A 144,179-nucleotide genomic window follows, 5' to 3' on the forward strand; every position below is an offset into this window, starting at 1 on the left:
TCTAATACAGATTTGCAGTCAAGGTTTGCAGAACAATATGGCCGACGGCTCTCTGCCCAAGCTACCAATCTCTGGTCTCATAGGCTGCCAGGAGGCCCATCATTCCTTTATTCCATTCATTATCAGGTCTATTTGGTGTCAACAACATGTGCACTGGAACCTAAACATGTGGAGGGACGTTATGTTCAGCGATGTATTCAGATTCTGCCTAAGGCAGTTAGATCTTAGGGTCAAAGTGTGGAGAAGATGTGGAGAACATAATGCTGATTGCTGCAACAATAGAGAAACATCTTTTGGTGGAGGCTGTGTGATGATGGCATCTCCCTCTCTGGAGGTACAAGGCTTATCTCACTGGAGGAAATCTCAATGCAGAGAGATATGGACAAGTATCTCATACCTCCACAGTCTGGGACTGAACCCTATCCTCCAGGATGACAACACTTACCCCCACAGAGCAGGTTTATCTTCTATGCTGCTCCAAATTTTGTGTCCGTGTAGAAAATACCTTGTTAAACGAAAAGATTTCTATAGCTCTTGTTCAGAATACAAACGGCATGACTGTGATGGTTTTCCATGTTTTGATGTCTCGCTATTAAACAGGAAGTGCACCGCTACTCAAAGGACTTGCTGAAATTCTACTTGTTTGATCTGTGAATATTTCAAATGCCAACATTAACCACTGCAAATCCTCAAATAAAGACCAGAGCCTTTATTTACAAACCAGCTTGCGTACCAGGCATTATATGAGGGAGGTTTAATATTTGGAATCAGGCCTTTATCTCTTATTCTTTTTGAGAACTACAACCGTTCATTTTTTTAATGCAAAGTAAATACATGCCTTATATAAATACTTGTGTCTAAATACTTATGTCAGTGTGATATTTCCATTTTTTTCTCTTTTGCACATTGGCCAAAATTTCTAAGATTCTGTTTTCCCTTTGTCATGAGTGTAGATTAATGAGATTAAAGAATTTAAACAATAGTGGCATCAGGCTGCAACATAACAAAACTGAAAAAAAGTGAAGAAGGTTTTCTGAATACACTGTGCTGAGGTCCCTAAAGCTTTTTGTTTTTCCAGGAAGCTGTGACATACCCCCCTAAGCTTCTAGAAAGCAATGTTAGCAAGCCATTAAACATCACTGACTCAGAGCAATCATTCTAATATCATTAATGAATAACTGTAACATCCCCCAAAAAAACATAAAAATTCCAATAGTTCTTGGAGAAATTTTGATTTGAAAAAGTGAGAAAGAGCTGAAACATTTTTGCTTTTGCTCACCATAAATTGGATCCCAAATCTTGCACTCTTGCACTTTTTTCTTACTGTTTCTGATTCACTGATGCGGTCATGAGTGCAGCATGTTTAGTTTTGTAGGTAAACAGATGCTGCAGATGTCTGGCCTTCTTTACTGTATTCAAACAGAGCAGTAAATGCAGTGGCTGGTATTTACAGGAGGGTTTAAAGTGGCTTTTTCTCTCCATGTTATTTTCTCCCATGGGAAAGCGGTGTGTAAAATTACCATGGTGGATGCATGTAATGAAAGCTCTTACTATTATGAGTGTGGACGGCACATATTATGAGTGCGGACGGCACATTTCGTCATGACTGACTCGTGTTGTGAGGAACGAGCTCTCGGGTCCTGGGAACAGCTTTGTTTTAGGGTGTTTTTAACCCGAGTGTCACTGACCGAGTAATTCTCCTTCATACCTTCCTGCCAGCTGTAAGTCAAACTGTTGTTCCCTTTGTTCCTCCTCTTTATTTTATGAACCTTTATGAACCCCATACATCAAACCTTCACTGCCTCAGTGCCTGCTCACTGCAGCAGACATGAGGATGGAGCCACATCCAGAACAACATCACATCCATGTAGACTGTAATGTGATGGTGATGGACAGACGGATGACAACTTGAGATGAGGGCAGGAAGTTTCTGCTGGGACAAAACCTGTGAAGTAACTTATCAGGCACATATACAGTCCCTATAAAAATGTATCCCCTTGGATGTTTTACCCTTTTATTTATTTTCTAAATCAGTCATGGTCAATGTATCTTGGCTTTTTGGACAGGAGAATACATAATGCCTCTTTTATGTCAAAGTGGAAACAGATTTCTATAAAGTAAAGTCAATTAAACCACAGTATGTACTGTAAACGAAGAGATTGCATGAATTTTCACCCCCCCTTAAAGTCAAGGACCCGATTCAGCAGAGGTCCAGCCAATCAGAGCAAGAAGTCTCACAATCAGTGAAATTGGGATCATCTGAGTGCAGTGAATGTGTTTAAAGTAAATGTAGTATAAAGACACCTGAGTCTGATAGGTCAAGTCACTGGTTAGTCAGTATGCATGGCTACCAATACACCATGAAGACAAAAGAACACCCTACGCAACTCAGAGAAAAAGTTATTGAACAGTTCAGGGGATGATTGCAAAAAAAAAATCCAAGGCACTGAATATCCCCTGGAGTTCAGTTAAAATCCATCATCAAAAAATGGCGAACATGGCACATGTGTAAATCTGCCTAGATCAGGCCGTGCAAGAAGGAGACTAGTGAGAGAGACCACCAAGACGCCTATCACTGCTCTGAAGGAGGTACAAGCTTCAGCACCTGAGATGGGAGAGACTCTGCAAACAACAACTGTTTATGGGAGAGTGTCAAAGAGAAAGCCACTGTTGAAGAAAACTCAGATTAAAGCTGGACTAGAGTTTGCTAAACGGCATGAGACTCCATGGTCAAGTGGAAGAAATTTTTTTTGTTGGATGAGTCAGACAAGACAATATGTCTGATGAACACCAAACAGTGCACATCACCACATCACCATCCCCACTGTGAAGCACGGTGGTGGCAGCATCATGCTGCGGGGATGCTTCTCACCAGCCGACCCTGGAGGGCTTGTAAAGGTAGAGGGTGAAATGAATGTGGCAAAATTTAGGAAAATCCTGGAGGACAATCTTATTCAGTCTGCATGAGAACTGCAGCTTGGGAGAAGATATATTTTACAGCAGACAATGAGCTGAATACAGCGAAAGCTACACAGAAATGGTTTAAAGACAACAAGGAGAATGTTCTGGAGTGGCCTAGTCAAAGCTCAGACCTCAATCTAATCGAGAATTTGTAGCCAGACTTGAAAAGGGCTTATCATGCCCGATCCCTGTGCAACCTGACAGAGCTTGAGCAGTTTTGCAAAGAAGAATGTAGTAAAATTGCAGTGGAAATTCACACAGCTATGGAATCAGCAGAGGATAAATGTGTGATTTTACGTGGTCTTCCATTTCATAACCGAGTTGCTGTTGTTCCTAAACGCTTCCACTTACATGTGACTGTGGAAGATCCAGCAGGGATGAAATTTCCTGAACCAACTTGTTACAAAGGTGGCATCCATCACAATACCACGCTATAAGTCACTGATCTCTTCAGAATGGCCCGTTTTGTCTTGCTAATGGAGACTGCATGGCTAGTCTAATGGGTCTGATTGAAACACCTGAATTCAACAGTCAGCAGGTGTGGCCTACTAATTTTGTCCATGTAGTGTATCTTTAAACTTTGGTACATGGCCCTGCCCTTGCTGAGACAGTGTAATTTTATGTCATATTCACCTCTTGCCCAAACTTTTTACTTCGTTTACCCCTACTTTTTCAGAACCAAATGTCTTCATAGATCAGCACAGGTTAAAAAAAAAGGACATCCACACATAATTATATGTCAGCTGAGTTCACAAATATGCTGCTCTTTCCCCTCATGCTTAATGATACACTTCCAGGTTTTAATATCCTGCCTGTGTTGCCCAGACCTGCATGTTGTCTTTTATAGACACAGATTATTAGCCTGCTGGGCAAACATGCACAGAGTGAAATAGCACTGTGAGAGTTCAACCATGGAGGCTGGAGCAATGTTTTTGTTTGATGTTAGCATCTGCTCATGGATCTGTGTCAAAATCTAAATGTAGAATGGCTTAAAAATGAAGAAATGAGTTTGAAAACTTGAGCCAAAGTAGAGTAAAGTTCTTGCACCTTTGCACACAGTTGCAGTGTCGCAGCTGAGGTAGCATGACAGGTTGATAATCTTTTAAAGATTTATTGGCCTTTATTTGATGGGACAGCTAAAGACAGACAGAAAATAAAGTTGGAAAGTTTGAGAGAAGACATGCACCAAACAAACACCAAGACCAGAATTTGATCCTTCAACCAGGGTGCTGAGGACTGCAGCCCCTATATATGGGTGCCTGCTCTACTGACTGAGCTGAACCAGCACCCAGGATGCTGAACTTTTGATATGGAGCATGCATGAGTGATTATTTGATCCTGAAGAGCTCCAGAATCCTGCAGAGGGCACCCCTACTCACCGAGTCCAGTGCCTTCTGGAAATCAACACAGGCTACAAGCAACCCTTTATTTAACTGAATGGCTCAGTGAGAACTTGAAGTGCCAGGATGTGATCTACTGTAGTCCTCTGAGGTGTTGAGGCTGACTGTTCAGGCTGCTGGAGTTGGAGCAGCAGATCACAGATCCTGTTCACCAGTATCAATGCAATGACCAGAAGTGAAATCCCCCTGTAGTTGTTACACTTTTACACATCACCCGTTCTGTTCAAGACAGGAACAACAGTGCCCCTCTTCTAGTTGGTAGGAATAATGCCTGTTCTCCATACGGGGCAGATGAGAGCATGCAACCACAGGAGAGAGGTTTCACCACCTGCCTTGAGCATCTCAGCCTGGATCCTGCACACACCTGGTGCTTTCCTACATGGACCAGACATGGCCATCAAACAGGCCGGGTGGATCCGGCACCGTGTAGCTCCTACAGCACCTCCTCTTTTTGCATTCTTTGTACAGGATGGAAATAAATGAATGTTGATTCGGCACGTCGATCAAAGGTTTGTAGGTGTAAAGCAGGAAGCCTTCCACAATAAGGATGTGAGTCTCCTCCTCCCTAGTTTCAGTCTTTGGGACAATTTTGGTGTTCAGGGTGTTATTAACGCCATGAGTTTTCTTAAACTTAACCTGGTTCTCTAACCATGAATAGATTGTACTCATTATGGCGTCCCTATCCAGAGGAGTGATGACATCGTACTGCTTAAAGGTCACATATTATGCAAAATACACTTTTTCAGGCTTTGCTAACAAAAAATATGTGCCCCAGGCCTGTCCACAGTCCCCCAAGAATTAGAACACCTCCCACCACCCACACAACGTCCCAGAAAATCTGTGCTAAAATAAGCCGTTCTCAGATTTTCCCTGTATAATGTCATGTGGGGTTTTAGCACCACCCCGAGTTTGGGTTGGCCCTCTCCGCTTAAATGAAAATTCTGCCCTCCTCTCCTGCTAAGAGGAGGATCAAGAGAGCTACATCCATTCAGCCACATCCATTTCCTGAGAGGGGCGGAGTCAGGGGTGGAGCCAGACAGCTAATTTACATTTAAAGCCACAGAAACAGCTCGTTCTAAGCAGGGCTGAAACAGAGGGGTTTCACCCCCCCTCGTGGCGCAATTGTTGAAAAACGTGCACCAAAGTGCCCTCTTGGGAGCCAAAATGCGTGTTAAAGTGCCCACTTGGGAGACAAAACGTGTGTTAAAGTGCCCTCTTGGGAGACAAAACACATGCTAAAATGCCCTCGAGAGCCAAAACACGTGCTAAAGTGCCATGGAGAGCCAAAATACGTGCTAAAGTGCCCTCTTTGGAGCCAGAACACATGCTAAAGTGCCCTCAAAAGCCAAAGCGTGTGCTAAAGTGCCAATGAGAGCCAAAACACATGCTAAAGCGTCCTCTTGGGAGCCAAAACGCATTCTAAAGTGCCTTCCTGGTTTGCAAAACACACTAATCTGCCCTCTTGGGTGGAAAAAACACACTAAATTTCCCCTTTGCTGGTTACAACATGATAAACTGCCCACTTGGGTGGCAAAAAAGGGTGTTTAAGTACCCTCCTCATTGGCAAAACACACTAAACTGCACTTTTGGGTGAAAAAAAACAACACTTAATGCCCTCTTGGCTGGTTAAAACATGATAAACTGCCCTCTTGGGTGGTAAAAACACATGCTTAAGCGCCCTCCTGGTTGGCAAAACACAACTTCTCTCTTGGGTGGAAAAACACACTAAACTCCAGAAAACCGTTAGGACCAAGAAATACTATGAAACTTTACTGTTGCAATGATTTTTATGTTGGGCCCTTTTTTGATCTATATTGAGCCAGAACTATATCTCACAGAACCAGTTTGGGTTATCTGGTGCTAATATGGTGTGAAAATGCACTAGAATACAGGAAATGGCATCTACTTAATTGAAAATGTTCTGGGGGAAGACCCCCAGACCCCCTAGGGATTTATTTATTTATTTCTGTGTGTTCTTCACAGTCCAACGTTGAATCTACACAGTTCTTGTGGATGCTGATCCTAACTACAAACTAACTTGAGCAGTCTGTCTAGTTAGTCTGTTTTAAGGCTATATAATGGGACATTTGTATAACATATAAATATGTCTAAAGTGCCCTTGAAAACACGCCAAACTTAGTCCCCTCTTCAGTGGTGAGAACGTGCTCAATGTGCCCTTTTTTTCTTATCGCCCATGCCCTTGAAAAAGTCTGTGCACGCCGCTGGAGCAGGATGTCTATTCTCTGACTAAAATAATGATGTTGTGTACTTTTCCAGCAGTGTTTTTATGACTGTTTTGTGTACTTTTAAACTTTTATGATTTCCTTCTGCATCTGCAGTGATAAAGCTGACCTTGACCTTGACTTTGTTTTGGTGTTTTTAACCCGAGGATCCACTCCGTCTGTCTTCATGTTTACTCCTGTGTATTCCTATCTGATCCTCCCTGAGTGATGAAACATATTTTAATCCTCACAAATATTTAAACTCAGATTTAAATGAAAGTTTTCAGCAGACAGAAACAAACACATCTTAGCGGCTGTAGCACATTAAACCTCCTGGCTGCAGCTGCATGAAGGCCTCGTGCAATATATCGGACTTTTCACACCAGCAGCGGCAGTCTTTCATCAGAGCTGCTGTGTGAAACTCTGTCCACCCATCGAGATTCTCCATTCACGCTGGCAGGCCGCCAAGCTCAGTAAAAACCTTCAAGGAGGGGGGGTGGGGGGTGGATACCCCTCACTAACCTCCCCCCTAATGTCTTTGAGGAGTGTTAAAGTGCCTCCTCTGCTCTGAAGCCTCTTATTACCAAGCAGCATGCAGACTGCTAAATGCATGGAGAAAGAGAGAGCGTACGTGCATGAATGTGATGATTACTGTAAACACGGTGGCCATCCGTCTCTCAGTAAACACAACCAGAGCATTAAACAGAAGAGGTAGCGGTAAAGATGGGGAACTATAGGGAGGGACGGGGAAAATGTCTCCACAAGCCGAGACAAGCAGAGAGCACTTAACTAATCATTATATACACAGAGGTACGGAGGAGCCACTGACTGCTGACGGACACATTTCTACACTATTTATGAACTGTGAGCTCTGCTGTTACACACATACATTTATAATAATTACAAACCTTTGTCTCGTTGCTCTGACTTCACTCACAGACATACCTGACTATCTGCACATTCCCCGTCACCTCCATGAAGATGAATGTTCCAGAAAAAAGGGTCAAAAAGACAAAGGACAGCTTGAAGTCTGAAGGCAGCAGGAGTGAGTTAGACAAACAAACAAACAAAAGTTCCCTGTAAAGTCTTAGCACAAACTCCCCCAAAACCTGCACCCAGCAGAACACAAAAACCTGCATAAGAAAGCTCGTTTGTGTCAGTTTTAAATGATGCCACATTTATAAGGAACATGTATTTGTGGGATGAGAAGCAGAGCTGAGTATGTGGGTTGTACCCATGAAAAACTTCCCATATTTTCTCTGCCAATGCCAAAAAGCTTATCCTGTCATTGACTCTTGTTTGATGGATTTGATTGAAGTCCAAAGAAACAAGACAAAATGAAAATGTAATAGTTTATGCATTTAACAAGCAGGAGCCTTAGTATAGTGTGGAAGAACCATACGCAGCCACAACAGCCTGGCACCTCCTCCTCATGCTGGTCACCAGCCTGGTTACACACTGCTGTGGATGTCATCCCATTCTTCAACTAGCATTTGTCCCATGTCACCCAATGTAGTTGTGTTGGTCGCTCTGGGACAAACAGCATGCCCAAGCTGATCGCACACATGTTCAGTGGGGTTGAATGGATGGAAGGCCCATCCATCCTCTCCACTCCCGAATTCTGGAGGTAGTCTCTGATAAACCTTGGCAGAATCTGGACCCATCGCTGAACATAACATTCCTCCACATGTTCAGGTTCCAGTGCATGTGTTGCCAACACCAGTGCAAACAGGCCTGACGGCGAAGGGCAGTTATGGCAGCCATATGTCACCGGAGATTGGCTGTGTTCAGTCTGTTCTGGATTGTCTAGGCAGGGTGCTGTCGGCCATATTGTCCTGTAAACCTTGACTGCAAATCTGTACAAGACAGCCTACAGTTTCTAAGTGCTGACAGGGTGAAGAAATGGCAGAATCAGCTGTTTGGCATTGGCAGAGAAGATCTAGTTAATTTTTCATGGGCAACTCACATACTCAGCTCTGCTGCTCATCCCCGAAACGCATGTTCCTTACAAATGTGGCACCACTTGAAGGGTAATAAACAGACTTTCCAACGGTGTAAGATTTATTACCAAGAAGCATTGTTACAACAACTAAATAATCTACCAAACACAAATTTCCTTACTTTTTGTTAAGATTATACATTCTTTTTGACCCACCACATCACTTTCACCATCTAGGAAATGTAAACCTCATAGAGACACTGAAGTGCCAGGTGGTAGTTGCACTCTTTAAATACAGGATTATGACCAAATGTGGAAGAAAAGATGGTAAAAGTGGTGCCAAACACTGCTGTGGTAGTGACAGTGCATTTAAAGTGTGAAAGTAGGCATTAAATGGGTTAAAAGTGTGTCTAATACACCCGATTCAAATGTCACAGTGTTTTCATGAAGCTGTTTCAGTTTTCAAAGTCTTCCAGGAAGCCATATAAACAGGTATATAGTATATAAATCTTTTTTCCTGGACATAAATAAAACATTTGTGTCATAAATGTAGGAGAAAAGCTGTGGAAAAGCTAGGTTCAAGTGTTTGTAAGCACATGCTGCTGTTTGCTGCTGTCTGTCTGAGGATTTATGGTCCTGCAGGCTCATGTTGTCTACAAGTCAACATTTGTAGCTTTATAAATCACTCTGCTGGCATGTGTAACAGGCTTCAAATGACTGCAGCATCACATCCTGTGTTGGCGGTCTGATTCAGCACAATATTTACACTGGAGACATGACCCTGTGTGGTCAAACAAGCTAACAAGTAGCAACAGAAAGTGTTTGGATGACAGCTGAAACTCTGGCTGGGACACCCTGCAGCTCTGTGTGGATCCACTCGTGTTGCTTCCTCTGTTTTGTCTGCTCGATGATGGTTCATGGCTGCGTGTTGAAACTGAAGCAGAGCTCTGATGAATCGTCTCCGCCTTGGCTGAGCTTAAAGGGACTGTGGCGGAGCGAGGTGGAGTTCACACGGAGGACACGTGGTCGCTTTGGCAGAACTAAGTCACCCAGCGTGTGAAACTGTGGATGACCTGCATGTTTCTGCCACATACATCACAAAATGTTCTCTAAATGTTAAACAAAACCGGCTACAGGCAGGCTGAGGTGCTTAAAACGTAAAGCTCAGTGAGAAACAAAGACAGAGCCAGAGGGATCCAGTTACACACAGAAGAAATGTGAGATGTGACCATGGAAAGCTGGTACAGAGAGATGAAAACAAGAAAAGTGTCCTGACATGTTGATACATTAAATCTGTCTCCATTGTTTTAGGTTCAAACACCTGGACAGGTGAGGAAGGCTTATAGGGATGTGGAGGAGGCAGCTGTTTTTTGGAGAATTGGAGAAAACATGATCGAGTGTTACAGTTGAGCTTGGAGTAAAAAAAAAAAAGCCTAAATTGTGGGTGGAGTGTTTGAAGTTTGCTGACAGGTAGCCAAGATTGTTTTTGCAAATGACGGGACTTCAGATTTTGTTTCAATGATAAGGGGGGAGTTTTGGGACAACTCAGTGTGGCTACTGGTCCCAGGGTCATATAGTTAGGTGTCATCAGCATAAAAACGTAATATAATAGTCAGGGATGTCCCGATCCTGATCACATGTATCGGATTGGGGTCGATACTAAGTATTTTTAATTGATCTGCAATCAACAATTTGACCCGTCAGCCCATCCGATCATTTATGTCAGTTGCTGTAAATGGAGCACAATTTACGACAGGCCGTAAACGCGCCAGTAACAAAAAAACAGCAGTAGCAACATTAGCTTTGGTGTGTTAAATTGTCAGTGGTCTAGAAATACTTCAAACAGTCCAACGGCCACTTGCAGCATCTGCAGGTGGTAGCAGCAGAGCTGCGTTTAACTCTACAAATTTGATCTGTCGTCTCCGAAGTAAACATGCAGCAGAATACGGTGACTTTACTACAGCAACAGGCAGCTTCACCGAAGCAACACACTCTGGACTTTCAGAGGAAAGACAAACACCCTCGAGACAGCGATAAGGCAAAAAGATAACAGAAAAGGTGGTCAAATTCATCACGCTGGATAACCAGCCATCTCTGTGGTGGAGAATTTGGGTTTTTATCATCTTCTTGAGCTTTTAGACCCACAGTATGCCCTGCCGTCTCGACATTACATAACCGACAAAGCCTTACCGTGGCTGTACAACAAAGTACGTGACAGCATACTAGAGAATTTAAAAAGCAACTTCACTGCCGTTAGCTTCACTACCGACATTTGGAGCTCAGATGTTTGCCCCATGTCACTGCTGAGTCTCACGGCACACTGGGTTGAGTCCTCCACCTTCAAGTTAAAGCGCACAGTGTTACATGCACGCCAGTTTCATTTTAAAGTAACAGTGGGTGAAGAAATAAAAGTGAGGGGGCAAAAAGTGATGTAGCAGCTCTAGTTACAGCTTAGAAATTGCATTGATTAGAGTGCTTGTATTTGATGTTTTCACCACTTTAAAGTGGAGTTTGGATGTTTTTAATGCATTCATTTGTTGTGACTAATAGAGTGAAGTTAACTTCTAAGTGGAATTACAATACTTAAAATTCATTCATTGAATTCATATGTTATTGAGACTATTGACTCTGTTACACCACCTTCAAGTGAATCTGAGTTCACTTTTTTTACTGCTCAGGTCATTCAGCTGACCACTTTAAGTGGATTTTGATTGCCTGAATACTAAACACTGCACTAAGTGAATATGTAAATTTATTTTTTGGAAGATAATTAGAGTGAAACTGAGCTATTACACCATTCTGAGCAGAAATGTGATTTTATGATTTAAACAGGAATATTGGCTGTATTGAGTTAAATGGAATAATTCTGAGATATCTAGTAGTAACAATTAAAAACTCTAATCTAGGTAATTGTGAGTATCAGATCGGGACTCGGTATCGGCAGATATTCAATATCAAAAGATCAGATCGGGATCGGAGGCCAAAAATGCCGATTGGGACAACCCTAAAAATAGTGTAATTATGAACAAGGTGACCCAGAAAAAGCATGTGTATGGAAAAAAACAGGGAACCAAGAATGGACCCTGTGGTACACCACAAGTGAGGGGGTGCAGGGGATGAGGAACACCCTCCCATGATAACAGAAAAAGGTCCACCAGGTATCTGAGAAACCAGACCAGAGCAGTGCCTTTAATGCCAAGGTACTGCTGTGCTACCACTTCTATATGGCACCTATTTTCACCAATTTTTAATCACTTTTTCTACCACTTTAATCCCATTTTTATTTCTGTTGCTTTTTATTGCCCCTTTTTGCCCAATTTTAGCACGATTTTGCCCCTTTACATCATTACCTCTGGCAAGGAGGTTATGTGATTGGCAGGGTTTTTTGTTAGCAACATAACTCAAAAGTTATGGACGGATTTTGATGATATTTTCAGGAAATGTCAGAAATGGCATATGGAAGAACTGATTAGATTTTGGGAGTGATCCAGATAACCATCTGGATCCAGGAATTTTTTAATCCTTTAAAAAATCAAAAAAAATTTTAAAGGATTTTTTACTATTCTTGCCACTTTATTGCCACTCATTGCCAATTTTGCTGCTTTGTTGCCCCTCTCTTCCCAGTTTCACCACTTTATTTTTATAAGCAACCAATTTTTGCCACTTTATGCCCATGTTTGACATTTTTTGCCCGCTATTGCCACTTTTCTGCAAATTAACGACAATTTTTGTCACTCCTTTTTAGCACTTTTATCCTATTGTGGCCACTACACTCATTTATGTTGTTTGTTGCCCTTTTGTCCCCTTACCACCACATTTCACCACTGCTATGGGATTTTTATAACCTGACATGCCAGATGAATTTTTTTCACACATCCATCTGAAAAACCTTCAATACACAGTGTTTAGGAAAGGGCAGAGGATTTTAAAGAACGTGTGATTGGATGAATGTTCTGTCTGTCACATCTTTACGAGCCAATCAGAGCAACAAAACATGACGTAGCGGGGACCGAGGTGCGTGTGTGCAGCTACCGAGGGATAATGCGACTATAGACATGTCAGTACACGACTTTTGTCGTTTTTGAAAAGAAAACAACTCACTGCTGTTCTTTGGTCTTCTTTTAAAGTAGAAATGTAGTCAAGTTCTGATATAACTGGCACTTTAGCAGCATCCATGCTAATGTTTTCCACCATTATTGCACCGGCTTCTTGTTTCTGCTTGCTTACATCACGACTCCGCTGCTCCAGAAAGTACTGCCCCTCATCACTGATTGGTCCTGTCACTTTGTAACCGGGCCCAAATGGTTCAGACGGGAGCTTTGCAAGATGGATTCGCCAGTGAGAAACATGAAAACGGGTGTATCCATCTACTCTGCAAAATTAGGATTTTTAACCATTTTTGACAACTTATGCCTGTTTTTCCCCGCCACTTTGAACTTCTGGCCCATGTTTGCCTCTTTTTTTTAGTTTTAGCCCATTTTTTGCTGCTTTGAGGCCATCTTCACCATGTTTAAGCCAGTTTTAACCCTTTTTGCCTGTTTTTACCTCTTTTCACAATAAAGTAAATATTTTCAGTTTTTCTACTTTATTTTCTGGCATTCTGACATTCGTGCACATCATGTCTTAGCTTTGAAGTCTGACATTACTTCACAAATAGTTAAGTACAATGTGCCCATCCACACTGTTAACATTACTAAGAAAGGTGATCCTGATTTAAGGGGTTCACCTTTAGAATAAGGCCATATTAAACTACAGCATCAACTATTTAAATTCATTTTTGTTGCTTTGACAAGAATGTTATAATTCAGTTTTTAAAAATCGTTATTACAGCTTAACTTGACATTAGACCATGATTTTGCTGACCAGGGCCCCTCATTTAGCTGGGCCCCCAAGTGTTCTCTCCTTTACTCCCCTTATGGTCAGCCTTGCTCATGTGCAGAAAAAAATGCTTGTCAACAAGCTGCATGTGAGCAAGTTTAAGGGTCATGGTTCTAGGTTCCTGAACCTGCCTGCAGGTAGACTCTCTCCCTGGTGTAAAGTATCACAGCTGCTACTGATAGAGAGGTCTTTCTTTCATGGTTGATTCTGGTACTTTTTAAACTTTTATTGAAGTTCCTTAAGTTATGCCTCCACCCTCTCAAACTAAAAGTTTTCTCCACCCTGTGCACAGAGCCACCTCTAACTTTAGAGGGGCTGCTGGGCTCTGATTGGAAGAGGACGAGGAGGGGGCGTGTCCACAGGAGGAATGCAGTGCTCAGGTGGAGAGAGAGAGAGAGAGAGAGAGAGAGCAGTACACGAACATAATAACCCGGCACACAGTCACTGAAGTACGGCAGCCTGCTGGAGCTCTCTGCGGCTCTGAGAGTCACTGACCTGCTCGGACTGAGAGGAAAGTTAGAGGGAAAACCTCCTGGAGATCTACCTGCTGCTACAGGAGGCTCTGAAGGGGAACCACCTGCCCGGAGGCGACAGTAGGACCCCACGTCCACCTGGATTAACATGTAGAGCCCACGTGAATGAACGCCAGTGGTAGAAACTCAAGAAAGGAGGGAAAAAATCTCTTTTTCCACTTAAGTCAAGAAAATCTCCTTTTTAACACCCTTGCAGACAAAACTGGTGCGATTTTTTCGTCTAAGGAGGATTAAAAACAGAAGAGTTTGGATGTGAGATCTGAGAGCGAGAAAGAGTTGGTCAACATTGTCAAAGAAAAAGCAGAGGAGAGAGAGAGAGAGAGAGAGACATATGGATGTTATTGGGGCTGAGATCCGAGTGTTGGAGCCTGCAGCTGGGATGCACTGCGCATCTGCGCCGCGACGTTTCTCACCATGATACTGAAACAAAGCTGCACCTGACCACCAGTAATACCTGAAGCCAATCCAGCAGGATCCACCATGGCCTCTTTACTGACGAGGTAAGGCTTCAATCTACAGAGGCATTTAGAATAAGAAGACAGTAGAAAAAGTTCAGTTTTCTTTAGTTAGATGCAAAAAAATGTCGCACAAAGTGAAATATATATGAAATATCAATCCATTTTTTGTTTGTTTTAATCTGGATGATCAGGGGTGTAGATAGTGCTATCATGGAGTAAAGGTACGCAGTCACCTGGGGCTTCATCCTCAACGGGTTTGTGCATAAAATATGAGGTATAAAATCACTTTCAATGATTAAGATGTGTGTTTTGAATCTAAATGAGGGGCCAAGAGTATATAAAGGCATCAAAACACTTTAAATTTCCTAAAGAATCCCTGAGAAAGTCTCCTGGCCCATACAACAAGGTCCAAACTCCTCATAAAGCTCCTTAAATGTCTTCATATCAAGCTAATGATCGAGGCAGATCTGAAAGAATGAAGTGATGGATTACTGTGCGCTAAAATGGCATGTGATACATTAAAATGTCTGATCAGTGTCAGAGGAACAAATATCTCACCAATAGTGAGAATCTATTCTCATTTTTCTAAGTTCCACCTAAATATTAGGACGTGCTGAGGTGTTTGGATTTACCATGATGGTTTCTCCTGATGTTCTCTTGCTTTGGTACCTGAAAACAGATAATTCTAAATATTTTATATACTTGTTATGGTTGATTTCAGCTAAATGGTGAAGGGCCTCATGTTGGTCTTTTCCCAGTGTGTGCAAATGACTAAAACAGCTGGAGATTCACAGTATTATCAGAATGACAACAGTATTGGGGGATATCAGAATTTCGGCTGTTATTACCACTGGATCAGCTGTGAATATCAACAGGATGTGTAACTTGAGTCGTTTAAAGCAGAGTCAATGGACCTGATGCTTTTGCTTTTTTTCATCCTTTAGTCTAAAAGTTTGTTCTCAGGGCTGAAGCTGTAAGTCTAAACCACTACTGGTTTGTTATTTTTCTCTTAAGAAGAATTTGATTTGTGTTTGTTTTCATTTGGAGAATTACTTTGAATACCAAGTCAATTGTTGCACAGGTGAGACTTTGTGTTCTTTAGAATTAAAAGTTGAGTTTGGTGTATGTCATCCCCACTCTTTCTCCCAATAATTTGACACTCTTCAGTTGTCCTTTCACGATAAAGTAATCTGAAAAAAAGTTCTGCTCGTTTTGCCAGAATTACTCTATCAGTGCAGGGGCGGTCAGCCTGTGGCACTGGTGGGATGTTAAGAAAGCTTGCCACAGCACTCATTTTCAATACAAAGCTAGTGTAGCTCAGCATTTTCAGCACTCAGTGTCCTGAGCAAAAAAGTGCTCTCAGTGTCAGCTGTTTTTTGTTGCAGCATTTTTCCTTGAATAAAAGAAAATACAGAGCTGACAGAGCTATCTAACACAGACTGTCGCCTTTCATGACTTAGCAACATCAGACTCTGCCGGTAAAAAGTGCTCTTAAATGGAGTGGGCTGCTGCTAGCTTTTGCTGCATGCAGCTGCTGTGCGTCTTTGCGCTGGCATGCTACATGTATGTGCTGCATGTTGGCTGCATCTCTCTGCTGTCACAGTGCTGCTCTTCTTCATAAGTTTTTACCTTTACAAATCGTCCTACAAGGGAGTCAGGGAAAATTCAGACTAAAAGCATCCTGTATAAACCGGGGGACACTCTCCAAGGAAATGCTAAACTGCACTTTTACTTTAAAAAGCAAAAACTAGAAGTGGAACTGTGCTGTGTTTGTCTCCCCTGTGACATATTCCACCAGTGTGGAAACAGAAAGTACGATGTGGACATAAATGTCTGCTACAATAAGATGAATATGGCTCTCAGTTCATCATTTCCTGTCTCTCATGTCCTGTGGAATAAGTAGGTGAGCCCTCTGTTCTCTAGATTTTCTCTGCACAGGCAGTCTAACAGCCCTGAATTGTAAATTTGCAAACAAAAAAATAATACATCTGCAAAGTGTCTCACACGCCCAGTCTGCAACCTTAAAGTGAATATTTAAGCTTGTTCATTTTGGATCCAGGTCCCATTTAGGGATTTTTCTTATTTTGATTACCCAATAGAGTTGGCAGTTTTCTCCATGACCGTGGCTGCATTACTGAACCAGACTGAGGCCATGTCCAGATGTAGGTGGGGCTTTCTTACTCATGCAAATAGATTTTTAGGTCACTAATAAACTTTTGTTAATATCCTTCCAGGGTGAAGATTTTAAGAAACTGATGATTAGTGTTCAGTAGATGCTTATTTGGCTGCAATCACAGCACTGAGTCTGTGTGGATAGGTCTTAATCAGGCTTGCACATCTGGACACTACAATTCCAATCCTTTCTTCTTTGCAAAACTGCTCAAGCTCTGTCAGGTTGTAGGGATCAGGTGTGACAGCCCTTTTCCAGTCCAGCCACTACTTCCCTGTTGGATTAGGGTCTGGGCTTTGACTCGGCCACTCCAGAACATTCCCCTTGTTGCCTTTGAACCATTTTTGCAGAGTTTTCTCTGTATGCTTTAGGTCATTGTCTCACTGGAAAATTAATCTTCTCCCAAGCTGTTGTTCCCTTGAACAAGATTGTCTTCCAGGATTTTCCTGTATTTTGCTCCACTGATTTTACCCTCTACCTTTACAAGCCCTCCAGGGCTGGCTGCTGAGAAGCATCCACACAGCATGATGCTGCCACCAACGTGCTTCACAATGGGGATGGTGTATTTGTGATGATGTGCAGTGTTTGGTGTGCACAAAACAAGTGGCTGAAGAACTTTCTTCCACTTGACCATGGAGTCTCCCACATTACTTTTGGTGTACTCAAGTGGAGATTTATCATCAGTTTCCTTCAACAGTGGTTTTCTCTTTGCCACCCTCCCATCAAGCTTTGACTGGTAAAATAAACTGCCAACAGTTGTATGAGGAGTCTCTCCCATCTCAGCTGCTGAAGCTTGTACCTCCTTCAGAGTAGTCATAGGTATCTTGGTGGCCTCTCTCACTAGTCTCCTTCTTGCACAGTCACTCAGTTTGTGATGACGGCCTGATCTAGGCAGATTTACACATGTGCCATATTCCTTCCATTTCTTGATGACAGATTTAACTGAACTCAGGGACTTGGTTCAGTGCCTTGGAAATTTTTTGTTGTCCATCCCCTGACCTTAACTTTTTAATAACCTTTTCTGTGAGTCACTTGGAGTGTTCTTTTGTCTTCAAGGCAGTCAGATGAACCCCATTTCAATAATTGAGAGACTACTAGCACCATTTGGCTGGGCCTCTGTTTAATCAGGTCATTGACATTAGAGGGGGTGAATATTACTTTTCAGAAATCTGATTTCACTTTGACTTTGAATGCTCTCTATAGTCGCCGTGCACACGGTTTTCTTCCCTTTTTGTTGACTGTTGTTGACATGGTGTGCTCTTCACAGCATGTAGCAGTGTGTTTTTGCGTTTTCATGAGGACAAAATGTTTTAAAAACGTAGCATGTGTGGACAAAGTTATGTATGAAAAAGGATGATGAAAACGTCAGGATCAGTCCACATGTACCCCTGAGGGGTTTCCTTTTAAGGAATGAACCTTTGCAGCATTTCTGAGTCAAAAGGTTGATCAGAGCTTCTGTTTAAGGACCATGGGATTCAACCATATACGCTGTTTACACTTCTTAATTTACTCATAAGAAAAGTTGAACATTTCCAGCGTTTTCCCTTTTTTAAAGATGCACCTGTGCGTGCTGTTGCTGCCTGCAGAAAGGCTTTAATGAGGAGGGACTAGGGAGGATTTATCGGGAGTGTCCGGTCTCGATGTGAGGTGATAAATTCCAGAGAGAGGATCAGTTTTCCTTTTTTCTCTGAGTGGAAACTGTTTGTACTCTGATTGCTCTTCAGGAGGGGGAAACGTAGATGCTTTAAATATTTACCTTGAGTCATTTTGCTTGCAAGGAGCTGCAAAGCCTTGAACATTTTTTGTGGTACAGTGAAGGATGGGAGGTGATAAATTCCAGGGACAGTTGAGTTGTTTTCCCACCAGTTTGGAGTTTGTTTTGGTTACTTCATCACAAGAACTGCAAGGAAAAGTGGAGAACTGTTGGTGTGTGGTAGTTTTTGAGTCACTGTGGTGCAGACTTGCAGCTTTATGTGACTGTTCAGCAAAAAGAAACTTGACTTGAAGCGGTGTGGATAATCCTGTAGTGACCTGTGTACGTTTTCTCTGGGGGCAGAAGTCATATCCATGCTGCTACTTCCTGCCAGCAGGTGAAGTAATCCTCCTCACAGCCATCATACAGTTTCTGTAATATTGCAACTCCTAGCTCTGCATTCCTCCCATCCTGCTGCTGCTGCACCACCTTTATCTCCTAAATGTCACTGGCTAAAAATACGCAGCTCATATTTGATCTAATCCCAACCCTGCTGCAGAGAGCACAGCCACGGGGTCCTGCAGAGGGGCTCAGGTTTTTGCTGCAACTCAGGATAAAGTTTGAATCTTCAAAATTAGTCTCTTAAAATCCTAAACCTTCACTCTGCTAGATAATTCCCTCCTTATTTCTACTCCTACAGCCAACAGAAACTCAAACAAATTGCCCAAGAATCTTCATTCTGTATCCTTTCAGGTCTACTGAACACTAAAGTAAGCCTCTTAAAGTTTCAGGTCAGTTTTAGTCCAAATAAATCCAAATTTTAATACTGTCAGTCAACCCAGTGTAGGAGTTTTGCTGATATTTTAAATGGATTTGTTCTTTTCCTGAGAACCAAACCTCTGACACTCAACCGTTTGATACTTTCATCCCCACTTTTTTCCACTGTAGTTCCCGTTTCTTTCAATAAAAGACAAAAGGGGCTCTATCTAGTGATGTACCGGTTCTTTCTATTTAAACTCAAATACTCACCTGTATCTGGATCCATCACCATCATAAATTAGTAACCTATATGCTTCACTGGGACAATGAGACTGCAAATCATTGATGAGTAAGAACTGTTTCAGACTGGGTGTGTGCCGACAATGTCGTGGCTTGATCTTCAATTTGCTTTACACACTAACCAGAGTTTTTAGACATTCTATTTTAGGCATAAATATTCACCCCCCTTTAAAATGACTGACCTAATTAAACAGAGATCCAGCCAAATGGTGCTAGTAGTCTCTCAATTATTGAAATGAGATTCACCTGAGTGCAGTGAATGTGTGCATGCGTATAAAGACACCTGTGTCTGGAAGGTCGAGGCACTGGTTAATCAGTATTCCTGGCAACCATTTCACCCTGAAGACAAAAGAACACTCCAAGTGACTCACAGAAAAGGTTATTTAAAAGTGTAAGTCAAGGGATGGATGCAGAAATTTCCAAGGCACTGAACATCCCTCAGAGTTCAGTTGAATCCATCATCATGAAATGGAAGGAATATGGCTCATGTGAAAATGTGCCTAGATCAGGCCGTCATCACAAACTGAGTGACCGTGCAAGAAGGAGACTGGTGAGAGAGGCCACCAAGACACCTATGACTACTCTGAAGGAGGTACAAGCTTCAGCAGCTGAGATGGGAGAGACTCTGCTGACAACAACTGTTGTTTATGGGAGAGTGGCAAAGATAAAGCCACTGTTGAAGAAAACTCAGACTTAAACTTAACTAGATTTCCCCAAAAGGCATGTTTATTTATTTATTTTGACGAAAATGATGCCCATTAGTTGCAACCAAGGTAGCAACTAGTCTTCCTGGGGTCCGTCATCAGCCAACATTACATAAGATATTAAAAAACAAATGTGGACACTCCGTGTCAAGGGGAAGAAACCTCTTCATTCTGATGAGATCAAAATGGTCCTTTTTTGGCCATCAGAGAAGACACTTTAGGTCTTTACACACTGGGTCCGTCATTTTCAGATCCTTTATTAAAAAAAAAACGTAATACACTCGGACCTTGCACACTGGGCCTGATGCATTTTTATTTGCCTTCACTGCGAAAATTCGTAGAATGTTTCGTACTGTGAGCCTGTTACTATGTCACTCCTTTAAAATCCTGCTGGATCCATCATGACTGAGAGCTTCATACAGCACCTGTTCATGCATCATAGGTTATGACCTACTCACAGGTCATAACCTGTGAGTAGGCTACATATGTATGACTTTATCAGTCATATTTTCATGGCTGATATCCCCATAATACACAGGCAATCTGCATGTTTGAAATGAGGTTTCGGTGGGAGAGGGGGAGAGAGAGGGAGGGGTTAGACAGGGTGAGCAAGCAAAAGTGAATAAAGCAATAGGCACTAAACTGAACGATCACTCACCCATCTATCTGTTATATTTCCATGCTTGATATCTACATAATCAATTAGCAAACTTTGGTAGTTGAAGTGAGGTTTCAGTGCGAGAGAGAGAGGAGAGGTCCGGCGGGTGTGAATCATCAGTCTTCTATTTAAATGACTTGAACTGATGCAAAATTTCACATAAAATCGAGCCTGTTCTGAAAAAATATATTGCGGACGAAAACTTTAGTTTGAGTGTGCAATTGTCATTAGAACCTCATGAGTTTGATTTTATTTTTAAGGTGCGAAAAATTTGGACGAAATAAACTGACTCAGTGTGCAAAGGCCTTCAGTCTGTCAGACACCAAACACTGTACATCAACCCCAACCACACAGTCCCCACTGTGAAGCACGGTGGTGGCAGCATCATGCTGTAGGGATGCTTCTCGGCAGCCGGCCATGGAAGGTTGGTAAAGGTTAAGGAGAAAATGAATGCTGCAAAATATAGGAAAATCCTTGGTGGCAATCTAATTCAATCTGCAGGAGGTCTTCAACTTGGGAGAAGATTTAATTTTCAGCGAGAAAATGACTCTAAGCATGCAGAGAAAGCTATACAGAAATGGTTTAAAAACAACAAGGTGAATGTTCTAGAGTGGCCGAGTCAAAGCCCAGACCTCAATCAGACAGAGAATTTGTAGCTGGACTTGAAAAGAAAATGCTGAAGCTCAGGGGTTTAGTATCTTTTTAAGGAGCCAGTGGGTCCTGATCCCAGACCAGTTAAGAACCTGGTCTAGAAATGTTTATTCAGCTAAGTTTTTTATAGTTATGTTATCATAAATAAAGTCATGTTTAATGTGGCTATAATGAAAATAACATGCTGCTGTCTATAAATTCTGCATCCAGGTGCTTATGTTAGAGTGTGATGTGTTTTTTTCTGGGCTGTATTTGATGTGGTGTGTCAGGACAAATGCGTCCGCTGTCTGTGAGATGGAGCTGGCTGCAGAAACAGAAAGATAAGGCAGAGATAGGGAGAAGGTTTTGGCTCAAAGCACATTTTCTGTCTCTGTGATAACTCTTTGGAGGAATGTTTGTTTGGGAAGGAGCCACCAGCCCCATGAACTGATTTAATCTGCTTACCATGGAACACTGAGCATATAGCTTCAAAACGAGGACTCTAATTTGCTGTTACACGCGGTGATGTCACTCTCTCCTGCGGGGAGGAATTTCAATCCTTTTCCTCCCCGTGGATGTGAATACCGAGCACCAAAGACGGACAGCAGTGTCTTTAAAAAAAAGACCGCTGAGGGGGAAATACACTCAACAGAGTACAAACTGAGGTGGAGGATTTTTTTTTACTTCACACTTCTACTCTAATAACCCAGATGTCCACACCTTCAGATCCACAGTAAAGTAATAAGCTGCAAGTTTGACCTCAACTTTTATTAAGTGTGCCAGCTTGTTGAACAGTGACCAATGTAAAAAAAAAAAAAAAAAAAAAAAAAACAGTCACAACAGACCATGAGTACAGAAATCAAACAGTCTGGTTACAAAACAACCATTTTGGTTTGAGTGTGCACTCTGTACCAAGATGATTTATTTTTTATAACTTGTCTGTTTTAATTGGAAGAACAACATTAATTGACCACTGAACTGATGACCACCCAACAGTCACAGAGTTGCTGTGATGACCACGAGGGCTGGGCAGTCAATCACAAATTAGATTAAATGGCAATATGGCCTGTTGCAATTTTAAAATTGCAAAAGTTGCAATATTTCCTGAACTTGAAATGTGTCAAAATACCAGTTTAATTCTTTCTTTTTTTTTTTGCAACGGCAGAGATTTTATGCACATTGAGTAAACATTCAAGTGTCGGTTTTTTTTATAATGGTTTACAAAAATCCCCCTTTTTGTGTTTTATGTATGTTTTTCTTAATCAAAGAGAGTGGTATAAAAAGGATAATGCCCTTAGACAAAGCAAATGACATCACATTTGCAATTTGAGCAAAAATAGTAAGCTCCTTCTGTCTAAAACTGATGAAGCCTAGCATTACTTCACAAAGGTCATACCCCAGCTGCAATCAGCTGGTAGCCAGCCTCACCTCCCCCACCCCAGCCACCTCCTTCATAGCTTAAAGCTTGTTGCACCCCCATGTTCAGATTCATGCTACCATGGATTCATTGCTTTGGAAATAATTTCATTCTTTTCAAAACACATGGTCTTATTTACAAAATTATTCATTGCTTGAATTTGTCAAAAAATACATGATTAACTCAAGTATAATCACATATTAAATCGCATTATTTGGGAAAAAAATTGCTGTTCGATTACTTTTGCAAATCTTTCAGCCCTGATGACCACTCAGCAGTCACAGAGTTACTTTAGTCTGGCATGGCATCAGCTGCACATTTGCCATGAGAGCCTCCTTAAATTACCAAGTCATTGACATCACTCAGGCTTCCTCCAGTATTATCTACTGTCTATGGATTTAAGCACTGCGACCCCTTATCTCCCCCGACGACAAGCCTGTGATACGATACACAACTCCAGTCTTTGCATGAGTTACAGAAAGATACTAATATAAGTCTCCATTTGCTTAGTTCTCAGGACTTTGTAGCTTTTTATCTAATCTGGAGTTTTAAGGGTTGGTTCTTTTCTGCTGAGTTATGTAATGCTGCTATTGAAAACATCCCATTTCATGATATGGCTGATTCATAATAAATGCTTTTCAACAACATAACAACTGGGGACTTTTCATGCCTTTATTTGATAGAGAAAGGACAGTGGATAGATTTGGAAACAGGGAAGAGAGTGAAGAGAGACATGCGGTAAAGGGCCACAGGCCGGACTTGAACCCAGGCCGCCCGTGCACATGGGTAGCGCCCCAAACCACTTGACCATCTGTGCTCCCATGTGGGGAATTTTTTAATCACTGAATTAGCTGAGCTTTGTCAGGCTACAGTAAGCTGAATGGAGTTACATTGTTTATCATTTTCTTTAAACATTTTAACATCCTATTTATGTGTTCATATATTTTATGTTTCTGTGTGCACTCATTTGTTTTAATGCCTGGATGATATGGAGGAAGATGAACATCATCAGCTAGTTGTTGGCCCTGTTTGGATTGATGAGACGTTTTAAAGCACTAATGTTGTTGCCATAGTTCCACCAGCTGGTTGGTGATGTTTTCCAGTCTTCTTGCTCTTTTTGACTGTTGCAGGAATGAAAAATATTGATATTTATGATTTGAGACCAAAGAGGCACTAGCTTCATCAGGAAAACCAAACATGTCCCTTTATGGGCTAACCAACTGAGAAACCAGCTGCAATACCGCCTGCTTGGTGCTGTCAGTATGTATCCTGTTAGGACAGAGAACAGCTGATAAATGTGACAGTCAATTAGCATAATATATTAGTATAATCAGGTTTAGTCGGTTTGCAGTGTCAAGATATGCAAGCACAGATTTCCATGTGACCAAAAATATCTGGAACTACTAAACCAAAGGGACATATTTTATAAGATTTATTTCCAAAAAAAATGATAACTGTACACCACACACTTAATGGTTATTTGGACAAATAATTGGTTGTGGCAAACCTTGGATTTGGCAAAAAAGGATCTAAAATATTCTTGTGCTTAGCCACTCTAAAACACAAAAACAAATGTAGTCTTGGTGAAAAAACTACAGAAGAGAAACAGAGAAGAAGATTCTGCAGAACAATTTGAGATGGACGGGGAAGTAGAGCCAAGGAGAGATCCCAGTCAAATATTTAACAACAAAAAACCGCATTAAATCTTATGTACAGAATCATAAACATGCAGCATCTGCAGTCCTTAACTTTTACACTAACAGACGGTTAACACATGGCAAATGTGCGGTGAATCCCACAGCTGTATCTGGACAGTCCTGTTCCACTACATCCTGTCATCCAGAGACGATTTCCAGGTTGATTCAAACCAGATCCTGACTCTAATCTGACCAGGCTCACTGATACCCATTTCTTGGCGATAGATTTTGTAGAAAAGCTGCTGAGCTGTTTTCAGCCGTGTTTCAGAGAAACCAAAGGCTGTCAGTGATCCTCCTGATGGACTCTCATGTTTCAGAGTTCAGACAGATAAGAGTTTACTGCTCCATGTTTGTGTCTCTCTGCACGAACATGACATAAAGTCTGTGATTTACTGTCTGAAAGCTCTGCTTCCAAGCAGGATTAGCCTTGTGGTTTTAAGCAGTAAGTGTGTTTCTGTGTCTGTCAGCAGGATGTTTTTAAAACCCAGAGGAAGAATTTCCATGACACATGATGGACGCGTCGGCTCTGAGCCATGGCGACGATTGATTTAGTTTTGGTGCCGATCCAGATCTGGGATTTCTGTCTTTAGACCGTTTAAAGTTTTTTAGCTGTAATTATGAAACTGATGGAGACAGGAACTAGAAAACTCCCAATCCTGAGGGTACATCTGTGACTTTAAGACAACTGTTTTTCTTCTCATTTAAAAGCTTGCTCTGTTTGTGAGCAGATCTGGGGTTGATTGTCCTCTTCTGACCAGCTAAACAAGGTCCTGATTATTTTTGATGATTGACTAAAGACTAAAGACTTAAAGAGTACCATGACAGATTTGTGTCATGAAGCAGAGAGCATGCAGCATTTATTTACAGAGGTGAGAGGGAAAAAGTTCACTCTTCGGGACTCCATGACCAGCAGACGTCACTTTTTATGTCCTCTGCTTTCTGCCTGTCTGTAAGAGAAGCTAACGCTAACGTGAACACTTTAAGGTGATTATAAAAGGAGATGATACTACGCAGCCTATTTACCGACAGGTGAATTAAACTGATGTGGGAGTTGATGCAGTGAGGGAGGGCAGAGCAGAGACACTCAGCAGCGCCACTTCAATACAAACAGCCTGCAACTTTGTAATGAGTTGATGTGTTGTTTCTGAGCGTCAGTGCTGTAAATATCAGAAAATATCCCGTTCTGCATAGCTTTGTGTGCTTCTCTACTTGTAATTGCTAGAGCTGCATTGCCCCTCTGTCCCAAGCAGCACTTCTCTCTGTATCAGTCAGCTGCACACCTCTGCCCCCTGACCAGTGCCTTGGGGGGGGGGCAACTCGCCGACCAGGGTGATCTTGGTCGATCAAAAGCTGTTCGACCAAACAATCCACCAATCGAATGGAAGCTGTCAGCCCTAGTGTGCACTTGAATGCCCCAAAAGCACTGTTAATCCCTGATAATGCATTGTTTGAACAACCCTATTGTTTACTGAGTTGCATTTGACAGCTGGAGAGTTAGCTCGGTTTTTAAAGTCAGGGTTCCTGTTGTTGGTGAGTGAATTTGTTAGTTTGGCATGCTGTTTTGGCAATTTTATGGAAGTCCGCATAGGAACAACACTGTTCAATTTGTAATCTTTTTATTGCTTTAAAAGTCTTGTGTGCGTCATTAATAAGTACTGCTTCAAATACAAGGCAGGCCTACAACTAAGGCTGCTGTTATTAAAAAGAGAAAAGAAATAAAAAGATAAATCACAAAATATCTAAGAAATAAACCATCCTGATCGTGACTAATCTGAAATAACCAGCCAGTGCACTAAACTTTTTATTGGTCAGACTGGGTCTTAACTCACTAAAGACATAGAACTAATGTGATTTTTTTTCTCCAACTCTCCTAATCCAATAATATCCTTAAAAAGTGCAATCATTTCCAAAGATCCAAAGGTCCTGTGACTCTTAAGACTCTACTTGTTTTCCTAAGACTTCATCCATTTAATCTACTTTGGTTTTAACTCTTGGATGCACATGTATCTGTGGCTGAATGCATGAAGACTTGTAAGTGAATGTTATCTTGTTGCAGAGCAGCAAACTAAATTTATTTTACAGTCAGTTGTAATGGTGTTCATTCTGTTTTCTCTTCTCATTTATATAAATAATCCTCCTGATCTCCTCCTGAATCTTTTTAAATCTGCAGAACAAGGGAAAGGACTCTTTTTCGTTCATTTGCAGACAGATTTTTACTGTAAACATTTTAAGGTTGCCATGATGCCCACATTCTAAACTTCCATATAAGACTAGTAAAATTGGGTTTGATCCCACAGCAACAGAAATAGAAGTCCTACGAAGCCAAATTTGACCAGTTTATTGTTAACAGTAGACCAAAAACTGCACACATACTTTAGCACTATGCCCAAATCTACAAAAAACATTGGAAGTGTCTGTTGCTATTGCAATTAAGACACAGGATTTTTTTGTTTCTGTTGTTGTTGAACAATAAATCTGTCTCTACAAGAAGGACAGAGCCGAATATTCACAGTTTTTTCTGTATGTCTTTCATCATTATAATATGTCATTATTATTCCTGCATGAGGCTGATTCATCGCTGGGTTCTCATCACCACTGTAGCATGACAGTGCAATTTCATGGCAGATTTAAATGCAAAAATGCTTTTCTAGCTCAGTCTTGTTATAACTACACAGCACTAAGTCTGTGCACTAAGGCTTGCACATCTGGACACAGCAGTTTTACTCTACTCTTTTTGCAAAACTGCTCAACCTCTGTTAGGTTGCATGGGGATCAGGCATGAACAGCCCTTTTCAAGTCTAGCCACAATTTCTCTATTAGATTGACGTCTGGGCTTTGACTTGGCTAATCCAGAACTTCCACCTTGTTGTCTTTAAACTGTTTCCATGTAGCTGTCTCTGTATGCTTCGGGTTATTGTCTTGCTATAAAATAAATCTTCTACCAAGCCGTAGCTTCTTGTAGACTGAATTAGACTGCCCCTCAGGACATTCCTATATCTTGCTGCATTGATTTTACTCTCTACTTTTACAAGCCTTCCAGGGTCAGCTGCCAAGAAGCATCCCCACAGCATGATGCTGCCACCACCATGCTTCACAATAGGGAATGTTGTGTTTGTGGTGAGTTGCAGTGTTAAACGTCTTGTCTGATGGCTGAAAAGCACTGTTTTGGTCTGACCAGACCAAAGAACTTTCTGTCATCTTGATCATGGAGTAGGGCTTGGCCATTATGGCAAAAATCAAAATCACGATTAATTGCACGTTTTACCTCAATTATGATAAGTGAATGATTATTCCACCCCAAACCTCCGACTCTGTTTGTACTGTAAATATTTGTATAATTTTAAAACAAAGAACTGAGAGGAACAGGCACAGATTAACAATTTCTGGTTATTTACTGAAATATTTGAAATCAAAACACGAGGTTTATTTTTGCCACTCTCCCATTAATCTTTGACTGACCCAAGCAACAGTTGTTGTATTTAGTCTCTCTCCTCTCAGCTGCTGAACCTTGTTACTCCTTTGGAGTAGTCGTAGATGTCTAGGTGGACTCTCTCACTCTTCTCCTTCTTGCACGGTCACTCAGTTTGTGAGGGCGGCCTGATCTAGGCAGATTTACACATGTGCCTTATTCCTTCTATTTTTTCATGGTGCATTTAACTAAACTCTGGGATGTTTCCATCCATCCTCTGACTTACACTCTTTAGTAGCCTTTACTCTGAGTTGCTTGGAGTGTTCTTTTGTCTTCATGGTGTAATGGTAGCCAGGTATACTGATTAGCCAGTGACCGGACAGATGATTTTTGAAATCTTTGGTATGTTTTTGACACTACAAGTCACTAAGTGAATGAAGATAGTAATGTTTAATAGCCAGAGTGTTGAAAAGGATCCCAGTCATGAACATTTCAGAAGACCATGCCCATATTTCCTACTGCTTTTATACTTTTTGTTCATAACTGATGTGATTTTTCCCTCCTGTTATCTCCTGTGAGTTTCTCATGTTGCGAGACAAGGACTGTAGATGACCTGAGAGGTCTGCTTCAGTCAGAGTGACTGCGAAAGATAATCTCATAATCCCTAAGGTATGACGGTGTAAGTTTGTTCTCGCTGTCGTGGATGGAGAGGGTTCAGTGCAGCGAAGCGGAGTGGAGGGAAGAACCAAAGTTGAGCAAGAAGCTGAGTCTAGACATTTTGGCAACAACAAAACCAACAAGAGGGTACCTACGGCTGTCTTTTATTTAGTCGTCTTTCCCACAATGCTCTTTGGGGTTTGTCAGGAAATCTAATAGCATTTCATGACGTTTTCTTAAATGTTTTATTATGTGTTGGAGTGGAGCAGCTGCTGCAGCACAAAGCACCCCTGCTTGTGTTCAAAGAGGTTTTTTTGTTTCTGTGCACTGACTGAGCGCCCGATTGTTGTTTCCTCATTCATAGGCAGAGGTCAGAGAGCCTTCACACCACACATCTGTTCACGGTTGGGTCAATTCATTCAGCAGTAGGCTCCATATAACCATCAGACCCTCCACAGGGCTTGCCCAAACTCAGGGTGGGTCACAGCTACAGTTTAGGAGGGGTCAGAAGTCAAGACCAGCCCCTGGTTTGGTCGTTTTTCTTTTCTAAACTGAAGTGGGTGTGCAGAGAATAGTTAAAGAAATGACACCGGCAGGTCACCGTTCACTCTCACTCAGAGCGTCTGCAGTGCTGATGGGACTCACGACTCTCAGAGGTCAAAGGACACATTCTCACCTGCAGCACACTCCCATCATGGTGCAGTGATTACTCCACTTTAATGAAATAATTGAGCGATAACAGTGTGGAAGTGCTGTTTATTTGTGCAGGGTGGGAACCTTTGAGCTACCTGTCAGTCAGGGAGTGTTGAAGCAAAGTTCAGCAGTTAGAGAGGATTTATAAACCAGGCTGGAGAGAAAGAGAGAAAGAGAGACTTTAACCTCAGAGAGAAGGAGGTGATGTCGTCCTTCTGTCTGATTATGTGGCTGTGTTTGTTTATCAGTAGAAAAATATTCATTAAGGACATTTGTCCATGTGAAAGAGGAGACGATAGCAAGCTAATAATAGATTTTTTGATAATAAGAACTCAGACAAAATTTATGTTTGCTTTTTGGTACGGGACAAGTCTGAAAAGTGAGAGGTGTGCTGCTGAGCACCCCAAAGTAGTGTTCATTTAGTTGACTAAACCAGTGTCTTTCAAATGGTGTGGCAAGGCACACTGGTGTGCCATGAGACAAGTTTAGGTGTGCTGTGATTTGTTCAACCATATATAATTCTGTGCAGAACTTTTAGGCATGTTTGAGCCAAACTGAAGCTGAAGTAAGGCGTAGATGTGGGGAGCAAGCTGCTAAAGGGCACCATCTTGTGGGAAAGAGGATTGACACAACCCAAGTTGTGCTCTGGATGTCTTTGCATGTTACAAAAGAGCATGGGAAAACAGTCTGTTAAAAAAATAATAAAGTCCACACCCTTAGGGAGGAGTAAAGGTGAGTAGTCATGGCCTATAGTACTGTCTAGGCAGGTAGTAAGGTTGCCATGAACCCCAGGTTGTGCTGTGGATGTCCCAGAAACTGTCAGCGGTGTCTATGAAATCCCATGGTGACTCCTTAGCACTCCACATGCCTTCATCTTAACAATACTACATTTTATGTACATGAATATGGTGTGAGAATTATGCTTGATTCTAGGTGGGCCTTAGGTAGGGCTGGGCAATTAATCACAAATTAGATTAAATCACAATATGGCATGCTGCCATTTTCACATCGCAAACAGTGCGATATTTCTTTAACGTAAAATGTGTCAGAATACCAGTTTTAAAAAATCTGCTTTTTGCAACGACAGAGATTTTATGCACATTATGCAAACATTCAAGTGTCAATTTTTGTTTTATAATGGTTTAAAAAACATTTCCTTTTTGTGTTTTATGTGTTTTTCTCAGTCAAAATGAGTGACATAAAAATGATAATGCCCTGAAAGCAAATGACATCACATTTGCAATACGAGCAAAAATAGTAAACTCATTCTGTCTAAAACTGATGAGGCCTAGCGTTACTTCACTGAAGTCGTACCCCAGCTGTGAACAGCTGGTAGCCAGTCTCACCTCCCCCACCCCAGCCACCTCCTTCATAGCTTAAAGCTTGTTGCACCCCATTATCAGATCCATGCTACTATGGATTCATTGCTTTGGAAATAATTTCATTCTTTTCAAAACACATGGTCTTAGTTATGGAATTATTTATTGCTTGAATTTGTCAAAAAATACACGATTGACCCAAGAATAATCACAAATTAAATCGCAATTGCAATATTTGGGAAAAAATTTGCAGTTGGATTATTTTTGCAAATCTTTCAGCCCTAGCCTTAGGCAAATGAAATGTGAAAATCACAGGACTAAACTGACTATCAATGTTCTTCTGCTACCTTTTTTCAAGCTGGAGACTAAAAATAGATCTATGGTCATGAAAAGCTAAAAGAAGGTAAGTTTACTTAGAAGGTAAGTTTTACATTACTAATAATAATTATTATTAATAATTATTATTATTAATAATTTGCTGATTAAATTAGTTTAAAGGAAACAAAATCTTGGTTAAAAGTAAAATCTAAAATGTAAAGAATCTTTATTAAATAAAGCTGGACTTAATTTTCTTTTTAAGTTTTTAACTAAAGGTTTTTAACTATAAAGGTTAAAATGATTAAAAAGTGACTTAAAATTAAAAAACAACATTTTACTCTCAAGGCTTTCTTTAAAATTGCTACTATAGTAAACACTTTTGTCTAAAGCCGTGCTTCACTTCCTCTTTGGGTCAGACTGAAGCCAGTCAAGCTTGCAGTCGCTTCAACTAAACCGTGCCTGTAGCTGCCACCTTTTCATGGATGCTGTTGGGACTTTTTTGGGGGTGGGGGCTGAAGGAACCCTAAAATGTGCCTCGTCTCCATCCAACAATCATTACAGTAAATGTTATTATTTGTTTTTTTAGCTAACTAAACTAAACGAAAAGAAAAGAAAAGAGAACTGAACTATCAGTGACTAAATTGGGAATGCACCACACCAGGGCTGTTCTCTCTCCCAGGAAGTTGCAGTGCTTACGTTGTTGACACGTCGTCCGCCAAACATGTTTTCTATCTTTATCTTTGAGTTGTCAGCAGTAAAAGAAATGAGTTTTCTAAGATTTTCTGCAATTGTAACAGAATTTATGATTTACAAAGAAACGTATTACACTGCCATACAAAGTAAGAGAGTTACTGTAGTGTGTTACTCTTAACACAAAGAGAGAAGAGCAGAAGAAGTTGGCTTGTGGTGCAGGACAGAACAATGTCTCTGGAAGGCTGCAGGTGTGAGGCAGGGCTCATTTTAGTCATTTTGAGGCCCAGGGCAAAAACCAATATGTGGCCTTTTCCCCTTTAGCTTAAAGCATTAGTGATGAGTGGAAAAAATAGAAAACATCTCTTTGAGTTACTAGAGCCACAGAACTACTGCAAATGCCCAAATGTGAGAAATAAATACCCAAACAGGCAGCCGTAATTCATCAGCTCGGCACATCCTGTTATTTTAACAAGTCTTTGGGCCAGGTGGAACTTACATAAATTTAAAAAATATGCTCATTATCAGTGGAATATCCTTTCTTTTGACACTACAATCCCATTTAACCACACAATAATCCACCAAATCACTGTTTCAATTTATTTTCAATATTGATCCGTTGATCATGGTTCTGCTTTACATCTTGGTTTTGGATTGTGGCTCTCTTAAAAGTATTTTAAGACGTTGTGTCTCTTGGAATAAGGATGAGTACTGGTATAAACTGTCTTCAGACACATGGAGAAATATTAGTGGAAGGCCGAAATACACTAGCTTTTTTTCAAAAGCATGGACAACCTGAAAGATGGAAGAGAGGAGGTATAAACTACATGTTTCTGGATTATATATACCACATTTGTGTTTTACTAATTGCATTTCCCCATCGATGGCTCTTTCTTACAGACTTCAGTTCTAATGAGGTCCATTCAGATTCTGCTGAGTTAAAATCCTCCACATAAACCGTGCCGAGTCTCTCACAGGGATGAAGCCATTTCTCTCAGTTTCACTTGATCTTTGGCTTCACTTCTTGCACATGAAAAGACAGCAGCTCCGGTCACTGACTGATTGGCCCCCTCCCTGCAGGGGCCCTTCAGAGGTGAGCAGGGGTCAGGCCGCCTCCTCCTGCTCTCATTAAGACTATAGCAGCACATTAGTGCATAGCTGCGGGCCAGGGAGGGAAAGAGCTTTAATCAATACGAGACGTGTTGTTTATTTTGACTGACATCAGTCACACTCATGGCTGACGAAGAAGAAAAAACAGTGGCACCGCCCAGCACAAACAGCGGTTAATTACGTTAATTATCTGGAAAAACGTTCCAGAAAAGATGGAAACCATCAGGACTTTGAGCTTTCATCTGGATTAATCTGTGCTTTCTGTTATATTTAAAATTAAAATGTGAGCTTCACACTTACTCAAGTCACAGGACAGCTTATAGACTGAAGTTAAAATTTGACAGAAGTTTCCCAGCAAAGACCTGAAAAAAGCTGCAGAGAAGATAAGCAACCATTTAGATAATTAGTAGTCATTAGAGTCATTTTTGCTTTTAAAATAAGAGGAGTACGTTTGCTCCAGCACCACGTTGATAAATGTTTGAACAGGAGCCAGACCTCTTTGCTTTCTTATTCTTCCCCCCAGTTTCAAACTATGATAATAATTAAAAAACACCAATATGTTTATTGTCAAGGGCCCTATGAAGTAAAGGATTTTTAAATTTCTCAAACCATCTTGAGTACCTGGACTTGAATTTTTAATCCACTACTTATAGGGCTGGAGTTTTGCTCCCTTACTTTGGCTTTACCAACTGGCTCCACTGATAGTGAACAGAGAAAACAGCTGCCAGTTAAGCTCCTGTTTTATTCCCCAGTGGTGCCCAAGTGTTTCCCAACTTGGGATCCAGGTACCCCTGGGGGGACACCAAAGATCTCAGGGGGAGCTCAGGGTCCTGCCTGCTCTGATGTGGTCTACTAGGGCAGGGGTTCTCAACGTTGGGGTCGGGACCCTATTGGGGGTCGTGAGACACTGAGAGGGGGTCTCCAGATTCCTTAAAAAACCAAGAATATTTATTAAATTACACTGTTGTCTCTTTACACCATTTTGCCAAATTTTGACCCATTTTTGTCACTTTTCCCACCAATTTAGCCCATTTTAGAACATTTTTGCCACTAAAAAACCATTTTTGTCAATTTTAAACCTTTTCACCCCCTTTTTTTTGCCTGTTTTTGCCACTTTTAGGGCAATTCTTGCCATTCTCCCCCTATTGTTGGCTCTGTTGACCCATTATTGCCACTATTAACCCCTCTTTACCACTTTTACACCACACTTTACAATTTGATATGTCCATTTCTGCCTATTTTTGCTTCAGCTAACTCTTTCTTCCCAGTTTATATCAATTTTTTGTCCTATTTCACCAAATTTCCACCTAATTTTACCTTTTTAACACCATTTCAGCCACTTTTTAATGCCCTTTTACCACTTAATATGCCTGTTTTGCCACTTTTAAGGCAATCATTGGAACTCTCCGCTTGTTGGCGCTCTGTTGACTCGTTATTACCACTTAATATGCCAGTTTGTGCCACTTTAACCCTTTTTTTTTTGGCACTTTTATTTTATTTTTTGCAATTCTAACCCATTTCTGCAGTGTTTTAAAATCCAATTTCTCCATCTTTTCCACCATTTTTTGCCTTTATTAACCCATTTTAGCTATTTAACATATTTAAACTCTAGGATTTACATTTTTAAGAGGGATACCTACTACACAAATGGCTTAAAAAGATATTTGTTTCTTTGATAAGTATGCTTATTATTCAGGTTTGGCCCCAAGTTTGGCTGGGTCCCCTAAAGTTCTCCCCTTTATCCCCCCTAATGGGCAGCCTTGTCTGCACAAGACTATTCTTGAATGTGCATTGCTGTGTTCAACCACGTTCAGGGACAGTGGGGGTCCCCCGTCTATGGGACCTTTATTTTGGAGGTCACAGGCTGAAAAGGTTGAGAACTACTGTATTAGGGATCTAAAAGGGAATAAAAGGATTGCAATCGCCAATGTTTTACTTTAGAATCTTTAAAATTCTACATTTAGTAAATTAACAGCTTTTAAAGTTAATGATTTCAACTTCTTTCTTGTAAATTTACAGACTCAATGTAAAAATTAACAAATCCTTCTGTTTTTTAAATAGAGTGGCCCTTATACAACATTACAATAGTGGATATAGACCTGTTTGCAAACCTTTGGGATTTTGTCAAAGTAAGCCATTAGAATTTATATTTTTAATTTTCCAAGTGTGTCCTGGGGGGATTAACTTTTCTTCACCTTGTTGTCTTAAAACCATTTCTGTGTAACTGTTGCTGTATGCTTCAGGTCATTGTCTGCTGGAAAATAAATCTCCTTCCAGGCTGAAGTTCTCTTGCAGACTGAATAAGATTGTCGTCCAGGATTTTTCTGTATTTTGCCATGTTTATGCCTTTTAGTGAACTCTAGTCCAGATTTAATCTGTGTTTTCTTCAACTGGTGATAGGTGTCTTGGTGGTCTCTCTCACTGTCTCCTTCTTGTATCCTCACTCAGTGTGAGAGGATGGCCTGTCTAGGCGAATTTACATGTTATGTTCCTTCCATTTCATGATGATAGATTTAACTGAACTCTGAGGGATGTTCAGTGCCTGTTTTTTTTTGTATCCATCCCCTGACTTAAACTTTTCATTACTTTTTCTCTGAGTTGCTTGGAGTGTTCTTTTGTCTTTCATGGTGTAATGGTAGCCAGGAATATGTCTGCCCACCCAAGAAATGTACCTTTTATTTTTGTATATTTTTTCCTTATTATTGATTAAAAAGTAATTTAAGTCATTTATTTAAAGACAAGGCAGGTTGTATTTGGCCCTAGTCATGCCTCAGAGACGTTTGAAGTGAGACCAACTCTGTGAGAAAAGCGAAGGTCATTTCCTCCATCACGATTTATGAGCCTGATGTCTGCCCCGGTCGCAGCGACCTTCCTTGTTCCACTGATATGAATTCCCCCATGTAAGGCCCTGATGGGAGCCGAGGTCGCCAAAGGGATGGGCTGCTCAGCCGAGTGTGAGGCACAGATATGTATCGTCTAATTGGACAGCAGGGCAACTACTGACCTGGGACCGAGCCAAAAAGTGACTCCAAAAGCATCGGAGCAGCGCTGTGCTTCGTCCGCTGCGGAGATAAAAGAGACAGAGCAGATAGAGAGATAAACGACGGGCTGGAGGGAGACGGGGGAGAGAAGGTCAGGGAAACGTGGAATAAAGAAGATGGAGTTGTTTCCAAATGGGACGCGTCTGTATGTTTCCTCAATAAAACTGACACGTCCCATCATGAACAGAGCCTTTAATGTCCGTATGACACAGTGCTGCTGTCAGCTCAGCAGTGCCAGGAAGCATCAAAGACGGGGGGTTTTCCAGGAATCACAGCACTTCTCAGAACAAGCATGCTTTTTTTGATGAATCACAGGGAGGAAAAGACGACGAATCCATGTCTAACAGTTACCCTGGAGGTAAAGACGGAGATGAAGTAGCTTGTAAAGCAAACAACGACAGAGATTTATCTAGTAGCACCTCAGAAGAGCTCACTGTGTTAGTACAACAGGTTCCCTCTGATGGCTTTCACTCAGTTTTGTTGAGTATAAATATGCTGCTGTAGAGATTATGTTAACCTTTTTATTTGGGGACAAATGGCACTTATGAGAAAGTAAGTCATTAGAGGGAAGAAGCCGTGGTTATTGTGTTCTATTGTTCAATACATTATATTATAAGCATAAAACACAAATGACCTGATAGTCTCCACTCTCTCATTTCTGACTAGATCCACTGTCCTCTTCTTTAAGTAAAGCCACTAAATTTATCTCATGACAAAAAAGCTCTATTCATGCACACAGGAGTTCCTCCTATAGTCATTGCTGCAGCTGTGTATTTATTTTAGTTCATGTGTCCTACTCTTTTATTCCTCAAAGGGGCTGAGTGATGTTCATAGCTTTCGGTCATGTGACTGGCATTGAGGGCAAAAAGAGCTTAGGACAGTACAGTGCCTGGAAACGTATTCACATATACTTTGGCTTTTTTGACCAAAAAATATATTGAAAAAAAATCCTTAATGTCAAGATGAAAACAGATTTCATTAAAGTAAAGTCAAACAAAAATATGTCAGGTAAAGTAAATGCATAGAAATTCACCCCCCTTTATAGTGACCGACCTAATTCAAAAAGGTCCAGCTATCTGGTGCCAATAGTATCACAATTAGTGGAACTGGGATCACCTGAGTGCAGTGAATGTGTCTTAACTGACTGTAGTTTAAGGACACCTGTGTCTGGAAGGTCCAGTCACTGGTTATTCAGTATTCCTGGCTACCATTACACCATGAAGACAAAAGAACACTCCAAACAACTCAGAGAAAAGTATAAATCAGGGGATGGATAAATTGTAAATTTATGTATTGACAAACAAAGATACATACGAGACAGGTACATTGCAAGACAACATTACAAGAAAGGTCAAAACACAGACATTACAGGATATGATAACAGAATTTTTTTTTTCCACAGTTTTGTTTATTAAATTTAGTACACAAAGAGGTAGCAGGTTCACAGTACATATGAATGACAGTGTTGAAAGGTTTATATCAACAAACAAAAACACGCAACATTGGAATGGGATGGTCAGTCTGGTCATACTGTGGATCATGGTCATGTAAGTATGTATAATAATCTCAGCCCTTAAAGCACAGCAAAGGAGGGAAGACAAACAAACAAGATACAATAAAAAAAATCACATCAATACAGTAATGAGAGAGAGCAGGATCTTATTCAGGAACAAGCGGGAAAATAATCTTTTCTTACTTACTGAGGCTTTGGGAGAGGAATAAAGAAGCTTAACCCAGGAAATGAACTTTTGACTGAAACCAAATCTGTCTTGCGTGTAAAAAAGTTAGCCCCACTCCACACAATCAAAATCAGAAATATTAAAAACAAATCCAAGACAGAGAGTGAGAGAGACCAGCAAAAGACACTTATGACTACTCTGAAGGAGTTACATTCTTCAGCAGCTGAGATGGGAGAGACTCTGCAGACAACAACTGTTGGCAGCGTTCTTCACCAGTCAAAGCTTTATGGGAGAGTGGCAAAGAGAAAGAAACTCACATTAGATATTGACTAAATTTCACCAAAAGGCTGTGGGAGACTCCATGGTCAAGTGAAAGACAGTTCTGTGGTCTGACGAGGCCAAAATGGTACTTTTTGGCCATCAGACCAAAGGCTATTAGTAGCGGGCACCATAAACTGCACATCACTGCAAACATGCCATCCACACTGTAAAGCACAGTGGTGGCAGTATCGTGCTGTGGGGATGCTTCTCAGCAGCATCTGTGAGTAAAATCCTGGACAACATCTTATTCAGTCTGCAAGAGAACTTCAGCCTGGAAGGAGACTTATTTTCCAGCAGACAATGACCTGAAACATACAGAGACAGCTACACAGAAATGGTTCAAAGACAATAAGTTGAATGTTCTGGAGTGGCCGAGTCAAAGCCCAGACCTCAATCCAACAGAGAACTTGTGTCTGGACTTGAAAAGAGCTGTTCATGCCTGATCCCATACAGCATGGCAGAGCTTGAGCAGTTTTGCAAAGAAGAATGGAGTAAAACTGTAGATGTGCAAGCATGATGGAGACGGACTCAGTGCTGTGATTTCAGCCAAAGGTGCAGCTACTTAATATCGACTTGAAGGAGGTGAATATTTATGCTATCAATTATTTTAACATACATACTGTATTTTTATTTCATTGACATGATGTATCTTATTGTCTCATTTGGAACAAAGGAAACATGCTACATATAGGAAAGCACCCTTAAGGACCAATGGTATCACAAATATTTTTAACCAAATGAGTGCACATGCTCTCAAAATTGCACAAATCTGTGCAAGTGAGAAGTTTGTCTGTGATTTTTAATGATTAAAAACAAACTCCTGGATGTCTAGGATTTCTTTTTTGTTGCTGTGGTATCAAACAGGTATCAAAATAGCCTGCTTTTACCTGTAGATGATTTAAATCCACAAAGGTGAGTCCTATGAAGACCAGTGCTTGTTTCAGTTGGACTGTGCCAAATGACTCTCCTCCTTTTATAGATGAAATCACAGGGCTGGTGTAAACGCAGCAGGTGACTCTGGTTTCTCACTTCCTTTATTGTAACAAAGGTCAACAGTTATGTCAGAGTCTCAGCGTCGGGGTCCATTCAAGCAGGCGGCCCCTCCCTCTGTGGCTGTGAGAGAGTTAATAAGACACTGTTAGGGTGGATGTGGGTGGGTGTGGAGGAGGGGGCCGGCAGTGGGAATTAATGATACTGACTGGATGGGGGGGCATTCCTGACCTTGTCTCCTTCCTGCGGGGGGTTCACAGCAGTCCGGCAGCTTATTTGTGGATGTTATCAATGACCTAAAGACCTCTGCTGTTTCCTCTCTGTCTTGTCTTCTGCCTTTAAGAGGGTTAATTTTTTTCAACCAAAAATATGTAAAAAAAAATTGCGGATTACCTTCGTCAATGACAAAGACAAGATGACAATGATCCTGAAATAGACCTTTGTTTATAAAAAGTGATTAAGTGTATGTTAATGCATTGTAAAAAAAAAGAAACATGCATAAAAAGTGAACATTAAGATTTGAGTCAAGCTGACATTTTTGGAGGCTCAACAGGTGCAACTATTTTCTGCCAATCAACATTTTTAGCTATGAGCATGTCATTTAACTGAATAGCAACATAAAGCATTAAGTTGGGCTCCTCAACTTCAAAAATCAGCTAAACTTTTCTCTTAAATATTTGACATTAGGCCCTAATATTCATTTTAACAGTGTGAGATAAGTCTAAAATGTCAGAGATGGACTGCTGAGCATTCAGAAAAACTGAATTTCCATCCAACCAAAGTCCATCTTGAGGGAGGACCTGCTACAGGAGACTCTACAAGTATGTCTTAGGGAGCTGGTCTCTAAATCTTTTTAAAAGTAAATAAAAAGCATTGGAGGAAGATGCCTCAGGTTCTGGATGTCTTTGACCTCTGTGACTCAGGATTGGTTGATCTTTGTTTGTAACTGCTGTGTTTTATGTCTGTAATTCTGTCAAATGTTCTGCTTCCTGTCTCGGCCAGGACACTTTTGTAAATGAGACTTGAATTTCCCTCAGGATTGATAAAGTATCGCCTAGCTGTCTGTGATCTCAATAAGGTTTTCCTGGTTAAAGGAATCTTAATTGATAAGTTAAAACAATTTTTGAAAAGATTAATTTTTGGGCTTTGTGCCTTTGCATGACAGGACAGCCAAACAGAGACAGGATATATGGGGATATGGGGAAAGAGAGTACAGGAAGACATGCACCAAACTTGCACCAAGATCAAAAATCAATCCTGTGACCAGTGTGTTCAGGACTTTACCCTCAGGATGGGCATCTGCTATACCAACTGAGCTAAACTGGTGCAGCTTAAACACACATTGGACACATTTACACACCACAGACACCTGTTCGCTCAGTGCCTGCTGACTTAATCCTTTTTATTCTCTCACTCTGATGTTGATGTGATTCCTTGAAAAGGAATATGAGAAAGTTTTGATAATTTATGTCAGGGGAGCTGTGTAATATTTGTGTTTCTTGCTTTTATGACAGTGTTCATGAGCAGAATGTTTACAAAGGTGCTCAAATAGCATCATTTTCCTTTAGAAGTGTTTCATAATGATAGCAGGTGACTGTCTGTGAAGGCTTTGGTTGATAAGGTGGTGTGTTGCAGCTGCTGTTCTGAGTGCAGGGGTACAGGATGATAAACAGCATGCAGCTGAGAAAACATGATTAAACAGTAGTAAGGAAACTGGGTTTTAAACTTGAGACATCAGTCCTCACACAGTGGATTTACTATCAGGAAAACAGATAAAAAATAAAAGAGAAAAAAAATCTGTTGTTAAATATACTGTGGTGGCTGTAAATATACCTGGGTGGCCCAACCAAGTATCATCTATGTGTGGAAAACACTGATAGCTAATGATCTGCAAATTTATGTCGATTTCTGGTTGAATTTAAAGCATGTTGCAGTTTGCAGCACAGACCAGAGATATGGAAACTGCAGGTAACTGAGAGGAAAGAGATAATGCATCGTCTGAAATGTCCGTATTAATTGACACACTGCAGTGCAAGAATTCTACATTTTGTTGCTTAAAGACTAGGTATATCTATAATATCTGCTTTAAGTACCATTTCTTTAATATGGTATCGAATACATCTCTGCCTTTGTGTTGGTATGACATGTAATCAAGCAGGCAAACTGAGGCTGATGGTGTTTGTTTGTCTCTCTGTCTGTAGGAAGCTGAGTCTGTTCCCGGCCCTGACCTTTGTCCTGCTGCTGGTCGCTCCTGTCGGCCTGTCGTCCTCTCAGAGTGTAAGTATGACCCGTCCGCTTCATCACAAGTCCCTGCAGGACCCCAACAAGTACCTCTGCTCCTTGTCAACACTTCTTTTTATACTGGCACTGATTGATTGATTGTCAAATACAGCTTCTTCTCATTCCAACACCAAACTCTGGTTTTAGTGTCTGAAGGGTTCTGGTTTCCTTCTTAGTAAAAGTAATATCGACTTCTAGGTATTTGTTATATGTGGGTAAACAGAGCCTGGAGAGAAAGGGCAGAATACATTCTGTCACAATAAAATCACCAGATCATCAGCAGTTGTCTGAAAACACTCGGACTCAAGCAACCACATGTAAAAGTCAGCTTTAGGATGAATCTTCTGTCACTTCCTGTCAAGCTTCTCTACAATCACCTTACAAATAAAGGAAGGGAAAAGAAACAAGTAGCCCTGGATGAAGGTCTTTTTTCCTAGAGACCCCCCCCCCCCCCCCACTCCAAAAGGCTTACATCAATGCAGGACGTTTTTTTTTTTTTTTATGTCATAGTTTTGACTATTTTTCTCATAATTTCCACTATTTATCTCATTTCAATTTTTTATGTCACAGTTTTGACTTTTTATGTCATTACAATGACTTTTTGTCCCATAATTTAGACTTTTTATCTCATAATATTGACTTTTAATCTCATAATTTAGACTTTTTAAATCTCATAATATTGACTTTTTAATCTCATAATATTGACTTTTTAATCTCATAATATTGACTTTTTATCTCATAATATTGACTTTTAATCTCATAATTTAGACTTTTTAATCTCATAATATTGACTTTTTAATCTCATAATATTGACTTTTTATCTCATAATATTGACTTTTTATCTCATAATATTGACTTTTAATCTCATAATTTAGACTTTTTAATCTCATAATATTGACTTTTTAATCTCATAATATTGACTTTTTATCTCATAATATTGACTTTTATCTCATAATATTGACTTTTAATCTCATAATTTAGACTTTTTAATCTCATAATTTAGACTTAATCTCATAAATTAGACTTTTTAGCTCATAATACTGACTTTCTATCTCATAATATTGACTTTTTATCTCATAATTTTTACTTTCTTTCTCATAATATTGACTTGTAATCTCATAATGTTATCGCATATGGCGTTATGGGATACTTTTTCTTTCTTTCTTTCTTTCTTTCTTTCTTTCTTTCTTCCTTTCTTTCTTTTTCCAACTTTGCCTAATTGGTGGAAACTGGCTTTCACACTTTCCCCCTTTCTCTCATCCTGCATTTCTCTCTACTCTTATTCCTCTACTAGTTTTCTCTTCCTGTTTCACTCATTTTTCTTTTTCTGCATCACCCTCTGCTCTTTCCCTCTTCGCTCACTCTGCATTTCTCTATCCTTTCCTTCTCCCACTTCCTTCTTCCTGCATCTCCCCCTTCCTTTTTTGCATCTCTCTTTATTGGCATGCTAAAAGCCCCATCATCCTGACATTTTCAGCATGTGGTTCTATCGGAAAATGTTTGGACTTCCTGCAATATTTGTAGCATCAAGCTAAGACAGCTGTCACTAAAAGTCTTATAATTTTGGGAATATTAACTCATTAATATGTAGGGTTGTATTTTCTCATGCAAATGCCACATGCCTCTGTATTGAACCGTTTCAAAGAGATTAAAGCGTTTTACAACAGTGCATTGTATAAAAAGGCTGAGACAGGCTTTAACAGGATCATGTCAAAGACAGACCTCCAGGGATGCTGCCGTTGTTGAATACGTTTGTTTAAGTGCAGCTACTTTTATTTTAGGCGTTCAGCTGCACAGAGCAGGTCAGTGGGCGGCCATCATGTCAGCTCCTCTGTTTTCTAGTGTAAATATACAAAGCTAATAGCGGGATGACAGAGTTTCAACAAGTGCACCGTGCTCATTTTACACACAGGAGCCTGTCAGTGCCCAAGGCCATTTCCCACAGCCCTCCGGCCCCCCCTTGTTCTACTGCCTTTATGTCTTATTTTTCTTACTTCTGACAGAGTTAAACGCAGCGATTAAGCTCATTTACTCAGAGAAAATCCTGCAGTTAGGCTCTGAAGAGGAAAATCCAGCTCATTTAGATAATAAACCTTCACAGCCCTCTGACCTGCATCTGATGTGAGCAGGTCTCTGAGGTCCACAGCGTGCTGATTGGACTGTTTGCAGCGTATTTTGGTCTTTGCAGTGTTAATGCCTCTATAAGCATGGATCTCTTCAGTTCCTCCGTTCTCTGACTGCTGCTGCACCACCTTTTCTCCTCCGACCACGGCATCCATCTTTCATCACTGTTTGACTCGTTGTCAGGCAGACGCCCCCCCTCCACCCTCCCCTGGAGGCTGGGCTGGATAAGCAGACACGTACAGAGATAGGATACCCCAAACATCAAACAGAGGAATGCAGAGGAGGGTCGACACTCTTCAGATCAGTTTCCATTGTCAGTAGGAAAAGCACTAAGTCACTACTTCACTGGTGTTGTTGAAACAGAAGACGTGTCACTGCTCAAAAGCTGCTTCGCATGTTTAAGATTTCTGAAACATTTTCTACAGTGAGTCATCGACACAGCTGCACTGACGGCTCTGATGTCCACAGCTGGTCAGCAAAAGATGGAAACTAAAAGACAGAATGAAATCATGATGGAGAGCTGGTTGTCCAAAGCAGTCCAGTACTGGGCCAGAGCCGTCCTCACCCTCACCTTCAACTTTCTAATGTAAAATCTAATGAAAAATGTGATACTTTTTACTAAATTCATTGGTATCCAGGATATTGAGTTGTTGCCAATTTTCAAGATTAAATCACACCTAAAACTTCAGTTCTTAAAAATCAATCCAAAGTTTAAGGATGAAAAAACATGTCTTTACTGAAACACACAACAGCAGATTATTACAGCCAACATTGGCTGATATTTACAGCCAATTAAAGCAAATATCACAGCCAATGTAAGCCAGTATTTACAGATGATATAGTCCAACGTTTGAAGTTGTTATAGGCTAATAGATGCAGCTGAAATAGGCCAATATAGGGTAATAATAACAGCTGGAAGAAGTAGATATTTATAGCCAATAAACACAGATATAAACAGAAAATACAGGCCGGTATCTATAGGTTTATACAAGTGATATGGGCCAATATTTACAGCCAATGTAGGCCAATGATAACAGCTGGTAGAAGTAGAAATTCATGCCAATAAAAGCAGATATTTAAAACCAATATGGGGCAAAATCTACAGTCAATGCAGGCAGATATTTACTGCCAATTTATGCCAATGCTTGCAGCTGAACTAGTGGATATTTACTGATGATGTAAGCCAATATTTGAAGCTGATATAGGCCAATATATGCAGCTGAAATAGGCAAATATAGGCTAATAATAACAGCTGGTAGAAGTACATAATTTATAGCCAATAAACGCAGATATTAACAGCCAATATAGGCCGGTATCTATTAGTAGTGGGAATCACTAGTGGCCCCTGACACGATATTATGATGATACTTGGGTTGAAAATTTTTTATTATTCTGATTTTAAACATTTTGCAACACAGAAAGTATTGCAATTCCATATATTGCAATCCATGCCCTTTTTTCTTCTGTTTAGCTGATTTAGCAGTGCTCTTGCCCTCATGTTTGTCGTATTTCCACAGTATTTTATTTTCACATAGCACTTCTTGCAAACCTCATGTGTCATGTCCATCTCATTCATGCCCTGCTTGCATAATGTCCTTCCCCTGGTGCTGCCATGTTTGTTGTGCCAACTTTCTCCTGCTCTATGACCGTCACCTGTGCAGACCTTACTGAACAAACAAATGACCAAACAATTGATTTTGTTTTTCCATTATTATAGACTTCAGTTCATATTAGCCATTAATTTGAAAGAATCGATACCTGGTGGACGAGACAATACGATATATTACCAGACAAAATATGAAGATACTATGCTGTATCCATTTTTTCTCCCACCTCTAGTATCTATAGGTTTATACAGGCGATACGGGCCAATATTTACAATTCATATAGGTAAATATTTACAGTGAATGAACTACAATATTTACACCTAATAGGCTGATATTTAAAGGTCATATAGGCCAATATTTGAAGTTGATATATGGCCAATATATGCAGATGAATTACGCCAGTATTTACAGCCATTAACAGCCAAGATATCGGTGGATATCACTCCTGAATCACACTCCTGAATCTATGCCTACAAAATCCTTGACTGTGGAAGTTTAAGAACTTCTTCATTTTGTTGGTGATCAAATAAAGGTGTGGGGCCAGCATTTAGCATTTATGCTGCTCTACTCCTGGGTCAAAGTCCGTAGTGAAGGCAATGGAGCATGCTCAGAACATGTTCTCCAGTTTGGGTCTGACATTCAACTTTCAGTCATAATGACAAGTTTATATGTATTTAAGAGTCCAAAAATCAGTCTCAGGACTTCTTCTGATATCATTCAGCTTAGTGTCAGTGTATTTTGATTGCAGATATAATGTTCCTGTCCTCATTTATTGTGCTCATGATGTCTACCAGGAGGATTTTTTCAGTTTTGTCTGTCAGCTCCAGACTTTCTCTTCAGACTGTGAGAGCTGGTCTGCTGACAGACAGGAGGACTCTTTTATTCTGAAGGAATCTGTCTGTCTCATTGTCACAGTCGGTGTTTGATTTGAGCTTCTCAGACACTAGAGGTGAGTTTTTTTTCTGCTGGGGGGAAGGGCGTGTAGTGGAGGTTAAAAGTCCCTTTCATTAATCTTGAATGCCGGCCCACCACATCTCCAACTGTTATCAACGCTAATTTGGAGCAGAGGTAACACTAATGAGGGCAACCTGAGGTGACCCTGCCATGGAAAATGATGGAGAGTCAAAACACAGCTCGCTCTCAGCTGACGATGTGTGTTAGTGAGTGTGCATGCCTCACCAGCTGTGTTCAATGAGCTACAAAGTCAGAAAGCTTTAGAGGCTGTAATCCTCCTGTAACGGTAGAAATTAAAGATGATTGTCATACCTCTTTCACACAAGTGGTGCATGTTTGAACATTTCCTGAGATTGTTGTAAACAGATGAATCTGTTCAACCCGGCTTTTTGCAGACAAAAAACCTGTAAGAAATCTGGTTAAGCTGTGGAGGAGTGGAAGTCTTAAAAAATTACTACAAGTGAGTGGGGTTACGCTCATCTTAGTTTATGTTTCCTGCAGCTGTGCCATCCAAACATACCTGTTCCGCCTTGTTAAATCATGATTTAACTGTCATTAACAACAGTTTTGAAAAGCTGAGCTCAGTTTTACTTGCCACACTGAGGCCTGATTACTGCCAAACCTGTCAAATCCAGATACCCCTTAAATAGGACCTGTCAGACAAAGCTAAATAGTCTACAAGCGAACCACGGTCAGAGCCATTATCCACAACTACAGAAAACTGGGAACAGTGGTGAACCTTCCCAGGAGTGGCCGGCCTATCAAAATTACTCCAAGAGCGCATCGATGACTCATCCAGAAGGTTATGAAAGAACCCAGAACAAGATTTAAAGACCTGCAGGCCTGACTTTTCATGAGTTCATGATTGAATAATAAAAAAAAAAAGACTGGGCAAAAATGGCACTAATGGGAGAGTTCAAAGGCCAAAACCACTGCTGACCAAAAAGAACACAAAGGCTCTTCTCAGATTTGCCAAAAACATCTTGATTATCCTAAGGGGAAAATATTTCGTGGACTATTGAGACAAAAGCTGAACTTTTTGGAAGGTGTGCTTCCCGTTATATCTGGCGTAAAACTAAAAGTTCGCCTAAAGGCATGTGGGAGACTCCATGGTCAAGAGAGGTTCTTTGGTCTGATCAGACCAGAATTGAGCTTGATGGCCATCAGACAAGAAACCAACCACTGCACATCACCTCAAACACACCATCCCCACTGTAAAGCACCGGTGGTGGCAGCATTATGCTGTGGAGATGCTTCTTGGCAGCTGACCCCGGAAGACTTGTAAAGGTAGAGGGTAAAATGAATGCAGCAAAATGTAGAAAACCCTGGAGGACAGTCTTATTAAGTCTGCAAGAGAAGAACAGCTTGGGAGAAGATTTATTTTCCAGCAAGGGGAATGTTCTGGAGTGGCCCAGTCAAAGCCCAGACCTCAATCCAATAGAGAATTTGTATCTGGTCTTGAAATGGGCTGTTCACGCCCGATCCCTGTGAAACTGGAGAGCAAAATGGAGATCAGAATTTACGCTTGTTTTGGATGTAATCTTTCAGCAGTGACATGAAAAATCATAAATACATTGATCTTACATGCTGGCTCTACAGTGTTTCTGATTCTAAAGATAATCTGCTGCTTTTATTTACATGTTAATGAGGAAAATGGAGGGAAACAAGGGCAGGAGCTTTGAATTGTACTTGTATTATCTACATCTGGCTGTTGGGTGTTGCTTGTATGTCAGACTTCAGCTGCCTTCAGTCTATCCTGCCAAAAGATGGTCAAAGCGTTTTTTTAAAGTCTGTATGTAAAGAGTTAAAGGTGTGTGAGCCAGCTGCTGTGTGAGAAACTGTTTGGGAACGCTGCCAGTCTGAGTCCTCCTCCAGGGAATAAAAAAACTCAGGAATGTGTTTGAGGAGCGCCATTCAGATTTCTCTAATCACTTTTATTGTTTGTCTCTGATGATCCTGATCCAGCAGGCTCACAGGGTTTTTTTTTTATACCATCCACTCTGAATAGAGTCATCAGAATCATGTTGGATTCTTGGCTATAAATAATGTGGCTGTTGTTAGGCGTCACAGATAACTCCCCTGAACCGCGTTCTTTTTCCTTTCACAAATGATATCCTGTCATTCTGCCAGCAGTCTGTTTTCTTCTCTCTCTCTCTGCATGTAAACACTCACCTCCACGCACACATGTGAGGACTGTGAGCTGCTGACAGTTACCACTTGCCTCCTGACAGCTCTGAACATGCAGAGTGATGGAGAGCAGAGAATTGAGATGTTTCTGCAGATTTTAGTGTTTGGAAGCAAAATCACTCCAAGAAGCCAAGAAGAAGGGCCAGCAGCAATGACAGAGATAAGTGTAACTTAAATTATCACTGCTACTAGTGGCAGGCAGCTGGGTTGCAGTTTAGACAGTGTTTGACTAGGACTCTTGCCTAAACTGACCAAAAAATCCTGAATTTAACCATTTAGCTGGCTAATCACATGCATCTGCAGATATCACTGTAAGCTAGGAGGTATTGTGCATTGTTTTAGTGCAAAAAGTAGAGGATTACAGTATGTATGACATATATGAAGCTGTACAGTTTGTCCGTGTTTTTATCTTTCACATACAAACAGCTGCTTGCTAACTTGTTAGCATCATCAACAGGAGGAAGTAGTGCAGGGGGATCAATTGAAAAACATTTAAAACCAACATCTCGAGCCACTGACTGATGTGAAATTGTCCTGTCAGTTATTTTTTAAATTTTTCCTTCCCTCTGTGTGTCAGTTGTCCATGTCTGGGTAGGGTGAAGAGCTTTGGTCCTTCGTCTGAAGGCTTCCTAAAGGCAAACTCCAAACAGAGTGTTATAGATAATCTGCCAGAATGCATTGAGAATCATTGGCAAGACTTGAAAATTACAGTCCAAAGCTCCCATCTGAACAGACTGAGCCCTGTAAGAAAGTGACAGGACCAATCAGGAGTAAAAGGGAGTAGTTTTGGGCGCAGCAGAGTCGTGACGTAAGCAAAGGCTTCAAAGGCTCTGCCCTTTCCCAAACACCGTCTATGGAAGGTTTCCCGATGGATGTATGAAACAAATACAGTGGCGTGTCAGGTTAGTACTCAGGCGGACTGGGTTTGAATCCGGCTTGTGGCTCTTTCCCACATGTCTCTCCCCTCTCTCCCATCCCTGTTTACAGCTCTATCTGCTGTCCTCCTCTATCAATAAAGGCACAAAAATCCCTAAAAACAACTTTACAAAAATGTTTGATATTGGTGTCTGTTTAGGTAAATGCTGCCAATAGAGGAACTTGAAGGTTTATTCCATTTCGTGGGGGATTTCACAACTACTGAAACTGAGGACGTCAGCACTCAAAATGTCCTTCAAAGTAGTTTATTTAGACTAAGGCAGAACGGACATGTTTCAACTCACGGTCTTCTTCAGCATTCATGAACACTGAAAAGGACCACGAGTCTTTTAGTCGTGCACCAGTAAGAAGTTTATTGTTGGGAGTATACAGATTGAAGCAGTGTCTAATTGAAAATCCCGTTGATACTCATCTCGTCGATCCCCAGCATTTGCATGATGTCAGACAGATCTGTTTAGGAGCTTTACCTTCTCTCAAGTATTGTCTTTTGAAGTTGCTATACATTTATTTATTATAAAAAACATGCTTTTCTTGGGTTTTGTCAAATATGTGAAAAGCAATAGCATGACCCACCTCAGTACTTTCACTTTAGTTCACTTTAGTTCCACTCTGAGGACTTAGAGAGAGTGTATTGTTGATTTTGTCTCTTAGTATTAAAGTTTCTCATTGTGCCTTTTGTGTCCCAGTCCTGGATTTCTGCCTGGGGTCCATCTGGTGAGGCGTCATCATCAGGTCGTCTGACCAGAGCTCGACGGCAGCTGCACTATAGGAACGAGTGGGCGACGTGGAGCGGCTGGTCCGTGTGCTCACGGAGCTGTGGGAGTGGAGCCTCTGTGAGGACACGCACCTGTATCACCAGGTAAATACAGCCAGGAAGTCTGTGTATGAGAGGTGGTAAAATGTGAATGAAGCTTAATTTCTGCCTCCCATCCTATTCGTAGCTTTCATGTAACTTCACACCAACATTAATTTTGGCAGCTATTTTAGATTTAGTCTCAAGCTTAAGATTAAAATATTTTCAGTCACATTTTAGTCATCACCACTCTTTAAAGTTTAGTCTAGTTTTAGCTGATGGAAACTCAAAAATGTTTAGTACCGTTTTTAGTTATTAAAAGAAATCCTTAGATTTTGGTCTTTCCTATAGTCAAAACAATTATTATCTTGGAACTAATTTTATCAGCCATGCTGAAAAATTGATATAAATGTGAAACAGTCATATTGATGCACTTTCTATACATTCATTGATTTATAATATACTGAATGAGATACTGATATACACCATATGGACAATAGTATTTAATATTGTTCATTATTGAATTCAGGTGTTTCAATCAGTCCTGTTGCCACAGGTGTATAAAATTAAAAACCTAACCATGCAGTCTCTATTTGCAAACATTTATGGTACAAATTGGTTGTTCTGAAGAGCTCAGTGACTTCAAGCAGGGCATTGTGATGGATGCCACCTTTGCAATAAAATACTTCATGAAATTTCATCCATGCTCAATTATGGAAGAGTTTAGGAACAACAGCAACTCAGCCATGAGGCAGAAGACCCCATTAATCACAGAGCGGGGTCAACGACTGCTGAGGCACATGGAGCGTAAAAGTCACCAACGCTCTGCTGATTCCATAGCTGAAGAGTTCTGATGTTCCACTGGCATTAATGTAAGCACAAAACTGTGTAGCTTCATGGAATGGGTTTTCTTAGCTGAGCAGCTGAATGGAAGCCTCACATCACCAAGTCCAATGCCAAGCATGAAACAGTGGAAACTTGTTCTGTTGTGTGAAGAATCACACTTCTTTGTTCGCCAGTCAGAGGGGGAAGGGTTTGGCGGATGCCAGGAGAATGTTACTCACCTGGGGCTGTTTTTCAGGGATTGGGATAGACCCCTTATCTCCATTGAAGTCCAGTCCTAATGCTTCAGCATACCAAGACATTTTGGACTGTGCTATGCTTCCAACTTTGTTGCAACAGTTTGGGGAAGGCCCTTTTCTAGTCCAACATGACTGTGCTCCAGTGCACAAAACAAGGACTTTAAAGACATTGTTTAATGAGTTCGGTGTGGGGGACCTAGACTGGCCCTCACGGAGCCATGGCCTCAACTTGCGAGGATTGCGAGACCAGGCCTTCTCATCCAACATCAGGGGCTGTTATAGCTGTAAAACTTCATATTAAAGTACATGTGTTTGAATACAATGTCATTACAGTCCCTGGTGGTGTAATTGTCAGGTGGCTGAATACTTTTGTCCACATGGTGTACCTTGAATACTTCCTCTCTTTATGTTTTTACTGGTTATTCTGACCTTCAACTAATTAATGTTTTTCATGGATACTAAATAAACTCAGAATGAAGGTCATTCTTTCATCCAGTTTGGACAGTCATTCGTTTTTTAAGACACTGAAGTCGCCCCTGATGGCCACTAGAAAGAAGGCACATTTTATATACTTTTACTTTAAAAACAAGAGGCTACATCTACTTCTTTTCCACATTTTTTGTTTTCTCGAAGAAAAAGAAGTCTTCAAGTCTTTGTTGCTGAGTCACCTCATAAATCTCTCTCCTGTGTGTCACAGAAACCCAGTGGGTGGACCGTGTGCTGGAGATCCCCGACAATACAAGATCTGCAACACCAAGGTCATTTCAGCAGAGAGACTTTCACACTGCATGAAAAATATTACAACAATGGCTCATGTTTGCTTTAAACCTGGTCATAAAGGCGTGTTTAGGGCAGGTGTAGCAGCCGACGGCTTTCAGGGTGTGATCTGGAATTTCACTGACATATTAACCCGTGTCCTCACTGCACCGCGGTGCACCTCACTCAGGGAATAAAAGGCCGGTTATCAGAGCTGCTGTTCTTAGAAATGTGAGGTAAGGTCAGCAGCTGTGTGACAGACATGTTGGGCAGGTGTGTTTGGACAGGTAGTGTTTTAATAAGAGGAGAAACACACTGATTTGTAGCAGCTTGTTTAAGCATGAATGAATGTGACATTTAATGCCCAAAAGGCTGATTTATTTAGGATAGGGTTAGTGATGTGACATGTTGAAGCAGTGAAGAAGTGAGCCTATGATAAGCCCTGGTTAAACAGCAGCTCTTGTAACCAGGCTCCTTTCCATTTGAAACAACTAAAAACTCTAAATATTCTGACTCACTTTGATTGATATTTAATCGATTTGGTTCTTGGATAAAACCGGCCTCACTGAAAGAGAAGAGGCTAAGATAGTCTGATCCGGCCTTTCCTGGCATTAGGTCAGCAGCTGTTGTTAAGAGAGGTGGCTTTCTAATTGACAGGTCAAACAAATGGTTAATTTCTGTCATTGATGACTATGAAAAAAACTTCAATGAATGCATGAAATGAACTTGCTGATGTTGTGTTTTTATGTTTGCAGGAGTGTCCATCTAACTCAGAGGACTTCAGAGAGATGCAGTGTGCTGCCTTCAATGACCGCCCACTTGTGGCTGGAACCTCCTTTAAATGGACAACCTTTCATGGAGGTCGGTGACAGCTGACATGTTGAGGTTACGTAGTTTTGCATTAAACTACTATCATTTTAGTATCTCCTCTTGAGTAACTTCAGTACCTGTGTTGTTAGGAGTCGTGGAGTACATTCTATGCTCCCTCTGCTCTCTCTGTTTGGTGTTAATCCACCCAGATTTGTTGATGTCATACATTTTCTCTTCGACATGTGTTTAGTTTTTTTTCCGCCTCTCTTTCTAAGCCTCTGAGCCTTTTTCCCTGTCGATTTATTTCCAACAATAATAATTACTTAATGAGCCACTGACTTGAGATTTTCCCTGCCAGGCTCTAACCCATGCGAACTGAGCTGCCTGGCCCTGGGTCACAACTTCTACTACAACTTTGGCCGAGTGCTTGACGGCACGGCCTGTGACAAGGAGCCTGGAGCAGTCTGTGTCAACGGACGCTGCCTGGTGAGTATTAGCAGCTCTGTGTTTGTTTATTTGTTTAAAACGATCGCCATTAGTTACCACAAGAGTAGAAACTTGTTCCTGGAGTCCCATAAACAATACATTAAAACATTTTAGAGATGGCAGATACACCATCTGGACAAAAGTATTTAGCCTCCTGACCATTACACCACAAGGGTCTGTAATTTAATTGTAATCGAATATATGTACTTTAATATGGCACCCGTTTGCAGCTTTAACAACCTCCACTCTCCCTGGAAGGCTTTCCTCAAGATTTAGAGTGTTTTTGTGGGAATTTGGAGAGATATCTGGCTGCACACCTCTATGATGGGGTGACCTTGACCATGGGGCTGGAAGTGACCCTAGCTGGGTTTATTCTTAATTTGTGGTGTGTTGTTTTTATTTGTTTCCTCACCCTGAACCTTGATGGTTCAGGTTCTTAACCTTAACCCTCTTTGGGTTTTCCTTAGTGTGTGGTGTGTTTCCTTAGTGTGTGTCCCTCAGTCTATTTTCAGTATTTATTGTTGAAATTCTGCTGTTGTTCTCACAGAAAATAAACAGCATTCAGTAAGTCATTCTGATTCCGGCTTGGGTAATGTATGTCACTTCCTGCCGCATGGTGGAGGTCACCCCATTGTAGAGGTCTGCAGCCAGATCCTCTTGGGGAATTTGTGCCCATTAAGTCTTTAGAGCATTTATGAGATCAGACACTGATGTTGGACAAGGAAGCTTGACTTGTAATCTCTCTTGGAAGTCATCCCAAAGGTGCTTGATTGGGTTGAGGTCAGGGCTCTATGTGGACCAGTCAAGTTCTTTCACCAACTATGTCTTTATAATCCTTGCTTTCTGCACTGGGGCACAGACCATAACGTCATGGTATGCTGAAGCATTAAGATTGGCCCTCACTGGAGATAAGGGGCTTTTCCCAGACCCTGAGAAACAGCACCATGGCATTATCCCTCCTCCACTAAATTTCACAGTTGGCACAATGCAGTCAGGCAGGTAACCAAGCAGGGAAGCATGATTCATCACTCCCCAGAACACACTTCAACTGCTCCACAGTCCAGTGTCGGTGGGCTTTACATCACTCCACCCGTGGTTTGGATGGTGTAAACCACACCGATACAGCATCTTTTATTGATATGTACAACTGTGTACAGGCAGTTCGTTGTCAATATTGTTCTAATTTATTTGTTAAATGCTATTATCCTGCAGCTTAGTGCAGCACTTGGATTCCTAGACAGTTGTTCCTGAGGGGACGATGAAGTGTATCATAACTGCATATGCATCATATCGTATCGTGTGACATCACATATTGTATCGTCTGGTATTGTATAATTTTGTATCATATATTGTATACTGTATCGTAAATCGTATCGTGTTGTATCAGTATGATTTATACAGCAAGTGGGGCTGTAAATTTGGGCTGAACAATTTGGGAAAATAATCTAATTGCATTTTTTTTTACCCAATATTGAGATTGCGATTGAATACGCAATTATTTTCTTAAGTTTCTCATCTCATGTATTTTCCAACAAAAACAAAAAATAATTAATTCTTTACTATAACCAACACAATATTAGATTAATCTAGGGCTGGACAATTTTGAAAATTTTTCTAATTGTGATGATATTGACTCAATTTGCAAATTGAATATGAACTGTTGTATTAAAGAGAGTAATAATTTTAATGTAATTCTCATATTCAACAAGAAACACATACAAAAATGAAGAAAATTTGATTTTTTGTACACTATTCTAAAAATATGCCTCTATTTTGATTGCATGGTATGAAATGCATAATGTCTCTGCTCCAAAAAAAAAAAGGTATTTTGTCACAAATTTCAGGTTAAAAAATATTGCACTTTCGGTGATTTGAAATGTGCAGCAGGGCATATTGCGATTTAATCTAATTTGCGCCCAGCTCTACTGTAAATACCAGCAGAAATGTAAATATCTGCCGATACAGATGCTTAGCTTTATAAACTGAAATCTGCTGATAAACATGTCAGTGAAATCACTAAAGAAAAGAGATTAAAAAGTGGTGACAGTCTCTGCAGGTCTAATTTATCTTGTGATATATTCTAGTACGTCTCGGATTGAGTCGTCCTTTCAGTCAATGCAGTATACTCCACAAGGTTTATTTACTAAATAGTAAATCACTTTATTAAGCATTTTTATATCAAAGTAGGGGTGGAAAGCAGTTCGGTAAACAGCACTAGCCTACTTCAACAGACAAAATGTAACCAGTGAGGTTGGATGGACATCAGTACGCCATGTTTTTTGCTTACTTTCATCACGTGGGTCTTACTGCGTCTATACTGCCAAGCCAGTCTGGATGAAGGCGTCCCAGAACACCTCGTCTGATATATCAACTCCTAGTAGCACACACTGAGATCTGTTCACCCCTAGCATCTAGGGTTAACACCTGGTGTCAGCTTACCTGTTACAGATGTTAATGTAAAATCTGAACAGGCTATTCGGACGTCTTCTGTTCTGATGTGGACTTTAAAGTGAGGCTGCTCTGAGCTGCAGTTCCTCTCTCCCTTCTCTTCATTCCCACCTGGTTATTTGTGTAAATGATGTTGACCACTCTGACTGCAGCTCTCTGGAGAAGTGAGCTCCATGCTGCGCGTTAGGGCCAAGGTGCACTCATCAGTGTGGACTGCAGCCTTCAGTTAGCATTACAGCTCTGCTCAGCACACAGTCCACAGAGCTGCTGCTTCATCCAGCCCGTCTCTGCTCGCCCCCCTCACCCCCACACAGATGGGGATAGTTGGAAATGAACTTGTCCCTCTGGTCCTGGAGGACATGTAGATTAACGGCATTCATGTGTGGACTCATCTGCTACATGAGCGTCCGCTCATAGACGAGTTATTTTTACACCACTAACACATGGATTAATGTGTGTCTGTGTTTACACATGTCTGTATATACATGTGTGTTCGTGTGCTAAGGCGTGGAGTAAATAAGTGGATTTATGGACTCAGACCGAGGTCAGAGCACCGCCGGGTCTGAAACAGGAAGCAGATGCAATGTGCAGCTGGTGTGGAGAGCTGCAGGTCACAAACACATGGGTGCTGTGGACAGTGCACATGTGTTTGCTGATCTTTCATAGCTAACTTTGTTTTGTTTTGATTTTCTTTTGCTAAATATTGATGCAGGGATTTATTGAACCAAGAAAAATGTTTAATTCTACTTTCAGAGACCATAGAAGCCAGAAAAGTATTTCAAATTGTGCCCACTATTGAAAACAGCACACCTTGACAGGATGCTGCTTTTATTTGTCAGGTATACAGTCCAAAGCTTACACTGAAGTCATTCATGATTTATCATCAGGTAAGCTCGATGTATTGGTAATGATTAAACACAATAAATTGCCGCCACATTGCTACTGTACAATAAATGGTCTGTAGAATGTGGCTAACATTAGCGGCTAGCCCCACCAGCCTTTGTCCCTCTTTGCAGATTAATCTAGAGCTTTGATATGTGGCCTTTTTCACTTCATTTGAGTGATTATACATGAATTTAACCCTCAATGGCCTACAGACAACTTAATTTCCATTTTCTAGTTCAAAAATCTCTCATACCACATGCTTACAACATGCTAACCACTGAACTTCACATGAGCATGCTTTTGGTGGTGGGAGGAAGCCAGAGTAGCCGGAGAGATCCCACACATGTACCCTTGCAAGACAATTTTGATCATTAAAGTCAGGAAAACTAATGATCTGCATAATAGTGGTAGTTCCTAGTTGAGTTTAAAGCATTTTGAAGGTAGCCCCGATGATGCCACAAGGCACCCAAGTTGAGTAGGCTAATCTACACCACCTTTCTTGTTTGGGGTCACAGAGGGGCAGGAGCCAATCACAGCCTAGATGGAAGTAAAAGCTCTTAACTTAAAACAGGATTAATTTCATAGTTCACAGAGGAAACAACTAAACATGAACTCCTAAAAGGGTGAAATGCTGTTACATTGATTAGTGGATGTCAGCTAGTCATTTTGTACATGCACTCCTGCATATTTCTTCATGTATAACAGTGTTAAACAGTGTATTTGAAAGAATAAGCCCTTTGAAGCTTCCCCTAGCTCTAAGTCCTGGTTCAGACCATATAGGTGGTACAAATGCATCTGTTTGACCTTGTTTGAGTCACCAATCAATACACTGGCAAGAATTGCTTCAAACTGACAATATGGACTGAACTTCTAAATTTATTGATAGTTTTTTATATTGCTTGGGTGCTTGGATTTGCTTTTGGATTTGCTACTTTATCTTAAAGGTGATGCTAAACAAAAAATGCCTTGTTTTGTTTTGCTGGACCAGCTTTAACCTCTAAGCATGCAAGACGGTAAATTTAGACATTGTAGAATTTAAAGCCAAGACATTTTTTGCACTTTTTTGATGGAACTTGAAACATGAAAATAATGACAACATTAAGTAAAACTTTCATCCTTTCAACAAATTAATTGATGAACTGATGCAGGATCAGTCCGATCACATATTTGATAATAATGCCGCTGCATAAAACAAACAAATTGATTACTAAATCATGAATGTTTGGAGCTAAATAAGTCAGATGCACACACTTTATCCTATGAATTTTAAAGCCTCATTAACTTTGATGACTTTTGAGTGTTTTTAGAGTTTTGCAGGACTTTGTCACTCCCTGTGGGGCCCTCATGCACTCTACTCCTCTGTCACCGAGGATTCATTTCCTGTTGTGCACACAGATGCTCAGAGTGTTTTTGTGTTTTTAAGGGGCTTACAGTGCTGATTACAGACTCCCTAGATTGCTGCTCTCTTGCCGGGAACCTCCCACTTGATTGGTTTGCTCTGCAGAGCGAGAGATGAAGGCTGGAGAGGAGAAAGCAGCCACTGTAATCTATAGAGACAAGTTTCTCCTCTCACCGTAAACCATCCAGCTTGTCCTGCGTGATCTTTGCTTTGGCATTTCAACGTTTACAGAGACAACTGTTCTCCTCTCTTCAGGCCTGAGCTGGTTTTATTTCCTTCAGAGTAAATGTTTGTGAGACGGGAAAGATGACGTGGAGGAGTAAATAGTAGAAGAAGAGGCAGAGTTGGCTGAGCTGAGTTATGGCAGAAGATTTAAGGAGACTCTGCAGATGAGACAAAAAAAACAGAAAGGTTAGAGGTTGCCGGGACACTGTCAGAAAATGTGTGAAAGTTGAGCTCATGTAGAGCGGTTTGAGGAACAGGCTTCAACAGAGAGATCAAACCCATACAACAAGTTTAACACTGCCAACCTTCGTAAAATCTTAATGTTTAACTTTATCGAATATTCTTGTTCCTCGTTCTTAATTTATTCACTCAGACTTTTACATACTTCAGCCTTTGAAATGACCTTGCCTTTATTTGTCTAAAATAAACACCAGGCTAACATAAGGAGAGGAGTCTGGCTGCAGACTGTACGTCTCTGACAGCCACTCTCAAAGACCGTTCATCTGAGACGCCGTTATCGCAGAAAGGAAGTGCTGTAATTTTACAACATATTTACAGTTTTAGTTTTTTTAAATTCAACTTTATTCATAAACAAAGTCTGGCAGTGACATTCATGAAATAAAAACATTGCAAATGTTACAGACCAAGCAACATTTCACAGATAAGATAGAGGAAGAAGGTCAGGGGTCTACTCCAGGATTAAATTATGTACAGACCCGTTTTAGAAGTAGTTACATAAACGGTGGCTTGCTTTAGCTTTGTAAGCTTTAGCTAAAGCTAACATAGCTATGCGAGCTACATAATTAACATTGCTACATAAGCCATTATAGCTCAGTTTGTTTAAGTAATGTGAGCATTAGCTACGTAGACACCACCACTATGTAGCTTACATAGCTTTATGAGCTTAGCTTTAGCTACATTAGCAACATAGCTCAGTTATCTATGACTAAATTAGCTTTGGCAAATGTAGCTAAAGCTAACTTAGCTATTTAGATGATGTAGATAAATAGCTTCTGTAGCCACTTTATAAGCTTAGCTTTTGCTATGTAAGCTACGTAGCTCCTTTATGTAAAGCTTAATTAGCTTTGGAAACATGAGCTTTACCAACCTAGCCTAAGCTAACTTGGATATGTAGATGGCATAGAAACATAGCTTACATAGTTGTTTTGTGAGTTTAGCTTTAACCACAAAGCACCTAGCTTATCTATAGCTAAATGTGAGCTTTTGCAAATGTAGCTTAAGCTAGCTTTCTTATGTAGATAACGTAGATGTGTAGCTTACGTAGCGGCTTTGTCAGCTAATCTTTAGCTTTATTGGCTACATAGCTATGTTTGCTATGGAGCTATGTAAGCAACACTTACTACGTCAGAATTTTTTATGGAGGATGAGCTTTTCTGATAAGCAGACTGATTACTCAGCTTCATTTAAAGTTTTGTAATATGTATTGCAGGTCAGCTTTTTAACTGTTAACCCTTACCTTAACCCAGAACAGAAGTTTAATCTGATTTTATTTAGTTACTTTAAGCGTGCATTTCTGTTATGAGATATATGGTGTCCCTGATGAGGTCTGTGAGGGTTTGCTGTCAGAGATGAACAGTCTGCAGCCGGATTTTGCGATTTTTTACAGATGTTTATGATTGTTGCATATCCAAAAGTGAAATGTTAAATGTTTGTCACTATCCTGCCCTTTGGTATATATAAGCTGGCTCAACAAATTTTCAGTTTTGTCCAAGGTTAATGCACTGAATCTTATCATTGACTTTCCCCAAAATTCTTGTGTTTTTGCTGGTTTATCTAAGATGGGAGATGTTGCTCTGTCAAAGAGGCTACATCTACCGTGAATCATTGGCTGCGGGCTGAAACTCCTGGCCGTAGTCCTTCACTGCATTACTCCACTTTTTCTTACCTACTTTTTCTGTCTCTAACTAGCTGTTCTATCCAACAGAGTTAAAAGGGACATCTAAAGAAGTCATCTGAAAATATGTGCATTTGCTTGCTGTCCACTTTAATCATCCATCCATCCATTTTCTATACCGCTTATCCCGTTCGTGGCCACAGGGGGGCTGGAGCCTATCCCAGCTGTCATTGGGTGAGAGGCAGGGTTCACCCTGGACTGGTCGCCAGTCAATCAGAGGGCTGACATATAGAGACAGACAACCAGGCACGCTCACACTCACACCTATGGCCAATTTAGAGTCACCAATTAACCTGGTGTGAGGTGGTGGTTGAAGGAAGCCGGAGTACCCGGAGAGAACCCACGCGTGCACGGGGAGAACATGAAAACTCTGCACAGATAGGCCCTGACCGGGAAGCAAACCAGGGACCTTACTGCTGTAAGGCAAAAGCCAAACCCCTGCGCTGCTGTGCAGCCCCACTTTAATCATGTTATAATTAAAAGAAATAAACCTGTAAGAGAAACACACAAGACAACACAGACCAGTGAGGTGAAATATAACAGAACAGCAGGGACAGGGCTTTTTTTGGGGTGACTGTGGCTCGGTAGGTAGAATCAGTCATCAATTCCCAGCATCCTTTTGCAAGACACTTAACCCCAATTTGGTCCCAGTGCTTCATTGGTCATGTGTAAATGTGTACCGCTATGTTAATACTGATGGTCAGATCTCCATAGCAACCTCTGCCATCAGTGTGTGAATAGTTGGTTGTGACTGAAAGGTTTGTGTATTTTTCTGAAAATGTTCTGCACTTCTTTGACACAGTTCTTTGCAGAATGATGTTGCAAATTCACCTCAATTGTGGCAAGATGTCTTCCAGCTGTTTTTCATTTGTATCACTTACTTTTCCAGCCTTTTGTTGCCCTGTCCCTACTTTTTTGAGATTTGTAGTTGCCATCAGATTCAAAAGGAGCTATTGTAAAATATCTTCAGTTTCCACATCTGATTTGTTGTTTATGTTCTATTGTGAATTAACTATGGGTTTGTGAGATCAGTGTGTTCTTTTATATTTAATTTTTACACAGTGCCCCAACTTTTTTGGAATTGGGGTTGTAAACAAATTGATCTCTTAAATGCATGTTTAGCTCAGTTTAAAGGGCGATCACAGTTCTCATCAAACTAGCTGCATGTTTAACTCCCCATCCCTACTTTCTCTCCCATTGTTATTGAGGCATAAATAAATAAATAAATAATCAATCAGAAACAGTACCCAATAAAAAAGTTTGTATCTTATAACCCATTGGTTTTGCCTTGTAATACAACCTCAGATGAAAGTGCTGTTTTCTAAATACCATCTTTTTATTTGTTTATGTGCACAGAAGCCCGGTTGTGACTCCATCTTGGGTTCGAAGCAGCAGGAGGACGCCTGCATGGTGTGTGGAGGACAAAACACCACCTGTCTGCACCACAAGAGCGTGTACCAGAGCAACGGGCTGGAAGCAGGTAGGATACACACAAACACACACATATCATATAATCTCCACAAGGAATCAATTGGTGCAGTTTCAGTCCAACACGATCCAGGTTTAAATCCTTCTCTGTGGTTTCTCTCCAAAGTGTTATTAGTCAGTCCGATTTCGTAAAGAGCTTATTGTTCTCTGATTGACTGAATGTTCGCCATGGTAACAGTTTTAGTAAACAAACCTGCTGGCTGTCAGCCAGGAACAAATTCAGCAAACAACAGGTCCTCTAAAATTACTGTTGTTAAGATTTCAGGAAGGAGGAGGAAGAACGGCGAGTTCTTTAGGCTCCAAATGACACTCTGGCTCAATGCCACAACAACATTTCCCTCCTTTATTAATACCTGCAGTTCAGAGGCTAACACTCACTCTGACTGTTCACTGCAAACACATCAGGAGGAGGGCCCAATCTGCAGAGGTTTCTCAAAGGGAATACATTAAAACAAAAAAAATCAGCAACTGTATGGACATACAAAGAAAAGGACAGAGGCCTGACAGCCTTAGAATATATGAGAGTGTTGGAAATGTTATGGACAAAAATCTATATTGCTTCTGCCACTCCTCTCACTGTTTTTACATACGCAATTCCTATTTAGTAAATAAGTAATAAGTGGTAATTATCCAGGAATTTCCAAGAATTAAGTGGAATAACCTAGTGTTGATTGGCATTTACCAAGTAGTAACTCTGTTATATTAAGGCAGTGTTTACCCAGTGTTACGACCCAGCTCGTAAGGCCTTAGGGAGGTAACATAAAAACCAGATTGTGTGGTTTATCAAAAGTTATTTATTAACAAAGAAGTAAAAATGTTTACAAATCAAAAGGTGAGGAAAATTACAACAGAGAGGGCATGTGGGTGCTGATTACATAAATTACAAACTAGAGCAAGAGAGAGTCTAACTAGAGTTTTAAGTGCTACCTTACCTTAGTGGTACAAAATGAACAGGACTCCTAGCTACCTACTCTCCCTAACCAAACCAAAATACAAGTGAAACAGCACCCCTAAACCTAGTGAATCTAACAAAGCTAAAGCACTAAAGTGAATGTGTGTGTGCACGCTCCTAAAGGTAACTAAATCCCTAGCCCAGCCGACATAAACCCGAGTGCCTCTTAACAATAAATATTAAGTTAAATAAACTGGAAGTTCTGTCAGAACAATATCACAAAAACTAGGAGGGTAAGAAGTTTAGCTTATCGAACCTGACAGCACACACACAAGCTACGAAAACATTCAACCTTACCTCTAAGTAAGGAATCACTTGTTGCTCCGGGAATCCTTTAACAGATATATCCTGGACGAGCCCCCATTTATGTTACCTCCCTAACCCCTTATGAGCTGGGTCATAACCCCCAGTAATAATGTATTTAATACCAAATAATTCCTGGTAATATTGTGGTAATTCTCTGGTAATTAGGTGGAATTTTACCCTAACCCTAACCCTCATTATATTGTGGCAAATCTCTGGTATTTAGAAAGTATTTTACAATGTAATTTTTTAGAAATAAAATTCTAATTATCTATTTGAGCTGCCTGATATTTCCCAAGTAATTTCTTTTTTTCTAACTGAGTCCTTCCTGAATAATTTTGAAGTAATTTTTAGTGTTAGAGTGAGATGTTAGGGTTACAATTAGGTTATGTGGAGAATTGCCACAATATTACCAGACATTACTTGATAATTAATATATATATTTAATATTACCATATTAAAGACATATTACTTGTTGAAATGCCAACTTGAGACATGATAAGATAATTATTGTTTATTACTATAAAATTACAGGGTATTTATGGCCCACTGAAATAAAGTTTTATGCATTTGATAAATTTAATTTAAATCTATTTAAAACTACAGGTTATGATGGAGTTGTGATGTGATTTAAGAGCTGGCACCCATCTGAGATGAATTCCTTTTCTTCACTTTTGTTGTTTAATAGCCTAAAAGGAAAATGGTACTAACTTTAGACCTTTTGAGAGCCATGAGACTGGCTGTTATTACTGAGCAGAGACAAACAATTTGGATGTCTAAAAATAGCTTATTTCCTGTTATCTTAGAAAATACATAATTTTGAATTTATCTGTAAACTGCTTTGACAATGCAAAGCTGTTTCGAAGCTCGCTGAATTGAAATTAGAGGAAGTTGGAGTCAAACAGAATACATCAGAATGAAGGCAGAACAGCTCAAAATCAAAACTTAAGTTCTTAATAAAAGATTTCTGTTTTAACATTTTTGTAGAAATAAAAAGACAAAAAAAAGCATTAAGTATGTTTTAATTTAGCTCATGTCACAGTTTCAATAGTTTGATCAGTATTTGTGCTCCAATAACTGACATGACCTTGCTAGATTGTTTTAAAGATTTGTTTTTGGTGTGTATGCCTTCATTCAGACAGGACAGCAGCGTCAGAAACAGTGGAGAGCAGTTGGAGAATACAATTCAGGAAAGGAGCCACAGGCTGGACAGTTCAACAAGAGCCTCTGTACATGGCATGCATATTATAACCTCTAAGCTACTGGTGTCCCATTAGTTATAGTTTTATGAAGACGTAAGTGGTTTTTGGGATAACCAGTAGTCTTTGGTCAGGCCAGAAAAAAAACAGGAGTCTGAATCCTCCAACAAAAGCAGACTCTGTGCATCTCTGAGGATTCTTTATATCAAAGACCGCAAAGAGTTAAAAAATTTTAACTGAGATGATCCTGGAGCTCTCTGGCTTTCTGACAGTAAACATAAGAAATAATCAGTCAAATGCTGAAATTTGAAGAAAATGATGGAAGCTCAAACACCACAGACTCACAGAGAGCAAGCACAGACACCTATGAGTCTTCTCCTCTCAGCTCCAAGCCTTGGCAGCAAAGTGTCGGCCATTAAAGCTCCAATTGAACAGGAAGCGAACAGACCGATAAAGCTGCTTTGTTTGGGCGAATGGTCAACCTTGGGAGGTTTTCTCTCCTCCTGCAGCTGCTTTTCAAAACGCAGCAGGGTCTGATGGAGCAGCTATGTGAACTCGCTCCTCATGAGGTCAGATGCTGCTGGCCTTGAACGCATCGCTGTGACTTTGACATTTCCCCTGTCACTGCGTCTTAATGAAGCTAATGAAGCAGATGAAGTCTGTGCATAGTTAGTCTTTAGAGCGGGTAATCAGGGGCAACCACAGCTCTTCAGACGCCGTTAGAGATGGAGTTCATCCCCCGGACACTTTTCACCAATGAACAGCAGGAGAGGAACGCAGCCGCCACGGCCTTGTTTTGTTTTCACTCAGAAGTGAAGTATGGCTCTGTAATGACTGCCTTTGGTTTCAGCTCCTTCATGAATTATCCCTTCATTCCCTCATAAACTGATCCTATAAATCAGTAATCAAAGTTAATCATTACTGACTTCAAAGATACTGATCGTTTTATAATTACACACTATAAATACTCAAACTGTGCATGACAATGCTGAGCAATATCTGCTGTTTATTTGTGGGTTATTGATTACATACTCTATAAAAAGTATTCATCCCATTGGTTGTTTTACCCTTTTACTGATTTTATAAACCAATCATGGTCCGTATGATTTGTATTCTTTTTTTAACAATAAAACTCTTTAATGTCAAAGTAAAAACAGATGTCTAAAAAATAATGTCAATGAAATTAAAATATGTAATGTAAAATAAGTGACTACATTAATATTTACCCCTTCAAGTCAGTATTTAGTAGAGTCACCTTTGGCTGTAATCTCAGCACTGAGTCCGTATGGATAGGTCTCAATCAGGCTTATACATCTGGACACTGCAATTTTACTTCGCTCTTTTTTAGAAACTGCTCAAGCTCTGCTTGGTTGCACAGGAATTGGGCATGGACAGCTCTTTTTTTTTTTTTTTTTAAGTCCAGCCACAAATTCTCTATTGGATTGAGGTCTGGGCTTTGACTCGGCCACTCCAGAATGTGATATTTTAGTTGTTTTTTTTTTGTTTGTTTGTTTTTTTTATCAATCAAAAAAAATCTAAATTCTGTTTTCACTTTGTCATGATGGGGTACTGAGTGTAGATCAATTAGAGAAAAAATGAACTAAACAACAGACGCATTAGGCTGCAACACAACAAGATTTGAAAAAGTGAAGCGGGTATGACCGCTTTCTGAATGCACTGTTTTATAATACTGACTTTTAAATTACTAATTGTAATGAGTGCTGCACTTCTACACCAATGTGGTCTAAAAGCTATAACTAAGAGTTAGGAGACAGCTTTACAGTCTCTTCTGTCAAACAGTGTTTAATATTGTTATACCTGAAGATTTACTCAGGACTGCATGTACAAAATGACTCATCGATGTCCAGTGGTCCCAGGTCAACGTGGCAGCATTTATATTTTCCATGAGTTCATGTTTAGTTGCCTTCTCTGTGTAAGTAGCCCAGTTAAATTTAACCATAACCATAAGCTAAGAGATTATCTAACAGCTCTACTTGGTAAAATGAAAGTTGGTGGTACTACCACAACACTAGCTTAAGTAAGATGCTCAAAATAGCGTGCGACTACTGCATTTTAAAGATTTGATGTGTTAATTTTAGATCTAAATCTCATCGTAATTACACTGACAGCCCCAACTTGTGTATTTCTATTTGTTATGAATTCTCCGGGTGTCTGTGGTGCAGACAACAGTGAAGGTCATCCATTCACCGGAGAATCAGATCTTTCGGTCTGCATGTGGAAATCCACTTGAGCCAAAACAGAAGAACCCCAAATAGCTCCAGAAGGCTGCACCATCTGTGAATGCGTGTCTCTCTGTGTGAATGAGTTTCAGATTAGATCCTGATGAGCAGGTTGGCTCCTTTCTCAGCAGCCTCTGCCATCAGTGTCTGCGTGTTTGTGGGGATGTTGGCATGCAGAGCAGGGGGCTACAAGTTATCAGATGATGGGTTAAATGCAGACTCTTGACTCTTTTCCACCACTCTTATATCGTCAGCGGGAATCACAGTCATTATAGAGGTATCTGGGCCTATCATTGGAGCCAAATCCAGGTCCATATGGATGCAGCAAAGGGCAGATATGCGCACCTCTAGTTTCAGCCCACATCAAGTCAGACCTTCAGACACATTCACTGCACTCAGGTGATCCCAATTTCCCTTTTAGGTCAGTCACTTAAAAGGAGTGAATATTTATGCAATCATTTGTTTTACATTACATGTTTTTATTTATTTGACATTACTTCGTAAAAATTCACTTTGACGTTAAAGAGGTTTTTTGGTCAAAAAAATCGCAATTATATTGACCCTGATTGACTTCTAAGATAAATAAAAGGGTAAAATGAATACTTTTACAGGCATCGTAGGTTGGACACCCGTGCCTTTATACAGTCTGTGATTATGAGTGAGGCTTCCTCTCTTCAGAGCTCCTCTACAGGAACAGAACATGACACAGCTGTCTATGACAGGCCGTGTACTCCCACAAATGTAGCGTTAAATAAATGGAGATGATGGAGCACCTCTTTAACAACAAAGAGTGGATATTTATATCTGCGTACATGACTTCTTAGTCTGTTTCTCTTTAAACGACCTCAGGTCACATCTGAGTTATTTAGTCTTAACAAAAGAGATAAATCTGCTTTCCTCTTCAGATTATCTCTTCAGATCTATAAGCAGTTTAATGGGTTTTTTACTAGCTCGATGTTCATTTTAATTTAGATTAATAACAAATCTAAAATTTGACTTTAAGAGCCCTATTTGGGTTTTTTCTCTTGTCTTGTTGTAAAACTTTATTTGATGCAGCGTGTGTGTCCCAGGTTCCTTTCATGATGTGGATCAGTTAAAACAAGGAAGCTAACCTTCAGCTGTGTTTATTGTTCACCAGCTGGACCTTTTGGATACAACGAAGTGGCCATGATCCCGGCTGGAGCCACTCACATCCGAGTCACAGACAACAGCCGGAGCTATCTGGGTAAGGTTCAGATTCATCATGCATTTGTCTCAGTCCAACAGTCACTGTTCATCATTGGATCCATAGCTGCAGAGATAAACAGATATTTTTGACTCCTAAGATGCATGGATGCACATTTGAGGACATCACATGTTGAATGTGCTACAACATAGTGACAAATTCTGATACATTTCCAGAATGTCCATTCAAGGTGAAGTCATTTACTTGAAATATTGGGAGAATTTGCTTGGAAATTTCATAGTATTTAAAAAGAAAATTTTGGGATACGTTTGTATATTTTGAAGGGTTTCACTGGAAGGTTTACGACAGTGCTTCCCAAAGCATGGGCCGAGCCCCAGGTGAACTGTTGGCTGGCTGCGAGAGTAAATACAAATTGTAGGAAAATGAATGATTATTTTAATTAACATAAAGTGCTTGATTACATGTTGTTATCTGAAGTCTCAGAGCCAGAAAAGTATAAGCAGAAGATTGAACCATTTTATCATTTATTTTGTCTGATCTATGTAACAGGTGTCACAGTTCAGCTGGTGCTGGATTAATATATGACACTCTGTTAAACATTTCAAAATGCCCCTCAATTTCCAGTTTTGAGAATTCTTCAGAGACCTTAGTGCTAAAACTTCAATGCTGAGCCAAAACATATGTTTACAGTGAGAAATATGAGAAAATTGAATTTAAGTGACTTTGCAGATGCCGGATTTAAACAAAATAAATGAAAGTGGTTCAGTGAATGCACTCTGGGACCCCACAATCAATTTCTGAGTAATGTTGGTGCATCTAAGAGCGGAGTATTTGCATCAAAATTCCTTAGTTATGAAATAAATATATGAAAAACAGAAGTCAAGTATCATTATTGTACAAGGGTCCTGGTGGGCCACAGATGATTTACGGGTCTCAAATTGGGCCGCAGCATATTGAAGTTTGGGAATACCTGGTTTAGGGGAAATTTGCTTTAAAAAATGTTGCCATTTTCATGAAAATGCAGGAAATTTATCCTTATTTTTTGGGGAATTTGATTGGGACTTTGGGGGATATAGTAATTTAAAATTTTCAAAAACTTTCATGGAGATTTCATGGAATTTGTTTTGATGTTGGGGTGGAATTTCCTGTCATTTTCATGGAGTTTAGGAAAATGTTTCTAGTCAGATTTGACATTAAATTTGGAGGGGGAATTTTCCTTAAATTAAGGGAAATTTCTTGAAAACTTTCAGGATTTTAAATAGGATTTTTGGGGATGTTTTTAGTGGAATGTTTAGGCTTCATGATAAAGTTTCACTGAGACATTTGAGGAATATTTGAAGAAATTTGGGCTTACTTTTTATCGAATATTTTAAAATATGTTTAATAATTTTCCCAGAAATTGTAGGTGTTTTTATTTTTTTATTGTATTTTCAGGAAATTTGTAACTTTACTGGAAATTTTGTTGCCTTAATAGTTCCTTGTGGTTCATCATCAAATTGACTCCATCCTTACATCACTAAATGACAGACTGAAGACCTCCAACAACTCACCAACTAGTTGAGCAAACATCTAAAATCAACCCAGTGTTTTTTGTTTTGCAGAAACACCTTCAGGAGATTTGCAGACGTCATTTTTGATCAAAACTACTTCCTGTTCAAAGACCAGGCTGAGCTTTTGACTTATCAGGTCCTTCTAATCCCAAATAAGTGGAAGAAACTAAAAATGTATTCCAAATCAAAGCTCAGGTCTCAGGAGGTTAAACCTGCTATCACATCCTCCCCCCAGAGACAGGAGGGGTCTCTGTGGTCCCATCCGGTCTGTGGACCTGCTGTGTATTTACCAGGCAACATAATAACCAAGGGCATCTATTCTCATCCCAGTTCATGAGATCAAAATAAAACAGCACCCTGAAATGGGCCACGCTGTGGTCTTGAAAGGGGAGCTCGTAAAGCCGCTGGGGCGAGGCAGGTGAAGGTACTTCTTGTTTCCATTTCATGTCATGGAAAATCTGGCTGAGAGCTCTGAGGAGAGACAGCTGCCTTATATAGCCAGCTGGAATATTTCTGTTTCAGAAAGCCGGGCTTTACCTCAACATGACCCACAGAGAAGGAGGGCTAATTGTCGGGATTTTATAGAGCCGAGAGCCGCTGAAACGGCATCAAATGCAGAACTGTATATCTGGAAGAATGCACCCATCACAAATGCTCTAGAAAATACCCACAAACTACCTCAGTTGTGCACTGGCTATGCTTAAGTGTGTGTTCGTTCAATTTAAGCCGCAATCACATAATTTCAACCACAATTGGTGTTGTTTTGTCACATTGACTCTAAAAAGTCTCTACACCACTGTCAAAATGACACATTTTTGTCATGTAAATAAATAATGCTGAGATTTATCATTTCACAATTTTTCCACCTTTAAGTGTCACAGATATGCAATTCAATTTAAAAAACTATCAAAATCTTTTAGGAGGAATTAATGAAAAAGGAAAAAGTGGTTGCATGAATATGCACACAGGACCAATGCTTTGTTAAAGCACCATTATCCTTATCACAACATTTATTCATCCTGTGCATGAGTCCATGCAAAAACCTCTACAGGTCAGCCCAGCAGGTCTAGACTCTGGCTGGGCCATGTGCTACGGTCCATTGTTACATTAAAGGTGACATTTGTCTTAATCTCCAGCTTTCCAGCAGATTTCCAAAGTTTTTGTGCTTAAATTAACTGGTATTTTTAACCTTTCATAACTCCTGCCACCTCATGAATGCAAAGATGGAAAATAGCCTAAAATTTTGCAATTATGCCTCAATTTTACATCACAAAAATGGGAATATTTAACCCAGGTGTATAGACTTTTTAGGACCAATGGAAACATGACGTTTGCATTTTGGGTGGTAAAAAACAGCATGTTTTTAGCCAATGTAGCCAAGCTAGCTTTAACAACATGAGCTTTAGCAAACACAGCTAAAGCTAACTTAGCAATGAGAATGTAATTCTGTATCTTATAGTCACTTTGTGAACTTAGCTTAAGCTACATTTAAGATACATTACCTATGTAATTTACAGAGCTACATAAGCTACACTAGCGTGTTGAATGTTTTCATGGAGGATGAGCTTTTTTTCCTGTAAGCAGACTGTTTACTCGGCTTTATTAAATGTGTTGTCATTGGATTTATCAGGTTAAGTTTTTAACTTCTAACTTTTGGTATCCTAACCTTTACCCTAACCCTCAGCCTAACCCCAAACAGAAGTTTAATCTGATTTTATTTTAAAATTTAAGCACTGATTTTGAAACAGACGATGTCAGAAGAATGGTCTGTGAGAGTGGCCATCAGAGATGTACAGTCTGCAGCCAGACCCCTCTCAGTGTATGTTGACGTTCTCTGATGATAACTGCAGCTACAGTTCCACTTAAGCTTTAAAGTACTGAACTTTCTTCTGTCCCCATTCATTCCTAATGATTGTCCCCCACTTTCTGACTCCTAATAGACATTTGCATGTCATCAGAATCATGTAACTGCACAGAACCATTGTGATATCTTCTGGCTACTATCATGTCCTCCATAATAGATTTTTAAAATTTTGTTTCCCTCTAAAACTGTCGCCTATGCTTTAACTTTATGGTCCCAGCCAGCATGTCCCAACCTGACTGGGACTGTCCAGTTTGAAGCTCAGTGTCTCATGTCACAATTGAATATTTAGAAAACACCATATCCTGGTTTTTGATAAACTAGCCCAGCTCATCATCTGCTAGGCTGACTGTCATAATGAAAAGAAAGTTTACTAAAGAGCTCCAAGAGACGTAGATCCCTTTTAAATGTTCTAGAAAATAAACATGCTGCAAACTGCACACATTTAAAGTGTCCTTTCCTTCTTCCAGCCCTCCAGAATGGTCGCTCTCAGTTCGTCATTAATGGTAACTGGAAGATCAGCATTCCAGGAGAATACAGCGTAGCGGGAACGAAGCTGCTATACAGACGCTCTGCAGACACTTGGGAGAGCTTTGAGGTACCTGGGCCGACTAAGGAGGACCTCCATCTGATGGTGAGAACTACAGGACTCTGGGAACTCACACCTCATAGCTTTAGTAAATTTGAACTCTGTTGCCTTTATTCAGATTGGAGTCAGGAATTGTAGGGAGAGAGTAGGACAACAGCAGCACCATAAGGCTACTGGTGCACCCTGACTGATCTGAATTGTGACCTCTCTCAGACAGAAAACACAGAAACACTAATCCTTCTCTCACAAATTATACCACATTAAGTTGTAATAAAGATTTTGAGTTTGTAGTCAAGCTGATAGAAGCATCAGGTTTTCCTAAATAATTGATTACATCCATTCAGGCTCTGCAGGTAATTTACAAACTTGGCTTTGCTACCAAACAGCTGTGAATGATTTCTCCCCCTGAGACTGTTAGAAACAGAGTGGGCTGTTGGAAGCTGTGTGATTCCTATTGGTTGCAAGCTTCTCCTAAACACCGTCAACTATTCATGTCCTCTGAGGAGTCCTAGAGCACTCATGGTTTCTTTATAGCAGACTACTGCTACGAGTAATTAGGGATGCATAGTATTACCTGCATGTAAATTGAAAAAAGAGAAGGGAGTCTGAATACTTTCTGGATGCACTGTATATAACGTGGCCTACAGACTGATGCAGGTGTCTGTGTGTGTGGGGAAGGCTGCTCAGGACAGCTGCAAAATCTGTTATTCCACCAGGACTAGCTTCCACAATGTCACGTACATGGTGCCCCATTTAAGATTTAAAACCTCCCTGCCTAGTCTAGAAGCTTCCAACTCTTTGTTTGCAGGTGCTGGCCACAGACAGAAACACCGGGATCGAGTACGAGTACTGGCTGCCTCCGGACCAGTATGCTCTGTACCATGGGAGGAGGAGTCCGCTACGTCAGGCTCACCACACGGCCAACTACCTCCCTTGGGATCAACCACCCACTGCAACCACCCCCACACCCACTACAACCAGCACCCGACCCCCTGTTGTCAGCACCTGGCCACCCTGGTGTAAGTCCTGCTTCCAGCTGCATAGATCACACATTTTTAGTTTACTTTTAGAGGCCCGTAGGACGAAGGCTACCTGAACATCCACACCTCTGCCCTAAGTTCTTTGAAGTGCATATTGATTAAAAGTGAACTTGTACCCTGTTTTTACACCCATTTTGGGTGTTGGGAGACCAAGCAGTAATCCTAAATGTTTTCTGTGGATGCCAGTAGTTTGATATACTGTAGCCTACTGGTTCAGCTACAGTCTTCAGCTACATTAATACCTTTATTTTTTTAAATCTGTCTTTTAAGGTGTAGACAAAGTCTCTGATGTGGCTAAAAACCCTCTCCTTTGTGGATTTCTCTACACCAAGTCTCTAGCTTTTCAATATCCTTTCTAAAGAATACACTCCTGTTAAAAGCTTTTAGAAATGTCCGACATGTGTGTATTTTTTTTTTTTTTTTTTTTTAACTGTTGATTTTATCCATTTTATTGCCACAACCCCATCTGTGCTCTTGGCTTTCATTTCTCATCTTTTGTGTCTTGTCTGGTTTTATTTATTTCTTTAACTGCAGCATTATTTAATTTTTTGTTTTAGGTGCCACAGATAAAACTATTATTGTTATTTGGATAATGACAGAGCACCCTCTAGGCATGGGTTCACTTTGTGATGAAAGATCCTCAATTTCAGGGTGACTGACTTCAGTTAGACAGAAATATTTAGGCAGGACTTGTAGTGGGTTCATTTTAATGAAAATGTTGGCCTTCAGTCTGCAGCAGCTCTCATATTGTAACATTTAATGGAATCAGAAATTATGGTTAATTCTTTGGTATGCATCTGAATGAAGCGCTGTGTGAGTGGTAAGTACAGGGGCCTGGAGGTGCAATACAGAATAATAAAGTCTGAAGCACTATTAAAAACCTGGAAATAATTACATTAACCCAAACAGTTTAAAATTTCATGAAAAAAATAAAATAAGCAAAAAACGTTCACAAATGACAAAACTAACATACATTTTACAAAACAGAAAAAGTATAATACAAAATGACAAAGTATGTAGCACTTTCACAAAACCTGAAACAAATTTGCAAAGTCTGATACTAAATTACAAAATCTGAAAAACCTTTACTAAACTTAATACAACATTACAAATTTTGAAATGCTTTTACAAAACTTGAAACAAATATACTAAGTCTGAGACAAATTTAAAAAGTCTGAAACACTTTTACAAAACTTGAAACTACATTACAAAGTCTGAAAAACTTTGCAAAACTTGAAACAACATTATGAAGTCTGAAAAACTTGAAACAAATGTACAAAGTCTGATACTTAATTATAAATTCTGAAAAACTTTTACACAACTTAAACAAATGTACAAAGTCTGATACAAATTTACAAAGTCTGAAACACTTTTTTGAAAACTTGAAATTTTGTTCACCTTTGGCATTTGGTACATCATCTTTGCATAAGAAACTGTTGTTTATAAATTTGTTTCAGAATTGAAAAATAGTTCTACAACTTAGAAATTTGTCTCAGCTCATGTGGAAGTGTTTTGTTTATTTGTTTTGTAAAATGTAAACTTAAAATTATAATGATTTTTTTCATTTTAAATTTGTTTCATGAAATGTAAAAATGTTTCTCTTAAAAGTGTTTCAGATTTTGTAATTTTGTATCAGACCCTTCAATTTGCAAAGTTTAGTATAAGTGTTTTTCACTTTAATTTTGTGTCTGATGTTTTTTTAAACTTGATTTGCATCATTTGTTTCAAGTTTTGTAAAAGTGTTTTAGACTGTAATTTTGTATTGCACTTCCAGGCCACCCTAGTAGGTGAGGCAGGAAATCAATTTCATTTTGGGTTTCATAAAAACAAGATAATCAAGATTAAATGATTACTGTGCTACATGCTAAGAATGTGTGCGAGGAGTAGGCTTAATGGTCAAAGTCAGATCTGAAGTCCTCTGTAGTCAGCACCAGAATAACTAGATAGTTATCCCATACATCCATTAATTATCTGAACTCCTTATTCCGTTTAAATGTTCCTGTTACGATTAAATGTGGACCAATCAGGGTCTGTACACCGATTGAGTCTCAGTATAAGTGGCACTACATGGGTTAACTTTCAGTTTAAAGAATTAAATCTGCATGTTGACCTGCATGCTGAAGCAGATGGATGTAACTGTTGTATCTCTGATGATAAACCTGCAGTACACATGTGCTGAATCTCTCTTTAAACATATTCACATGAGAATCTGCTCATTGCCTGCAGTCCTGTACCTTCTGTTGGAGTCCGTCCAAAGCTGTAATAATTCTCAGCAGCCTCTGTGGAAACGTTTCCAGCTGATGGATTTGAGCAAATCAGAGTTGTGTTGTTGCCGTCTTCCAGAAACAGTGATGCAGATGATTGTTTGCTAGGAAAGATGGTGAACTGTCCAGCCAGTCTCTTAACTTTAGTCAGGAATTTTTTAATTTGACTCCAGCATAATGAAATCCTTACAGGGATTTTTCTCACATCTTTCTTTGGCTTTTTATTCAAAATATTTGTTTCTTCTGATGCCACATCATGTGAAACTGGACTGTTTGCTCACCACAGGCATTTTTAGAGGGGTCTGTTGTTTTTATTACTATGACTGAACTATCTAGAGAGAACTCCTCTTTTTTCCTGATTTATTGTGTAACATGCTGAGGAGTCGTGGTTTCCTTTGTTTAATTTTCATGAACATGATCCAAGTTAATTTTTTGACATGTTCTAACATGGTATTTTATTGTTCTCTTTATAAATATTAATTTGAGTCCCTTTTAGATCCAAAAATTGATCAGTATGATTTAAGAACCTTCTACAAATTTTTGCTGTCTTCTATTTAATTTGTATTTATTGTGTCTATGTTTCTGAATAGGAATGTCATTTACACTCAGGCTGCTCCAAAAAAGCTGCCAGTGGGATAAACATAATTATTTCATGAGAAGAATACTTTATGATCCAGTAAAGTTTCTCTGGTCTGATGAACCAAGATTGAGCTGTTATGCCTCAGTTCTGAACATTATGTTTATGGAGGAAACCGGGTACCGCTCATTGGCTGCTCAATACCAACCCAGCAGTGAAGCATGGTGGCAGCATCATGCTGTGGGGGTGTTTTTCAGCAGCAGGGACATGAAAGCTAGCTTTGCTTTAATGCAGAGTTTTTTGCTATCTCCAATTCTGTTTTCACTTTGTGGGTTATTGAGTGTAGATTAATTGGAGGCATAATTGATTCAAATGACTGTAGTGTTAGGCTGAAACATAAGGAAATGAAAAAGTGAAGGGTGTCTGAATACTTTCTGATGCACTTTATATACCAAAATTATTAAATGAATGAAGTTGTAACCAGCTGTTTACATTCTCATTGACTCCGGGTCTGTGATTATATTTACCAGATATCAGGCCTGTGAAGCCTCCACGCAGATCTCCTCATCACAGCCGGCACCCACGGCCTCATCAGCCCGTCCTGCCTCGCCTGGAGCGCGAGGATAACCACAGAAACCTGCTTCCTCAGCCCTCACCTGGAAGTATGTTCAACATTTTAACCCCATCAAACCTCTAACATTCAGATAACTAGGGGCCGAACAAACCGTTAGGTGTAATTTCACTGGTTATCTTATGGCTTGTTTACTTGTTCAACAAGGTCAACAGGAGGGCATTCTTATGTCAATGAACTGGTTTTCCCCAATGCTCATATACTGGGGCAAGGACAGTAGTTCAGTTGATATATTAAAAAATATTTTCAATTTATGTGCCTTTTTTTATTTGGATAACTTCTCGAATTTTGCAACTTTGCAGCAGAAATAAAATGGCACAAAAGTCGAGAAATGATGCTGTGTTTCCCATTTTTGATCTGAAGAAAGATTAATTTTTGGAGGGCTGATTAAAGCCGTCTTGTTTTATGAAGAAAGCCAGAATGTATAATGTGTGATCGTGTTTCTGTTCTTTTTCCTGGACAGAGCATTGTGGAAAATGTCCACGAGTTAAAGGACGGAGGGAGCGTCAGAGACAGTACTGCCAGAAAGACTTTGGTGAGTCTGAAACTTTTGTAGCCTGGCTGATTTTAATACTGTAGCATAAAGCCTGCTTTATGCTTCTGCACTGAGTCTAGGATGTAGCTGCACTGTCATGAGCACTTCATACTTGTGCTTTACTCTGAAATACTACCCTCAATTGCTACTCAGCAGTCTAATCTTGATAACTGTCCCACTGCCACATTTTCTGCTTGTTTTCGTATAGAAACCATGGGGACAAAAACAGAGCATATTATAAGGGAGTTAGAACTGATAAATACTGATCAGCAGCTGATTATACTGCAGTTGTTATAAAGAAGGAGTGAGAGAAGACAACAGAAAAGATGGAAAGTACAGTAGCTGGATCAGCCGAGGCAGAAGACAGGGGGAATTTATACACTCCCAGCCAGCATGTCCATGTGGGCCCAATAGGGGTCATATGCTGGCTGCAGATGTGGATCTCATGTGGGTTCCATGGTGGCCCCAACTGTGATTGCCCATTTAAATGACCTGAAATGGGGTCTTAAAAATTTAAACTTCCATTTATACTTAACTCATTTCATACAAACGTTAAACGTTAACGTTGAGCAAATCCTGAACCTCAGACAATGTCATCAGTGTCTCACCTGTAGGAGTGTAACGGTACAGAAAAATTTTGGTTCACTACGTACCTCAGTTTTGAAGTCACGGTTCGGCACGTTTTCAGTACAGTGATTGAAGCAGATCAATAAAATTTAATTTAAATTTTTTAATTAAATTGTATTAAAATAAATAGGCTGAATAAATTACATTTAAATTATAAATAATGCCGCGACCTCCCTCTAAAAGTTCTTCAATGATTAAAAATATTGAAAAATGAATACATTTTTGAATGACTAGGTTATTTTCATTGATATATTGACATATTTATTCCCATTCTTTAAACCCTGAAATTCCCAGCTAACTTGAACGCATCATCACACAAACACAAGTTAGCTTGTTAAGTATGCAAATTAGCGTCTATCCTGCTGATTTCAAAACGGACTTCAGCACTGGACAACTTTTTTAACCAATGGGACCTACTACAAATTTTGGAAGAACTTTTCACAGCCCATCTTGGAGGATAAAGAGGTTAAAACTGAGGATAACTTTACCTGTGACACAGCTGCAGAGTCCCTCTCTCAGTCCTCCGAGGCTGATAGTTGATGGTAAAGTTAATATGATTCACAGCGCCAGAGCATCATTGCTATAGGGGTGATTTAAATGAGGCCAGCGGCTCTTTCAACTCCACATGCACCATCACTCGTCTTCGTTTGGTTTTGTAACTGCTCCTTCTTCTGTAATGACGGTTTCTGGCAGTTTTTAAGCTCATTGCCGCCACCTGGATTGAAGTGAGAACTCAACTTGTGTTTTCAATACTCACTCAGACATAGTCGTCGTATTACTGTGTGCACTGAACTGTGACGGCCGTAACCTGACGGTACGGGACGAATACAAATACTGTTTCACCCCTACTCAACTGGGCTAAGGAGAAAAAGAACTGGAATGTTACTCAGTGATCCAAAGTCCTGTTTTCAGATAAAAATGAATTTGGAATTTCATTTGGAAATCACAGACTCAGAGTCTGGAGGAGGATCAGAGAGGTACAGAATCCAAGGTGCTTGAAGTCAAGTGTTTCCAGTTTCCACAGTCAGTGATGGTTTAGGGTGCTCTGTCATTAGTGGATTTTGGTCTGCTGGTCTTTATCCAGAGTCAACGCTGTCAGCTGTCTACCAGGAGATTTTAGAGACCTTCATGCTTCCATCTGCTGAGAAGCTTTACGGAGATTCTGGTTTCCTTTTACAGCAGGACTTGGCACCGGCCCACAGTGAAGCTAAAACTACCAGAAACTGGTTTGCTGACCGTGGTGTTACTGTGTTTGATTGGCCAGCCAACTGGTCTGGACACCAGATTAAACAAAGCAGATGGCCGAAGGCTGGTATGAAAGCAACCTGGGCTTCATGACTCCACAGCAGTGCCACGGACTGATTGGCTCCATGCTGTATTGCACTGTTGTAGTCATTTCTGCAAAAGGAGCATTGATCAACTACTGAGTGAATAAGTTATCATAATTTTTCCAGATGGTAGACATTTCTGTTTTATAAACCCTTTTTTTTTCGGGCTAATGTTTTGTGATTTCTAATATATCGTGTTTTTTGTTTTTTTTGTGAGCTGTAAGCTATAATCATCAAGATTAAAGCAAGAGAAGTTTTGAAATATTTTACTTTGTATGAGATGAATCTAGAATATATAGTAGTTTAACTTTATGAATTAAATCACTGAAAAAAAAAGAATTTTATCATGATATTCTAATTTTTTAGCTGCTCCTGCTGCTTTTATGCAGACACAGAACTTTGACCAGTGGTGGCTGGTCAGCAGAGGGAGCCAAAGTGCTGCGTTACCACTCTCCATAGGGAGAATGACAGACCTTATGTTCACTGAGTAGTATAGTAGTTATTTCTTTGAAATATAAATACACATGCATCTTAAATAAAGCAATAAAGATATGTTACAGCTATAGTAAAATATGCGATTTGCAATGACCTTACTGGTCATGTTTTTCCACCTCAAGCACACAGATCTGCAATCTGACCCTTTCACTGTATCATACCTGTATCATTCCATGACCCCAAAACCAAGGTATAAACTGAACCATGACCTCTGTTATGCCCCTAATATTAACTAGAAATAGTTTTGGTTGACATAACCAAACTTCATTAGTTTACCTTTTAATATTTTCTATTGTATGTTTGCTTCAAGCCAGTGAAGCAGCTATCACTGACTCTAAAATGTTTAAATTAGATGTAATGTTCTGTCTCCTGGTAGTTTTCCGCGGTAAGGTCCTGGGGAAACTGTACCGAGGCGAGGAGACGCGCTATGATGTCCAGATCATCCACACGTACAGAAACAGCTACCGCCTGGAGCACCGGGAGTTCCTGTGGGTCCCCAACGTGTGTGACTGCCCCCACCTGGAGGAGGGCCGGCAGTACATCCTGATGGTTCGCCGCCACATTAACTATGAGCACACGCTGAACCGCATCCTACTTGAGGAGAACAGCTACGTTGTGCCATACAGACCCAGAGAGGACGAGCTGCTGCGACCGCTCGAAAGACTCTGCAGCAACCGAGGGCCAAGACAGCGAGCAGACCTGAGGGGCTGAGAGACAAAATATGTGTGGGTCAGAGATTAAAGCTCTCACCAGGGCTTTATCTACCCACAGAGTTTCTTTTCTGATAAATTCCAGTGAGGCAGAACTTCAGAAAATATCTGGATCATGGAAAGACGGTTTCAGCCTCATTTTGAACCAAAAAGACTCGACGTTTATTTAAAAGCCAGAGCAGCTGACTGTACCATAGAGAGCACTTTAGGTGGAGCTCCTGCTCACCTTTAAACACATACCAAAGAGAAGAACATGGACTGAAATGACCTTTTTGTTGTTGATGTTTTTACACTCCTGTAATGTATGTAATTGTGTATTTTTGTGTGTTTGAACTAAAAGGAAAAATCCATCTCAGAACTTCCAGGCAGATATTTCCATCCCATTAAACCCTTCAGCTTACTCTGTCAGATTAACCACAAAGGTTAACGATACAGCTCATCATATCTGTCCAATTAAAGTAAGACAGACATATAAGCATGTAAATACCATGATTTGTGGTAGAAGGAACAGTTCTACAAAACATTCTGCTGCACTGAAGGTTTCCAAGAGCACAGTGGCCTTCACAGTTCTCAAGTGGAAGAAGTTTGGCACAACTAGGACTCTTCCTAGAGTTGGTCTTCTGGCCAAACTGAGCAGTCGGGGGGAGAAGGGCCTTAGTAAGAGAGGTGGCCGAAAAACCTGATGGTCCAGCTCCAGAGATCCTGAGTGGGGATGGGACAATGTTCCAGAAGGACAACTATCACTGCAGCCCTGTGCACTGAGGAGAGGCTTCCATCTAGCCACTCTGCCATAAAGCCCAGATCAGTGGAGTGCAGCAGTGATAATTGTCCCTCCTGAAAGAAAACCATCACTGCAGCCCTCCATGGGTCTGGGCTTTATGGCAAAGTGGCAAGACAGAAGCCTCTCCTCAGTGAAAAAACACATGAAAGCATATTTGGAGTTTGCAAAAAACTCCATGTGAAAACCATTCATACATGACACGTGTTACTGGAGGACACTACTAGTGGATATGCAAGAGTTCAGCTGTTATACTACCTGATGTGAGGGATGTAAACTACAAACATGTAAACACCCAAGGAGGTTACTATGATATTAATTCTGAGATCAGAACCAAAATAATATAAACATCAAAAATCGGTAGTATCATCAGATCAGCTCAGACTGAAGACAGCTGGTCAGAGAACACTGTCTGAACTTGTTTCTACAACGTTGCCCTCCGCTTATAGTCCTGGTGTCTTGGTTTAATTAGTTATCGTGTTAACTGGTGACCTTCGATCTTCGTTACAGCAGCTGATGAAAACAGAAAGAATCTCTCTATTTAGGTTTTCATTTTAACGTCAGTCTGTCCTCACTAGACATGTATTTATTAAAAACTGAAACTTATAACACAGTTGTTTTCACGTACACTTGTTAAAGTGTACGTGAAAACAACTGTGTTTTAAGTTTGAAACACTGATCTTACTTTCATTATTTTACAGGTTTGACAATCTTTAAAAAAGACTTGATCTGTCCCAGCTGGTATGACAGACATGTTCTCTGTGCAGGAATGTAAAGATGTTGAGAATTTTGGACTTAGTTTATTAGGTTGTCTTTAATATTTGCAGCTGTTATAGGTTTTTTTTTGCAGTTACATTGCATAGCAGCGTAGAACTCCAGATCAAAGGCCATGTTTTGTGCTGTTTTACGACTATGCCGAGCATTCAAATTGCAAACATATAAACATTCTTAAGTTTGTGTGTTTAATGACACTTTCAGGCAAAAGAATGCATAAAAAACTCAGAGAGAAACAGCAGCAGAATTGAAAAATTCTCCATCTAAAGCCTGGACGAGCTGTGTTAAGGCGGGTGTACACTGTGTGATTTTCCTGCAATTTAGCCAGGAATTTTGAGTCGCACGACTCACTGTGAAGTCAGGCCGATTTTCAGTAGGATCAGGTGCGTTTGTCGTGCTGTGTACAGGGGGTTACGACAACCGACCATGGCCTGACTACGATCTGAGGACTTGCTCCCGACTGGTCGGGAGGATTTCTGGCATGTTTGAAATTTTGGTTGTACAACTCCAGACACTTCACAGTGAGAGCAAAAACGTGAGCAGAATACACAACTTTGGGTGAATTTTTTCCTTTGTAAACGGTCAGACAACGTCCTAAATTACCATGACAACTGCTGGAATGACTTTCTAATGCACCCCACTATGATAAAGTAAATAAACAAGCAGGAAATATTCCTGCTGCTGACACAGAGTTGATGCTGTTTGTGTGTTTGGGACAGAGAGAGGTAGCGGGAGAGGGAGAGAGCGGAAGAGATAGAGGGGGAAGAGAGAGACAGTATGACTGGAGACACTTCACCCTGAGTGTTGAGTGAGTGTCTACTGCTGTCGGCTTTCCTCCTCCATCTCCACTTTGTCTCCTCCAGTTTGTATTGTGCATCTCTAGTGTCCATGTCGTGTTAAACAGCTGATGCATCAAACGTCACAGAATCTGTGGCAGCCATGATGGGTATGTGTTCTTAATCCAGATTCAGTCCTCTTTATTTACTTTCAGGATACCCATTTATTGTTTCAAAATAGAATTCGCCATGTAACAGTATCAACCTTGATTTAGAGTTGGATTTTTCTTTTGGTTCAACATTAGATGTAATAACAAAATATTGCCTCACAATGTATTTATCTATGAGAATAATTAAGCTCAAACTATAACACGCTAACTGTGTGTCAGTCACTTATTTAACTATTTTCAGTGTCTGTATTTGTGCTTTTATTTTTTATAGTGTGTAAAATATGGTCTGCTTTGTAATACTTTATTTTGAAAGAGATTATCAAATCCACAGTATTTTATTGTGTGGCACTGATTAGCTACAAATATACTGAAATATTATTGAATATAATTGTTAAAAGAACATTTTGCTGTCTATTCAGTAATGAGTTACCTTCTGTGCCTTTTGTTATGGATATGAAATGTCACATTTTATTCTCAAACCTCATCTAAGTGTGCCAAAATAAAGTCTTTGTACATTTGTGCATAAAGTCTATGGATGCTCATGATCCACTTGTCTTGTAATGATAAATGTTTACCCAGAGTGGTGGGTCAGACATGATTAAATCCACAAGTACACTGTTCAGACGCACTAGATTTGTTCATAATGGTGATTTTCTTCACACAAACCTGGTCACAATTCTCCCTGCTCATTAGGGAAACTTGGTGCACCTGGCATGGCTGCGCCCAGCTGAGAGCTGTTGGTGATCAGCACGGCTGGGAGGCTATATAGGGGGCAGGTTTTTGCTCAGTTCTGTTGGGTTGTGTGTGCAATGGAGTCAACAACAACAATTTAAAAAATGTTTAAGTGCCTGACCTGGGTTACACTGCTATGGAGCAGAATTTACTGCCTCATTTTTCATGATTTTGAAGCTTAATTTGATCAACTTACAGATGTTTTATATGACTGAAAACACCGTGAACTGTCATACAACAAACCTAGATACAGATTCCTTTTCACTTTACAGGGTCTTTAAGGTATAGTATATTTATATTTATGTAAAATAAACATATTCCAAAGGATTTTTTTGTCAGTGAAACACAACATCAGCAGAGTTTGTATGAAAACATGTATTTACAAAAAAGCTTCACATCTCTAACAAAGGAAACACTAGATTAGCCTGTAGATGATATAACTATTTATATTTAATCTGACTGAGCCAGTTTACTGCTCATCAACTGCTAGGAAGTCATCACAGACCCTCGGCTCAGTGTCCCTTCAGGACAGCATAGAAATCATTCCCACAATTTTAGGGGTGTCCAAACTACAGCCCAAGGGCCAAACGTGCCTTGTGCTCCATTTTCAACCAGCCCGCAGAAAATTCTTACAATAAAATGAAACATAAAGCTTAGAGTTGACAGTGTTGCACTTCTTAATTTCAACACTATGAGGGGCTGCTGTGATGATTCTGTAAACAAACATTTTGACTATAAAAAAACTGTTTAATTAATGATGAAACTGAGACAATAACAAATAATAAACATGCTGACAACCTAGAAACTATCTCAGTTTAGAATGCCAGTTACAAAAGGATTTCAGCAGCATGAATAGCACTTATTTTCTCCTGTCTACCTTGCTCTTGTTTTGTGTCTGAATGTGGAGATGAGCTCTCAGGGTGTCCCCTCTGCTGCACAGAGCACTGTTCTCAGTTAAGCGCTGCCATATAACTAAGATCAGCGGACCTCACGCAAGCCCTCGTCAGCTGACGGCCAACTGATTTGCTCTAAGCATGCCATTGGCTAATCACACTCATGCTGCCATATTAAAACTGCTCAAGCCTGGCCATGCTTTGATACTTCCTCTGCAAGCTGATCTTTCAACCCTCCTCCACCCCAGCTCCTCCTTTATTCTACCTCTGACTTCATCAGTGTCATTGTCTGTGTCTGGCTCATGGAAGGGCAGGGGGATGCCAGAACAGCCATACCGCTAACAGCAATAGTTGCAAATAACTGCAAATAATGAAAATACTTCTGTCAAGAAACACACAACACATTAACTGAACTAACTGTAATACACTAATTTTGCATGTTGGATCAAAGTGGCCCCTTCATCCTAATAAATTCCTGCATGTGGCCCCCAGTCAAAGTTTGGACACCACAGCCTTAAAGTCAACATGAACACAAGAGAATTAAAAGGGGCCATTTTTGACTCCCCCCAGCATCCTGCAGACACGACTACATCATCTGAAGGCATGAGACAGAACCTTAGAACCGTCTCTTCTGGACAGCCTTTTGCTTGTTTTTCTCTTAGCACTCTCGGTTTCAATTTTGAAAGCCTAAATTTCAAATAAAACATGCAAAACAAAATGTAAACAAGAATGAATCCCATGTAGACACAGAATGATGTTCTGCAAAGCAAAATTATGAGACATGCTGGTTTTAAAAGCACATTATATCAGTTTACAGTTTCAAGCTGATAGAAACATGGTCTTGTTTTCTCTCAAATGCAAAGAAAAAGAAAAGACATGTTTCTCTCATACTTTTCATAACTCTTAGCATGGACAGCAGCATCACGGCTCAGCATAAGAGGGTCTTCAGTAAAGGTCGTATACAATTTATCAGTATGTGAAATAAACTTTATGGACAAAAGTATCTGGCCACACCTGTTAATTATTGAATCCATGTGTTTGAATCAGACTCATTGCCACAGGTGTGTAAGATCAAGCACCAAGCAGTGTAGTCTATATTTGCAAACATTTGTGATACAGCATGGGTCATCCTGAAGAGCTCAGTGACTTCAAGTGTTGGACTGTGATGAATGCCATCTTTGCAATAAGAGGCTTTGGGAAATTTCATCCTTGCTGGATATTCATTCAACTGTAAGTGACATTATTAGAAAGTGGAAAGGTTTAAGAAGAACAGCGACTCTGCCAGGAAGCAGTAAACCATGTAAAATCCCAGAATGGAGTCGACTGCTGAGGCTCATGGTGTATAAAGGTCACAAACACTCTGTTGATTCCAGAGATGAAGAGTTCTGACCTTCCAGTGGTATTAATGTAAGCACAAAAACTGTATGGTAGGAGCTTCATGGAATGGGTTTTCATGGCTGAGCAGCTGCAAACAAGCCTCACATCACCAAGTCCAATGAAAAGTGTCAGATGGAGCGGTGTAAAGCACACTGACACTGGATTGTGAAGCAGAGAAAACATGTTCTGTGGAGTGACGAATCACGCTTCTCTGTTTGGCAGTGAGATGGGTGAGTCTGGGAATGGCAGATGCCAGGAGAACATTACCTGCCTGACTGAACTGTGCCAACTGTGAAGTTTGGTGGAGGAGGGATAATGGTCTGGGGCTGTTTTAGAGGGTTTTGGCTAGGCCTCTTATCTCCATTGAAGGCCAGTCTTAATGCTTCAGCATACATAGACATTTTGGCGATGCTTTGCTTCCAACTTTGTGGCAACAGTTTGAGGAAGGCCCTTGTGACCCAGCGCACAAAGCAAAGACTAATGAAGACATGGTTAGATGAGTTTGGTGTGTAGAACTTGACTGGCTCACAGAGTCCTGACCTCCACCACACCTTTGCACCTTTGGGATGAACTAGTAAAGAAATTGTAAGCCAGGCCTTCTCATCCAACATCAGTGCCTGACCTGATAAATGCTCTACAGAATGAATGGGCACAAATTCCAACAAAAACACTCCAAAATCTTGTGGAGAGCTTTCAAAGAAGAGTGGAGGCTGTTTCAACTGCAAAAGGGGGCCAACTTTATATTAAAGTAAAAGCCATTACAGTCCCTGTTGGTGTAATGGTCAGGCTGCTGAATACTTTTGTCCATATAGTCCATTTTCAGAACTGGGAACATGTCCACTAATCTGTTGTCATTAATTATTGGTGTCAAGGTTTCTTTTTATTTCTAAAAACATCAATTCAGAAAACACATCTGTCATCCTTGTCTGCATGTTCTTTAAACATCTGTCTCCTTTTTCAACATTTCTTCGAGATTTAAAACAAAACCAAATACTAGACCATCTCAAATTATATCATTAGGTTCATTTAAGCAGTGAAACTCCAATAAGGATTTCAACAAATATTCAAGGTTGTCAGACACAGACATTAATGGTTGTATTCTTTTCTTATCACCGTCTTAACCCTGTGGATAAATCCTTTTCATTAATTCTTTGAGCCTTGGAGTTTAAGAAGGTTTAAAGTAATGAGAACTTTTGTTGATTGTTAATAAAAATTATAAATTTACTGCTGTCTTACAGATTAATGGTTAAGGGAGTAAAAGTGTTCATTAACTGTGACTCTTTCTCAATATTCATACAAAGTTATTCAAAACAGCTGCATGTTGAGTCCCTTTGCATACTCATTAAATCATAAAATTGGTCCAGAATCTGCATAGAAAGTCTTTTAATACCATTTATAAAAGTCCCATCAAAAGTCAAAGATATTTTCGCTCCAGTTAAACACAACAAATATTTCTGTGTAACTGCCTTCCAGACGCTCTGTCACACCCTCTGTCACTGAGCATTTAATGACCAATAATTTCCAAATGCAGAGGAAACATACAGAAGAATTTGTGATTCTTGAAATGCTGAACACTTCAGCAAGAACAAGAACAGAAACAGGACCCACGGGCAAAAGGGACAACTTCTTTGGCTGCAAAGATTCAAGGAAATTTCAAAGCTTGTTGGTAGCAGCTTAAAAATAGTATTACATTTAACAGAGCAGCTGCTGTTCGTATTAGAAGATTCTTTATGGTCTTCAGTACCATCAAAATAACATGTTATTTCAGTTAACTAATGCTAAAAAGATAAACCTTGAAAAGCGGATGGATTTACCTACATGCATGGACATAAAGGCCTGGGGTTCTGGTTTAATTTCAGTCCTGTTAACTGCTGTAAATGTTGAATGTTACAACAGACATGATAGAAGAACAAGTCCTTGTAAATGTCTTGTTTTTCATTATGGCCAAGGTTCAAGTCTGATCCGTGGCTTCTTTCCTGTTTCTCTTTCCCACTCTCACATCCCTGTTCCCGACTCTGTCCCCTGTCCTGTTTCCAAGCAGAAAGATTTGTTCATGAACTGTCTGAGCAGAGCTCAGTTTCACAATGCTGCTTTTTTCCAGATAGAAAATGTTTGCCTCTGCAGCAACTTAGAAGCAAATATTAAACATTCTTCCTCTGCTAGATGATAAAAACCTAAACATTTCTATCAAATAATACTAAGAGTAAAAATGTATAAATGTACCCATTTTTACACCCACTTACTATAATTCCCACATCATAAAGAGAGAGTTCGCTCCTTCTGATCCCTTTGGCAATTCAGACTGTAAGTGTGTTTCGTCCAGGTCTGTGCATGTGGTTTATTTCCACACTGTTCATCCTGTGACATCAGGTCTTCTTGCAGGTCTTCATTTATTAACAGGGGACTCAGCTCTGGGTCCTCTGACTGGTCCTTCTCACAGCTCCACAAGCTCTGAGAATCATTCCTGAAAACCCCCTCCTGCAGGGGAAGGAGGCTCGGAGTCACCGGCCTCTTGCTCACATCGTGGCCTGTCTGCCTCCTGCCGGCTCCTCGCCGAGCATTTCAGATGCTGACGGAGACGTGGCGGGAGGATGCTGAGCGTCGTTTGATGTGTGAGCGTCGAGGTCTGGATTCAGTCTGACATCTGCACAGAGGACCCAGCAGGAGCCACAGGTAGAGGATGACGCAGGCCTAACAGGATGACATCTTCACCCAGAAGGTGGACCAGCTGCCTTGGGTGAACGTGGTCTCCAACACGACTGACTCGTAGCTGCAGGAAGAGCGTCACAAATTAACTCTATGATACTTTAGATCAGCCGATCTCAACTTAAAGCCCTTGTGCACTTATTTTTTAAAGGGTGAAGAAACGACACATTCCACAATCCTACGAGATTCCCATAATCCATTGCTAATGGTAGCTGCAACTGTCTTAGCTTTTTCCTTCAGACATCTGTGCTGTGCCCCTTCTTTAGCTCTGAAAACAGTGCTAAATATGAACAAGATTGAACTAACCTGAACCAGTTAGTAAGGGTCATCATGACGTAGAGCGAGGCCAGGAAGAAGACAAAATGAAAGAAGAAGTAGCTGTAAGCCACTCTCTGCGTCTCATTATGAATGACCTTCTGACAGCCTTTGTGCTCGTCATCAATCGCGAACTCCTCATCCACTGAAAGAGACACATTTATAAAGTCAGGATGCTTCATATAACGGCTGCAGCAAACATTTCAAACACTGTCAAACAAAACTGAGGAAATCAAGACAATAACAACAAAAGATGATGAGGAGAATGATTGCATTTATCAAACTGACAAACATCCATGACGATATCATGGACCTGAGACTGAATGAGCATTTATAAACCTGCAACAATGTTGGGATCAAAGCCAATATCACCATTTACTCTAAATACATTCTGATGAATTCATCCGTAGATACAAAACACTCTTTTTATGCAGCTCAAAAACATAAGGAAGTTAGATTAATTCATTATATTTTTAAGCACAGACCTTCCTCCTCCTCAGGGCAGCAGAAGCAGCAGGTCGCTTTCTGAAACTCATAACGGTAAACTTTGATCATCCAAAATGGACCAAACATCTCGGCCAGGTACGAAGCTTCATTACTGAGGAAATCAGAAACACATTGGTTAGTTCTCCTTTTAAGGGTGTAAAAGTGAAATCATATGAACATTTTCCATGATTAGGAAGTGTGCTCACCATGCAAAGAGCACACAGCAGTACATGATGACGGCCCCGATGATTGCCTTGGCGTTGCCTTCCTTCTGGATGCCTTCTTGGGTTAGGGGTTAGACGGTCATGTTCATGCCCTGATACACAACTGACAGAGAGAGGAACACGACATGTTCAGTGACAGCACACAAACACCCTGCTTTCGGGAAGCACAGCTTATTCTCTCACAACTGATGTATTCTTCTTCTTTATGTTATTATTCCTGCAAATAAACAGCTAATTTGAAGGTCTGAACATACCTAAATATTCACAAAAAATTCTAATGATTCAGTTATGGTAAAAGTTTAAGTATTTCAGTGGTTTGCACCACATGGGCCAAAATCACAAACATTATATAGTGGACTGAGAATGCTTTAGTAAAAAAACCTAAAAATCAAGCTACAAATGGTGTTTGCAAAGAAATGAATATTTCTCTCTGACTAACTGTTGTTACTTTGTTTGGAGCCGGTGGGATGGAGGAAAGGTGGCACACAAGGGTCAAGTGTTCAGTAAATTTTCCTTCTTTTTCCTCTGTTTCGTCTCCTGGTAAATTCTTTTGTTTCCTGTTAAAGGGGGTTCTCAGTCACTCTCTCCCTGATGGGACTCTTACTTATAGATGCAGCCTCTGGACAAGCTCTCAGGCGAACACACAGAACTCAGAGCTCATGCTCACACATGCATGAGCACGAGCTGTAATGCAGCAACACAAGCACAGAAATCAACCGAGCTCTGCAGGGCTGGGGATTCCTAAAGTTTTGTTTGTGCATTGTGCAGGAGAAGAGACCTAAGCTCAGTGAAAACACCGGCTAATTACAGGATGCAGATACAGAATACACTGACATACACTCAAGTCAAGAGCTGCCAAGGGAGAGAAAGTGTGTTGTGTTCTCAAGTTGGTTTTACCGTTGTTTATATAAAGGGACACAAAAATTGGCAAAGATACCAAGTGATTAAGTGATAACTTACAGACAGTTAACCAGCTGATGAATGAGTTACTAGCTGCTAACAAACCTACAACAAAAGCAGAATTCCAGGGTAAAACATGAGTAACTAACTGATGGCTCATGGGAAACAAATGAGGGATTTACATCTCAAAAAAACACCTGCAGCCTGCATCACACCCCAGCCAGAGTTCCTGCGTTACTGAATGATGGTGTTTTACCAACCCTCTTCAAATTTCCAAAGATAAACTAGAGATAAAAACATGATACAGTCACAACATTATGTTAGCTTTATGAAAACAATGAGTCAGCTGTCAGTTTAGTTTGATGTTGTTGTCTCTGTCGAAGCACGCAGACCCAAAGAGCTGATATGGAGATGACGATCTGCTGGTTTAGAAGAACACATTGCTGAATGTTGCATCGCAAAATAGGCAAAACACAAAGGCTTTCTGGAGGGAAACAGAACTTCAAAATTTTGCAATACAGCGTGCATTTTAGCAAACATTGTTTTTTTGGCCCATTTCTACCTTGCTATAGCCAAATTACTCAGAGAAACAGTACCCATCTGTAGCACTATATAGCCCAGTTTCCTTGCAGGTACGACCAACGAGTCTTAAAGGGGCAATGCTCACTGGAGTCACTGGAGGCTAATGCCACTGCTATTGCAAAAGTACCTCACCCAACTCAAAAAATACTGAAACCTCCATTCAACTTTTCCAATCTTGTGTACCTTTATTCTAAAGTGCTTCTAAATCACTCTTAATGAGCCATTCCTGCCAGAAACACGTGGGTTACTGTGTGGTTGCGTATTTGTTGTGGTGAGGTCATGAAGCAGAATAAGCCTTCCAGGGACAGACTCTGCAAACAGGAGCTAAGAAGACGGTAACAAGGATGGATTTCTTCAGCTAACACACACACACACACATAGAACACACACATTCCCCGTGGCAATGTAACCATGACAGGTGTGGCACCCGTGAATTAAAGCAGCTGAAAAAGGAAACTCAGCAACAGTAGGTGGAAATTAAATATTTCAGTCAGAGTAGTGTGTGGGGGTGGGGGCTCAGTCTGAAGTGAAAAGGTGTTTTTATAACACAGTCAGAGTGCATATTTTCTCAACAAGTCGATACAATGTCCTGCTCTGCCCCAGGACTCACACACCTACTGTACACTCACATACTGTACACTCACCCACACCCACAGCAGGCCTCTGTGGACATCTACAGGTTAAATACAAAGACAATCCTAAAACAGCCTTTAAGCTCTTAAAGTACCAGAGTGGGGCGTTGACAGAGCAGTACACCAAATATCTGCTTTGTAATGCAGAACAGTCATCTGTGAGGGGAATGAATTATTATGTAACAGTCTAATGACATTCTGTATCTGACATCACAGTGTCTGATAAAGCATTGGTTCTCAACCTGGGGCCCAGGAACTCCCAGGGGGTGCGCCAAAGATCTTAGGGGGGCATGAAGCTTTGTCGGCTCTGAGGCGACCAAAATTAGATTTGGAAATATTGACTAAAACCAGGTAATTAAATAATTTATACAAAGGTTTTTTGATAAGAAAAGCATGCACAGGCCTTTTTAGGGCTTTATCACTGAAACAATTCAAATCTATGTTGATTTTTGACAGCATTGTGCCACTTATTCTTCTTTCTTGGGGTACTATAGGGGGGCTCCAAGAAAAAATGGTAGGAAACACTGTGATAGAGGGACGTTACTCACTGGCTGTTAGAGATACTGTATATAAAATACTCTTGTTTACAAATTCCTTCCTGTTATCTGAGTCTACATCTTAAAACATGACTATCTCCTGTTGTGCAGTGGGTTGTATTAATAGGCAAGGCTAATATGGTACGTGAAAAGCTATAGAAAGAAAGAAGAAGTGGATCTCAGCCAGGCATTGGAAGGACTGGGACCCATTAAAGTCAAAATGACTGTGAAATTCACATTTTGTATACAGAAAGCTTAAATAGCATGAAACAACAATATTAGATATCTGAAAATTATTTTTGAAGTAAAAAAAAACATATTTGATCACAACATATAATTTACAGTTCAAGCACCGGGGAGCCAAGAGGCTGGGTCCTTACAACTCTGTTGTTTACATTGTATTCTAATGACTGTATTAGTCATCAGGATAACTGTTCTGAAATCAGAATCAGATGACAATGCTCTGATAGTAGGAGTGTAAATCACCAGTCTCATCATGATAACGATTTAACACGAGATAATACAAGATGGCACAACATAACACAATATGACAGAATACCATACAATATTATACGGGACGATACAACCAGATTAGATGAGACAACAAAATACAATATATGATACGAGATGAGACAATATGAGACAAGACGAATTGGAATTATGTAATATGGTACAATAAAGACCAGATGAGACGACAAAATGAAAATCAGATAAAAGAGGCAAGACAAAACGATTTCAGACAAGATGGCATAATAATATGATACCATACAAACCAAGACGAGATGAGACAATACGATACAATTCAAGACAAACAAGACAGCACAATACAATAAAACATGATACAAAATGAGAAAAGACAATACAACACAAGATAAGATGAGACAACACAATACATAACCATAAATGAATAAATACAAACACAAGACAAAATTACACATATGATACCAGGTGGGACAAGACGACAAAATATAATATGACATGGTACAACACCAGATGGTATGAGACAAGATCAGACAATACAAGACAAGTCGGCACAATAACAAGACTTTCTGGGATGCCTGTTGAAATACCGGACAGGGCAGAGGAGTAGCCCTGCCAACTCCCCAAAACGAGGTATCCACAGCACTATAGACAGAGCATTAACACGCCAGATATACTGTTTCATTCACTGCATGAATAAATTTCACATTAATCAGGGAAAGCTCCCATAGAGAGCATTTGGGAAGGTTGGGACTTTTCCAAACTTTCTCGGAAGGTGAAGAACGTTCTGTCTGTCACATTCATGACAGCCATCCAGAGCAACAAGACAAAGTGATGATCTGTGTGTGTGCTAGTCTTGAGCTGACATGCTACCGCTGCCGTAGATTGTAAATGGCAGAGCTTCTTGGTGAATAAAATTGATGCCAAGATCGGTCAGAGGAAGTACATGAACATCTTCTCTGCCAAGACAAGCTTTCGATGTAGCACTTTGCTCTTGTTTTTAAAATGAAATGTGGTCCTGTTCCAATTAAACTGGGTTTTCCTAAAGCTACATCCAAGCTAGCAGCTACCGCAGAGGCAGCCATTGGATTCACCAACAAATCCCCAACCGTAACAACCCCAAACCCATGCTGAAGCAGACCAGGAAAAGAGCGAAAACATCTTTTCCTTCATGAAAAGCTGTCAGTGTTGCTCTCTGCCCTTGTTTAAATGAAGGCACATGGTCCAGTTCTGACAAAACTGTCACTCTGGCTAAGTCTGAGCTAATCATTTCACTAGCAGCCACTGTACACAAACACTCACTCAACTAACCCTTTCCCCTCTAACAATCATATGCTGGTGCCGAAGCAGTTTGGCAGAAGAGTGAAAACATCTTTCATATCATTAAAAGCTTTTAGTTTTGTTTTTATTCTTTATGTCATATAGGAATGTGGTCCAGTTCTAGTAAAACTGACTCTATGATAAAGCTACATCCAAGGAAATCAACCCAGTGGAGGCAGCCATTACAATCAGCTTTGAGTACAACTAAACCCCGTGCATAGCACAACTCTGCTCTGTATGGGTCTGCAAGTATAGTCAGTCAGTCTCATACAGACTCAAGTGTGGGGCTGACCTTGGTAGTCAGCCGAAATTCCAAAAAAGTGACAAGATTAAATGAGGTATCAGAAATAATATAATACGATATGATACAAGATGGGATAAGACTGTCACTTATTTTATATCACATATTTTCAATTAACTGACATTACCTTGTTGAAGGCAGTTCTTACTTTGACAGGGTTTTTTTTGTTCTTTTGGGGGGGGGGTCAAAAAAGTCAGATTATACTGACCAAAATTGATTTATAAAATTGACAAAAGGGGGTGAATACTTTTTATAGACACTGTACATGCATCTTATCTTATTTTAGAGACATTTCCTGTTCTTGCAGATGATGTAAACTGGCCAACGCCACCAATTCAGACCAATTAAAGTGTCTACATGGATAATAAAAGTAATCCAGTAAATGTTCTTAAAAGCACCGCTCATTTTTGCACTTGTTGTTTTCTCCTTGGACCTCTCGTGAAATCTGACCCTTCTGTGGATGTATAAAACAGACCAATAAATCTTTCCCAGCAGATGTGAGGAATATTGTACTTTAACAGTTCATCCACTGAGAGATCATGATGACGCTGCCAGGTTTGTGTTCCTGTGTTATTATGTTGTCAATGGATCCATGAGGAATGTGAAACAAATATCCTTCAGTCTGCCCTCACCACAGGCCACCAGCTCAGCAGGCAGCATGTCAGAGCACATCTCATCCTAGATTATCTGTGTGCGTGCCATTAAGATGTAAACCCAGGATAAGACGGGGGGCCTCTGACAAGCCGCTGTGCTAATGTCTCAGTCATGTGGAGGCTCTTTGTCTTACCTGGAGCCAACAGGTGAGTCATTTTGTGGAAATTAACGGCCAATTATGGAGGATTTTTCTGTATGAGTGTGTATGTTGGAGCGTGTGTGGGCTCTTCAGTGTTAAGTCATAGAAGGAGAGGACGGTGGGATATCAGATGATGCTGATACCTGGAGGTGAAAATAATCGAGACGCTCAGAGCTTTCACACTTTCAGAAGTAAAACTAGAGCTACTATATGTGGTTAAAAGCCTCTGGTGTTCTGCTTTGTGCCTCTATCTTTTACGTTTGTCTAGAGTAGGGATCAGTTACTTTTATACAAGGGCCAGCTTTTGTCTTGGTACACGCTGTGAGAGCCAGACTTTCACATAAACTACAATTAAATTAATATTTTGATCTAGTTAACATATAAATAATTTTTAGCATTTAGCAGTGAGATCAGTCCCAGTTGCCTCGAGATATTTTGGTGCCATATTTCTGGGGCTGATGTCCATCACTGGGTTTGATGGAAATTTGCTGTGTCATGACTGGTAAAACAAAGATAAACTAAAGAGTTGAGGCAGACAATGGCAGCTAAAATCATGACTATCAGTGAGTATGTTTATCATGGATAATATTCACCAAACATGGCTGACAGTGGATTTTTGTAAAACCTCTTCCTTCCAGCTCAGCTCCCTCTTCACCTCGACGGTCTGTCACAACGCCTGCATAACTGCTGATACTCCCTTAACCTGTCCGTTGATCTCACCTCCCTTTCACCCCCACTCATGAATAAGGCCCTCAGATACTTGTAGGTCATTTCCATCAAGCAGTCCAGTTCTGTTTCATATGTCACCAAACAGTTTGCATTTCCATGATCAAAACTTAGAAAGGGTCCAAACAACTGACCCATACTGTCCCCACTTTTCTGGCACCCTTTTGTAGGGGTGCCAAGCATACCTATCTGTCCCAAAAGGATGGAGCTAAACACACAATAGAGGATTTGCATGACATTTCAGCGCTTGGCACAACTGGACTGGTCAGGTCAGGTCATGTTTAGGAGCTTATGCCGGTTCAGCACTTTGCTGCATCAACATAGGTTTTACCCCCTAACAGCCATCATCCAGGCCTGCATCAGGCCTATGACCCATCTCTCCAGGTATCCTCCCAGCTGTTCCCTCCATGACACAGAGTCGCCCCCGGCAATTGGACCAGCCCACCAGGTCCTGGGCATCCAGTTGGCAGTTAGCTAGATCAGGCCAAGGAAAGCACGTCAGGTGCCCATAAAAGCGACGCCGCCATCCCTGTATCCAGCAGCTGACTCTTCCCATCCCCACGAGCACCACTGAGCACGTCTGCCTTAGATACCCTTGATAAAACAAAGGAGTCCATCCTGCACCTCTGGCCAGTCAACATCCAGGACTAACAAGAGTATAGTAAGACTGGGAGGACCAAGGACTGACTGCTCCCCAGAGCTGCAAAACACAGCTGTCTGCTCTATAAGGAGTGGGTGAAAACAGGAGAAAAACAGACTATCAGCTTATATAAGGGATATTTAGACTTGACAGAGATCTATAATGTTTCCTGGGCTGTGGATTTTCATATGTGACTACAAATCGGATTTTCTGAAATGTATGTGGACCTGATTTCAAGTACAAAGTAGGCCGTTCTTTTCTGGGATATACAGTGATTTAGATGAACAGTCTGTGAGAGAAGCCATCAGAGATGTACGGTCCGCAGCCAGACCCCTCTCACAAAAGCAGCTGTGTTAATTAGTAGGGATGCACGATACTATCGGCCAGATATCGGTATCGGCAGATATCAACATTTTTGCCGATATTTTGGTTGTGCATATTAGCATATATCAACTGTAAAATTAATGAATTAGTGGAGTTTTAGGCTGGACCAACGATCTATGTAAGTTGAGATCTTTTTCTTTATTCATTCTCATTTTTTATACTTTAAAGTGTGTCTTAAGAAAAAAAAAGTTTGTTTTTTTCATCCTCAAACCTAAAATTGTGTTCAAAGGACTGAATTTTTAGTTATCTTAAACATATTTAAATATCTGTATTGGTATCGATACTGATATCCGTATTAGCTAAAATAAAGCTGTAAATATCAGCATATGAGATATTGGCAAAAATCCAATTGTGCATCACTATTAATCAGACATTGTGGGACTATATTTACAGCTATAAAACATAAGCCATTTCCACGAGAGTCCTATCACCTTGGGCTTAAATTTACTGTGTGGTTTGCTGAATTTTTAATTTTCCATTGAGGTAAGAGGAAGGGGAATGGAGTGGTGTTTAGATTATATTCATCACTAACTTAATGCTTGTTTTAGCTATTGTAATAACCCAGCTTCATTTTGTGTCTTTTGAACACTCCATTACAGCTCCAAACATTTCTATAATCATATCAGCTAAGGATCTGGACTGATTGTGGTGAACATAATCAAGGTGTAGTTATTAAAATCAAGGCACTTGCTTGCTGCTTACTCCCTACTGATTTCTGCCACCAGTCTGAGCTTTCTGCCACTCAGCGGCTAGACCTGCAGAGATTCTCACTGACTGTTAAGTCACATGCATAGCCTCTACAGTCCACCCATCCAGTGAGGGTACATGTGTCTGTGGAAACAGGGGTTCCCCATACCAAACCATACTGAATTTGTCTCCGTGTGGACGGGGCCTTAGTCAAATTGGACCAACTGGTGGAAAACTCCTTCATTTAAGATGGACTTGTCCTCCACCTGGAGGGAGCAATCTACCATTTTCTGGCAGAGAGCCATTTAGAGGTGCTGACTCTCATCCCCAACGCTTCGCACTTTGCTGCAAACTTTCCCAGGACCTGATGGAGGTCCACACCTGAGGGAGCCAACAAAACCACATCTGCAAACAGCAGAGATGAAACTCTGGAATGCCTAAACCAGAAACCCTTCTCCTCTGTGCCTTGAAATCCTGTCCATGAAAATCACTCTGCTGTATCTGTGTCTTTAATCTTTCATTGCATCCATATTTGTAGAAAAAAACAACAACAAATAAATCAAATATGAAACAAAAGTTTGTCAAATCTCTGGGTATTTTTTTAAATATTTATTTTTGGGTATTTTAAGCCTTTATTGATAGAGGAGGACAGTAGACAGAACCAGAAACAGGGAAGAGAGAGGTGGGGAGAGACATGCAGGAAGGTGCCACAGGCCAGATTCAAAACCGTGCCAATCACACACATGGGACCACCAAACCACAAGGCCAGCTGCACCCCATCTCTGGTATTTTAAACTGTTTCAAATGAAAGGAAGCCCAGTAACAAGAGGTTGAGGCTAGACAAAGGGTCACTTGGAGGATTTTCTTACTGATAATAAAACTTGTGTTGTCCAGGACACATTAAAATCAGAACCACTGCATTAGGCATTTTTGCACTGACATGATTGCAGGTTTTTATTCCTGCACCATGTGTTTCTCCTTTAATCATTATGTTAAATTCAACCTTGTAAATCTCCCTAAAGCCCTAGAGTATCCATGCTGGACATTTGTGTGTCAGTTAACACTGGACAGAGGTCGGCGTGTGAGTGGAGCTGCTCGGATCTGTTTCTGTGTTTCTGCTCTTTGTTTGGTTAGTTCGCTTACTTTGCTCTTGCGGGCGGCTGGACAGCGCAGAGAAAGTAAGGTACATGACGTAACAGCTGATGATGGAGGCTTGAAGGAGTCCTGATCGAGGCTGTTCTGCAGAGAGAGAGAGAGAGACAGGGAGTCAGTGGAAAAATATACTTCATTCAACCTAATCTTAAATGCTTGACTACTTCAAAATTAAACCACCAGAGTGACCAGAATGTACATTTGAATCGCCAACACCTAGGGCATTAAACATTTAAATAAATAAATGCATTGAGAGCAGCTGTATTTTCAATCATAAAACCCAACATGTGCAGACAAAGCTGCTCTCTAGTCCATAAGAAACAGATATTATTAGCTTACATCTAATTATTATTATCTGCAGCATAACCGGTTTCAGCAGGAGGAAGAGATGCTCTAAGTGTTATTTCTCTGCCGTGAGTCGATGACAGATGCACGAGTATGTTTCATCAACTCACTCTGCTTGACGCACGGCGTGCAGCTATGAAGGACATGAGGCCGCAGAGCCCCAGGTTGATCCACAGCAGGGCCTTGTTGAGTTGGCAGGCGATGGGGTGCGTGTAGTACTTGTACATGAAAGTGAAGGCCATGGTGGTGATTGTGTAGAAGAAGAGCGTGGCACATGTCACCGCCAGATACCAACGCTTGTTCTCTGCTGCTCCAGTCAACCTGAGAGCAAAAAGAAAAGGACAGAAGGCAGAGCTTCAACCTTAAACCCATCCTGCGTAGACTCACTCTGCAGTTTCCATCCATCAGAGCCAAGTGTTCATGAAAGGGTTAAGTCAATTGAGGGAGTCTGCAGATTTCTTCTCATTTTCTCATATTTTCCTCATTTTCTCAGAAAGTACTCCACTTGGTGAAGAAAAAAACGAGGTGCAAATATACCCTCTTACTGCTTCATTGCAAACTAAGAATCCATGTACAAGACAGAAATAAAAACAGAGCAATCAAAAGAAAAAAAATTCAAGCCAATTCAGCCGGACTCAATGACAGCTAAGCTCCCCAATAACAACATGTAATTGAAGGAAATAGGTAGGGATGGACAACGTTTTTTTAATATTTGAACAGTCATCAACTTTTTTGGACATTTTAATCCTTTATGTGACAATCATTTCAATTAAAAAAATATTTTTTCTATTTATTTTACTGGTCCTTGTTTGTAATGCAGCACTACTGCCAGACAGTGGCAGTTGTACATTGGAAAAATGTTTGCTTACTCTTATTGAATAGCAAAAGAAGCAGGAAGCAGCAGTGACTGGGGGCAGAATTGGGGTCCGTTCAAATAGTCCATTTTGCTTAGAAAGGTCCTAACTGAGTGAAACAAAGCATTTTAGTGTGGGCCATGATAAAGGCTGTTCGAATTCTTCAACTGAAAAGGAAAGGAGCTTCATTATTTCCTTTATTATCTCCTTTAGCCTAGGAAACACTGGACCATCCTTTACCAAAGGAGAGATGAAAAGATGACCCACAGTTTTTGCGTTAACTTCATTTAAAGTGACGGGCCTGTTGACTGCTCATCAGAACAAGCGACTGACTGTAACTTTACTAGCCCTGATTTAAACAGTAAAATCCACTGTCAAATAATAGATGTGGTAAACAGAAGGCATTAGGGATGAGCAGAGGAATATGACAGACATGAAGATTATATCATTCAACTTATGATAGAAAATTCATCTTCTTTCATTTCCATTTTATTCAAATAATACCAATCAGTCACTACTTTAAACTGTATTTGTTTTGCTATTTTGAAATATTAAAGTAAATGTGAGAAATGTTTGTAAATCACAAAGCATATGCCATATTGTGAATATTATATCTATCATCATAATTATGCAGGGAAGATGCAGTTATAGAGCTTTTCACATGACGAGTTGAAAGAAAGACGAAACCAGAGTAGACTAATAAAATTAACAGAGACAAGAGAATTAAAGAAAAAATGGACAGGTAGGGAATAAAACAAAACAATCTAATACTGTGAAATAAAAGGACTTGGACATTATTCATCTAGTCGTATTGACTTAGCAGAAAGTTCAGGTTAAGAGAAAAGTTTCTGCTGTTCTAGATGTTCACAGTCACAGTTCCTCTTCCTGAAGAGACTTTATAGGAAATAAAAATCTTAATGAACTCATATTTATCACCGAGGTTTTCATGTTTCATTCACTGCTCATGACAACACAGAGAACGCACCTAGGTGTGAATTATGTAGTCCATCAACGATGAAATATAGTTTTTACACAAAAAACATACGTCACGTCTGTAACATCTGCTGAGGGAAAGTGCAGTCAGATTCCTTAATCACCACAGTTCTCCTTTCCTATCCTCTTACTCCCACCTTTCCTCGACCCTGTGATGTTTTTTGTGGGGGTTAAGGAAAAGTGAATTAGAGCTTAGGAGGTAATTTTTTGGACTTTTCAAACGGACCCCTAGGGTCCCTTTGAGAGCACAATGGTGTTGTATACCCTCAACAAGGCCCATCCTACCCTCCAACTGCCTCCCAGTCAGGGGAAGTCATGAGCTTAATCTCTCATCCAATCACCAGACACAATCATATACAGTAGAGCGAGCAAGCTTACCGCTTCAGCAGACAACTATGCTAGCTTGCTAACTAGCTTCTATATTTGACATAAGTTTGTTAAAGTTAGCTACCTTAGGTCTTATCTGAACAATGCCACAGAATAAAACAAACAAGTAAACCCAAGTAAAATAATGTAACCATACAAAATAAAACCAGGAAGTTTAGAAATGCTTTGTTTAAATTTGGTGCACTTGTGAAATACTTTTCTTTTTAAAAACGACAATTTCACGGGGAGCAGGTGGCCTAGTGGTCAAGGGCGTTCCCCATGTGTGCGGGCGTCCCGGGCTCAGGTCCGGCCTGGAGCCCTTTGCCGCATATAAAAAAAAAAAAGACAATTTCACAGTGGGCTAATAATTCTGTCCTCATCTGTTTCAAACTCTTTCTGTTCTGGTTTCACTTAAACCTGGTAGTAAAGGGGTTTTCTTTAAGTCTATGCTACAGATAAAGAAAATGTGTAAAAAGATTAAGTTTCAACCTGTATCCTTCCGTTTTATTTTATTTGTAATGTGTATATACTGTTTATTGAATTTTAAATGCTGCTTACAGATATATTTTTTTGATATCAAACATATTTCCCATGCATTCAGTCTCAGGACTGATACCTTCAAGCATCAGTAGACCTAGATATAATACTGGATGTTTCTGGACCCTGTGACTCACCAGTTCTTGTTCCAGGTGTGTGCAAAAGCTTTGATAAGGATGAGTTGGATGAGGATGAAGGCAAATCCTCCCACCACACCAACATAATGCCAAGCTGAGAGAGAGAGAGGAAGAAGAAGAGTTTGATTTATATCAGGGAAATTAGAGAAGATCGTGAGCTGTAAATCATATCAGAGCTCTGATATCAGACGAGTATCATTAACAGATTTATTGTTCCAAAACAAAGAGACATCTCTACTCAGAGATTTATGATCCAATAACTCACAGACATGAGGCCAGAGCCATTTCAGGATCTCTGCTGCCCTCTGGCAGGTTACAGGCGGAAGTACAATCACAGCTTTAGTCCTGTTCCCAGCATGTCTTCACTTTCAGATCAATATGGAAGTCAATTATCCTTGCAAAGCAGATGAATACGGATGGATATATGGATATGGATGGATTTTCTTGTTTCCCACTGGCGAATCCATCTTGCAAAGCTCCCATGTGAACCGTTTGGGCCCGGCTGGAAAGTGACAGGACCAATCAGCGATGAGGGGCAGTACATTCAGGCGAAGCAGAGTCATGACGTAAACAAGCAGCAGCAAGAGCAGGTGCAGTTATGGAGGAAGAGATTAACGTGGATGCTGCTACAGTGCCAGTTTTATCAGAACTTGTCAACATTTCTTCTTAAAAGAAGAACAAAGAACAGCAGTGAGTTGTTTTCTTTTCAAAAACGACAAAAGTCGAGTACTTACATGTCTACAGACACCATGTTTCGCGTTATTCCCCCTAACTGCACACCTCAGCTTGATAGTGGCTACTTCACGTGTTTTGTTGCTCTGATTGTCCCGTAGAGATGTGATAGAATGTTCATCTAATCACACTCCGAGTTTTTTTCAAAGCCTCTGCCTTTTCTCAAACGTTTCCTATAGAAGCTTTCACTGCTGCAGAGATGGTTGTCCTTCTGGAACTTGTTACATCTCCACACAGGATCTCTGGAGCTCAGTCAGAGTGACCACCTCTCTTTCTAAGGCCCCTCTCCCCATCTGTGTGTATGGGACAGTAAAGAGATCCAATTCAGTCTTTACGCATCCTTCTGACTGGTTGTGGATAAGCGTCATGATGCGTGTAGGTCTTAGAATATGTCTTTCAACACCCTCGCTTTGGCTGTGGTGCGAGATCTGACTCCGGCTGCGTTTCTCTTCCATTTGACACCTTTAGTGGAGGTCACCGATGTTTTACGCCTTCAGTGCAATGGCTGCTGTGATGCGCAGCTGAAAGAGGAGGAGGGGGGGGGGCTCTTCATAGCTCTCCGGGTATAAATATTTTTGCCCTGTCATTCCTGTTTCCCGGATAGAGGATTTTTTGTGATATTTGAAACTACGTCTCCAACTATGCCTGATGCAGATGTTTTTAAATGAGGTTTGACTATGCTGAACCCTTTTTTAAATAGTGGTAAAGCCATCCTAAATAGATTACGAAAAATACCCCCTAAACCTGATCCATACTGTGTGGGGGACCCAACGAACCCCGGTAATTCACCCCCAGCTTGATTCATGTAGTATGACACATATCTAGCGTCTTCCCGCATGTAAAGACTACGAGCCATTGTTTTCATAAATTTTGGGGGTTTTAATAATGCTGCCTCACCGGTCTGAAGTGTAATTTGACGATCACTTTTCTGTATTGAAAATGTATACATTTTGCCTGGTCGTCCCTGATAGAAATTTCCACGTCATCAATAACTGCTTTAGAGAGCGATGCGTAATGTGGCTTGTCATACGATAAAATGGGCATTCGACGTGTCTCGTCACAAACATTTATACATCGAAGAAGCGGCACGTATGGCAAGCCGTTTTAACATTAAAAAGTTAAGTTTGACTATCCGGAATTCAGATTGTAGAGATCTGTAATTCAATTTCACCTATTCAAAAAGAACATTTCGGATATCCAAAAATACATTCGGCCTATCCAAAATTGTCATTTAAGATATCTACAATGTGTCGGCTTTCCTCCTCCATCTCCACTTTGTCTCCTCCAGTTTGTATTGTGCATCTCTAGTGTCCATGTCGTGTTAAACAGCTGATGCATCAAACGTCACAGAATCTGTGGCAGCCATGATGTGTATGTGTTCTTAATCCAGATTCAGTCCTCTTTATTTACTTTCAGGATACCCATTTATTGTTTCAAAATAGAATTCGCCATGTAACAGTATCAACCTTGATTTAGAGTTGGATTTTTCTTTTGGTTCAACATTAGATGTAATAACAAAATATTGCCTCACAATGTATTTATCTATGAGAATAATTAAGCTCAAACTATAACACGCTAACTGTGTGTCAGTCACTTATTTAACTATTTTCAGTGTCTGTATTTGTGCTTTTATTTTTTTATAGTGTGTAAAATATGGTCTGCTTTGTAATACTTTATTTTGAAAGAGATTATCAAATCCACAGTGTTTTATTGTGTGGCACTGATTAGCTACAAATATACTGAAATATTATTGAAAATAATTGTTAAAAGAACATTTTGCTGTCTATTCAGAAATGAGTTACCTTCTGTGCCTTTTGTTATGGATATGAAATGTCACATTTTTTTCTCAAACCTCATCTAAGTGTGCCAAAATAAAGTCTTTGTACATTTGTGCATAAAGTCTATGGATGCTCATGATCCACTTGTCTTGTAATGATAAATGTTTACCCAGAGTGGTGGGTCAGACATGATTAAATCCACAAGTACACTGTTCAGACGCACTAGATTTGTTCATAATGGTGATTTTCTTCACACAAACCTGGTCACAATTCTCCCTGCTCATTAGGGAAACTTGGTGCACCTGGCATGGCTGCGCCCAGCTGAGAGCTGTTGGTGATCAGCACGGCTGGGAGGCTATATAGGGGGCAGGTTTTTGCTCAGTTCTGTTGGGTTGTGTGTGCAATGGAGTCAACAACAACAATTTAAAAAATGTTTAAGTGCCTGACCTGGGTTACACTGCTATGGAGCAGAATTTACTGCCTCATTTTTCATGATTTTGAAGCTTAATTTGATCAACTTAGAGATGTTTTATATGACTGAAAACACCGTGAACTGTCATACAACAAACGTAGATACAGATTCCTTTTCACTTTACAGGGTCTTTAAGGTATAATATATTTATATTTATGTAAAATAAACATATTCCAAAGGATTTTTTTTTTGTTAAATAAAACACAACATCAGCAGAGTTTGTATGAAAACATGTATTTACAAAAAAAGCTTTACATCTCTAATAAAGGAAACACTAATTTAGCCTGTAGATGATATAACTATTTATATTTAATCTGACTGAGCCAGTTTACTGCTCATCAACTGCTAGGAAGTCATCACAGACCCTCGGCTCAGTGTCCCTTCAGGACAGCATAGAAATCATTCCCACAATTTTAGGGGTGTCCAAACTACAGCCCAAGGGCCAAATGCGGCTTGTGCTTCATTTTCAACCAGCCCGCAGAAAATTCTTACAATAAAATGAAACATAAAGCTTAGAGTTGACGGTGTTGCACTTCTTAATTTTCAACACTGTGATGATTCTGTAAACAAACATTTTGTGTTGTGTTGTGTTGTATTTATGACTAAACTGAGACCATAACATAAGTGATAAACATACGAACAACCGAAAAAATATCTCAGTTCAGAATGCCTGTTACAAAAGGATTTCAGCAGCGTGAATGGTGCTTATTTTCTCCTGTCTACTCCATCTCGAGGTCTGATTTCCAAAGTACATCGCTCTGATCATCTGCAACCTTCCAATAAAGTTTGGCAGCTTCCTTGCTCTTGTTTTGTGTCTGAATGTGGAGATGAGCTCTCAGGGTGTCCCCTCTGCTGCACAGAGCACTGTTCTCAGTTAAGCGCTGCCATATAACTAAGATCAGCGGACCTCACGCAAGCCCTCATCGGCTGATGGCCAACTGGTTCTCTCTAAGCATGCCATTGGCTAATCACACTCATGCTGCCATATTAAAACTGCTCAAGCCTGGTCGTGCTTTGATACTTCCTCTGCAAGCTGATCTTTCAACCCTCCTCCACCCCAGCTCCTCCTTTATTCTACCTCTGACTTCATCAGTGTCATTGTCTGTGTCTGGCTCATGGAAGGGCAGGGGGATGCCAGAACAGCCATACCACTGCACAACAGCAAAAATTGCAAATAACTGCTAAAGAAAATATTTCTGTCAAGAAACACACAACACATTAACTGAACCAACTGTAATACACTAATTTTGCATGTTAGATCAAAGTGGCCCCTTCATCCTAATAAATTCCTGCATGTGGCCCTCAGTAAGTTTGGACACCCCTGCCTTAAAATCAACATAAACACAAGAGAATTTAAAGGGGCTAATTTTGATTCACGGCACAGTTCCCCCCAGCGTCCTGCAGACACGACTACATCATCTGAAGGCATGAGACAGAACCTTAGAACCGTCCCCTCTGGACAGCATTTTGCTCATTTTACTCTTAGCACTCTCGGTTTCAATTTTGAAAGCCTAATTTTCAAATAAAACATGCAAAACAAAATGTAAACAAGAATGAATCCCATTTAGACACAGAATGATGTCCTGCAAAGCAAAATTATGAGACATGCTGGTTTTAAAAGTACATTATATCAGGGAGTTTATATTTTCAAGCTGATAGAAAACATGGTCTTGTTATTTTTTCTCTCAAATGCAAATGCAAAAAAAGACATGTAAAGCATTGGTTGTACCATGATTTAGAAATGGTTTCATTGTGTAGTTTCTTAGTTTTCATCACTCTTCCCATTCACAGCAGCAGAGCATCACAGCTCAGCAGAAGAGGTTATTCAGTAAAGGTCATATACAATTTATCACTGTGTGAAATAAACTCTATGGACAAAAGTATCTGGCCACACCTGTTAATTATTGAATCCAGGTGTTTCAATCAGACCTGATGCCACAGGTTTGGCAGTCTCCTTTGTAGCAGCACACACAGTGGTGGTTAGAAACCCACAGCCAGTCGTTCATCCTGCTGGCAAGGAAGCAGGATTCCACTGTAAGTGACATTATTAGAAAGTGGAAGCATTTAGGAACAACAGCAACTCTGCCAGGAAGCAGTAACGTATGTAAAATCCCAAAGAGGAGTCGATGACTGCTGAGGCTCATGGTGCATAAATGTCACAAACACTATGTTGATTCCAGAGCTGAAGAGATCTGAACTTGCACTGGCATTAATGTAAGCACAATAACTGTATGGCAGGAGCTTCATGGAGTGGGTTTCCATGGCAGCTGCAAACAAGCCTCACATCACCAAGTCCAATGAAAAGTGTCAGATGGAGCGGTGTAAAGCACACTGACACTGGACTGTGAAGCAGAGGAAACATGTTCTATGGAGTGATGAATCACCTTTCTCTGTTTGGCAGTGAGATGGGTGAGTCTGGGAATGGCAGATGCCAGGAGAACATTAGGCCTCTGATCTCGTGTAAAGGCCAGTCTTAATGCTTGGCGATGCTATGCTTCCAACTTTGTGGCAACAGTTTGGAGAAGGCCCTTTTCTATTCCAACATGACTGTGCCCCAGCGCACAAAGCAAGGACTAATGAAGACATGGTTTGATGACTTTGGTGTGGAAGAACTTGACTGGCCTGCACAGTCATACCACAAATACTTTTGTCCATATAGTTCATTTTAAAAACTAGGAGCATATCCACTAATCTGTTGTCATTAATTGTTGGTGTCAAGGTTCCTTTTTTATTTCTAAAAACATCAATTCAGAAAACACATCTGTAATCCTTGTCTGCATGTTCTTTAAACATCTATCTCCTTTTTCAACATTTCTTTAAGATTCAAAACAAAGCCAAACAAATACTAGACCAACTCGATCATTAGGTTAATTTAAGCAGTGAAACTCCAATAAGGATTTCAACAAATATTCAAGGTTGTCAGACACAGACATTAATGGTTGTATTCTTTTCTTATCACTGTCTTAACCCTGTGGATAAATCCTTTTCATTAATACTTTGAGCCTTGGAGTTTTAGAAGGTTTAAAGTAATGAGAACTTTTGTTGATTGTTAATAGAAATAATATATTAACTGCTGTCTTACAGATTAATGGTTAAGGGAGTAAAAATGTTCATTAACTGTGCCTTTTTCTCAATATTCATACAAAGTTATTCAAAACAGCAGCATGTTGAGTCCCTTTGCATACTCATTAAATCATAAAATTGGTTCAGAATCTGCATAGAAAGTCTTTTAATACCATTTATAAAAGTCCTATCAAAAGTCAAAGATATTTTAGCTCCAGTTAAACACATCAACATTTCTGTGTGGCTGCCTTCCAGATGCTCTGTCACACCTTCTGTCACTGAGCATTTAATAACCAATAATTTCCAAATGCAGAGGAAACATACAGAAGAGTTTATGATTCTTGAAATGCTGGACACTTCAGCAAGAACAAGAACAAATCTTTCTTCTTTAGACAGGAAACAGGACCCACAAAAGAGAACAATTAATTCAGCTGCAAAGATTCAAGGAAATTTCAAAGCTTGTTGGTAGCAGCTTAAAAATAGTATTACATTTAACAGAGCAGCTGCTGTTCGTATTAGAAGATTCTTTATGGTCTTCAGTACCATCAAAATAACATGTTATTTCAGTTCACTAATGCTAAAAAGATAAATCTTGAAAAGCAGATGGATTTACCTACATGCATGGACATAAAGGCCTGGGGTTCTGGTTTAATTTTCAGTCCTGTTAACTGCTGTAAATGTTGATGTTACAACAGACATGATAGAAGAAAAAGTCCTTGTAAATGTCTTGTTTTTCAGTTTTTCATTATGACCAAGGTTCAAGTCTGATCTGTGGCTTCTTTCCTGTTTCTCTTTTCCATTCTTACATCCCTGTTCCCGACTCTGTCTCCTGTCCTGTTTCCAAGCAGAAAGATTTGTTCATGAGTTTCACAATGCTGCTTTTTTCCAGATAGAAAATGTTTGCCTCTGCGGCAACTTAGAAGCAAATATAAAAAATTCTTCCTCTGCTAGATGATAAAAACCTAAACATTTATATCAAATAATACTAAGAGTAAAAATGTATAAATGTACCCATTTTTACACCCACTTACTATAATTCCCACATCATAAAGAGAGAGTTCGCTCCTTCTGATCCCTTTGGCAATTCAGACTGTAAGTGTGTTTCGTCCAGGTCTGTCCATGTGGTTTATTTCCACGCTGTTCATCCTGTGACATCAGGTCTTCTTGCAGGTCTTCATTTATTAACAGGGGACTCAGCTCTGGGTCCTCTGACTGGTCCTTCTCACAGCTCCACAAGCTCTGAGAATCATTCCTGAAAACCCCCTCCTGCAGGGGAAGGAGGCTCGGAGTCACCGGCCTCTTGCTCACATCGTGGCCTGTCTGCCTCCTGCCGGCTCCTCGCCGAGCATTTCAGACGCTGACGGAGACGTGGCGGGAGGATGCTGAGCGTCGTTTGATGCGTGAGCGTCGAGGTCTGGATTCAGTCTGACATCTGCACAGAGGACCCAGCAGGAGCCAAAGGTAGAGGATGACGCAGGCCCAACAGGACGACATCTTCACCCAGAAGGTGGACCAGCTGCCGTGGGTGAACGTGGTCTCCAACACGGCTGACTCGTAGCTGCAGGAAGAGCGTCACAAATTAACTCTGTGATACTTTAGATCAGCCGATCTCAACATAAAGCCCTTGTGCACTTATATTTGCAAGAGTGAAGGAACGACACATTCCACAATCCTACAAGATTCCCATAATCCATTGCTAATGGTAGCTGCAACTGTCTTAGCTTTTTTTTCCCTTCAGACATCTGTGCTGTGCCCCTTCTTTAGCTTTGTTTTGTGAAACGTTACATGTTCTTGGTCCCCCTTGAAAACGAGATGCTGCATCTCAAGGGGCTTTCTAATCAATAAATTTCAAATAGCTCTGAAAACAGCGCTGAATATGAACAAGATTGAACTAACCTGAACCAGTTAGTAAGGGTCATCATGACGTAGAGCGAGGCCAGGAAGAAGACAAAATGAAAGAAGAAGTAGCTGTAAGCCACTCTCTGCGTCTCATTATGAATGACCTTCTGACAGCCTTTGTGCTCGTCGTCAATCGCGAACTCCTCATCCACTGAAAGAGACACATTTATAAAGTCAGGATGCTTCATATAACGGCTGCAGCAAACATTTCAAACACTGTCAAACAAAACTGAGGAAATCAAGACAATAACAACAAAAGATAATGAGGAGAATGATTGCTTTTATCAAACTGACAAACATCCATGACGATATCATGGACCTGAGACTGAATGAGCATTTATAAACCTGCAACAATGTTGGGGTCAAAGCCAATATCACCATTTACTCTAAATACATTCTGATGAATTCATCCGTAGATACAAAACACTCTTTTTATGCAGCTCAAAAACATAATGAAGTTAGATTAATTCATTATATTTTTAAGCACAGACCTTCCTCCTCCTCAGGGCAGCAGAAGCAGCAGGTCGCTTTCTGAAACTCATAACGGTAAACTTTGATCATCCAAAATGGACCAAACATCTCGGCCAGGTACGAAGCTTCATTACTGAGGAAATCAGAAACACATTGGTTAGTTCTCCTTTTAGGGGTGTTAAAGTGAAATCATATGAACATTTTCCATGATTAGGAAGTGTGCTCACCATGCAAAGAGCACACAGCAGTACATGATGGCGGCCCCGATGATTGCCACGGCGTTGCCTTCCTTCTGGATGCCTTCTTGCCCCGTACTGGGGTAACAGACGGTCATGTTCATGCCCTGATACACAACTGACAGAGAGAGGAACATGACATGTTTAGTGACAGCACACAAACACCCTGCTTTCAGGAACCACAGCTCATTCTTTCCGGGGTTAACCAGCAGTTTTAAACCCTTGAATAAAGGACTGATGTGTGTAGTGTGGTACTCTTACAGCAGGGAAACCAATTAAAACTGATGTATTCTTCTTCTTTATATTATCATTCCTGCAAATAGTTAATAATAATTTGAAGGCCTGAACATACCTAAATACTCACAAAAAATTCTAATGATTCAGTTATGGTAAAATTTTAAGTATTTCAGTGGTTTGCAAATTTGCCCCATTTGGGCCAAAAAACACAAACATTATATAGTGGACTGAGAATTCTATAGCTCTCTCTCTCTCTCTCTCTCTCTCTATATATATATATATATATATAGGAGTGGGTGAAAACAGGAGGAAAAACAGACTATCAGCTTATATAAGGGATATTTGTACTCAACAGAGATCTATAATGTTTCCTGGACCAAGGATTTTCATATGTGGCTACAAATCAGGTTTTTTTGAAATGTATGTGGACCTGATTTCAAGTACAAAGTAGGCCGTTCTTTTCTGGGATATACAGTGATTTAGATGAACAGTCTGTGAGAGAAGCCATCAGAGATGTACGGTCTGCAGCCAGACCCCTCTCACAAAAGCAGCTGTGTTAATTAGTAGGGATGCACGATACTATCGGCCAGATATCGGTATCGGCAGATATCAACATTTTTGCCGATATTTTGGTTGTGCATATTAGCATATATCAGCTGTAAAATTAATGAATTAGTTGAGTTTTAGGCTGGACCAACGATCTATGTAAGGGGAGATCTTTGTCTTTATTCATTCTAATTTTTTATACTTGAAAGTGTGTTTTAAGAAAAAAGTTTGTTTCTTTTTCATCCTCAAACCTAAAATTGTGTTCAAAGGACTGAACTTTCAGTTATCTTAAACATATTTAAATATCAGTACCTGTATCTGTACTGATATCCGTATTAGCTAAAATAAAGCTGTAAATATCAGCATATGAGATATTGCCAAATATATATATCCAATATTGTGCATCACTATTAATCGGACACTGTGGGAATATATTTACAGCTATAAAACATAAGCCATTTCCACAAGAGTCCTATCACCTTGGACTTTAATTTATTGTATGGTTTGCTGAATTTATAATTTTCCATTGAGGTAAGAGGAGGGGGAATGGAGTGGTGTTTAGATTATATTCATCACTAACTTAATGCTTGTTTTAGCTATTGTAATAACCCAGCTTCATTTTGTGTCTTTTGAACACTCCATTACAGCTCCAAACATTTCTATAATCATATCAGCTAAGCATCTGGACTGATTGTGGTGAACATAATTAAGGTGTAGTTATTAAAATCAAGGCACTTGCTTGCTGCTTACTCCCTACTGATTTCTGCCACCAGTCTGAGCTTTCTGCCACTCAGCGGCTAGACCTGCAGAGATTCTCACTGACTGTTAAGTCACATGCATAGCCTCTACAGTCCACCCATCCAGTGAGGGTACATGTGTCTGTGGAAACATAAACTATTTTGGGTTCACTGTACCAAACCATACGTAGTCGAATTGGACCACCTGGTGGAAAACTCCTTCATTTAAGATGGACTTGTCCTCCACCTGGAGAGAGCAATCCACCGTTTTCTGGCAAAGAGCCACTTAGAGGTGCTGACTCTCATCCCCAACGCTTCGCACTCTGCTACAAACTTTCCCAGGACCTGATGGAGGTCCACACCTGAGGGAGCCAACAGAACCACATCTGTAAACAGCAGAGATGAAACTCTGGAATGCCTTAACCAGAAACCCTTCTCCTCTGTGCCTTGAAATCCTGTCCATGAAAATCACTCCTCTGTATTTGTGTCGTTATCTGAACACGCACGTGGGGCGCGCCCAAAACCACTAGGTCACCTGCACCCCATCTCTGGTATTTTAAACTGTTTCAAATGGAAGGAAGCCCAGTAACAAGAGGTTGAGGCTAGACAAAGGGTCACTTGGAGGATTTTCTTACTGATAATAAAACTTGCGTTGTCCAGGACACATTAAAATCAGAACCACTGCATTAGGCATTTTTGCACTGACATGATTGCAGGTTTTTATTCCTGCACCATGTGTTTCTCCTTTGATCATTATGTTAAATTCAACCTTGTAAATCTCCCTAAAGCCCTAAAGTATCCATGCTGGACGTTTGTGCGTCAGTTAACACTGGACAGAGGTCGGCGTGTGAGTGGAGCTGCTCGGATCTGTTTCTGTGTTTCTGCTCTTTGTTTGGTTAGTTCGCTTACTTTGCTCTTGCGGGCGGCTGGACAGCGCAGAGAAAGTAAGGTACATGACGTAACAGCTGATGATGGAGGCTTGAAGGAGTCCTGATCGAGGTTGCTCTGCAGAGAGAGAGAGACAGGGAGTCAATGGAAAAATATACTTCATTCCACCTAATCTTAAATGCTTGACTACTTCAAAATTAAACCACCACAGTGACCAGAATGTACATTTGAATTGCCAAGAACTAATGCATTAAAAAAACACTTAAATAAATAAATGCATTGAGAGCAGCTGTATTTTCGATCACAAAACCCAACATGTGCAGATGAAGCTGCTCTCTAGTCCATAAGAAACAGATATTATTAGCTTACATCTAATTATTATTATCTGCAGCATAACCGGTTTCAGCGGGAGGAAGAGATGCTCTAAGTGTTATTTCTCTGCCGTGAGTCGATGACAGATGCACGAGTGTGTTTCATCGACTCACTCTGCTTGACGCACGGCGTGACGGCTATGAAGGACATGAGGCCGCAGAGCCCCAGGTTGATCCACAGCAGGGCCTTGTTGAGCTGGCAGGCGATGGGGTGGGTGTAGTACTTGTACATGAAGGTGAAGGCCATGGTGGCGATTGTGTAGAAGAAGAGCGTGGCACATGTCACCGCCAGATACCAACGCTTGTTCTCTGCTGCTCCGGTCAACCTGAGAGCAAAAAGAAAAGGACAGAAGGCAGAGCTTCAACCTTAAACCCATCCTGTGCAGACTCACTCTGCAGTTTCCATCCATCAGAGCCAAGTGTTCATGAAAAGGTTGAGTCAGTTGAGGGAGTCTGCAGGTTTCTTCTCATTTTCTCAATATTTTCCTCATTTTTTTTCTTCAAGTACTCCACTCGGTGAAGAAAAGTCGGGGCGCAACTATACTCTCTTACTGCTTCATTGCAAACTAAGAATTCATGTACAAGACAGAAATAAAAACAGAGTAATCAGAAGGAAAAAAATCAAGCCAATTCAGCTGGACTCAATGACAGCTAATCTCCCCAATAACAACATGTAATTGAAGGAAATGGGTAGGGATGGACAACGTTTTTTAAATATTTGAACAGTCATGAACTTATTTGGACATTTTAATCTTTCATGTGACAATTATTTAAATTTAAAAAATATTTTTTCCATTTATTTTACTGGTCCTTGTTTGTAATGCAGCACTACTGCCAGACAGTGGGCTAATAATTCTGTCCTCATCTGTTTGAAACTCTTTCTGTTCGGGTCTCACTTAAACCTGGTAGTAAAGAGGTTTTATTTAAGTCTATGCTACAGATAAAGAAAATGTGTAAAAAGTTTCAACCTGTATCCTTCCATTGTGTTTTATTTTTCATGTGGATATACTGTTGGTTTATTGAATTTTAAATGCTGCTTACAGATATATATTTTTTATTATATCAAAAATATTTCCCATGCTTTCAGTCTCAGGACTGATACCTTCAAGCATCAGTAGACCTAGATATAATACTGGATGTTTCTGGACCCTGTGACTCACCAGTTCTTGTTCCAGGTGTGTGCAAAAGCTGTGATAAGGATGAGTTGGATGAGGATGAAGGCAAATCCTCCCACCACACCAACATAATGCCAAGCTGAGAGAGAGAGAGAGGAAGAAGAAGAGTTTGATTTATTTCAGGGAAATTAGAGACAATCGTGAGCTGTAAATCATATCAGAGCTCTGATATCAGACGAGTATCATTAACAGATTTATTGTTCCAAAACAAAGAGACATCACTGCTCAGAGATTTATGATCCAATAACTCACAGACATGAGGCCAGAGCCATTTCAGGATCTCTGCTGCCCTCTGGCAGGTTACAGAGGGATGTACAATCACAGCTTTATTCCTGTTCCCAGCATGTCTTCACTTTCAGATCAATATGGAAGTCAATGCATTGAAATGAAAAACCCCTGATAAGGTCACATTAGTAAAAACAGTAGGTTATTGTAATTTAAATAACCATTTTTTCCTTTCTGATGCTTGGTTTGAACTTCAGAAACATTATCTTGCCTATGTCTAATAACTAGGTGCACTGGTTGCTGCCATGTGATTGGCTGATTACATATTTGCAGTAATGTTGAACAGGTATACCTAATAGAGCTGAAAAGTATTTTTTACACAAAATGACATTATTTTATGTTGAAACACTGTTGAAATACAGTGCATTTAGAGAGTAATTACACTCCCCTCGCTTTTTCCTATTTTTGCCTGCTTTGCTTTCATGTGGAGTTTTTTTGCAAACTCCAAGTGGGGTTTCATGTGTTTTGTACTGAGGAGAGGCTTCTGTCTAGCCACTCTGCCATAAAGGCCAAATCTATGGAGAGCTGCAGAGATGGTTTTCCCTCTGGAACTTGTCTCATCTCCACACAGGGTCTCTGGAGCTCAGTCAGAGTGACCATCGGATTCTTGGTCACCTCTCTTTTTCCTATTTCTTAGTTTGGTCGGGCAACCAAGTTTTGAAAGAGTACTGGTTGTGCCAAACGTCTGCTATTTGAGAATCATAGAGGCCACTGCACTTTTAAGGATGTTCAGTGCAGCAGAAATATACAGTGACATTAAACAAGCTGAGAAGGATGGATAATAACTAGAGCATAGTTGGGCATAGTTGGAGAAAAGTGGGATTATAAAGCAGAAAGCTTTACAAGCTTATGAGGCCTAATGTGCATATCTATTTTGTTATTTCAAGCTCACAGCTCAATAAAAACAAGTCCGGCAGAGATCACACAAGTCAAAAGAGCCAGATGTGCAACACATAACACAGCATAAACTGTGCAACCCACCATCCAACTTTATGAATCAAATCAATAAATTGTATTGTGTCACAAGCTATATAACAACTTAGAAGTATACAATACAGATAAGCACTTTGCAAATAGTAGCTGTGTTACAACAAGTGTAAACACTGCCTCTGCAGAAGCTGCAGCCCCTCCACCAGTTTGCTGCTGACTGAGTGAGAAAGAGCCATGAGCATAGATGTGAGAGGGGGCAGGTAGGATTCAGTCAATGCAAATGTTTAATGCTTCTTTAAAAGTATTTGTAATCAAATATAATTGTTATCATGATTAATACAGCCTTCATAATACATAATTATATATCCTCAGTAAAAGGTTGCGAACTAAAGAGGGCTGGTCTCAGCTCCTCACCATGTAGGAAGGACTCTGTTGGGATGAAGAAGGCAGCGGTGCACGTCCCCAGCAGGGTGATGAACTTGACAAACCAGAAACTGAGGTCAACGTGAGAAGAGAAAACAAAGGAAAAATATGTTAACATTTAAGTAACTTTAAGCCCAAAGACTCAAACCTTAACTTTTATTTTCTCTTTCAAAAGATGGAGCCAGAAGCAGAGACTGTACACGTCCATCTTTGTTCTTCTGTACGCTATATCTCAAGGAGGGATTTTCTTCACACTTTCCAAACATTTTCACTCTGACTCAAGAATGATCTGAAGATTCTGTAGGTCAAAGGTCAAGGCCATTGTGCCTTAAGTGCAGCCAACAAACCTGCAGTAATTTCCTGATGCTATCACATAAGTATGGACTAAAATCTCTGAGAGCCATTCCAGCACCCTGGTGAATTTATGCAACATAGATTTGATACATTTATGAAGGCAAAAGAGGGTTAACTTCCTGTACAAGCAAGGTGTACATAAGAAAGTGGCCAAGTGTTAGTCTTAATGTTCTTCACTGGATCAGACTGGATTGTATGATGAGAAAATTGCAGCTAAAGTGTTTAATGGAATCCTTCCATGCCTGTTAAAGAGGACTTGTCAGCTTTCAGTGGGGCAGTGTGTCACTATCTGACCCCCACAGAGTTGTAACCTCTGCCAAAGACCCGGAAACCTTTCACTGAGGCGCTGATGAGACTTCTGTGAGCAGACTTAACTCAGAGAAGACCGGCCCTACAAATCCTAATCCCTGCCACGTCACCGCTCTAATCAATAGCCATGGAAAGTGTCAAAACAAAGAGCTTTAAATAGAGCGGGAGGTAAAGTCAGGTGAGCTAAGTGTGGAAACACTCTCTCTGAACAAGAGGTATTTAAAGACAAGGGATTCAAAGGAAAACTCTGGAAAACCTGACGCTGGAAATTTTTACACAAATATAAAAAATACAAAAGGATTAAATAGTATAGTATATGCATGTAGTATACAATTTAATATGATACAATACATTACAATAGGTTGTGTTGGTTCATGAATTGTAAATTTGTGTAAATGCATATAAATTAGTTTCTAAACATTTGAAAAATGTTAAAATATAACTTCTAAAATTCCATCATGGTTAAAGTCTGTGTCTAGGATGAGACTGAGAAGGTAAACTCTGCAGCACTGACCCGTTGTGTATAAGCGCTCTGAAGTCCTGACTTGACTTCACGTCTATGAGGAAGATCGCCATCATCAGATAGAAACAGGATGTGCCAAAGCAGACTCTGTAAACGGCAGAGTAGCCGACTAGCATCTCACAGTGACCCCCACCATGTGCCTGGTCACACACCACGTTAAAGAAAGGCACCTGAAACACAAAAGGGGGAGAGGAAGGTTAAAAGATGCTGATGTAGTCTGCCGGAATTTAATGGTGATCAATCAGCTTTAAGACTCGATCATTTATAAGGGCCTGAGTAGTAAAATGATTGCACTTTTTCAGCTGCCAAATCTGTGCAAACCAGCTGAAAAACAGGATCAATCCACACAACATGGGCAAAGATTGAAAAAGACAATTCAAAAAACATTATGGAATGTAAAATAAGTGATTGCGTAATGTTCACCCCCTAAAAAGTGACTGACCTAACTATACAGAGGTCCAGCTAAATGGTGCTAGCAGTGCAATGAATGGGTTTCAAGTCATTGTAGTATAAAGACACCTTTGTCTGGAAGGTCTAGTCACTGGTTAATCAGTATTACTGGCTACCATTACACCATGAAGACAAAAGAACACTCCAAGCAACTCAGAGAAAAAGTTATTGAAAAGTACAAGTCAAGAGGATGGATACCAGAAAATGTTTGAGGCATTGAACATCCCCGAGTTCAGTTAAATCCATCATCAAATACGGAAGGAATATGTCACATGTGTAAATCTGCCTACATCAGGCCGTCCTCACAAACTGAGTGACCGTGCAAGAAAGAGACTAGTGAGAGAGGCCACCAAGACACCTATGACTACTCTGAAGGAGTAACAAGCTTCAGCAGCTGAGATGGGAGAGACTCTGAAATAAGAACTGTTGCTTGGGTTCTACACCAGCCAAAGCTTTATAGGAAAGGGGAAAAAGAAAAAAGCCACTGTTGAAAAATACTCATTAAATGTCGACTAGACTTCCCTAAAGGCATGTGGGAGACTCTTTGATCAAGTTGAAGAAATTTCTTTGGTCTGATGAGACCAAAATGGTGCTTTTGGCCATCAGACAAGATGTCAAACACTGCACATCACCACAAATGCACCATCCCCACCGTGAAGAACAGTGGTGGCAGCATCACGCTGTGGGGATGCTTCTCAGCAGCCAGCCCTGTAAGGCCAATATATATCCATTGCACGGGATATATTTCATGTCCATCAGGGAAACAGCCCATACAGTGTTTCAGATGGACATGACTGGCATGTGCGAGACTTCATGATCAAGTGGAAGAATGTTCTTTGGTCTGATGAGACCAAAATGGTGCTTTTTGGCCATCAGACGTTTGGCTAACACCATACAGTGAACATCACCACAAACACACCATCCCTACTGTGAAGCACAGTGGTGGCAGCATCATGCTGTGGGCATGCTCCTTTGCAGCTGGTCCTAAAAGACTTGTACGTGGGGGGTAAAATGAATGCAACAAAATATAAGAACATCTTGAAGGACAATCTTATTCATTCTGCAGAACAACTGCTAGGGAGAGGATTAATTTTCCAGCAAGACAACAACCCAAAGCATACAGAAAAAGATCCATATTAATGGTTTAAAGACAACAAGATGTTCTCAGTTAGTTGAGTCAAAGCCCAGACCTCAATCGAAAAAAAGAATTTGTGACTAGACTTGAAATAGGCAAACTGAAAGAGCTTGAGCTGTTTTGCAAAGAAGAATGGAGTAAAATTACAGTAACTGGGTGTGTAAGACTGATTGAGACCTATCCACACAGAGGGTATTCATGCAGTCACTTATTCCACATTACATATTTTTATTTGATTGATATTTCTTTGTAGAAATCAGTTTTTACTTTTTATGGGCGCCGTGTGTGGTCTGATGTGTACTGAAGTACTTAATTATGAACCAAAAAGCCTTAATTAAAGAAGAAGTATTCCCAGGAAAATCATTTATAGACTTCTCGTAAGTCCTTTCTGGGTTTTGTGTCTTAATATGTAATATACTGGCAATGTTCTTTAAGATGCACATTAATACTTTTATATCATAAAATTTTGTATTTATATATATATTTTTGCATCTCAAATACTGCCATTTGATCCCTGCATACTCCACTTATATTTACAGTGCACGTTGAATTTTCAGGTTTAATGACATCATGTTCTCTGCTGTGTGATAATGTTTCACTGATAGATGAAACTGACAGATCCACTCACATTTTCCCTGACGAGCTCAGAGACGGTTTGGGACAACATGAGGCAGGAGACGGCACAACTCATGATGTGGAACAGCGTGTACATGATCCGCGTGCTGGTGGACGATTTGACCGGAGGACAGAAGGCACAGCAGAGCGAGCAGGGAGCCGGTCCACAGCAACAGCAGATCTGAGGAGAGAAAGGAGGAGAGGAAGGAGGTAAGTCAACAAAGACAACATACATGTAAGAATTCAACAGGAAACCGAACAGAAAGAGTGGAGGTCCGGGCTTCCTTTGAGGGGAAACAAAGCAAATGTACATCTGGCGAGAAAAGTACAGTTATTTACTTTACTGATGTGTGCAGCAAGGCTCTGCAAAGCTGTTTTAACATGGTATAAAAGGGTTGAAAGTGATGTAGTATGTATGAGGATTTGATCTCTATATAGTTTATCATAGTATACTGTATATCATAGATTCAACAACTGCTGCCTTGTGTGTATCTGCCTTCCAAAGTTTACATGGCCTGGAAAGTAAAAGTACCATGGTAGGTCAAGAAGAAGGGCTTGGGTGGTTTTAACCTTGACCTATGACCTCAAAAATCTAATCAATTAATCCTTCAGTCACAAGATCGGACCACACAACCCTAAAAACATAAAGTCCCTGGTCCTGGCTACTGTGAACATGGGAGCATAAAAATGAAGAACACACATTATTATTCAGAACATTTGCAAACATTGCAAAGCTGATAGTCCAGATTTCATGTCAGTCATTAGGCGGATCCATCTTGCAGATTCAAGCTGATACCCAGTCAGAGAATGATTGGACCAATCAGTGTAATCTGAGGAGAAAGAAGCGGTAGCTAGAAGTGCAGTTTAACAGAGCAACTGCAAGCCTGTAAAAATGTCAGCCGTACTGCCAGTCAAGAGATTAGTGTTGACGCAGCTATAGAAGCAGTGTGAGTCTCAGTCATGCCACTGTAAAAAACGGGGCCTGGAGTTGGCGTAGGCCACTTCCCCAGGCAAAGCGTGTGATCCAGAAAAACAAACCTGACATTAAAATAAGCACACCTGCAAGCAAACTCTGACCCATGCGTACGAAATTTCTGGAGGGAAATTAGTGACACATGCAGTGAGGTTTTAATTTGAGGCCATATTGATATTAATGCATCTGATCTCCCACTGTCAGAGCAGGCAGTTAAATTTCGTGCATGTCTAGAGATCTGTAATCTATGAAAATGTGTGAAGATTTATCCATTAAAAACCTGCCATACATTCATTATCAAAGTCACACCTTCATTCGCCCTGATCGTAGGTGAACTTCATTGTTTAACGTAGAAATCCAAACGCCAAAAGGGAGAAATACTGCAGACCACTTATTATTTAAAACATTTTTCCTTTTAAACACACTGATTTTTAGTTTAACCCAATTTTACTGTGCTGAAAGATGCACAGAGGAAACAGACACAGTGATGTCTGCTCCACACGGATTCATCTTTGCATTTTTGTCACTGTGCACATCTTTATCACCTGAATTTATTAATCATATTAGTTAGCTTAGTGTGTAAATGAAGCCTGGGAGGCTCTCACATAATCATTATATACCCTCAAAATCATAGTTCAGGATGAGCTCGCCAGAAAAAAAAGTAAATAAATAAATGTGTTTGTCAGCGATCAGACTTTATTTCTTAATATCCTGGAGAGATCAGTCATATCTTTCTTCAAAATTATCCTGTAGTGGAGGAGAGATCTGAAATTACACGAAGAAATCAGTGTGGATCCTATAAACAAGTATAAACTGCAATTAAACTTGTGTGTAATAATGAATGGTGGATTTTTGGTGCTGTAGGAGAAGCAGCAGCAATGTAATATCAGTGGGGGTTTTTTTCATTTCTTCCTGCCGTTGCAAATTATCAGTTTCGTCTGACCACCTTTTCTATCACAAGCACCTCAGTTTCAATGTAATAAAGTTTACTTTAATGCTGTCAGGATTCTCAATGCATTTTCCCTCAGAAGGGGCTCTGCATTGACGTGTCTCAAGCGCTAAATAGGACACTGACTGTTCTATGTGTTTCCAGGTGGTTAGGGATTTATAAAGAAAAAATGCATGAACGTATGCATGCACATCAGAATTATTTTGGCGTACACCAGTTTTGGAGTTTTAGTGAACATACAGTTAGTCTGGATTCTAAGCACTGTTTTAGAAATGAGACACCAGGATATTTTTTATTAAGAGAATAGCGAAGAACTACTTTTTCAATTCTTTTTATGTTGCAGCCTGATGCTACAGAACAAAACATTTTTTTTCACTTATTAATGTGCAATCAGTACCCCATAATGTGAAACAGAATTTTAAACATTCTGAATTATTGCATTTACATATGTATTCTGACCCTTTGCAACAACACTTGACATTTAGTTCAGGTTCCTCCCATTACTCTTATTCATTGCTGAGATATTTCTACAACTTGACTGGATTCCACCTGTGGTAAATTAAATTGAGTAGACATGATTTTTTAAGACACACACCTCTCTATAGAAGGCCTCCCAGCTGACAATGCATATGAGAGCAAAAACCAAGCCATGGTCAAAGGTACAGCCTGCAGAGCCCAAACAGGATTGGGGTAAGAGCACAGTGGCCTCCATGATTCTCAAATGAAAGGATTTGGCACAACCAGGACTCTTCCAAGAACTGGTCGCCAAGCCAAACTGAACAATCAGAGGGGAAGGGCCTTGCCAAGAACCTGATGGTCACTCTGACTGCGCTCCAGAGATCCTGTGTGGAGATGAGACAAAGTTGCAGAAGGACAACAATCACTGCAGTCCTGCGCTGATCTTCCTTAATGGCAGAGTGGTTAGACAGAAGCCTCTTTTCTGTGTAAAACACATGAAAGCCTGCTTCAGAAAAGCACCTAAGGGACTCTCAGATTGTGAGAAACTAAATTCTCTGGTTTTATGAAACCAAAGTTTAAGTGTTTGGCTTCAATTCTAAACATTCTGTCTGGAGGAAACCAGATACCACTCATCACCTGCCTAATACCATCCTGACAGTGAAGCATGGTGGCGGCAGCGTCATGCTGTGGGGTTTTTTTTTGTTTTTTTTCCAGCAGCAGGGACTGGGAGACTTGTCAGGGTCAAGAGAAAGCTGAATGGAGCAAAGTACAGTTATCCACAATTAACACCTGTTCTGCAGCACTCAGGACCTTAGACTGGGCTGAAGGGTCCCCTTCAGACATGACTATGACCTGATGACAGACATGGAATCTGGACAATCCATCAGCCTTGCAAGGCTAACATTATGTACCTGAGATCAAATACAAGAACAAAGACATGGAGGCATATCCTTCAAAAACAGAAGCACATCATCGTTTTTTTTTACCCACATTTTAATTCATGGAATACATCCGAGACCCACTGAGCCCACCAGCTGGGAAACAAGGCTATAAATGCTGTCACTTAATGTTCTCGTCTGCTTGGAAGCCTGACAGCTGTATAGTAAGTACGACATTAATGAAATCCTTTCTCTCAGACATTCCTTATTAAGCGTTTTAACGATGACGACAGAGCAAGTATTACACCAGGATGTCAATCTCCGGCTGTCTGAAGACGTCTGGAGGTCAGACCATCAGACAGTTTGACTCAGGCGGAGCGTTCAGTGGAACGTCAGTTAGCAGAAGATTAACCCAGCCAGTCCATCAGCATCTGGCTGGTTCTGATTCAGAAAAATCAGGGCTGTGGATGTCAGCCCATCACTGCTGATCCTGAACTAAATCTAAGGAGCAAAAAACCTGCACGCACATCTGTCTAAAGCTCGGCAAACTCTGCAGATTACAGCCCGTCGACAGGAACTGGGACAGATGACGACATTCCAGCTTTCTTCGTGTGTTTTTACTGAACACTGGAGGATTAATCACATTAAAGAAGATGCAACATGTGCAGCTTTAGTAATGTTCTCTCCATTTTTATGAATGCCTGTGTGTTGGATCCAGAAATATTAATAATAGTCACGTGCCCATTATAATCTGAGGGATAACTCAGAGATTATCCAGCACCTTCTTATTGAATGGGCTGAGTAAAAATAGAGGTTCAATCATGTACAGTAAAGAGCTAAAAATGATTCAACCCACTAAAAGATGAAGCATGATTAAAGGGACAGTTCGCTTATCACTGACTGCAGTAAAAAGATCACATTTGCTGACTTCTCTCTCTGTGGCCTAATTGACTTAAATATACTTTAGAATAAATAGATTATATTTGCAATATATTATACATGCTCAATGCTCCATAATGATACTGGAGTTTAGAATAATAATTGAACTGATTCCACTACTAATGTTTTGGTCAATGCATCTTGAGGATCTATGATCTGTTTTCATGTTTGACCATGAAAACAGATCATAGTGTGCCCAACTGGTGACTTCTTATGCCGAATCAGCAGTTAGCTAGATGCCAGCATTAAGATGACTGGACACAACAGAAAAACATACAAAATCTGTTCATGCCCAGGGCTGAAGCTTGTAAACAGGGCAGATATTGGCTGATACTGATGCATTTCAAAATATTAGAATATCAAAAAACACCAGCCCAATAAAAGGATTTATGATACAGAAATGCTGACTTTCTGGAAAATTGTCCTTGTTTATGCACTCAGTAATTGTTTGGAGCTCCTTTTGCACAAATTACTGCATCAGTGTGATGTTACATAGAGCAAATCACTCTGTGGTTCTGCCGGGATGTTATGAAGCCCAGGTTTCTCTGAAAGCAGCCTTCAGCACCTCTCATCTTCTTCCTGACATGACCCAGAGATTCTCTACAGGGTTCAGATCAGGTCAGACTAGTTGATGGTCAATCAAATGCATTAACACCATGGTCAGCAAACCAGTTTCTGGTGGTTTTGGCTTCACTGTGGACAGATGCAAAGTCCTGCAGGAAAAAGAAATCTGAATCTCCTTAAGGCTTCTCAGCAGATGGGAGCATGAAGGTCTCAGACAGCTCCTGGTAGACGGCTGACAGCGTTGACTCAGGACTTGATAAAGACCAGTGGACCAAAAGCAGCAGATTACATGGCACCTCAAACCATCGAGAAGGGTCTAGCTGCAGCTGCAGCCGTTACAAACCACACCCCGTACAACACACGCCTACCCCAATGAGCTACTCCTAAACCTAACCAGTGGAAACTAAAATGGTAAAGCTATGCTAATAGCACCAGTGGGCGTGTTTTTTAGGGAGCATGTTTTGTAGGGGGTGTGTTTTGTAGGGGGTGTGGTTTGTAGGGGGTGTGGTTTGTACTGTACCCACAGAAGTGGGCGTATTTTGTAGGTAGCGTGTTTTGTGGGGGGCGTGTTTAGTACTAAGGCTGCGGCTGCAGTTGGAGACCGAAAACACTGGACTTCAAGCACCTTGGACTCTGTGCCTCTCTGATCTTCCTCCAGATTCTGGGACCTTAATTTACAAACAAATTAAGAATTAACCATATAAGATTTTAGACAACTGAGCAGCAGTCCAGTTCTCTTTCTCCTTAACCCAGGCGAGACACTGATGATTTTTTCTGTGGTTCAGGAGTGGTTTGACACTAGAAACACAACACTTATAGTCCATTTCCTGGACCCGTCTGTGTGTGGGTGCTTTTGATCCACTGACTCCAGTCTCTGTCCACTCCTTATGAAGCTCCCCTAAGTTTTTCAGTCTGCTTTGTTTGACAATCCTCTTAAGTCTGAACTCATCCCTGCTGCTTTTGCTGCTTTTATTACCAGTCAGCTTTCCATGATTTTGTTTTGAGAAAACAGCCTATCTGTAGTGACCCTCTGTGGCTAACCCTCCTTCTAAAGGGTGTCTGTGATTGTCCTCTGGACATTTGTCAAGTCAGTAGTCTTCCCCATGATTGTGGTTGTGTGTACTAAACCAGACTGAGAGAATGAAGGCTCGGGAAACCATTGCAAATTATACTTTTCAACAATAGTGTAATATTTTGAGATAGTGGATTTTTGATTTTCATGAGCTGTAATCATCAAGATTGAAACAAAGTTCTTAAAATATTCTACTTTGTATGAGATTAATCTAGAATCTATGGAAGTTTAACTTTCTGAGGTAAATTCACAGCAAAAAATAACTTTTCATGATTTTCTAATTTTGTTAGATGCACCTGTACATGCATGCAATGGATATTTGAAACACTCTTTCTGCCATGTCAGGTTAAATAGGGGTCACCTACTGCAAACATAACTACTATTCTTGTGGGAAGATAAAAACCACTGTGTCTCAAAACTGTATTAACTGTAATGTTTTGGTCATTGTTTGTTGTAGCCTTTTTACAACTGCCAGTGTAAAGCTTAGGCTCAAATTACATCAAAAAAGTTCCTTTTTCATGGCAAAAAAAAAAAAAAAAAAAAAAAAAGCCGTGAAACAGGAAGTATTTTTTCCAGAGTCTTAAAACACATGTTTGCCTTATTTCTGAAGTGGTGTCATTTTTTTCTCATTCCAAACCTTAAAACATCTTGTTTTTTAAAAGTGTGCGGGAACCCTGTCAACAACTGAAATTACAGCTCTTATGTAATATATATATATATATATATATATATATATATATATATATATATATATATATCTTTTTTAGATAAATGTTTTGGCATCTGATGAAATGATATTTAGGGCCACTGAAAATAAAGGAAATAAAAACAACCTACTGTACACCGAAAAGGCTGGGAAATGCTGCTGCAGTATTCATGACATACAAAAAGATTGAATCCATGAGACTTTGTTGACAATGTGAAGACATTTTATGCTTGTAAACAACAACAAATTAAAATTGACTAACAAGATTTCAAGTCCTGCACAATGCCATTAAAACCCTGTTTATAAATCCTGCAACTAAACTACGTAGTGAAGAGGTCAGAAAGGTGCTTTTCCTTGTATTCAACAAGCCAGTCTTTTTATAGGTTATATCAATCACATGAATAAAAATAAAACACTGAGATCCGGAGTTTTGATTAAGTGGAACCTGTAGTAAGCCGCCTTTCGTGCAGCAGCCAATTGTTTCATGAGCGTCCTCACCACTGCACACGCCTGTCCTCTGGCCTACTTATAATACAGGATTAATACTGAGAGGGTGTTAAAATCTAACACAGTCAGTCATATAAAGGCCACGCACATAGGCGGTCTTACCAACAGGCAAAGTTAGGCAGCTACCTGGGGCCAAATGCTCCAAGACAAAGTCAATGTAAAGGTGCATAGAATGTGAGCTGTAAGTCTAAAACCACCTTCAATGATTATGGAGAGTATTTTTAGTGTAAACAAGGGGCTGAGAGTGAATTAAAAGAGATGTTAAGAATATAAAAAGTTACTCATAGAGTCCATCTGTTCTGCCTGGCCTAGAAACATGTTAAAATATTAGGATGTGTTGATTTTAGTTCTGATGTTCCTCTCAGAGCTGATGAAGTTCTGCTGACTAAAACCACCCCTGGATAACAGCGCCAAGGTGGATCTGATGTAAACTCTACATGTTAAATAAAGACTGACAGGCAGAGCATCCTTTATTTATATACCAAAGTTCTAATGAAAGCTTTGATCAGGTTAAAATCACCACATGTAAGATGCTTTTACAAAGAAACACAGAGCAGTTTGCAGTTAGTGAAGTTGTTTGTTTGTGGATGATTAAAGGATCTGCCTCTCTCCAAGAACAACCAGATAATCTGAGCGTTAATCCTGACTGAATGGTAAACTTGACGCACAAGTGATCAAAATATACCGTACCTCTCATCATGTGCAGCAGGATCTCTGTGCTGATAAGGATGTTTTTGTACTGTTTCAAATGCTTTATTATTGAGGTTAGTGATGGGACTATTTGAAAGACCCTGCTGAATCACGTTACTGATATTTCCTCCTCTCTAGATCTTTGCTTGTGTTGGACTTTCTCTCAGATGTACGTTGATTTGGACAAAAGTGTTTTCCGACATATACCAGCTCCCCTCAATCCAGCCTTTGTTGTCAGAAAGTTGGGAAAACGTGACGCAATTCCAGACCCAGGTGTCTTAATATCCCAAAAGGATAACCACTAAAATCGCAAGCAATATTTGGGAAAGGGGAAAAAACCAAGGCTAATTGTGACAAACCAGAACTAAAAATCTCCCCTTCTTAAATGATACTGAGAAAAGAGAACGAAACCACTGCTGCCTAGGAACAAAACTCAAAGAGAGAATGAGAAAGCTTTCCTCAAGGTCACCAGACCAGTGTAAAGGCCTCCAGCACTAACCAACTTCAACCCTAGGCAACTGGTTAATCATAATAAATTCTCTCTGATAAGGTGTAATGCTTATGCAAACTCTCGCTCAAACACACAAGAAAACACAAGGAGAGATGCTCACTAACTCTGATGGTGAGATAACGAATCTGCCCTGCAACCCCAGAGTATATAAAAGCACCCTGGCACTGCAGTGATTGATCCACACTCAGTGAGAGGCAGGTGTGATCACCCTCACATGCGGGCAAGATGAGACCTGCTCTCTGACTGGGCCTTATGACACCCCTGGTGTAAAACATTAATGTTACACCATATATAGGGATGAGTATCGACATCCTGTACTGACATGGTATCAGTACCAACATATCTGATACCTACTGGGCCGAATTACAACACAGATATCCATACTTCATTTCTATAACCTGACACCTCAAGGCAAATAATACTTGCAAATAATATCAGGAAATAAGCAGTGTAGTGCAGAGTGCCATGCAGTCAGTGTGCTGTGGATTAACTCTATCTGAAGTTTGCTGTGCATGAATAAAACAAGTAGCTGCTGGATCTATCCCATTTATCCTCCCAACTACGATTCTGGAGTAGATCTGTATTGCCACAGGGAAACCTACCTGTTTGCCTTTGGTGTCACCACCCTGGTGTGGGTCGCTTCATCAATCATGATTGTCTGTGGTTCAAGTCAAGTCAAAGTTTATTTATATAGCGCATTTAAAAACAACCTTGGTTGACCAAAGTGCTTTACAGGGTTTGACATAACAGTAAAAGCACAATAAATGACTCACGAAAAACACATAATGATCTAGCAATATCAATAATATAAGAGAATACATGTCAAAATGTCAAGTTCAACTTGTATTAAAAGCCAGTGTAAATGAGTGAGTTTTCAGCAAAGATTTAAAATGATCTATAGACTGAGCTGTTCTAATGTTCAGAGGTAAACTGTTCCACAGTCTAGGAGCAGCCACAGCCAACGCCCTCTGGTTTTAAGACTGCACCTAGGAACATCAAGAAGCATCTGGTGTGTTGACCTCAGCGCTCTGATTGGAGCATGTTGGTGCAACAACTCAGACAGATATAGAGGTGTCAATCCATGCAATGCTTTAAAGACAAGAAGCAACATTTTAAACTCAATCCTTAAACTAACAGGAAGCCAGTGGAGAGAAGCCAGCACCGGTGTGACGTGGTCTCGTCGTCTCTTGCCAGTCAGAAGCCGTGCAGCTGCATTTTGAACTAGCCGCAAGCGACGCAGAGACGGCTGGTCCAGACCAACATACAAAGAGTTACAATAATCGAAGCGAGAGGTGATGAACATGTGAATTACCCTCTCAGAGTCGTTTGGAGGAAGGTAGGGCTTGACCCTTCCCCAACAGTCTCAGCTGAAAGAAGCTGGTCTTAACCACTGAACTGATCTGATGTTCAAATTTGAAGCAGCTGCCAAAGATGACACCAAGGTTATGAACAAAAGGGCGACAGTAGGAGGCTAACGGACCAAGAACACTGTCAACACCATTCAGGTGTTCAGATTTTCCAAACACTATTATTTCAGTTTTCTTTTCATTTAAATGTAAGAAGTTTAACTCCATCCATGATTTTACATCTTTTAGACAGTTTTGTAAGACTGTAAAAGAATTTCCTTTAGGGGTCGTGGGAAGATAAATTTGCAAGTCGTCAGCAAAAAAATGGAATGACATATTGTGTTTCATGAAAATAGACCCCAAAGGGAGCATGTACAAAGAAAAGAGTAGGGGGCCTAAAACAGAGCCTTGCGGGACCCCATGACATAACGGCAACATTAAATGTGTTTGTATCTCCAAATGTGTAAGGTATTCACCTTACAGAGTCTGCCTGAATTAATTGTATTGATTCTGCTCATTTTGATTTGTGAATTCTATTGATAATTAACAGTGAACATTGTATGAGCTAATGGTCTTCTTTTTAGGTTTATAGTTATCATGATATTTTTGGTTGAGTTGTAGTGAATTGACTTATGTACTTTTATATTTGTGTATCTCAGATTGATATATATTGTGTTTACTTTGAAAAAAAAAGAAATTAGTTCAAAACAAACAAAAAAAGGGGGAACTTTTAGTATGTATTTTTTAAATGAACTATCCTGAATTTTAAATGTTGTCCGCACATGATGTTCTTAAGCTAATAAACTCCAGATGGGGACTTGTTGGGTAGGCCTATATGCTATGCTATAGTTTTGTGTGTCAGTGTGGCTCCAGAATGTCTGGAATAACAACTTTGCTGTCCACTAAAGGGACTCTATGTTAAAGGGAACCGGATGTTAGAGGCATATGAGTGTGAAAGTATTCTACTTGTTCATTTTCTGCGCATGAAGATGTGAACCAGGATGTCCTTTATATTAAACTGCTTCAGATCCAACGTGTCATCTCTTTACTTCTCTTAAGAAAGCATCATTTCACAGTCTGACTGGAATTAATTTTATTGATTTATTGATTCTATTGATGTATATTTATTTTTGTCAGTTATAGCTAAACCACAGCTAAATCACAGGAAACCCACAGCTAGTCCAAAGCTAACCAACAGCAAGAACTCAGCCAGACCCAAATGCAAGTTGTACTGCATGGTCGTTGGCAGATTGTACATGTCACTGTGATGAAAAGGAAGTAAACATCCATAACCAAATCTCAACGCTCATTATTGTCTACTCTGGAATATTCTGGCCTTAAGTGGTGTTCTGGCCAACACACCTGAGTGAATCCATTGAAATATCCATCCAGTGTCCTAACCGAACCAATCCTTATTTCTCCACTATATTTAACTTTATGTTCTTCTGATGCTTTTACAAAGTCCTTTGCCTGCACTGTGAACACTCACTCTATACATCCAGTACATGATTTACAGCCAGCAGTGCACCGTCTGTTGTCTCTTTTCTGCTCAGTGGATGTGACGTGTGTGCAGACGATTTTTGGGTCAGGATTGCAGAAAGAATGCTGGTTGCATATGACGGCATACTTTATGCTTGTCAAACAAATTAAACAGCATGGAAGTATGGACACTGGAATGTGCCCGTCGTCATTGTTTCACCAGACCGAGCGTGGGAGGAATGGGGTCATTGGACAGAAACAATATTTACCAGAGAGGTACGCTGCGTATTCTTAGCCTTTCTGATAAAGCCACTGAACATTTTACCCAAGAGGTTCAAAAATAATCTGTTATGGTTACAATAAAATGAGGTCATATTAAATGCATTGCAGTTCTGATGTGAAGAGATTACAGCTGTTTACAATTTATCTATACTATAGTTAGGGATGGCTCAGGCCTGGACCAATTCTTAGTTATGCTGCTGTAGGCCCAGACTGCCAGGGGTCATGGTGGACTGGGCTTCTCTGTCTCTATATACTATGCGTTCATATGTTAGTACATATCACTGAATCTTTATGTACCACTTAAGTCTCTAAGAATTTATCTTCCTGGGAGCTCCACTGCTCCATGTCTCATAAGTTCCTCTGGATCACTGAGATGGACAGCCGGCTGCTGTGGACCCACTCGACTTTTTATTACATGTAATCAGCCTTACATCTATCATTATTACTAGAAAAGTTAAAGTGAACCTCAGAGCAGCTCTACTTGAACTGCTATAGTTACAAATATCGTCTTCTCCATTTCAGTATCTTAGCTGCTAATGCTTATATTAGAGCTCAGAGGTCCAGCCAATTGGTGCTAGTAGTTTCACACTTAGTGAACTGGGGTTCACAGGAGTGAAGTGAATGTGCCTCAAGTGCTTGTAGTCTGAAGACATCTGTGTCTGGAAGGTCCAGTCACTGGTTGATTAGTATTCATGACTACCATTACACCATGAAGACAAAAGAACACTTCAAGTAACTCAGACAAAAGGTCACTGAAAAGTATAAGTCGGGGGATGGATACAGAAAAGATCCAAGGCACTGAACATCCCCCAGAGTTCAGTTAAACCCATCATGAAGAAATGGAAGGAATGTGTCACATGTGTAAATCTGCCTACATCAGGCCGTCCTCACAAACTGAGTGACTGTCCAAGAAGGAGACTAGTGAGAGAGGCCACCAAGACACCTATAAGTACTCTGAAGGGGTTAAAGGTTCAGCAGCTTAGATGAGAGAGACTCTGCATACAACTGTTGCCCGGGTTCTACACCAGTAAACACTTTATAGGAAAGTGGAAAAGAGAAAGACACTGTTGAAGAAAACTCATCAAATGTTGACTAGAGTTCACTAAAAGGCATGTGGGAGCCAATTTGATCAAGTCGAAGAAAGTCTGATGTGACCAAAATGGTGATTTCTGGCCATCAGACACCACACACTGCACATCACCACATATAACCATCCCCACTGCGAAACACAGTGGTGGCAGCATCATGGTGTGGGGATGCTTCTCAGCAGCCGGCCGTGGAAAGCCAGTATGTATCCATTGCACAGGATATATTTCACATCCATCAGGGTCCTCTACCTACCTACTGCTATCACATCAGGTGTTACCCAATCACCCAAACTATGATTCTAACAATGCATAACAGCATTAAAGAAATAATGAGCAAAAGAAAGTGTTTTTGCAAATAAATTCTAAATAAAAAACTTCTAAAGCAAAAATACTAATTCATTTAAGCAAATTTAATATGAACCAGAAATAAATAGCTCCAAAAGGCTTCACTCTCCATATCAGACCATAACCAGCACTGACTAACATTTCAGTCCACTCAGCCTCCCTGCTAGCTTTTCTAACATGTTTTTCACATCTCCAGAGCCTGGTGGATCATTTTCCTCTGTGCCAGAGCTCTTTTGTTGTCTAATAACTATTAAAACCCCATCAGCATGCCACCCTGTCTGAACTGTCGTTCAATTATCTCTTAACACTTCTACTGAAGCTTATTTTAACTCACCGTCCTGCTGCCCCAAATACTCACAGCACCAAATGTGGATTAATCCAGCACTGATAGTAGTACCCAACAAAAATACACCAGATCCTCCTGTTGAATAACTTTGGCTAAAAACTCTCCTCTGTTCTGAGAAAGAATATAAATGCTTTCACTGTAGGGAAAAGCTTTAGGAGAACTTGGTGTTTTGTAAGACAGTCCAGTCCAGATCTTTTACAGACATTAAGACACTTTGTCAGTGATCTAACTCATCTTTTTAAGGGCAAGATTTCCACATGTACAGTTGCTGCTGACGCCAGGACTCATTCATTTATTTACTTTGTTATTTTTGGGTGATTTTTCCTTGAAAGAGGAAAATATAAAAGCTGTGGGGCTATTTAAATAGAGTGATATAGATACTATCAGAGAATGACAGAACCTGGCAACAATAAATTCTGAAGTGTTTGATGCTGAGGGTGCTGCTTGTGCCTAAAAGTGGTGCTTGCAATGCAACAAGTATGAAAAAAATTCTTGAACCTTGACTGGCAGTACATACTGTCAAAACAGTCTTTAATTGGTGGTTTGGAATAAAGCCTGAATATACTACAAAGACAACACAAGTCCTAAGCAGACATAACCCTATACATTCTCTGTTTTTCCCATGGCCACAATTGCAGTTTGGCTGTTTTCTCAAGATATTTGAGCATTTATTTTGCCTTCTCTTTTAAGTTGGGTTTTCCTAAAGGCGTTAGCTTTATGGAGTTACAGTCAGAGTTACTCTGTTGTTCACTCAACAGTCAGAGTTACTCTGATGCCCAATCAACAGTCACAGAGTTATTCTGATGACCACTCCACAGTCACAGAGTTACTCTGATGCCCACTCAACAGTCACAGAGTTATTCTGATGACCACTCCAAAGTCACAGAGTCACTCTGATGCCCACTCAGCAGTCACAGAGTTACTCTGATGACCACTCAACAGTCACAGAGTTACTCTGATGACCACTCAACAGTCACAGAGTTATTCAACAGTCACAGAGTTACTCTGATGACCACTCAACAGTCACAGAGTTACTCTGATGCCCACTCAATAGTCACAGTCACTCTGATGCCCACTCAACAGTCACAGAGTTACTCTGATGCCCACTCAACAGTCACAGAGTTATTCTGATGACCACTCCAGTCACAGAGTCACTCTGATGACCTCTCAACAGTTGAAGAGTTATTCTGATGACCACGCCACAGTCACAGAGTCACTCTGATGCCCACTCAACAATCACAGAGTTACTCTGATGCCCACTCAACAGTCACAGAGTTATTCTGATGACCACTCCACAGTCACAGAGTCACTCTGATGACCACTCAGCAGTCTTAGTCACTCTGACAACCTCTCAACAGTCAAAGAGTTACTCTGATGACCACTCAACAGTCACAGAGTCATAAAATAGGAAATAGCACTCATTAAGAAGCACCCTAGCCCTGCTCAGTGTAAAATATCCTGTGCTTTTTCCGACTAGTTTACTGTATTTTTAATACTATAAGAAAGTCAGAGGAAAGTGCATCAAATGCACATTTATACTAGTTACTGTATTCAGTGTTACTTAAATCACTGCAGTTAAAAGGCTCACCTCATACTCACATTTGCACTTATCTTAAATTATCTTATCTACCTCATACAAATCTGCCCACATTCTTACACATTTTACTCTTCATACCCGGTCGGCATAATTGCACTCTTTTGCACATCTTGCAACCATACTATCAATGCACATGTACTATTATATACTAGAAAAAGTACCTAACAAGAGCTTGTACGTATTTAATCTTAATTTCTACACTTTTTCAGTTTCATTCAATTTTTTGTATTTACTTTTAAATTCCTGTACATTGAGAGCAAAGCTAACCAGAGTCACATTCCTTGTTGCGTAAGCATAATTGGCCAAGAAGAAGATTCTGATGTCCAATTAAACATAAAATTTATATTTATATATTTATAATATTTTTTAACAATAAATATCTCGATTTAAATAAAAAATGCCACTATACTTCCATACAAGAAACCTGTGTACAAGTACTGATAAAAACATAAAAATCATCTGAACAGTAAATAAATGATCGTGTAATAAGATAAATTACTCTTTTATCTTGTAAGCATGTTAAACTGATGCTGCAGACTGGAGCCTCCACCTTCTCTCACCTGATAGGCCACCATGTTTAGGAAGTAGTTGTAGATGCCGCTGCGGTTCACCCCGTGACTTGCCGACATGGTGCCGTTACGCTGCTTTTCCTCTGCTGCCCTCACTCTGCATTTGGCCATGAACGTCCAGCTCAAACAGGTTCTCTCAGTGAGCCTCCAAAGATAGCATCCTCACATCCTCACAGAGGCTGGAACACAAACTTCCCAACAGGCCGATTAGAAAATGAAAAGAAAAAGTAGAGCTCCACAGCCCAGCAGCTTGTCCCTGCACGCTCCTTATGCTGGATTAGCAGTAAATCTAGTCCTGCTGGGATCCCCGCTGCAGACCAGAGCCTCAGCATGAGCACCGCTTCAGCTGCTCCCGCTCCAGCCTCACAAGGGGAGAAGTTGTTTTTCTGCCCACATCCTGCGTGCTTTGGCTCTGAAGCTGAGATTGGTGCTGCCAGAAAAGAGGGAGAGGTGGTAACAAGTGCCCGGTGCCTTCCCCCACTCTCCCTCTCCCAGTGTTACCCGCTCAGATTATCCAGAGAGGAGGGGGTGAGGAGGTGGAGGATGACATGGACCATGTGTCAGTCCATCTGTCCCTCCCTTCCCTTCCCCCAGCCGCCATATCTGAATGGGATTGGGCAATAGTGGAGTTTAATCCAGATTTAGAAAATTAAACAATTACCTCATGTGACTTTGAGAAGCCTGACATCTCACTGTGCCCCACCTACAGACCCCCACCGACACAGACCAAGACCCTGTCCAAGTCTGAGAGCAAACATCAGTCAAAGAAAGAGGCCAAGGTTATAATCCTGACAAGTTATCGGGACTGCATGACGACCCAGAAAGCCTAAAGTGGGGCAGACTATGAGGCTGCATTAGTGGAAGTGCTCACAGATTAACAATGAAACAGAATGATGGGGTTTTGTGGATCTAATGGAAGTGCAAAGATATCAAAACTAATATTTCAGCTTTAAAATGCACTGTTACAGCATCACTATTATACTAGGCCCCTTCATGGTTTTCAGTTTTTCCATTAGATTTAGTACCCAAAGCCACTGTTTATGGTGCTAACAGTGCTTTTATTTAGCACAATAAACAGTGTATTGAGTGATATGTGCCAAATCTACTGGGAGGTCAAAATAAATCAATCCATATAAAGCACATTGACCTAAACAGGAACAAGAACGCACAAAGTATCCGGTCAATTTCAAGATACAACACAATACATATAATACAGATTCCATAACAATACAGATTCCTTATTGTAAATCTCATTATTATATCAGCATTACGCAACAACCAGTGATACAAGCCACAACCATCAGTCTGTCAGAGGGTCACAGAAGTAACTCAGCTTCACGGACAAAGAGAAGTCAATCTTAAAGGTAACTCTCCCATGTAAATGTAACAGAAACAAAATGTACCTCTGTGGTTCACTATTTTTGTCATAATTACACAAAATTACCTGGCATTTGTCCATTAGCCTGAGAGAAACTCCTATATCCATGATGCATCGTGTAGTTTGTAGCCCCTCCTTCCTTCGTTTTCTTCTTCGTTGGTTATTTGTATATATTCTTTTCGCCTCCCCTCCCCCCTTTTAAATGCCTCCCTGTGGGAGAGATGGGTGTCCACTGTCTTGTTCAAGTTTTATCCATTTCCATCCTTATGTTTACAATGTCTACATATTTTTCCACTTGTTTATATGTTTATGTGCTTTAAGTTTCTTGTTTAATTACTTTTATGGATGTTTGTCTGATGCGCATGGTAGGTTTATGCTAACTTAAGTGCACATTGTTCAAAGCTAGCATTACATACCGTAAGTTTTGTTTTGTATAGGATCTGGAGTGGGCTGGGCAATTTACAGGAGTTTCTGTGTTTCATGTTATCTTGCTAGCTAATAAACATGGTCAATGAGAGATCTGGTGTCGCAGTCTCCTTCCATCCATCAAAAACACAACGCAGGGATATTTCCACCGGTTACATAAGGAGGGGAAAAAATCACAGAATGATATTGATATGAACAAATCAACCTCATGGTAAAGTAAAAGACTACTTCTGATCATCATTGCTGTGTGCTACAATCTATATCTTCAGCTAAATTTAGTCATCATTGATAATCAGCTTGGGTAACGCATGCAAAAAGCAAGCAAACCACAATGACTCTGCCATCATACGCCATTCTGTGTTCAATCTCTGAACCGGAAGTTTGGGAGCTGCCTAATGCCAAATGTGGAACTCAGTGCAAGGAGCCCAATAGTGCGACCGTATTTCTACGGTCCTGAACCTGCGGCCCTGAAACTGCTGCCTGCGAGCCTGCAGATAGACCCTTCTCGACCAGTGACCATGTGCTAGCTAAAGCCTTGGAGTGTAGAAAGCAGCTGATTCACCTCCTGCAGGATCTTCTTTTACACTGTTGCCTTGGACACTATTTTTCCATGAGTATGGTATCTTTTATGATTTATGATGGTAACAGAGGCAGGAGGTCATGTTTAAGATTGTGCTTCATGTTTTTGGCTGTATATTTGTAGTTAGCAGAGCTGTAAGCTAGCAGAGCTTTAAGCTAGCAGCATGACTAAGCATTTTGAGTCTGGTAAATATGATTTTTGATTGTGCCTTATTTTCTGTGGTTATAGTTCTTAATGTGTTGTGAATTGTGTGCTTTATTGCAGTTTTACAAATAAAGATGAACACATATCATTAAAAGGAATTCTTTGTAAAATGACAAGAAAAATTACACTTTGCAATCCTCAGAGGGCTTCAAGTTGTTAGCTGTCTAGCCTTGAACATCGGCTACTCATAGCTAGGATAGTACAAACCTTGAGTTTACACGCTACTCTCATGTTGTTCTTGGTTATTATCATTTAGTCTTATTTTTATGTAATAATATTTATGACGATACAGTATTTTACAATATCACAAAACATATGTAATTTGAGCTTCGATTGATGTCAGACAATTTTATGCACATATTTCACAGTTACAGAAAAAAAGGATTTTTGCCGATATAAATTATGAAAATTATTATGAACATGACTATGGACATTTGTGTTAAAATGTGTCAGTTTAAACATTTTCAGTACCAAACATTTTTATTTCCTCAGTACTGTGACCACTCCACCAATATGTACGTCTTCTACAACCTTTCATAACCATCATCCAGTCTTTTTGCCTGTTTGCCTGTTTTAGATTTTGTCTTGGGATTCATTTACGCAAAGGTAGACTCAGAGATATTTCTGCTCTCTTATAGTCCTATAGGAGCCTATTAATGTTGTAGTTCATTTGTAATTTTGTAATAGATAATAAGAATTTAATGAGATAAAATCTATGGCATGTGGTGTTACAGTGTTCAATTTATATTGTTTTTGATTTATTGCAATCTTGATTTTGATAAATTGAGGATTCAGGACAGTGTTTTATTTCAGATTTTGTACAATGAGCGGCCTCATAGAGAGAAAGAGGGAACAGTTAAAAGAGAGCAGCTGTCCTGCTTGAACCATATGAAGTTAGGATAACTTATATTTTTATAATAAATCTAATGTGAGAAAGCAGACAACAATGACTGTATCAAAGGAGGCATGAGGCAGCAGACTTCCCCTTTCTGTTTATCTGTAGAGCCTGTATCAGATACCACTTGTCACTTCAACCATAACAAGGGGGGAGTTTTTTTTATCTATGAACAATCTTTAAAGGCAGTGGATTGAGGATAAAAATTTAATAGTAGTCAGCAAAATAAAGCCAGACAGAAAGCCTCTGTCTGAGATATGTCCACACAGCTGAGAGAAGGAAGCTAACTGTTAGTGACAACCGCCAAGCCACCGCTGGCTTGTTGAAAATGTACAGAGGGGTGGAAACTTTCATCGGTCATGCAGGGGGAATTTCAAAATAAAAGCGTAGCTTAACGATGACATGTAGATTGATGCTTGACTTTCTATCAGTCTGGCTGGATGATTAATCACCATACCTCAGTGTATCAATATAAATCAGGGGATCAATACGCCCAAGAACTCACAGTTCTCCCATGATCTTTCATCATCAGCTGCTCCAGGACAGCGCTGCTCTTCAGGAACAGATCATGGGTCAAGTGGGTCAGTTAGTTGGAGCAAAACCACAACTCTCACACTATGCTGCAGATAAGGAGTAAATGATAACACACTTCACACAGTGTGAAGGTGTAGCATGTCTATAAGTATTAACTTATCCCATTCATACACAGTGACACCCCACTGACAATCCAGAGGGAGCAATGGAGGGTTATTTTCTTGCCTGAGGACATGTGAGCATGTGACTGGAGCTGGGATCAAACCCCATGCAAAGCCACAGCCGCCCCATGGATGTGGAATTTGCTGGTTACTTTTAGGGCCTGTCACCCTGCTGTATCTTTGTCTTTATTCTTTCACTGAGGGTAAGTTTATAGAGGAATCTTATCAGTTAAACATTGAAAAAGTTGGTCAAATCAAAGGGTCTTTTAAATTGTTTCAAAATGGAAGGAGACCTGGGACAGGGGTTACTGAGTTACTTTATTAACTATCCCTTGTAGCAGGTCAGAGTTAAAAGCTGTCAGTGGATGTACAGTATGTTATCAGACACTCTCCTGCTTTATCCCCACAGCAGTGAAATGAGTCTCTGTGATCCGTTATAAGCACTCAGTGCAGAGGAGAGAGTCAGAGCAGATTTGGGTTAGTGAGTAGGGCGCAGTGCCGGATAATCCCGTCGTTGTTCAGCCGTCCTCTCGGTCAGGATGACCCTCATCAGCTCAGGCGAGACGTCAGCTGTGTCCTTTACTCTCTCTGGGTCAACACAGACCGTCTGAACGGAGGCACAGGCAGACTAATCAACCTGCATCTCAACTAGTAACAGACTTTATGACATGTTTCTGAAAAATTCAAGGGTCGTCTGTATTCTGAACCAAAGCATTTCTCTGCTGAATTTAAATAACTCACTGTTGGAGCAGTTTGTCTCAGAGTAGCTTGGCTTGGTCTGTGGAGGAGTCAACGGTAATGAGGGAAGTTTGGACCATCTCGTTCTTAATATGGATCGGTGTTGATGTTTTCTTTTCACCAGCGGCTCTAAAGTGGTCAGTTAGGACAACAAAACTGTTTGCATTGGGTTGCAAAGGTGTGCCAGGAAAAAAAAAATGTAAAAAAAAACAACTATGATGTACAAAAGCACTAAGTGGACATATAGCACATGCATACATTTTTAGGTTTTCCTGTGATGACGAGCAAATTTAGGTAATTTTCCCAGATTTCAACATATCCTTTTACCCCAGATAAAAATAATGATTTTCTCAAGATAAACAGGATTTTCCTCAAGAAATTACCAAATTTCCACGCTGTCTTGGGAAAAAGGAGTAAAATTAAATGTATGCATGTCCTTATATAATAGTGTACCATATTTTTCCCATCCTGTCTCTATGTTCAGACATGTATTGTTCTATTTAGAGTCCAATCTGCAAAATATTTAATGAAAATTAAAGTGGTTGAACATTTTAGAAACTTTGGGTCGTGATTAGGAGGTGGCGACGGGTCCTGATACCAGCTCAGTTGAGAATTACTGCTTTACACCAATATAGTTAATAACACCCAGTCATTATCATTTCTTGTTATTTATTTATTTATTTAGTTTCAGAATTGAGAATTGAAGTACATGCAAGCAGAGTTGGAAAGAGTGCACATCTATTGTACCTAAGTAAAAGTATAGTTACTTGAAATTACAATTTACTTAAATAAAAAGTTTCTTATTTAAAGTTAACTTTAAGTGCTCACTGCTGAGTATTTACTGAGGAGTTGTGCAGTTTAATATGATATTTTCTAAATGGCAAGAACAACAAGAGAACAGACGCCCAACCAGGTTGTTCTGATAAAAGCACACCTCTATAATAAAGAAAAATACACAGCAATATTGACAGTGTTGATTAAACACAGAGCAAGGCAATGCACACTGATAAAGAAGCAGAGTGCTTTCACCTAAACTCAGCTACAGCTGGACTGCAGAAACCAGCAGGGCTGGTACCCTCAGCACACAGAAATCCCTGGAGGATAATGCCAAGTACCTTTTCCAAGTCAACTTAATAGAAATACCAAATTATCCCTTTAATTATCAGCTTTTAGTTTTGAACTTAAATGCAGTCACTGTTGACATGATTTCCAAAGTTATACATATGACCCCCGTACGTCAGAGAGCTCTCTGAAAAACTGAGACCACAGATCTCACACACACCCCTCATACAGACCACTTCTGTGAGATGCTGGAGTAACGTTCTTTTATGACACGACAAAAACAGACAAACAAATGAAGGAAAGACAGGAGTTAAAGCCAGATGTTCCTGATTTGATGTCTTCATGTCTAAAAGCAAAAAGCAAACCATTTCTGATCTAAGTTCAGACCAAGGTTGCATGAGCTGCTCTTTACCATGGATTCTCCCAGTGATCAATTAACAAGTAATAATTCATGTTTATCATCAAAAAGAAAGATTTTTCCTACATACTCCACCTATCGAATTTGACACCTTGTTGACTTTCTGTGCAGGCAAGTACTCTTATGTACCAAGCAGCATATTCCTGTCGGGCCTGAATTGAGCTTAAAAGGGTCCGTTTATCCAGCCTCGGAGATTAGCAGAATGAGTTATTCTTAGCTGCTGTCTGTCTTTAGAGACACAGGAAAACAGCTGCCTAATTAAAGTCCAGACTGTCCAGGCACACTTTCAGAGAACTGAGTCACAAACAGGGGGTTAAACCAGTGGAAATGTCAGCCTGGTTAACTCTTGGCTAAGAGGCTTGTATTTAGAGTGAATGAACAGTCTCCGATACACAGAGATAAGCAACAGTCATAGGTAGTAACAATAGTGAGGTGAGCTGATGGAGGCAGAGGCTACCATTATACCCATGATTAATAAAGAACAAATAAAAAACATGACACCATTACATGTTATTTTAGAGTGATTGAACAAGCAGCCAGACTTTCACTCACCGTTGTGCTTCTAAAGTTATGTCAGAAGAAGTTTTAAATGTTGATCCATGGATGTCAAATGTGAAATTATGCAGCTGTGTTTATTATTCTGATTAGGTGTCCTGGTTAGCCTCTTGAACCACATCACCTGGCTCCTTCTAATGCAACAGAGCAGTGGCTCTACTGGGATATCTAAGGGTGCACACTGCGAGACAACTGTGTCAATTTTTGGGCCCAATTCCCCCCTTTTGACTTACGTCAGCACTATGTGATTGTTTTAAGGATTATCTTGCCAGATTTTCCAGTGGTGTGAGGTGTTTTTGAAGTGAATGTAGTCTTCCTGATCTGCCTAGAAGATGGTTGGCGCCACTTTGGAGTCGTAGGTTTCAGTTTTAGTCGTGCCCTTTTGCCAGAACACTGTACATCAATTTAGCATAGAAGTGATTACACTTGGCAGGAAGTTTCACAGAAAACAAATTATCTGGTTAAATTTCAGAATCAAATACTCAGTGTTGACGCCAGACAAATGGCCAGATAGTATTCTACTTTGAGGCATAGCCGAGCCCAGAGTCAACCGGTCAGGGGGATGAGAGGAATAGGTAAAATATCTCAATCATGGTTCTCAAATGAATCATAGTGAACTAATCATGCACGTTTATTTATGAATAGGTTACCTGTGGTAGAGGCACAAAAATTCAATTGAAAGGAAAAAAATAGACAAATCCATGCTAAGGCTGGGCGATATCTTGAGATTTTAATTTATATCGATATATTTCTATACGAGATATGACACGGGACAATATCGTTTTATCGATATAATTAGTTTTACGTTAAAATACTTATTACTTTACTTGACTTATTACTTTAATAATTTACTTTATTTCTTGATTTAATTTATTTAATTCTTTATTAATTTATATACAGGTAGTTTCTTTTCATGTAATAAATGTACATGTCAACCTATGCAACTGGTTCAATAAAAGACAGTATTCAGTTCATGTGGATTTAACTCAAAACTGAATCTGTTTTTATTCCTTCTTCACAGACAAATATATCGAGATATAGCTAAAATATGTTGAGATATACATCTTGGTCCATATCGCCCAGCCCTACTCCATGCATGCCCACCATTCTTCAACTCCTCCTTTTTGATTGCACTTTAGTAGTATCTTTGTAAAACTTTAATTTATATGCTGATGACACTATCATTTATTGCTTTTCTCCCACACAGCATCAGGCTCTATATTGCTAACAAAAAGCCTCTGATTCTGTACAGGACACTGTATGACTTACATTTATCATAAATCCTGATAAAACAAAACTCAGGATGTTTTCAATTTCAACGTGAAAGGCACCGAACCTTCCTTCTATAGCTGCGTTTTTATTACCCTTAGAAATGCACAAAATCTACATAGCGCAGTAAAAAAAGGCAATGGAAACACATGAATTTCAAAAAACCTCTCAAATATCGCTAAAAAGTTTTTATGCTCTCATGAGGAGGTTTTTCAGGCGTTTCGGTATATAAATATCGCAAAAGTGCAATGGAATCACTTTTTTCTGCATTCACAAGTCACAGGACTTAACCTATCATGTCAAAGACCAGTTAACTCCAAGACAACATGGTATGGTGCGTGTGGACAGAAGAGGAGACGAGACTTTTCTTAACATCATACTTATACATGGCTTTTGCCATGCATACGGACTTTGCCTCTAAACTATCATCTGTTGCCTTCGTCTTTTGTTCAGAATTGTCGAGGCAACCACTGTAGATGTAATCATAACCGTACCAACACGTAACAGGTTTTGAGTGTCCAGCTTCCTTGAGGGGACTCTTGGGAGATGAGATTTTACGAGAATTACGAGCTCATGCCCAAAACTCCCTTCAATGGATACACATTCAAATCGCAATTGTACGTAGTCAAAATTTAAGAAATATCGCTTTTATTTTGCAGAGAAACTGCAATGGAAACCCAGCTTATTATGACATCGCAGGGTGATGTGATTGAGTCTGCATCATCTAAATACCTTTGATTCTAGATTGATGCTTCTTTAACTTTTATGCTTCATATTGACCAACTTGTAAAAAAGTTTAAGTTGCCTCTGGGCTCTACTTCACAAATCACCCAAGGAAAGACTTGTTGATGCCACTTTTGTGCCTCTGATGTTTTATGCATGTACTTCCCAATGCCTTAAATCTTTAAAGACACCGTATACCATGGGGAACTGATGTTCATTACCAGTCTAAAGTCCTTAACTCATTATGTTCTATATAATCAAGTTGGTTGGCCTTCTTTAACCACTCATAGGCTAATTTATTGGCAAATCTGTATTCATAAAGCTCTACTAAACCTGCTTTCATCATGCTTGTGTGATTTTTTTCATGTGAAAAGTGCTGGATGCTACTGTCCTGTGGACCGGAGGACCTCCACAGGGAGGTGACCAAGAGGCATCCTGGTCAGATGCTTGAACCTCCTCAACTGGCACCTGTTGATGTAAAGGAGCAGCAGGTCTACTGCGAGATCCCCCTGGATGTCAGAGCTCCTCTCGTGACTCCAAAATGTCTGGTGTGTTTCGCGCCAGTTTCCTCCTCACCACAAACCAATGTTCTGCCAAAAGCTAGGGGTAGTGTCTTCAAAAATCATGTCTGTAGCATGTTTTGACATCTGCAACACGGGAGCACTGTGAAGGGGCCCCTGCAAAACTGCTGATTCTGCACCAATCGGTCTGTCAGCTTCAGGGTCCATTCATACCAGCCTGGGGTCAGAAATCCCCAGCCCATACCTTCGTCTGCTGCCCAGCTTACTTCACATCTGACCTCATGGTGGTGGGCCCACGGGGTGTTCTTACAAGCTCAGGCCATGTTTTATTTTATACCTTAAAACAAGATGAACATGATATTTTGAGCTTTTGCATTGTAAATGTGTCAGAACAGACAGAGAAACAACCCAGAATAAACCCATTGTGACAAATTTAGGCCCAAAATTGTCCCAACAAAGCTTCTAAAACAACTACAGTTTCAGATCCCATCCTTGATCCCACTGTTGTTTATCCCGTCTGACATGAGCAGCAGTAAACCAGTAAGTCCCAGTGATAAACACGTGTTGCTGTGAGCGGTCCAGGCAGGGCATTCCTGGGGGCCCCTTTCTCTCTCAGATAATTACTGCTGCCTTGTGGGAGAGGAGGAAGTGCCAAAGAGGACAAACAAAAGCAAATAAGCGGATGCAAATCGCCGCTTGAGTGAAAGCGCTCAATCTATGGCTTCAGCGGGCTTGCGCAATAACAGTTGGCTGACGTCCAAGCTTGTGTACAAAAAAGGATGAGAAAAATTACCCATTCATGATTCTTTTAGGACTCTTTCTAAGCAAAACAATGGAGTAACAGTTAAATCCGGCTTTGTTTCTCTTTGAATAAGATGTAAGTTAAAGGAAAAGATGGATGTAACATGTAGTAGTGAGGCTGCCAGCAGTAAGAGTCGACCTTCCCTAAGTAACACAATGCATCCATTCATAACTGATGCATGGCTGAACACACCACTTGCTCTGACAAATTACAACCCTAAATTCATAAGAGGCTGGGACGCTGTGTAAAATGCAAATAAAAACAGAATATGAAGATTTGT

At 40.3% G+C, this 144,179-nt stretch overlaps 3 protein-coding genes across 3 annotated transcripts; 1 reads left to right on the plus strand and 2 right to left on the minus strand.

Moving 5' to 3' along the window:
• The first annotated feature begins 13,821 nt into the window (after positions 1-13,821).
• Positions 13,822-80,536, plus strand: adamtsl5 (ADAMTS like 5). The gene is made up of 13 exons (XM_041792655.1): positions 13,822-14,433; positions 40,848-40,923; positions 49,421-49,593; positions 51,307-51,367; positions 52,121-52,226; positions 52,534-52,661; positions 60,890-61,013; positions 66,854-66,940; positions 70,783-70,946; positions 71,710-71,920; positions 75,313-75,444; positions 75,877-75,948; positions 78,775-80,536. The coding sequence occupies exons 1-13, from the start codon at positions 14,414-14,416 to the stop codon at positions 79,107-79,109; spliced, it is 1,689 nt and encodes a 562-aa protein (XP_041648589.1). The 5' UTR covers positions 13,822-14,413; the 3' UTR covers positions 79,110-80,536.
• Positions 80,537-87,170: 6,634 nt separating this feature from the next.
• On the minus strand, positions 87,171-101,804 carry LOC121505493 (serine incorporator 4-like). Its single transcript, XM_041780918.1, is given in 9 exon segments — positions 87,171-87,378; positions 87,621-87,774; positions 88,115-88,227; positions 88,322-88,442; positions 97,464-97,559; positions 97,928-97,948; positions 97,951-98,138; positions 100,705-100,862; positions 101,772-101,804. Coding segments are annotated over 9 exon segments (1,092 nt in total).
• Positions 101,805-108,099: 6,295 nt separating this feature from the next.
• On the minus strand, positions 108,100-133,744 carry LOC121513459 (serine incorporator 4-like). The gene is made up of 11 exons (XM_041793231.1): positions 133,625-133,744; positions 118,347-118,514; positions 116,125-116,303; positions 114,939-115,018; positions 113,295-113,388; positions 112,249-112,460; positions 111,785-111,880; positions 109,347-109,473; positions 109,140-109,252; positions 108,646-108,799; positions 108,100-108,307 (listed from the first exon to the last, which is right to left on the minus strand). The coding sequence occupies exons 1-11, from the start codon at positions 133,742-133,744 to the stop codon at positions 108,100-108,102; spliced, it is 1,551 nt and encodes a 516-aa protein (XP_041649165.1).
• Positions 133,745-144,179: the final 10,435 nt, after the last annotated feature.

This window comes from Cheilinus undulatus, linkage group 1, assembly GCF_018320785.1.
Source record: "Cheilinus undulatus linkage group 1, ASM1832078v1, whole genome shotgun sequence".
Taxonomy (NCBI): domain Eukaryota; kingdom Metazoa; phylum Chordata; class Actinopteri; order Labriformes; family Labridae; genus Cheilinus; species Cheilinus undulatus.

Bases quoted from the DNA above. Each gene is read 5' to 3' on its own strand.
- adamtsl5 (XM_041792655.1), top strand. From the start codon at position 14,414: ATGGCCTCTTTACTGACGAG. The intron at 51,368-52,120 runs GTCATTTCAGCA...TTATGTTTGCAG, and splicing joins ACAAGATCTGCAACACCAAG to GAGTGTCCATCTAACTCAGA. The intron at 52,227-52,533 runs GTCGGTGACAGC...TTTCCCTGCCAG, and splicing joins ATGGACAACCTTTCATGGAG to GCTCTAACCCATGCGAACTG.
- LOC121513459 (XM_041793231.1), bottom strand. From the start codon at position 133,744: ATGGCCAAATGCAGAGTGAGGGCAGCAGAGGAAAAGCAGCGTAACGGC. The intron at 115,019-116,124 runs GTCAGTGCTGCA...CGTTGACCTCAG, and splicing joins AGAGCGCTTATACACAACGG to TTTCTGGTTTGTCAAGTTCA. The intron at 108,308-108,645 runs GTTAGTTCAATC...CTCTTCCTGCAG, and splicing joins ACCCTTACTAACTGGTTCAG to CTACGAGTCAGCCGTGTTGG.